Here is a 141,143-nt window from a genome sequence, read left to right as displayed (position 1 = left end):
TTTGCTGGTTATTGTTACTGGAAACAGGGATGTGGGGATTCAAGAGGTATACCGCTACTTCTCCCCCCCCCCCCCCCCCAAACAAAAAACAAAAAAAACAAAAGTGGTATACGACTTTGGAAATTGTTAATTATAGTCACCACAATTATAAGACCCAATGGGTTTACAATCTGTATTATATCCATGACTACATTATACTTTTGGGTTTAAATTGGAATGAGGTTTCGTAAATTTTGGGTTTCACCCCCTGAATGAGAATAGGGAAAAATGGGTCTCAATTTTCCGTAGCTTTTTGAAGAGGAGATAGAATTTGTTGATCTCAAAGTTTTGAAATCCGTTCCGTATCGGACTTCGTTAAGGATGCGGACACCTTACTTGGTATTTTTTACGAAGTAGTTGAACTTGTTAGGCCAAAAAACATTGTGCAATTTGTGACTGACAATGAAGCTGCTTATAAAGCAGCGGGAAAAAGATTGCAAGCAAAGCATGGAAGCTTTTTTTGGTCTCCTTGTGCAGCCCATTGCCTAGACTTGATGTTGGAGAATTTCGAAAAATCCAAAGCACTTTTCCCGTATTGATGCTGTCATTCAACAAGCAAAAAAAGTCACTAGGTTCATCTATAATCATGCATGGGTTGTTAACTTGATGAGGAAAGATTTCACTAATGGAAGAGATTTGTGTCGCCCTGGGATTACAAGGTTTGCAACAAATTTTCTAAGTCTCCAATGTTTGCTTAAATTCAAGAAAGAGTTTCGTTAAATGTTCACTAGTGATAAGTGGGTTGGGTCTCGTTATGCCAAAAGTATTGGGGGGAAAGAGATTGGTATGATTATCTTGGAAGATAGAGGGTTTTGGTCGAAGTGTCAAACTGTGGTGAAAGTTAGTGAACCATTGGTTAGGGTTCTCCATCTTGCAGATAGTGAAGAGAAGCCTTCTGTGGGTTATTTGTATGAGGCCATGGATAAGGCGAAAGAGGCTATCAAAACAAGGTTGCAAAACAGGGTTTCATTGTACACTCCGTATACTAGGGTGGTCGATGCTAGATGGGATAGACAGCTTTATAGTCCTCTTCATGCTGCCGGTTGCTTTCTTAATCCTGGAATTTATTTCAGGCCTACTTTCACCAAGCAAAAAGATGTTTCTAGAGAATTGGTCATGGCTATTACAGTCTTGGTGCTCGACAATTTTATGCAAGAAAAAATAAGTGAACAACTTGAAGAATATAAGCAGTCAACAGGTCACTTTGGTATGTCCCTTGCAATTCGTCAATGAAAGAGGCTCAATCCAGGTAAGTTTATTTTGTAGCAAGTCATTTGTATCTTTGTTTCGAACTTGTGTTGTGATGTACATCATGTGTAAATAACACTTATCATTACTATTGATTATAGTTGCATGGTGGGAGCAATTTGGGGACAATTGTCGAGACTTGCAAAGTTTTGCAATTCGGATCCTTGGTCAATGTTGTAGTGCAACAGGATGCGAAAGAAATTGGAGTACGTTTGAGTTCATCCACTCTAAGAAAAGAAATAGACTAGAACACAAAAGATTGAATGATCTTGTGTTTGTTCGTTACAACTTGAAACTTCGAGAAAGGTACAATTTTTATTGAAAGTTGCATAATTTAAAAATAACAATATTGTTTACATAAATGTATTGAAAACATGTGTTTTGCATTTGTAGGAATATTAGCCGAAGGAAGGATGCTCTTGACCCAATTAGTCTTGACAACATAGATGTAATAGGGGATTGGATATCTGAAGAACCTTCTCTACTTGCTGGAGAGGATCTTAATTGGGTGGGACCTTGTTGAACCACCATCACTTGAGAATCTAACGTTGGTTGATGAGCCTTGCTTTGATGATGGTGAAGACAACCTTCCAGCTCAAAATGAGAGTCAATATGATTGGGCTGGCGATGGAAGTTTTTACTTTGGAGGAGAACAAGATCCCTATAACTATGTTCAATGATCTAATCTATTTCACAACTTTGTTTTGAGTCTTTTTGGATAATTTTTTGCTGTCATTTGTTTCACGAAAATGGTTTAAACTTGGTTGGAAGATGAAGTAGTTAATGGATGAGTAGTTTAAGATGTTTTGAGAACTTGGTTTACATATGAACTTGGTTTGAGAATAGATGAGTGGTTTAATGAATGGAATCTGTTGATTTATTGTTTGGAACTTGGAAGTCTTTCTTACATTTTGTTTATGTTTATACTTAAAATTTTGCAACTTGGTAGATATATATTAAATATATATAAAATATTAATTGCAGTAAATTCGGAACGGTACCGAGATACAACCCGGCACCGGTACGTACCATTCTAGTAGTGAAAGCGGTACGCTGGGCGGTACGGAATTGACAACTGTGGTTGATCTTTTTGTGTTTGTATATATACACACACTCCCTTAACTTGCTAAGTTAAGGACCTCATGAGTTTGACACACACTTGCTAAGTTAAGGACCTCTTGATCTTTGCTCAGATCATCGAAATTTGTTCGGAAAAGATGAGAAAAGGAGACGTCCGCATTTTATTTAAAATGAGGACGCCCTTATCTGAAGGGCTCTCTCTCTCTCTCTCTCTCTCTCTCTCTCTCTCTCTCTCTCTCTCTCTCTCTCTCTCTCTCCCTCTCTCTCTCCTCTCTCTCTCTCTCTCTCTCTCTCTCTCTCTCTCTCTCTGTGTGTGTTCCGGAGACAACTAATTAGACACTTAAAAAATACCTCATAGTTTCTTATCAATTTTTAATGATCTGAGCCACTCAATGTGATCAGAACATGATTTTCAGGGTACCCACAAGAAATTTAAAAAAAAGACTTAGAAAGGCTTAATCTGAGTAGTTTTTAGCTTAGATTTGATAAACGGTTCAATTAAAAACTATTCAAAATAAGCATTTCCCAGTCATATTTTTTGCTAATTTCTCGCGAGCACCCTTAAAATCACATTCTGCACACATTAAACGGTTCGGATCAAAAAAATTTGATCGGAAACTATGAGAATTATGAGATTGAGATTTGGGGTATTTTTTAGGTGTTTTTTTGGGTGTTTCTTGAAGCTGCATATATATATATATATATATATATATATATATATATATATATATATATATATATATATATATTTGTAGCTTGAGATGAGGATCTGATAAAATAAAATAAAAAATATATATATATATATATATATATATATATATATATATATATTTGTAGCTTGAGATGAGGATCTGATAAAATAAAATAAAAAAAAAAAGAAGTAGCAGCTTAAAGATGAGGAAAAAAGGAGATTAAGGAGAAAGCAGTGTAAAAAAAAACGGGGGGGGGGGGGGCGGGGGAATTGTTTTGAGGTAGAGGGGTAACTTCTACATTTTCACAACCAAGCATTCTTAAAACAGCATATTCTGCTATGTTTTTTAGGCAAAAAGACGGAAGGGGGGTCTTTGTGTATTGTCAGGTAAAATATGGGAGGTCAATGGCATTTCAAAAACCTCAAGGGAGGGTCCTCAAGGGAGGTTCCTGTTTTTTCTAGAAACCTCAGGGGAGGTCAGTGAAATTTACCCTTTTATAAAATCTCAGAAAATAGGTCATATTTCAGTGTATGTGCTTCTATTTTCTATTGCATATTTACATTATCTAGTTCAGTTTTTTTTAATGCTATTCGTTACTTGATTCGGTAAATTGGTTTGCCTTGTTTTGTTTTTCAAATGGAGGATATTCTTTTCAGATTTTTATGGACTTTTGTGCCTTTTATTTATAATGTATCTCATATAAATTATCATATTTATTGGGGAGTACAATAAAAATTTGTCCTTTACAATTTCCTCCTTTTCACAGGCACTAATGACACTAATGAAAAAGCGCATGTGTATGCCATGTTTTTATTTGCAGAAGGGTAAAAATGAAATAGACATTTTCAATTCAAATCCTATCCCATGAAAATCAAACATGTTAGATACTAATCCTATCGGGTAATTCAGTGTATATCAAACATGTTAGATACTAATCCTATCATTTAATAAACGAGCTAAAACCTTAATTATTTATGTAGTATATTTGACTACATAACCACACCCCATTCATGTTTTCCACTCCAATATTTTCCCAGGTTTTCTCTCATATCTCCCCTCTCATGAGTGTGAGCTCGATCCACCAGTGGAAATGGCCAGTAATCATAAATATACTACGTGTGTTGCGCATACTTCGGTCAATTTTTTGTTTTTCCATTTCTTGTTGTCTCCTCCTCAATGTTATATCTAAATTTTAAGGCCTTGATTTGTGTAATATCGTTTTCTTTTTTTCTTTTTTTGTAAAAGGTTTGACTTCCTCGGGCTAAATTTGAGTCAAAATTAATTAGACCATCTTTGTCTTTGATTTCAGGCCTTTAGTTTCTGCAGATGGCAAATTATGGTCTACGTATCCTTAGTGAAGGTTTTGCCTACCTTATTTATTTGGGCTTATTTATTTCCTTTTTTGAAACTTTTTGTTACTTTTGCATGAAGAATTTTTAGATCATTAATATGTTCATCTAATGGTACTATGGTGAGTGTCATTTCGCATCAAATGAGGGATCACATGAAAAGTTGTCACATGAGATAATCTTGATTCGCGCCGTATGCGGTGGAGAATATTTTGATGCCCCTTTTGTTGAATCTGAAGAAGAGGAGGTTCGCGCTTATAATTGGTGAGTAAATGCTGAATTTTGCTATTGAATGTTGGACGACCTTGTTCTTGGAGACGGCCGCAGAGTCGTTGTCTCCTTGCTCATCCTACCATGGGATGAGCAAGGACCGTTTGTGGTCCATTACCCGTCGCCTCTTCCGCGACCCCTCCCTCCTCCTTTTAGGCTTAAGGCGTAGGCAGGTGCAGCCTACACGACGCTTGAGCAATTGACAACAGCCGTCGCTCATCACTTTCAAGGTGAGTAACCTTCGATTTGTGTGCTGGTGTGTGTGTGTGTGTTTTTTTTTTCCCGACTGTTTAATCTAAAGGCATGTTTTGTTATTTAAATTTTATATTTGGCCTAATTAGACCTCGATTTCAGTAGATAGCAGCCGGCAGCGGTTGTCAGTCGTGGATTGTTGAGAAATGAGAGTATTTGAAGCAGAACATATGGCTTGGGCTGGAGGGATGGTGCACGTGAATGTGTTTCAATTTAGATGATTTGGCAAACTCTAATTGGTTGTCGTAAACAAAGCACCTACGGAGCCTCCGTGAAAAAGATAATAGTTTTGCACCTAACTTTTATGACTTATTGATTCGTCGAATTGAAAAAGTAGTATTTTTTCCCTTTTACTCAAATATTGAATTTTTAGTATGATTGTGAATTGTGATTGGAGTAAAGGCAGCTGAAGATGGAGAGATTCATGAGGATGGTTCTTCCGTGGCCAAAAAGAATGCAAAGAAGAAGGATTCAGCAGTGGAAGTAGGTAGCGGTGGTGGGACTTTCCCTGCAAACCCGAGTGAGAAAAAGCCATTGGCTTGGTAGTTGAGGGATGGCGTCGGCAAGGGCGGAATCAGGAATTGATTCTACCATGGGTTAACCCAAAATCAGTGTTTTCAAATATATAGATTGTATCGCATATGTTAAGATACATTTGTTGGAAAAGTAAGAATTTCTATTGTTCAATTGGACAAAAAATTTGGAAGAAAGAGAGTACTAAAGACAAGAGCGGAGAATGAGAAACTTGAACTTAACCTTTTCTTTTTTGGGTTGATACAAAATAGCCAAAACCCATCACTATTTATATTATTCCATGGATGACTCTAGTACAAAGATATTTTTATACAAGATAAATTTTGAGGTAATTCTAGAATTACACATGTGACTAATTTCACAAAAAAATTCTAGATATTTCACAAGGATATTCTAGAGTTTCTAAAACTAGATATTTTAGAGTTTCTAAAAACTAGATACCATTTATATATTCTTCAATAATATCTTCTACAATGTTAATCATAATTAATAGACAATTAAAAAGTAGATACACCTAATACCACTACAAATTATGCTTATATTTAAAAAAAATTAAGATGCAAAATTTCAAGTTTCTCAATTGGGGCCTATAATTACATTAAGGTTTTTTGTACCCTTTGTTAGTAGGGAAAGAAAAGTCAAGTAAAATACAATCGAAGTATGATTCTTTCTTCTATACAAGCCATACAATGGGGTTGAATGTCTATCAAATGGTTTGAAAGATTCCATAATTAGATCAAACGGTTTAGATTAATGCATTCGGGGTTCCGCTTCTTGAAATAAGGTCAGACTTTTTCCCAATAAAAAATCAAACGATATATACCGAATTAGGATATAAATAGTAGGATACGCGGTCGTATCGTGTAATTTCTATACAAAAAGGGTACATGGTGGGATACGTATCATTCTCCGAATGAGACGATACAAATTGTAAGATACGTATTATGTATAGTAGGTATTTAACAACTATGGGCAAAATAGTGTATATAATATATATACGGACAACCTCAAATAAATAAGGCTTGTAATTTAATCCATGCGCCACGCGTATGGCATATTGTGTTAAACCATGCGTATGGCGTATTGTAATCCAATCCATGCTACAGTACTAAAGTAAAGAAAATAATCTTAGAACCCTTTCCTTCAATATTTTTAAAGAGCATTCCTCAAATTCGCGCGATTTCTAAATCTCAATAGACCGATGAGTCGCCCACCATTGTCATAGAGCATGAGACGGAATATTTGTGGATCACTCCAATGAAAAATGTACGCCAAATAAAATATTTGTGGGTCACTCCCTTTTATTACAACGATACATGAATGTGCCCAACAAAATTTCTGAGACTTGATTAACAATTGTTGGCTTAATTTTGAAACCAACTTAGTCGAAAGTGTACTTTTACTCAGATGATAGAAAGATTCAGCATATATACCAGGAAAACGTTTGCTTGTAGAAAAGTACCTCTAACAAATTAAATTCTTTGAGTACAAAGTAAGGGCTCTAGTACTCTAAGTCTCTAATTACAAAATCGCACTCAAATTCTTCACAGCACTGTTTATTCTCATCAGCTTTCCTTTCCTCTTCAATTTGATCATTGTTTGGGTTAACGACGATTGACGTAATTTCTGTTGGTCCCACAATTTCAACACTAGGATCAAGTGGTGAAGGTTTTAACTCAAAATTGGACTCTTGTTAATTCCACAAACTTGGGGGTGTTCTCTGAAAATGGTGGCTGGCTCCACAAAGCACGAGTTCTACCTACTAATATCTATATAAAAGACTCTAAAAAAATGTTGGCAGATTCAATCATAGAGTCTTCATCAATGTCATTAAAATGAGATAGACAAGTTTCAAAAGGATCCTCATAGCTTGATTGAGTAAAGTGTTCTTTAACATGACTATCTATCATGTAAACTGCACTCACCTCATTCTCACATGGAACTGTTTGTCAATGTCAAAAATATTAAGATCAACAATCATATTACCAAATGACATTTTTCATCACACCATTTCTATAGGTAATTTGAGCATTAGATACTCCAATTTGAGCCTCCGAATAATCTTTAAGTTTCATGATGATGAAATAAAAAATAATTACCTTTGCAAGCTTGAAACGTGCACCTTTCAAACCCAAAAATCCAAAAATACTTCTTGTCTAGATCCAAACGCCACACGGTATTCTCATTATGCCGTGCGGCATAATGATTTAAAAAACAATCAAAAATCAATTTCCACAACGGGTATGACAAACGTGCTTTGCACGTTGCCACGCATCTAGTCCAATAAAAAATCACATCTTTTCTTCCAACTAAAATCTTTCAAATTAAATCCTCTCAAGAACTCAATAATCTTACTAAATTCTTGGCCATCCCAGCTCAAATCACTCCCATTCTCCACCCTTCAAACACATTCAAGCTTTGGAAAGGTATAAAAAAGTTCCATCGACCGCTGTTTTGGTTCTGAGGGGAGTTTGTTAACGCATTTTCCCAGTTTGTTCATACTGGGCCGAGGTCTTAAACGAGCCATATACTTAAAAAAGAGGGTAAAACAGCAACTGGACGGGATACGATAAACCGGGCGGTATTTTAGTAAACCGCACGGCATATTGTATTAAACCGTGCGGCATATCTGTTCATTACAAACCCTTCTGATGTGGCACTGTTCGGTATTTTTCCTTTTGTTTATTTGATTAAACATCACTTAAAAAGCTACGTGAGCATGTTTCTGTAGGGTTTCATCTGTTAAAAGTCCTTTTGGGTTCCAATAAATCCTTTCCAATATCTCAAAGCGACTTTTAATATGATTTTGCTTGATAAAGTGAATCAAAGGATCTCATTAACTGTTTTCCAGAAACTTAGAATTAATTCATAAGAGTTCACTTTAAAGGCCTGAGGTTCATTTTATGATACCAATCGGAACTGTTCTGGAATATGCAAGAAAATATACCGCATGGCTTTCTTGTAATACCCTGCGTCGTAGTTTCATGCCGTGTGGCATTTTCTTTGGCAGTCGTACCAGTTCTGTGATTAAACTGTACGTCGTTTTATTTTGCACGCTTGCTCATCCATATCCTATTGTACAGTGAGCATGCTTATTATGTGTCATATTTTACCCCATGTCCCTTTGTTCAGTATTTTTCCTTTTGTTCAGTAATTTTCCTTTTCCTTTTGAGGTTGTCTGTATCCATATTATATACACTATTTTGCCCATAGTTATTAAATATCTACAATATATAATATGTATCCTACGATTTGTATTGTCTTATTCGGAGAATGATACGTATCCCATTCTGTATCCTTTTTGTATAGAAATTACACGATACGATCACGTATCTTACGATTTATATCCTAATTCGGTATATATCGTCTGATTTTTTATTGGGAAAACGTCTAACCTTATTTCAAGAAGCAGAATCCCAAATGCATTAATCTAAGCTGTTTGATCTAATTATGGAATCTTTCAAACCATTTGATAGACATTCAACCTCAATGTAGGGCTTGTATAGAAGAAAAAATCATACTTCGATTGTATTTTACATGACTTTTCTTTCCCTAACAAAGGGTACAAAAAACCTTAATGTAATTATAGGCCCCAATTGAGAGACTTGAAATTTTGCATCTTAATTTGTTTTAAATGTAAGCATAATTTGTTGGTGGTATTATATCTACTTTTTAATTTTCTATTAATTATTATTAACATTGTTGAAGCATAAACTAAATTTAGTATTTGACACAAAAAAGTTAAGTCCAAACAAGTTTAATCGACAAAACCCGAAGATAGAAGATATTATTGAAGAATATATAAATGGTATCTAAAATATCTAGCTTTAGAAACTCTAGAATATCCTTGTGAAATATCTAAAAAATTTTGTGAAATTAGTTATATGTGTAATTCTAGAATTACTTCAAAATTTATCTTGTATGAAAATATATTTATACTAGAGTCATCCATGGAGTAATATAAATAGAGATGGGTTATAGCTATTTTGTATCAATCAAAAAAAGAAGGGTTGAGTTCAAGTGTCTTATTTCCCGCTCTTGTATTTAGTATTCTCTCTCTTCCAAAAATCTTGTCTAACTGAACAATAGAAATTCTTACTCTTCCAACGAACGTATCTTAATATATGCGATACGATCTATATACTTGAAAACAGTGGTTTTGGGTTAGCCCATGATAGAATCAATTCCTGATTCCGCCCTTACCAATGCCGATAATGATAACAACGGCCTAAGCTTACTCTTTGGCTCGGGCCAATGAATCAAGAAAGGACTCCATGATTGGCCTTGAGTGAGAATAGCGAGAGAGAGAGAGACAGAGATGTTGAGGAGTCGCAGAGAGAGATTGTTCGGGTCGAGAATTTTCTTGACTCCGTTACTTGTAAAGAGATTTTCCTAACAAACTTTGGGAGGGAAAAGAAACTAAGAGAGAGAGTGGAGAATGGAATTGTCAGTTACAAAGAATTTCCTAACGAACTTTACGCGGTAAAGTTTCATTACAACGCATCTTCTCGTACTTGTATTCAAAAAGTTAAGTTTTTTTTCAAACGATATTATATCCTCCTTTTAGGATGCTTAGTAGAGACCGAGTTTATCGGCCGAGCGGAGTGCTTTTTCAATAAAACCTTCTCCGCTCGTAACCTGGCTCCCGAACCCAAAGTCTCAACGTTTTTGCTAGATCAAAAAGCCTTTTTCTGAACAAATTATCGATTTCTTGGATCATCCATTTCAAAATTTTCAAACAAACTCTTCGATTTTTTGGATCATCCATTTCAAAAATCTGGGTGGCGACTCTCACAATGACCTGTTCCGGGTCGGGGCTACCCACATTAAACGAGCCAAAAACTTGAGCTCAAACCGAGCCCTTAAAGAGTTGAGCTCAATTAGTCATTTCTAGACAAGTCTTTTTAATCGAGCCGAAAACAATTTGATGACGTGGAACGATACGAAGTAGTAGGTTTTTTTAAATCCACCAAAAACAGTTTTTGAATTATTTGACATGGGCTTTTTGTTGTTTCCTTTGCAGCTGCGCTCGTTATTGGAGACGATCGCAGAGTCGTTGTGTCCTTGCTCATCCCATGGTGGGACGAGCAGGGACCCTTGTGGTCCATTACTCGCCACCTTTTCTACGACCACTCCCTTCTTTTAGGCGTAGGCAGGAGCAGCCTACAAGGCGCTTGAGCCCTCGGCAGCAGTCGTCGCGCCCTCGGCTGCAGTCGTCGCTCGTCGCTTTCAGGGTGAGTGACCTTCGATTTGTTTGTGTCTGTGTATTTTTTTTGACTGTTTAATCTAAGTCGTGTTGCGTTGTGTTGTTTCAATTTTATAATCTACGTCGTGTTGCGTTGTGTTGTTTCAATTTTATATGCAGGGACATTGTTGGAGGAGGTCCCCACTTCATTTCTTGGACTTCTACGACTATTGCACACCTAGCGGGTCGTAGCGATTTAGGGAGTTGTCGGTCGCATTGGCACTCACTGGCTTGCAGATGGCCTACTTGTGGTGGCTGCAGATAACTCTACTACTTCACATTCTTGTTTTGGCAAAAAAAGTCAACTTAGTTTTTTGGTTTGTCTTTATTCAAATTGTTTTGTACTTCCTCCATCCTAGTTTAATTATCTATTGTTTTAACCGGCTAAAAAATGAGTTATATCCTTAAATTCGTAATAAATTTCGTATCGAATATGAATTTTATTTGATAAATCTTGATTAGTTCTATGATACAATGTTTTTAAAATCACATAAAATATTATAAATTACAAGATATAATCAATTTTAAAATGGCACGAACTCCAAAAAAGGACAATTAAATTGTTATGGAAGAAGTATTTGTAGGTTTTACGTCAAACTTTTCTAGATTATTAATTTGTCTCGATGAGAGAAATCGAAAAGTAAGAAATAATGATCGAAACTCAAAATAAGCCAAAAAACAGACTTTTAGCTTACATTTGTCTTTATTCAAAAAAAATTAAATTTTGATCATAATTTATACCAATCTATAAAAAAAATGTGTATTAAATAAAAAAAATGGTAGGAAAATTTTTTGGTCAATTTTTTTGTTTAATTGTACTCGACTCTTATACCAATCTATCAAAAAAAATTGTGTATTAAATACTCCTTCCATTACTAGTTGTTAGTCCATTATTCTATTTTTGGATGTTGTTCCAAATTGTTGGTCCTTTTCTAAAACAAAATGGTTGGAAAAATTTGATGATTTTCCAAAAGCATCCTTTACAAGTGAATATAAGTGATGTAAAGTAGGTAGAATCTTGGTGCAATGGTGGAAATGGTAAACATTAATTTTGAATGTAATTAGTGTAATCGTTACATGTTCCCTTAAAAAGTTGAAATTCTCGAAAGGGGCCAAAACGTCCGAGTCGCATATGTACCAAATTGAGACATTGTCCATTAGCTTTGTAATTGTTAGGTTTAGCATTCTTCCTTCGTGAGTTAAAGATTTTTCAGGAAAAAAATCCCTCACATTGTTAAGCCGATTTCTGTTTACGTCTATAGGTAATTAATGACACTTGTTTTTTTGTTTTTGGGCAAGGGATTAATGACACTGGTTACTCGTCTATTTTGAATGTTCTCAAAGTTGTGAATGTATGAATAACACAGAAAACATTTCAGGGTATTTGTTATCGAAATGGCCATGCTATAATGGAAAACGAACAAAGCCCTGTTCTTTCCCTTTCTTTTTTGCGTTTGTATCCTTCTATTGGCCTCCTCAAGTGCCCCCGGCCTGTGAGAAATCCAGGAATCTCAATAAAGGACGACGACACATTTGGAAATCAAAATGCTTTCTATGAAGTACAACAAATCAAGATTATCCCAGGCTAATATTTCAGCTTTGTACACGGCTTTGGGCAATCAAAGACTACATTGTCATATATTTCGTCAGCTTCACACCCCCCCCCCCCGCCCCCCCTCCCCAAAAAAAAAAAAAAAACATCGCGGAGATGGGTGCTATGAAGGAGTACAAGAAGTTCAATTCGTACAATTGTTCTCACCGAATAGTGCATTATTTGTTGGTTGTTGCAGAGGACAATGCCAGGGACCATTGCAGAAGATAAGCCTTTCTATAAGTCGATCTGATCCAATTCCATAGACAGCAAAGTCACAGGACTTAAATCTTGTTGGCATTTGATATACATTCTCAAGCCTCTTATTATATTCTCTACGGGAAAACTATAATACACACCACTTAAAAATGTGTATCATATGCACCTATTTTAGTGTGTTTCGTAATTTTTGTTCTAGAACTCATAACATTTCAACAATATGACTCGTAACATTTTCATTATGATTCATAATATTTTGAGCAATACAATTCGTTACATTTAGGATTCGTAACTTTTATACTAAAATCATAACTTTTTAGCAATACGATTCGTAACATTTTCTCTATGAATTATAACATTTTAGGGTGGGGGAGTTGTCTACATGTATTGGTTGATGCAGAATGATGGGGATGTAAAAATAGTGGTTGGTAATAACTTCGATGAAATTGTTCTTGATGAGTCGAAGGATGTTCTTCATGAGGTATATTTTTCATCGAAATAAAATTAGCGACTGTTTGGGGTTATTGTCATGTCTGGTTATGCCTTTTGCCAAGCACTGGAGCCAATACAACAAGCTTGGAAAACACAAGCAAGAGCAGGATCGTAAGCGCAAGTGTGAAAGCGTCTTCGTAAAATATTTCAAATGAATAACATTCACGAGAACAAGGATCGAGAATGGAAACATAAAACGAGAAGTATGCTTGAAATTGAAGGGTCATACTAGCGAATTATGGAGCGGATCCGAGCATTCAAATGTGACTAGATGATGCAGGGTTTCGGGGAATTTGGTCTGGGCTTGGCTCTCTTTGGGCTGGGCCGGACCAGTTTGTTTTTTTAACTTTATTGTCAAATTTGGGCAGTTAGGCTCTTAGTTTTATCTGTTCTAGCTTGATGTCTGATCTAAACTTCATAGGTGTTCGGACTTGGCCCCGCAAGTGTTTTGGGTCTCGGCTCAATAGGTGCTTGTCCAACTTTTGGTTGGAACTCCCCTCCCTTCTTCCCGCACATGATATACCCCCTATCAAGTTGCATAATAAGATTTTTGCCGTTTCAAAAAAAAAGTGACTAGATGAGGATATACTTGAATCATCAATGATGGTGGATGGTACCCATGCATTATGCATACCGGATAACCTTATTCTTCTTCTTTCTGCATGGGTGGGACAGCTTGTGAAGCTATACAACATCTCGACAATTATTGTCTTCTGAGTATTTAAAAGCATTAATAAGTTTGAATTGTTTTGGGGCTAATTCATATCATTGGATTTCACGCTAATATGCTTGTCCAACCTTTGCTTGATAACTAAATGTTTTTGATGGTTTTAATTGTACCATATAAGATATTTGAATCATTCCAATGTGGACTCTGTAAAAATTTAATTCTGAGGCATATTGAGCCTACGTTGGGATGACTCAAATCTTTAATGTTATAGGGCTCATTGAGAAGAGGTTTAGTGAAGAATAATAATCAAGTTTAGGTGTTTAAACCAAAAAAAAAAAAAAAGTATATATATGACTCTTTTTTCTTTTTTCTTTTTTGGGTAAGTAGTATATATATGACTTATTTTGATAGCTATCGATATCCGATCAAAACTTGAATAATGTTCTCAAAGAGACCTACAAGATGAGCGATTTGTATCATCTCATGGTAGGTCCAATATGCATTTGACAATTTTATTTACTTTTTGAGTTTTACTAATTTTTAACTTAATATGTTTAAGAGATATGTTTAAGAGGAAAGAGATTGTGACAGAGATAGGCAGTACATGAATCAAGTGAACGAAAACGATGTAGTTTAGGGTACACGGCTATAGTGTGCGCGGGAGCGCACGGATCAAATTAAATAGAAGGAGTTTTTAAATATTCATCCTTATCGGTCATGTCATGTAAGTTTTCATCCTGCCCATTTTTTGGAGTTATGTTTTCATCCTTTCAGATGGTGAATTACCTATCTTACCCTTTCTTACCCTTTTTAATAAGATATTTATTTATGTGTATGTTTATATTTGCTTCCTAAAATTGTGGGATTGTAGTAATTAGTTACCTAAAATTATCGGATCATTAATGGATAGTAATGAGGGAAATTTAGGATTCTCAAATTTTCAAATCCTTAATGTATATATTCTAAATCATTCTCTCTCCTTAATTTCATGAATTTTTCAAATTCTTAATTTCATAAATTTTTTTGTAAATTTGTCGTATTATATTCAAAAAGAACAAAAAAAATCATGAATTATTTCTGCAAAATATCATGAAACATATTTTCTGAAATATGGTGGATAGTCAAATCGACCATGTTTTTCATGAATACACATTTATTTCAACTTAAATCAAACCAAAACAATTACGTTTGAATGAATACACCATGATTTATTTCAACTTTACAAATCTAAGCTTCAAGATTACACCATAATTTAATAAAAAAACATGAATAAACCATGAATATACAAACCATAAAAAATATATAAAAAATCAAGAAATATAGAAATAAACCATGAAATCATAAACAAACAAATCATGAAATACATTTGAGACCATAAAATAAACCATGTTCTCAAGCTCTCAAACACATAGTGCAGGGCAGACCGAAACAAGTTCTGTAATAATAATGTGAGTCACAGCAAAAGATCACTAGCGCCTAATTGCCTAGAATCAAAATCAAAATGAACAATAATGCAGTGATGTATATAATCTCAAATCCTAAAACAAAACTAAAAACTAGAAAATCTCCCCAAACCAACCAAATGGAAGCACCAGTAAACTTATGTCACTAGCTTGATCAAAAAACTTTGGACGGTATCAATTTATTTTTGTTTTTAAGTTAAATTTTATTATTTATTATTACTTACTCCACAGAAAATAATAATCCCCTACAAAAAAAAAATTTTGCAATTTTTAAATAAAGTACTTTCATTCATAACTTTTAGTATTTTTCCGCACCAAATTAAAGATCTAGATTAGTTTTTTAATTTGGTACAAAAATATTTTAAAAATTATGTATAGAAGTACTTTATTTCATATGAAAATTGCACGTTTTTTCGTAGGGACTATCATTCTGAGACGGAGAGAGTATTTATCATTTTTCTCGTTCAGATGGATCGCTTAAAATTAATGAACTTTGATCTAAAATTAACAATTAGAAAACCAAAAATAAAGCCAACTTATTTCCATGGCGGTTGGATAGAGATGGGTGTTCAACTAAATACTAGTACAATTTTTTTTTGGCATTTCACTAGTAGTAAATTTTTATTATAAGTATTACTCCTACTGAACACTCAGCCCAATATTATGATGAACACCCATTAGTCTTGGTAGATTAGTCTAACAAGGTTCACACTTGCAACGGCAAAAATTCAAGAATATAGAGAAAAATTGGGATATACTGGCATCATGTTATGCTTTCTTCCGAAAATCCTCCAAAACATGAAGATATCTCCAAAAACTTCCATCCATCCGATTCGCCACAATTTTTACTAAAAGAATATTTGTGAATCAAACATGAGTCTAATCGTGCTTAGCTCAAACATGAGAACTCTTAAAGAACATTTGTGAAATCGTAATTTTTCGATTGCATTATACGTAGCAATTGAAAAATCGCTAAAAGCAATTCCAAGAGAAGTATCTCAAAATAAAAACCAAACTAAATATGTAAGCAAAATGCACTCCAAGAGAAATAGGAAATTTGCTACCGCTATTTGGCGTAGCTCTGTCACTCTTCAAGATTGAAAGTGAGAAATGACTCTTCAAATTGCCATGTCTAAATGAAAGATACCAGGTCTCCCATTATAGTGATTTATTTCTTTATCCCTTATTGTTTGTTGGGGTCCTTTCCTAGTCTCTTGTAATTATTTTAGATGAAATCCCTTTGTAAATATCGCTAGGCTTTTTATGAATGAAATTCGTTTTGATCGATAAAAAAATCTAGTTTTCGTGATTGGTGAGTGAGAATAATTTTGTTTACCCTTCTTTAAAAATGGTGAATATTACTCTTCATGTGATTGGTGAAAATTGTGTGAGTTTCACAACAAACTAACTCATTATTATCAAAAAGTATTGATTTCATAGACCTTACATAATTTCCACCAATTACAGGATAAGGTCATTTTCACCTACTTTAAAGGAGTTTTTGGCAATGTTCGGTTTGGGTATCTAGACCCAAACCTTCTCTCTGCGCACGGTCCCTAAAAATTTTTCTCCTTAATTATTACTCTCATTTCTCTTTATATGTCTCTCATCCCAAACCGAACAAGGTCTTAAGGTCGAGAAGTTTTTTGGTGTAAATAGGGTATAGTCCACATGGTACCAAAGCACACATCTGAGCCGTGCAAACGTGCTTTGGACGGCAAGGATTTTAGAGTGAGAGAAAGAGGAGAGAGAGTATTCGGGTGAGGGAGAGAGATAATGTTCAGATCTGAACCGTTGAAAACATATTTGGATGGCTCGGATATGCGCTTGATACCGCGGCATAGTACTCAATTTGCTCGCAAAAACTTCTCCTTAAAGTCAAAAGTGTTTTTTGGAATGTACTTTTTTTTTTTATCGTCCATTGGAATGTACTTGTTCTGACTGATTTTTCAACTTGCTACCAAAGCTGAATATGCTACCAAAGCTGAATATATGATACTTAGAAATTAGGACCGGACGGTCAGTCCAATTTCAGCCATTTTGGGTCCCTTTCAGGCCCCATAAATAATTTAAATCGTTCATATTTTAAAATGCATTGAGAACATAGAGCATGACAATAATCATGTTAATCAGATACTGTTTAATATGAATTTATAATGCATTTATCTCGAGGAAAATATGTTTAATGATTTGCTAATTGCTATTCAACGTTTCACTATCTTTTTCTCTCAAAATAAATACATTTCGAAATTATCAAACGCTATCCAATTATCGTGATTTTTGGTCCGGTCGATGAGCTCTAACAATTTGGATAATTTATGTGGGCCAGAAAGGGGCCTAATATGACCGAAACTGGCAGAGAATCCTGACCCTTTACATCAATTTTACTAAAAAAAATTTGGAGTTGCCACCACTTAGAATTGATTAGAGTATCTCCAATCTTGACTTATTTTAATACTCAAATTTAAAAATGAGGTAAAAATTATAAAAATTTCTCTCCAATCTTTGACCCAAATTCTTTTCCATTTTGGATTTTACCCATTTTTTGCCCAAATCTGAGACAATTTTTGCCTTAACCCATTTCTCCAACGGCTAGTCAGAGAAGGAGAAAAAGAGAGATGTGTAAAATTTGGGTTTGATGGTTGTAGATGTGTCTACCCAAAATGAATTTTTACCCAAAATTTAACTTAAATTTGAGAAAAAATATGGATGAAAGCTGGAGATACTCTTAATAAGGCAAACTTTTTATTAATTGAAGTGTAATTTTAATCTTCCAGTTGCAGCAGGGAGAGTCCATTGTTGAATCCAATCATAGGTAGCATCGGCAAAACGCCAAGGCAAACCCATCTTCCCCTCTCATCCTCCTCCTCCCCCTCCTCCTTTTGAGGCCAATCTAGAGAGAGAAACTATTCTATAGGGGAGAGAGAGAGAGAGAGAGAGAGAGAGAGAGAGAGAGAGAGAGAGAGTGTGATCTCCATCATTTGTTGCCCATGTGCTATGCGTATCCAACTCTTGAATCCCCATATACTTCTTCCTTCCGTTGATTGCTTTTCCGTCACTACTAATTTTAACTACTCCAGCTTTCTAGGGTTCCGAAACTCATAAAGCTGATCACCTCCCGCAGAGTTTTCCCTACGCCTATACGTCTATGCTGCATATATCTACGTGTGTAAGGAATCATTCGCTTTTCTGCTGCTTCTGCTTTATCAGATTTCACTTCAAGGAAAGAGAGAGAGAGAGAAAGAGAGCTGGAATATGTAAAGAAAATCTCGTCTGATGTTCAACGGTCCTACTCTTATTCCAAGGTTTCTAGAGAGAGAGAGAGAGTGTGCTATTTTTAGGGGGAGAGAGATTGGTTAACAGAAAAGTTGTACGTATGTATGTACTATTATATAGGGGGGGATTTTAGAGAGAGAAATGTTGGCTCTGATTGGGGGCGAAGCAGGTAATAATAATATGGAGAAGGATTTCGATTCGAAGCTGAGGATTCAGAGCAATTCGTCATCGTCAAATGGAGGTGGAAACGTGCAGAGATCCAAGAGCTTTGCGTTTAGGGCACCGCAAGAGAGCTTCACCATCCAGGACTTCGAATTGGGCAAGATCTACGGCGTTGGTTCGTATTCGAAGGTCTGATTTTATCTCATCGTGTTCAATTTTATGTCCTTGATTGGGCTATGTTTTGGTTATCTCGTACTATTTGTTTATTGGGTTTATTTCGTTCCTGGCCTGTTCGATGTAGAGGTTACATTTCTTACTATTTCATGCCATTTTTGTTTCTGTGTTCATGTTCGTTAGAGAGGTTAGACGTTGTGTTTCGTTCGCTTTAGGCTATCAAAATTTATGTTTTCAAATTGTCTATTTTTTTTTTCCGGTGGAAGAGCATGATCTTCATTGATAAAAAGGATTACAACCTACCGTACAAATAACACATCCAAATCAAATAAAGCCTACACCAGAGATAAATTGATCAGACGGTCAGATGTTTTGAAACTGTCTTGAGCATTGGCTTTTAAATTGAATATTTTTTTCTTACCCTATAGGAGGTTTAGGCTCTGTTTGGTTACAATTAATCTAGAGAGGATGCGAATTTCTTGTAAAAGTTACATGGGTTTTACATTGTAGTAGATAGAAAATCTCGCGGTTACAATATTTGGAATACGAACTTTTATTAGCTACTGCTCTATTTGAGATATGTGGAGGTCCTTTAATGCTTAGAAATGGAATTTTTAATTAGTTTAGGTATCAAACAATCATCATGATGGTATTAATATCAAGGGAGCTTCAGAGTTTAGATTTATGCAGTGGTATGTTTCTGATTGATAACGGGGAAAGAAAAAAAAAAAAAAAGATGTGGCAGTTCTGTAATGTGGTTCTAAGTTTAATAGCATTAGGATGTTTGTATGGAAGTGCTTCACAAGAAGTTGACTGTAATCAAAGTGTTTGGCACCGTTTGAAATTGAATATAGATTAGTTCATGAAGCAAGTTCTGTTGTCAGTTTCTGCTGGGAAATGTTTGTGCTGTCATCGAATGTGCTTTGCAATGTTTCATTGAATCATTTTAAACAGATGGTTATGATTTTGGCAAGATTACATTTGGTTTTACTCATTGAAGAATCAAACTTTCTAGGTTCCCCCGTTTTTGGGTGGCAAATATTCAATCCCAACAGATGGGTTTCTACATTTCTTGTGTTAAGAATTCTTGTTGTTCTCTGTGACGTGTTAGGGTGGTTGAAGCATTTGCTTTCTTTTATTGCATGCTTTTTGGCATTTCATAGGTTTTGACATTTGCTTACTTTTCACTCAATGATATTATCAGGTTGTGAGAGCAAGGAAGAAAGACACAGGAATGGTTTATGCCTTGAAAATCATGGATAAAAAGTTCATTACCAAAGAAAATAAAACTGCTTATGTGAAATTGGAGCGAATAGTGCTAGATCAGTTGGATCATCCAGGCATTGTGCGGCTCTTCTTTACATTTCAGGATACTTTTTCACTATGTAGGTACTTTTGGTGCAAATAACAGCTTCACACAAGACACACAAAGCTGAAGAAACCTCTTCTTCTTTTCTTTTCTTTTTTTTGTTCTGTTTGAATTGTTTATTTGACATGGTATGCTTGATTGTTTTGTGAAGACATGGCACTTGAGTCCTGTGAAGGTGGAGAACTTTTTGACCAAATAACCAGGGTAAGTAAATCTTGAAATGTTTTTATCCATCTGCTCTCTGCACCCAGTTTTAAAATTTAAACCATCATAACTTCTTGACCATTCTGTTTAGCCACTGTATTCTAAAAGAGTAATCACTTGTTAGAACCTCGATCAAATACTTTACAAGATGAATAAGGTCAAATTGCCTTTATTCTTTCTCTCCCATGCAGCTTTTGGTCAGAAATACTCTTCTTTTAAACTTCTGAAGTAATTTGATATAGCAAAAGCAGATTCCAGCTCTGCATCATTCCAAGTCTCAAGTGATTTTTGAATTCCAAAGTTTTACTTATTTTTTGAAAGGCTCCAAAGTTTTACTTAAGCTTCTGTACTTTGCTTGCTTGATCTCTTATTTAATGATTATTTAATGATGTCCAATTGTACTATATTTTGAGTGCTTGCAGAAAGGCCGTTTGTCTGAGGAAGAAGCTAGATTTTATGCAGCCGAAGTTGTGGATGCTCTCGAGTACATACATAGTATGGGATTGATACATCGCGATATTAAGGTATTTTAGCCCATGGTTTTAGTGATTTATCGGAAATATGGGACATACTAATAATTCTTGAATGGCAGCCAGAGAACTTGCTACTCAATACAGAAGGACATATTAAAATTGCCGACTTTGGAAGCGTGAAGCCTATGCAGGATACTCGGATTACAGTCCTTCCTAATGCAGCATCAGGTGACTTTATCACAATGCTTTAAGGAATATGGAAATATTTTGATTGGTACTTTTTTGAGCCATTCTCACTTGTGCCCTTTCCAGATGATAAAGCGTGCACCTTTGTTGGAACAGCCGCTTATGTTCCCCCGGAAGTTCTAAATTCTTCTCCAGCAACTTTTGGGTAAGGGACTCTATTCTTGAAGGAGCCTCATAATTTTTTACACATCCTTTTGGAGTGCTCTGTAATTATACGAAAGAGCCAAATGTTCTTATTCGGCTGTTCTGGTGATGTGGATTAATGTATCTAAGCTCATTGCGAATCCTAAAGAATTCAGATGATATTTTGGACGATAGTTGTTCCTATTGTTTCAGTATGTTGTTAATGTTAACCTCATGAAATATTTTAGATGGATGTCTTATTAGCTTATTTTGAATGCATTTACACAGTAATGACCTCTGGGCGCTTGGCTGCACCTTGTACCAGATGCTTTCAGGGACTTCTCCTTTTAAAGATGCAAGTGAATGGCTTATTTTCCAACGAATTATTGCCAGAGATATCAGATTTCCAGCTTATTTTTCTGAAGAAGCTAGAGATCTCATTGACCGGCTGTTGGTAATTTAGAACTCATCTGTAATTCCTTTTCTGTTTAAGCATGCAATGTTTGTAATTATGATCAATCATATTTTCGAGTTCCCACCCTCGGTGCCTCTTCTTGTTCTTTTGGTTTGTTTTCTCACTATCTTTAGTTTCCGCTACCAATGAACATGGGAGAAGGATATTTACACAATTCTTTACCCATAATATGGTCCACCTTTGTAACAAGCAATGCGAATAGCCAATAGCTAATAGTTTCCATGGAAGTAGAAGCGGCCGCTAAATCAACTGAGAATGGGATGCAGTAATACAGGCAGCATGGACCAAATTTGTTTTCCTGTAGACACACTGACTTGTTGATTTCGTGTGTTTGTTTGTTTAGTTCTTTTTTTGTGTGCGTGAAGAACTGTTGATAAGAGAGGAATAGACAATTGTTCAAGGGAGGGCACATTCAAAACACTTGGGAGGTTGTGTTTTCATGTGTACTTGTAGGATTATGGGAGCCGAACGTGGACGTACCTCTGTCAATCCATGTCCTAAGTCACTACTCTAGCACAAGCCTTAACATGTCTCTCTAATTTGTGATTTTTGGATAATATGAGTGGGAAAAGTTCGTGTGATGGCAATATTCATTTTCAATGTTCAATTGAAAATGACAGAAGTGCTGGTATTATATTCTTTATTGTAGTGTCTACATATGCCTTCCAACTAAACATGCACCCATGACACAGGATATCGACCCCAGCAGAAGACCAGGTGCTGGGCCTGATGGTTACACTTCCCTAAAGACGCATCCTTTCTTTAGAGGAGTTGACTGGAAGAATTTAAGAGCGCAGGGACCTCCGAAAATGGCTTCAGAGCAAAAGGTATGCCTTTTATTTTCCGATTTTATACCAGTATGTTTTGCAAAGGATTCCAACTTTCAACTTAATTTTTGCTGTTTCTTGTGGAATTGAATCTACAATTTGTTTAACATGCTTTTTCAAAAAAAAAAAAATTAGGTTCACTCAAGTGACAGTGACGATGTTCATGATTCTTCTTGGAACCCTACGCACATTGGGGATGGTTCAGCTGGACAAAATGATGGAAACGGTGGCTCTGCATCATCTTCTGAAGCTGGCCATGTAACTAGGCTTGCTTCAATCGACTCCTTCGACTCAAAATGGTACTTATCCAGCATCCATAGTTCGTAAATGCACTACACTTGAGTCCTTAGGTTGTTGACTGGACCCATTTAAAAGTCGAACTTTCTGAGATCATCACTCTTTATTTTTATGTTGTGAATGAATTTGCACGGTTTGACGTGGCAGTTGAAGCTAAGACATGGTCAAATGTGATGTATACATCTTTATCTAACGAAGGCTTCCCTTTCCTTTTGAATCTCATTGATTATAATTTTTATTGATCATTGCCTTGTTCAGTCCCTTGTATAAGCACTTATAAGCAAACTTAGCTGACGAATGGTGTTTGGTAGCAATATTGAATAAACACTAATTTAGCTTTTCTAGCTTATTATACCAAAAACACTTGAGATTATCTTTAAGCTCCAATTTAACAAAAAATTCTTACTTAAAGAGTGGTCCTACAGAGTTGTTAAGGACAATCCAAACATTTATTCGAAAATAAGTTATTCTACAACTTATTTACCTAATAGTTTGAGTTTTCATTCTAACTTTTAAAAAGCTGCACCAAATATATGCACAACTTATTTTAGATCTTTTAAACAGGACCTACGTATTGAACACACATACCATTCATTTTTTCCATTACCTCTCATATTGTGCTGGTTAGGAAACCTCAAGAACATCTCCATTAGCGTTGAGGCTTGGATTGTTTTCAGAAGTATTTAGATAGTTTTTGAATGCGGAACTTGAAAGTGGACTTGGCTGTGCAATAGCTAATACAACCTGCCTGTTTGGATACACACTTGTAAGGGCTAGGATTGGCAGACGGATCCTTGGCAACACATGATATTTATTCCCACATTTTCTCCTATTTTAGAATAATGGTATTGAAGGGAAAATAATAGCTACAGAAGTGTTTGCACTCACATTGTTTGCATGAGTTCTGTTCTATCAAATTGTTTGCAAGCAATTGGCTTACCTGATTTATTATTCTGACGTTTTCACAGGCAACAGTTTTTGGAGCCTGGTGAATCCGTGCTTATGATTTCAATGGTGAAGAAGATTCAGAAACTAACAAACAAGAAAGTACAGCTTATCCTCACAAACAAACCGAAGTTGATTTATGTAAATCCTTCAAAGTTGGTGGTTAAAGGGAATATAATCTGGTCTGACAGCCCTAATGACCTTAACGTCCAAGTCATGAGCCCTTCGCATTTCAAGATTTGCACTGTAAGTCCACTTTCCTGTCTTTAGGGACAAATTATCCACTCTGATCAACCGTTTATCCACTTTCTTGTCCTTAGGGACAAATAATCCACTCAGGATTGTTGAAGTCCATTGCTCCAGAGAAAGGATGGTGGATTGGACATTTACAAGCTTGGGTTGAAGTTCAAAGTCAATAAAAATCATTACAAAAAAACATTATGTTATTACTTACCATATTCAATTGCTTGCAATTTTGCTCTCCTAAGGGGTTTGAATTTGTGAAATTATAATTCTTTCCCATGGTTTCTTCTTTATTCCGGATCATGCCGAAGTGGTTTGGTCCTAAGAAGCTTGGTGCCCTGCTCCGAGATTCTTTTTCTGCTTGTTTTGAATAACTTACCATGGGCTTTGATCGCCATGACCAAGATTAATGTATAGGAAATGTTCCCCACTACTTCATGCATTTCTTTTGCCCCTCTTATTGATCTAATTTGGTTGTTTTCCCTGGCATAGCCGAAGAAGGTTTTATCGTTTGAGGATGCAAAGCAGAGAGCCTTACAATGGAAAAAGGCAATTGAGGCCCTCCAAAACCGGTGAATTCTGTTCGTGGTTTTGACAACACATTCTTTGGATGTAACAATAGTGTAGAGCGACGCGGGGATATCCATAAAACAGTCGGATGCTCCCAAATTTTTATTGGAAGAAGAAGAAGAAGAAGGATTCAAGTTGCAAAACCAGCTTTTCCGAGGTGCACACCTTCCACTTTCCGTTTACAACTAGAAACTGTTTTGTTTCTTCTTCAAGCTTTTGTATTAGTACGATTTTCTGGGAAGTCCTTTGTTGTAAGGTTTGCCCGGGGATGTATCAATTACTTGTTTTTATGTGATTATAAATACACAATCCACATGGAAATGAAATCTCCCGATTTTTTACTCTCTGCATCTTAAAACTGAATGAACTTTTTTATTTTGTTGTGTTTATTCTAACTGGGACTTGATTTGTATATGATAGATTTGGTTCGCCTCAAAATGCAGAAGCATTAATTGGAAAATTTTAAGCAGGCCTTGCATACGATAAATTTGGTTTGGGAATATTGAGAATAAGAGAATATTCAGATTATGCAATGGTCAGAAAATACTAAAAAAACACCAGCATGTAGAAAGTGGATACAAAGGGTTTGAATTCTATTCAGAGTCGACTCTTCCTGGATCGATTCCTAATTTGGAGAGAGAAATGGAAAGATAATAAAATAAAATAAAAAGAAGAAGTGAAAAGTGATTTTTTTTCTTATTTTACTTTATTTTTTCCATTGGTTTATTTATATTTTACTTTTTTTTGTAAGATTAAGTGAAAGCAAGGAAAACATTTTCTAAAAATTTCTCTCCTCCTTCCCTGTCTTATTTTTTATTCTCTCTTTTTGTCTTTCTACAGCTTCCAAACACACCATGAGAAGCAAATAACACACAGCAGTACTGTAAGTAAGTTAACATGATAGAATTACCGAAAATCCGATTGAAAAGCATGTTATTGAATTGAATACCAATAAGCATTTTACTTCCAAACGATCTAATAGATCTACTTAAACATTAAACTAAAGCAGAGCAACCTATCAGCAATTCCTCTGTGTCTTAAAGCATGATCATTTTCGCTATTTGTACAATCAATAAAATTGTCTGTATTTTTTAATTATGAGATTTTCTAATCGTCTCACTTCGTTTTATTAAACAATGTTTTTACAATCATAAGATACAATTAATTTTTTGTAAGATGTGAAAAGTAAAAATGGAAAATTTTGATGAGACAAAGGGAGTATCATGCAATAACTTTTGCAAAACCAAAGTAGGTTGTCTAAACAGTTGTCTCTTGTATTAATAATAATAAAAAAAAGCAATAATTTAAAGAACTAATTGACATCTCAAAATTCATGCAAAAAATAAAAAAATTGCACGAAACTATTTAATTTGTTATCCTAAAAAAAGATACCACATTCAAAAAATGAGAAATCTTTGTAAAATTAAGTGAAGAAAAGAAAACGTTTTCTAAAAATTTCTCTCCTCCTGCACTTTCTTAGTTTTTATTATTTTCTAACTTTCAAACACACCATGAGAAGCAAATAAAACTCAGTAGTGCAGCGCGTGGCTTTTGATTGCTTTTGGCGTATTTGTATAATCATTTATGCTTTGCCCTTAAAATTTCTTTCTTTCTTTTTTTTTACTTTGGTTCTCAAAGTATTTTATTCTCAACTTCGGCTCCGTTTTGTTTCGATGCATGTAAAATATTTTTTCAGAAAACAAATTTCAAACTTATAAATTTTCGGTGTTTGGCTAGCACATAAAAAAATAATGGAGTAAATTAAACTTCAAACTTTCTCTTTTTTGTCTCTTTTCTCTTTGTATGTCAGATTTTCAATCAAAGGTGCTAGAGAGAGAGAGAGAGAGAGAGAGAGAGAGAGAGGTGGGAAACGAATGAGATTTTAGGCTGATTTTGGTTGCAGACCAAGGGATAACGTAGTGCTTTGCGCGAGGGGAATTGAACTGGAAAATAACTTACGGATGTTTTGAGCAAAAGTTATTTTACCTCTGTTTCAGAAAAATCTTTTACAAGTAAAACATTTTACTCCCATTTCGTCCAACCGAATACCGGAAAAATGGGTAAAATATTTTACGTTGAAACAAAAGGAGCCTTCAGCTCTTAAATTTTTTATTTTCTGAAAATTTTCTTGAATTGGTAATCTTTGTAGTTTTGAAAGTTATAAAACCGACTTTCTGTTGAATAAAAGCACACAAAAAGAAAGTAAATTAAACAATACAATGCAATGAATATTTACAAGTTTAAGGACGAAAAAATCGTACTCCTATAGTATCAATCATCATCACAATAGTAAATCAATTTCTTAAAAAATTGGCTTAAATTTTATACCCTGTCATAGTCCATTCATTGCACGAACGAACGCCTCTACTAGTCATTAGATCTGCAAAACATTCTCATGCTTCTGATTCTTGATTCCTTCTATCGCATTGATCTACGTGGTCGCTAAAGAGAGATTTTATGGGTTTAAATTGAATTGTTTTTACTTTTTTTATAACACGAGGGGGAGTTCACTTAGAAAATCTGGAAAAAAAAAATTGATTTCCTTTTGGAAGAAATTTGCAGTGAGATAAAAAAAGAAAAGAAAAGAATCCTAATTCTTGTTTTGTAGGTTTTATTGTTCGTGTGTTCCGCGTGAAAATCATAGTTGCGCTTTTTTTTGTTTTTAGAATCTTTTGTTTGAGTTGTATAACTTTGAATGTGCCGTCGTTATTTGATATTGATGATAAGTTTAGGACATTGATTTTGGCACTTCAGTTTTAATCACTGGCACTCCATTTTGTGTTTTGATCATGTGTAAAAATAAAATTTAAAAAAAAGTGCCATTAATTAAAAGTGAAGTGCCAAAATCACACATTTTCTTAAAAAAAAAAAAAAAAAGAAGCTCCCTAACCCCACTCGCATCGCACCTAGCGGTTTGAGTTGTTGCCAAACTTGCCACCTAACTCTGCAACGTCGCAGCCCACAGCCCGCCTTCGCAATTACAGAACACTGGCCCCACGCGGTCAAAGCCGATTAGTGTTGTTCAGTTCCTCTTTCAGAGTCCAAATTCACCTAATTACATAGCCGAGCTCTCAAACCTCTCTCTCTCTCTCTCTCTCTGTCTCTCTCTCTCTCACGCACGCACAACAGTGCTTGCGGATGATCGATGGCTCTCTCACGGCTTCGTCATCCGGTGATCTCTCGTGCTCCTTCTCTCTTCAAGGCCCGCCTTCTCTCCCGATCCCTCTCACGGTACTCTCTCTCTCTCTCTCTCTCAATATACATGTAAGTTCCAATTATTGTTCATGACAATGAATCAATATCTTTGCTCTTTTCGTATCTCAGATGATTCACTTTCCTGTATTTTGATGCATCTTCGTCCATTGTAGGTTTTATTCTGATTCGCCTCGGCGAATTTTGATTGATTCTTTAACATTAGACTTCATAATTGAGAATATGTATGTTGCTGAAATATGAATTGCAAGATTAGAGATGACTGACACTCCTAAATGTCAACTTACTAACCTATTTTAATGACCTCTAAAGTTTAAGGGATATTGTTTGCAGTTGCTTACAGTATCTTTGCGTGTAGTTTTCTACTACTACTTCCACTTTGTGAAGAACAATCAACGGTTGCGACTCTGCTCGTTTTTGGTGCCTCAGTATCAAAGGCGGTTACGGGATTTTAGGTCAGCGGTGGCGAAAATGTATTAAAATAATTTTGTATACAAAAGTACATATAATAAAGATATTTATTATGATTGAAAACTTATCGGGTCGTTTATTTTGTTTTGTCAAGCTATATGATCTATTTACTCTCAAATTTAGGTGAATTTTCATTTATTCTGGCTTTGTATAAATGATCCAATACAGACAATATTAATGAAAAAGTCAAATGATATGTAAAAAACAATGTAAAATTTTAGCGCATTTTTTGAACCCCCAAACCTTACTACAGCGGCCCCTACTCAGTACATTAATTTTGGATAAAGCTTTGGAATAGACACAATTCTTTGGCTCTTGAGAACAACAAATAGGCCAGTAACGATGGTTGGAAAGCATCTTCTTAACCCATATTGCTTCTAGAATTGTGAGCTTTTTGTCATTTACCTGATGAAGGGAATAGAAAGGTTTATGAATCACTCATGGTGTGTTGTCTACTTTTTATTTTAGGGTCAATATCATTGTGACTTAGACGAATCATTAGCCTTGACAAAATGCTTATTTGCTTCGTCATAATAGGGACTTCATTCAGCACAATAGGTAATTTGGTAGGCTTCCGCTAGGAAATTGAGATGATTAAGTGCTAAGAATAGTTATTCTATGTCTGGTGGGAAGGATAGAAAAGAAGAGGCAAGGAAAGTAGGTAACTTGGGAATGGATTGGGGTTTCATTCATTGATTTGGTTGAATGGAGGAAAGGGGAAGGAAGAGGTGTTTAAAACAAGTAATCTCTCTGTCCTATTGCAAATTGTTGGTCTACTAGTGCATGCCCGTGCCTAAAGGCACAATTCGAAGAATTTAGCATTCGATATGGTTTCGAGTGTCCTAAGTAAAGTATGAGCAAACTAAATCATCCCAAAAGCTGCGGGTTTTTTTTCCAATAAGCTTCACCCTTATAACATCCATGATCTGCGACATGCCAACCAAACCAATACATTGATGGCTGCATTATTCTTATTATTTTTTCACTACCAAAGAAACCATGATCGCAACTAAACCTAGTTAATATGATGGTCTCAAGTTCACCATCAACACTTACCTACAGCGGTTTTTACTTTTTAGGAGAACCTCATATTATCTACTCCCTTCGTTCCTCAATGAGAGTCCATGTTACTATTTCAGACACTTCAAAAAATTGTTTCTATCTTTCAATCTATAATGCTAAAAATATCCAATATGGATCTTGTTTGATAGATCTCATCTAGTTTTATTAGACAAAATTTTTTAAATCATAAAAAATATTATAAATTGAACGATATAAACAAAATAAAAATAACAGAAAAAAGTGAAAGGGGACTCTCATTTAGGAATGGAGGGAGTATGAATTCCTGTTTTGGTATTGATTTTTTAGAGAGATTGATTTGAACTCTTCCCAAAAATGGCTAGCCCAAGAAATCAGTCGTTGGATTCAAGAAACCACTTTAGACCGTTAGATTTATGAATGTACATAAGATTCGAAAACTGAGCTCGGCTATTAAATAGATATTTCCTTTTCAAAATGCCCAAATTGCGCGTTCTCAGTTTGAATATGACTTCAATTAGTACATGTCTCCAAAACATAAAATGGAATTTCTGAAGGGACTAAGGTTGAGGAAAAATAACTTCTCAAACCATTCTACGATATAGCAACCTACTATGACCTACGTCTACTAATGGAAACCTAGATGCCTAAGTGTTGGGGAAAATATCAAAAGACCCCCCCAAACTTCGACCTCAATGTCTAATAGACACCCAAACTTTAATAAACTTCAATTAGACTCCTAAACTATGAAGCCGTTATCCAATTAACTCCCTACCATCTAAATCTGTCAAATTACTAACGGAAATTGATGAGTTGGACACCACTAGCCGTTACACAGCACGTAAGACACTGATATGGCTTAAATTAGGGGAAAATGTGGATGACTCACCCTTTTTTAGAGGGAAAATCCTCAAACCCTAACTCTCTTCCCTCCATTTTTCATTTCCCTGCACTCTCATAAAAACAGAGCATCAACCCCTCCCTCGAATTCTCACTTATACCTCCATAATCAGTCCCAAATCCTCCTTCATACCTCCTGAACACTTCCATAACTCTTCCAAACCCCTAAGTACTACCCCCATCCCACTCATCTCCCTAGCAACATCTATAATATAAAACCCTCTATTTACTAACTCAATCACAAACTTCCCAATATACCTAGTTGGCTAGTTGAACCCACCACCAAAACATTGATATCCTCTGGGTTTTTGCTTCCGAATGAGGTTTTGGGGGTTTCAACAGTTGTGGTAGCTAAAAGCTGTTATGGGTTTGACCGTTTGAGCCCTTTTCTTCCATCTTTAGAGGTTTCATAAATAGAAGATAATGAAGCCCATAGGGAAATTTTAGTAGGAGAGAGAGAGAGGGAGAGGGGGGGGGGAGGGGGGGGAGGGAGAGAGCAGCGTCCAAATAAGCATATAACGGAAATTTGCATATGATGATGAAAAAGGGGGATCACCTTATAGAGCAGCTGTTGTTCCTTTGCTTCCTCGTTAGTGCATTGAATGGATAGTCATCTGTGTAGATCCGTGTATTTCTCTTAACATCCTTGCTCATCATGGACCGGTTGTTGCCGCACTTGCAGATTGCAACAGTCTCTTGGTAATGCTCATGTTGCAGTGCTAAGGTTTGCATCTACAGCCTTCTTATTTGTTGTCCAGTTGGCTATCCATCTGGATTTATGAGTTCGAATGGATATCATGTCCCTTGTCCCCTGAGGTTCTTATTCTCTATTGTGGACACCAAGACTGGGATTTTATTTATGAGCCAGAGTAGTGTTTTTTCATCAATTCAGCAACTTTTTGTGACAGTTATCTATACGGTGCAACTTGGTTTAGGTTGCTCATGTTAAAATCAAAGAGGAATGTTAAGTCAGGGCCTGTTTCTTTGATTTCGTAATTTTTCCAGATTGAATTAAACCATTCGAGATCTCACCTTTTTACAGAATGGTTGATTAGACATATCTGGTTCTAAAAGCAAAAGAGTCAAGAAAATTCAGTTTTTAAGTTCTTGTAAAAAGTTATATTTGGTCCCTTTTTCTATGGTAGAGTTACCTATTCTAAATTTACGAGATTCAAGATTAAATTGTTCAAACTTTAATGTATCGAAAACCTTTGAGTGAGCCATTTGCAAATTCAGAAATTTTGAAGTGTTAATTCAAAAGGTAAAATAAGGATATACTTGTTCTTTGTTGCTGATTAAGAAAGATTTTAGGTTATTTTCCCAAACAAACAGGCCTTTGTGGTTGTGGAAGATTCTGATTTAACAATGACCAGGTAGGAATAGGGCCTCAATCAGCTGAAAATTTTCCTTTTAAAAACCCGCACAATGCAAGAAAAACTGAATCCAATGCAAATAAAAGTCCTATGCTAGGAGCCTAGGACCAATCATGCAGTGCTGAACTGCTGATACTATCCGTGTTATAGTTGAAACCTATGATGCACGGACACGGATACGGATACCGACACAGATATGGACACGGGAATTTTAAAAAAATGGGGACACGGACACGACGGGGGACACGCCACGTGTATTTATTTATTTATATAAATAAACAAATAATTTTAGTTTGACACCTAGAAATTTTTAAAAAATTACAATTTGGCCCCATTTTTAAAAAAAATTACAGTTTGACCCCCATTTTTTTTAAAATTACAGTTTGGCCCCTGCCGTGTCCCCAGCCATGTCCCCCCGTGTCCCTGTAAAAAATTTAAATTAAATTATGGGGCACACCACGTGGCGTGTTCCATACGTGTCCCCGCCGTGTCCCGACACTGCGATACTTTGACCTCTAGAGATGTCGGTGCTTCATAGGTTGAAACCTTTGCACTGCCTTATGAACATCAAAATCAAGGGCATTCAAGCCAGGTTGGGTCTGTTGGGCTGTTTACTCAGTTGTTCATTTGAGCCAACCGAACATCCTAATCTTTGGTTTCTCCTTGCAAGTTGCAATTCACTGATGCTAAAGTTTGTCAGGCCTGCTCGTTTCTCAGCGTTTGCTATAGTCCGTGATTGTTCTTCTGAGCTTAAGGTTAGTCCTTAGGATAGAGTACTATTTTTATTTCTTGTCGGGTTATTTTTCTAACGGTAATTGTGATTGTGCAGTTCACAAGCATCAGATATTTCTCATCCGCAGGTACAAGTTCTGCCATTATATTTAAATCTCATGCAGTCATGCTAAATTTACATGTGTTTTGGGGATATGAGCTTTCTGAGTCTTATCGCCCTTGCATATGCCACCTGAAAAAAATGAATAGGTAGTAGAACACAGTTTCAGAATTGGGATTAAGAATTACTAGCCGATATACAAATTGATTTTGCTTCATAAATTGCTGAGGGTGCATACTAGACCAGCTGGACTTGCGAAGTGCAACTAGCCATAACCCAGTCCAGCTTAAAGTTCTCCTGATAATGTGCTCCAGTCCAGCACATAGTTATTCTTCTATTGTGGGCGCATCATGGATTTACAGCGCTGCAAAGTGCGTGTGAACTGACTCTTTGTTTGAGTTGAGCCCCAAGTTCACCGGATTGGTGGCCAAAGATGTGATCTTGAGTGTTTTATCTATTGCAAGTTAAGAAGTCGTAGCAATGGATATGACAAGAACCTTTATATTAGTTGATACTGCTATAGTGTTATACTCTCTGCAACCCTCTCTTTTTCTTTTTCTTTTTTTTCTTTTTTTTTTTTGGTTACCAACATACTCCCTCCGTCCCCATTTGTTGGTCCTGGTTAGCACTTTTTGCTGTCCCGAAAAGATTGTGCCACTTCAAAACTAAATGGATTGAAGGGTAAAATGGTAAAATAAAGTGATAAGACAGGCAATGATTGTGTTCCCTTATTAAGTTGGAATCCCCAAAAGGGACCAACAAATGGGGACGGAGGGAGTAATTTTAAGAGGGTCTCGAAACAACTAGCACATGTTGCATCTCATGGTGTTAGTATTAGTTTGACTTGGACGCCAATGATTGCTACAGACGTAGTTATTAGCTTAGATCAGAGTTTATGATTCACTTTATGGTGTAAGTTGGATCACATGTTGTCCTATTTTATATTTCATCTGGCCCTTTTTTTGTTTTTGTTAGTCATCTGAATGATATAACTCTGGTTTTGTGACTGCAGAAACTCCTCTGCACACGGTCATTGGAATGCCAGCCTTGTCCCCCACAATGGTAAAGTACTACAGTATAGGAATTCATCCTTTACCCTTTAAGACATTTTCTCGTCAGTTTTCCTTTTTCTGAAAGAAAATTTCCTTGTATCTTTTTTCTTTTTCTTTTTTTAGAGTCAAGGTAACATTTCGAAGTGGAGGAAAAAGGAAGGAGATAAGGTCAGTAACATTCAGTTTTTAGATTTGTAGTGGAGAAGATGAATTTCCCTGGAAAAAGCAGCGGGCTTCTTCATTGATTATTTCGGCAAGTCTTGTTCTATTTACAGTTGTTTGATTGACAGATAGATGTGGGCGATGTGATATGTGAAATAGAGACAGACAAAGCTACAGTTGAGTTTGAAAGTCTTGAAGAGGGGTAATTCTGCCTTTATGCTCTGATGTTATTTTGTTGGCATTGACAGGGAAAACTTAGCTTCCTATCTTTTCCCTAAGAGTTGTTTCTCCCGTGCTGTTTTCACTTTTTTATGCAGAAACTATCATTTGTTGGAAGTGTATGATTATGTGTTCTCTCTCTTTGTGGACTTCTGTTTTGGTGCGTTGTTGTGATTAGATGTATCTGTTTGAAAGATCATCACTGCCCTTTAGGATCTTATTCTTCTGTAAAGTTTAATTGTGCAGTGCATATAAAACTGTTCTTTTGAGTTGGGCTCATTTTTAAGGCCCCCTTCTCCCTAAATTTTGGTCCGGTATTTTTTTCGGAATCTTTTTTACTTTTCATAATTTTGTTTAGCTTTTCTTCATAATTTTTGGGATTAACCATTCTTCTAGACGAGAGGAATAAAAAAAGTAAAAAAATGTGGACCGAATTTTAAAAAGTTCACATAAGATGACATAAAGACAAAAAAACCAGCTGTTTGTATTTTTTTTTTCTTCTGTAGTAAAATTTTTTTTTTTGCTTTTGGACATAATGCTTTACTTCTTAGACTCCACTCGTCGAGATGAATAATTAATCCCGCACATATAACGTGAATCTAACAAAGAGTCAGAAATGAAGAACATAAATTTAAGATGGAAATGTCGTTGAGCATGGTGTATTGGTGGAATGTTCTATGCAGATATATGGCAAAGATATTAGTATCTGAAGGTTCAAAGGATGTGCCAGTGGGACAAGCTATTGCAATTACGGTAAATTAGTGTTATTTTCTACCATTACATTTTGCTTTGAGGTATTTTTTTCATCTCGGAGTTACCGTTTTTATTATGACATTTAAATAATAATTTATAAATGGGGAAAAAACTGTAATAGTCCTTGTAGTTATGTATTTGTGTCAATTTGGTCCATATAGTTATAATTGGCTCGATTTACACTCTGTACTTTCCATTTTGTTTCAATTCGGTCCAATTGCTAACTTCCGTTAGTCCTTTAAATAACAAAATCATATGGCCCCCTTTTTTGGGGTTAAAACAGATCCGTTCGGCTAAATAAGCCAACTTCCTTATTTTTTGTCCTTATTCAATTTTTTTTCGTATTTGTTAGTTTTTCGTCAATTTTTTGGGGGTTATTACATCGTCATGACGAGAAGAATCTAAAAAGTAAAAAATTATTATTGAAATTCAATTTTTTTTTAATAAAGATGAAAAAACTGGCTTAGGTTTATTTTTCAACATTCTTAGTCAGGAATCAGTGCATAAGCCAAGTGTAGGAAAATGAATGGAATGACATGACACTATTTTTTGTAACTACTTGGACTGTTAAGTTTGGTTTATTGTAACCTAGTTGAGTGATTTGTTATGTCTATGTATTAGGTTATGACATGGTAAATTTGGAACTGAATTTATATAATATTCTGACTTTTGGACATGATTATTTATCATGTTATGACTTTTGGATTTATATCATGTTGTGACTTTTGGACATGGTTCTATATGCATTTTCAGTATTATGTAGAAAAATAAGACATCTCAGTATTTGTCCACAAGTTGAACATGTAGACAATATTAGGGGTTATGATGCCTCATGGCTGATCATGAAAATGCTGAATTCGATGGCAACATTTTGTAGAAAATTATAACCAAATTCTTCCCAAGTGCCTCTTTATCAATGGAGAATGGAAGAATGAACTGTGTTTTGGTTTAGAGGTATATTAGGGCAAGAGGGGAATGAGTAACCCTATTCAGCTAAATAAGCCAATTGGCTTATTTTTTTGTCCTTATTCAATTTTTTTTGTATTTGTTAGTTTTTCGTCATTTTTTTGGGAATTATTGGATCATCATAACAAAAGGAATCTAAAAAGTAAAAAATTACGATCAAAACCTAATTTTTTTGAATAAAGACAAAAATTAGTCAATAAGCCAATTTTTTCGTCTTTATTCAAAAAAAATTGGATTTCGATCATAATTTTACTTTTTAGATTCCTCTCGTCATGACGATGCAATAACCCCAAAAAAATTGACGAAAAATTACAAATACGAAAAAAATTTGAATAAGGATAAAAAAAATAAGCCAGTTGGCTTCTTTAGCCGAATGAGTCTATTTTAACCCCAAAAAAGGGGGCCATATGATTTTGTTGTTTAAAGGACTAACGACGGACTAACGGAAGTTAGTAATTGGACCAAATTGGAACAAAATGAAAAGTATAGAGTGTAAATCGAGCCAGTTGTAACTACAGGGACCAAATTGACACAAATACTTAACTACAGGGACTATTTCAATTTTTTTCCCTTTATAAATTTATTTGTTTTCTAGATTTTTGTCTGTTTTCCAATTTTATTTTGGATTCTCTCCTTTCCTGGGGAAATGGAAACTAATTTATGTTAATTTTCAAGTAAATAATAAGTTATGTTGTGCTGTTTTTTCTAGTTTATTATGTTCACTATGTTTTTCCTGTTCATTCCTTTTCTTCTTTCTTTAAGGCTGTGCTGTCGTTGGAGACATAATTATTCAGCATATGACATACTGAGGAAAACTGTCTTCTTGTTTACGTTATAAACTTTGAGGAGTTGTACTGTGTATTGCTGTTCTAGACTTCCTGGGTTTTTTTGTTGGAACTTTAATTCTTTGTGGTTTCCGATGCTAACATATTGTGCTTCACAAGGTTGAAGATGCAGATGATATCCAAAACGTCCCTGCCACAGTCACTGGTGGGTCGGAGGGCAAAGAGGAAAAGTCAATATCAAATATTGAAGCCAGAGAACAGGAAACTAGTGCTATTAAGATCAGCTCATCTGAACTTCCGCCTCATATCATTCTTGAGATGCCGGCATTATCCCCAACAATGGTAGAATATCTTGTAAATTGTAGGCTATGTAGGACACGGACATGCGACACGACACCGACACTCGCGACACACCAATGTTAAAAAATTGGAGGACACAACATTTTAGGGGACACGTTTTAGATGATTTATATTTTTACAATTATGCGTATAAAAAGGCTCTAATTCTATATAACACCATATATAGCTTAGATCTTATATATCATCACATTATTCACAAAAGTATTCAACAAAAAGCGTTTCATCATCTATGTGTCTCTGTCATTAATAAACTATTATATGGTACACAAGAAGAAAGACTTTTCTAAGCTTTAACAAGAGTCTTAACCATTTCGTTTAATGCCCCGACATGTCTTGCGAGTGTCCCAAGAGTGTCCTAAGCATTTTTTTGGCGTGTCCGTGGAGTGTCCAAACCAAAAACGTTGAGAAAAAGTAGGACACTTCAGATTGGAGCGTCGGACATGTGTCCGGAGAGTGTCAGTGTCCGAAAAGTGTCCGACACCGATACGTGAGCTCCAACAAAGTGTCCGTGCTACATTAGATTGTAGGGCTTGGGGTTTCTGCTCAGTAAATTATGTCCAACTTTCTCTTCTGTCATTGGAGCTAAAGATCAGTGTTGCTTCTTCTCACGCAGAGCCAGGGTAACATTGTCAAGTGGAAGAAAAAAGAAGGCGATAAGGTTAGTCATCCGTGATGCAAGGTTGTTGAATCTGCACTTGTGATACCTCATCCCTATGATTGATTGATTTTTGAGATTTTGCATCTGCTTTCCCTGCTTTCTTGATCAATTGTTTTTCCATACAGATAGAAGTGGGTGATGTCTTGTGTGAGATAGAGACTGACAAAGCTACTGTCGAATTCGAAAGTCTTGAAGAAGGGTAACATTCTTTCCTGCAGTCAAGATTACTCATATAGAGCACATATTTATTTGATGGGGCTAAAAAGAAGAATGCTGCGTGTTCCATATTTAAACTGTCATTCTTATGCTAGATAACCATTATATTATCTGATTTGTATATGTTTTAATCTCCGTAGTATGTTGCGGTTGAAATACCCTTATAAGATTTCCAGGACAGAAGTCTCAGAGACAGTCAAATGCGTATGATGATGAACTTTGAGTTAATAAACACTCTTCATATTCGAATAGGAAAAATGCCATCCTCAGCATTAGTGCATATATTAGTGTGTGAAAACGATATTCATCAGAAGATGGCTTCTGTTTCTTACAGAATGCTATATTCCCTTCTTCCTTGTAGTTTCTTTGAGCTTGTGCCTGTCTATGTCATCCTGATGCCTATTTCTGCAATTATGTACTTCTAAGTTCTAATGATGGTTAATCAGATGTGGAAATAAATGAAATTGCGTTGAACAGCGCACTATCTGATTGACACATTGCATAGATTTGGTTTAACTTTTTGGAGGACTGGTGGCCGCAGGTTTCTTGCTAAGATACTGGCCCCTGAAGGTTCAAAGGATGTTGCTGTGGGACAACCAGTAGCAGTAACTGTAAGTTTTTTTGATGCCTGACAATTTTATGGCTTGCTTTTGTCTACATAATAGGCAATGCATCTTTTGCCTACCAATGCAAGCTATGAGGAACAACAGTTTTCTTGATGAAGCTTTTTTATTTCGCCAATTTTTTTTTTGTTTTATTTGGTCTATAATATCTCTTGTTGGCCTATTTTATACCCATATGGGAACACTAAAGCTATCTGTTTTAAAGGTTGAGGATGAAGATGATATTGAAACTGTGAGGGCCTCCATTAGTGGTGGGGAGGTCAAAGAGGAAATGCCAACCCAACATGAAGCTAGAAGTGAACCAAGAGCGCAGAAAACAGGTTTTAAAAGAATTAGCCCATCAGCTAAGCTGCTAATAACAGAACATGGATTGGATGCATCGTCTATAACAGCATCAGGTCCTCGTGGTACCCTGTTAAAAGGAGATGTTTTAGGTGCAATAAAGTCTGGGAAAGCATCTCCAAAGACTTTGTTCAAGGATCAGTCACCTCGAATTCATCCACAAACTTCTCTCCCTGCTTCACCTGAATCAAAAAGTCACTTGAAACAGTCAGATTCTTATGAGGACTTGCCAAATAGTCAGATTCGCAAGGTAACTTGGATAAAATGGTAAACTACTTTGCACGGTTCCTTCTGTTCAGGAATGCATTTTACAGGTGTGTTATTTGTTAGGTTTGAAGGTACTGCACTATTTACATGGATAATACAGCTTTGCTTGTTTATGTTGATGCTCAAGTTGAATTGATTCTTTAATCCTTAAAAACGTAAAGTTGAAGCACTTTTTAAGACGGTATTAACGGTATTAGGCCCAGAATATATAAACACAGAATGTTGTGCTGCCAATGAACTGGCTGGTAGACCTAAGAAGTAGATATTGAGATGCTGAGTGGCAAGACAAATTAGGAGGAATATGAGGAGGTAAAGGCATCTTCAATAAGTTTCAGTTTCTAGAATGGTGGACGAGAAATTCTGGATAAGATGGCTTTGTGAAATGAAGATCACTTTAAGTTAACTGCACTGCAAAGATATGGCCAAGAAGTGAATAGGGTAACTGCAGTTGGGTAAAGAATGTGGCCTTATGTAACATATACTGGGCAAAAGGCAGTTCATGTCTGGGCATTTGAATTCAATTTTGGCTCCTTTGGTTGGCATGGGTGACCCTGCACATGTTATTTGTGGCTGTGTTTTGTTGCAATTTAAGTTCTTGCTGTCAGAGAAGATAGCATAATTAGAGTTGAAAACCAATCTTCCATGGAATAAACTCTTAATTTATGGACCATGTTGAAATTAATGCTCCAGTGTTCCCTTTAGCGTAATGCACGTCAATAAAAGCCGGTCCGGTCACACGCCTTATTTCCATACCCTTTTCTTGTTATGGTCAATGTGGATAATTTCATCATCTCTGTAGACACCTCCCAAACGGAGCGTCACCATACACTTGTTTCTTTTCCAACGGTTGAGATCGTGGATACTCCCATGGCTAGGAATATCTCCACACGATAACAACTTACCACAAAAGAGTCACCACTTAGTTTATTAAAACTAAGAAAACAAGGTAGAGGTTTCGGGTACGGGAGCCAAGAGTATGATAAGGGCCCCTCTTCGCCCGGTCGTGAGACCGGCCCTTAATTGTTCAACATATAATTAGTGCTTGCTTTATTTAATTCCAAACAATTAATCTGGTTATTAGCTTTTAAACAGTTTAATATGGTGAGCCATAGCAACAAATTAAACGTACATCAAAATAGACAAAAAGCAATAGGTTGTCCCAGCGAATAGATTCCACGGCCGGTGAATGGATTCACAGCCGTGGGATCCTACTAGATTGATGTACCGGCTGCGGGAACGATGTCCCAACCGATGTTCTTCCTCACACCAGAATACGAACAAACAGACAATCAAAGAATTTAAAGCATGCTACGAATTAAAGATACAAACGAACCACAGGCCCCTCGGCCTCACCACCTTGATCACTCATGCACGATTGCTTCGGATTGAGAGTGATTGACTGACTTGCTTCTCAAAACCCTAGGACTAGGGTTTGGACTTCGAGGTTTGATCATCGGATTACGACTGCCTACGAATGATTAGGGCTTTTGTAGGGAGAGTATGCGAGATGGTTTCTGCAGAGTATCGTGGCTAGAGAGGATGTATTGAATTGTTAATTTTGGAACCCTAAGGCCCCTTTATATAGGCTCTGGGTGACATAACCCCAACCAATCACAATGCACGAATTAAATGGGAAGTATATAATCACAAGATCTCTTCTCAGAATCTCTTTCGTAGTCCTAAATCGGAGAAAGGCTCTAGGGTTTTGGTGTGTCGATCAAACGAAGACAAAACATTTCAGAATTCTAGAAGAAGACGATCTGGCGGCCGCTAGAAGGATCTGACGGCCGAGGAATGCATCTCGCGGGCAAGGAATCGATCTCTCTGGGAGAATTTCAAACACCATATTCCACGGGTGAAAGAAAGTAGTGGAGGCCGTGAGATAGATCTTGTGGCCGACAGATGTATCTTCCTAGGATGCTGTATTTCTATCTGAAAGGCTATTTGGCTTTGAATTGGGTCCTCTAAGTAGATAAAAGTACTCACCAAAGTCCTCAGGTTTACGAGAAGTCAATCAGCAATCACATTATCCATTCATCATCGGGATGGTCCACAAGGTGGGACTTGAAATAATCGTTAGGCCAAATTGGAGTGTCTACAATCTCTGCAACCAGTAGAGCAAGGATAGGTAAATGGGTCACTCAACTGAAGTCAATATCATGTACAACAATGCAAATAACTGCAAATTCTACTCCATTGTGCAACAAACTAAGCACTGAAGTTGGTCGTTTTAGCATTTTTTGATTGACACTATACTATTGATGTTTGGGTTTTGTCAACACACTACTACTATAAATGTTCCTCTCTATTGTGCAACAAACTGAGCACTTAATTGACCATTTTAGTATGGTTTGCATGATAGTGTCATTGATGTTTGGGTATGTCAAAAAAACAATCTAATAGAAAATTAATATTATCGAACTTCTCATAAAACGGTCATGCATTTCGCTCCAGTAAAATAACCCGAAAGGCAGAATAATGCAAGACTGTGAATTCCAATGTACAATTTTTCGTTAGTCGTTATTCATGCCTAGTATCATACTGCATGAGTTAAGCATTATGCACTGTTAAAGCATCATACTCAAAACCTATTGTCTATAAATGAAGAGGCTACCCAAGTTCATATACTAGTTGTGGAGGTGATAATGAACAGATGTGGGACAAGCTCCAACATGCATGAGATTTTTAATGGATTGTAGAAAGACATAGATTTTAATTGGATGTGCAAGGCCCCATTGCGAAATACTCGCCATTTATAAGTCTCTTTGTTTTTGGCAGGTGATAGCAAAGCGATTGTTGGAATCAAAACAAAATACACCTCATTTGTATTTGTCTTCAGGTTTTGAACCTCCATAAACAACTCTTAGTTTGTTGTTAGTAATCATGTCATGATCTAAAATATTACATGGCTTCTGTCAGATGTTATATTGGACCCTCTTCTATCTTTTCGAAAGGAGCTCAAAGGTATAGATTTAGAACTTGACCTGTCGCATGTGGTTGTTTGTTATTTACTAGTTTAAGCTTTCTTTTTCCTCAATTCACAGAGAAGCATGATGTTAAAGTCTCAGTTAATGACATTGTTATCAAAGCTGTTGCAAACGCATTGAGAAATGTTCCAGAAGCTAATGGTAAGACTTTTTTTGAATTGTTTAATCACTGCAGCATGTGACTTTAGACTTTGATATATGGTTTACAAAATTTTCTTAGCCTGTTTGGAGTCATTTCTTGTAATTGGTTTGTACGGAGCTCATAGTAATTGTACCTCTAAAGTGTCAAGTTACAGAAAGCCCAAGTTACATCTTTTCATATTGTTATTAATGCCTCTCACCAAGTTTTCATGTCCTACACACTAAATGGGCTAGAATCACTTAGGTCGATATATTGGGAAGTTGAATAGGCCCATCTTCAAAAATTTAAGCTGGCTGCCACTTCAGATTGTACCTAGGACCCGTCAACATAAGTCTTTGTTTTCTAACAATCTGAGTTGGGTTTCCTTGAGATACAGGCCATGTCCATCAGTCCACGCAACTTGAACTATGCACAGAAGTTGATGTTCCCCTTATTTTCCCCCCCAAAAGTTCATGCCCTTCTTTGTAAATTTTGTGATTAATCGAAATCTTGACTCATGTGAACCTTGTGATTTCCATGGTTCAATTGTATAGGAATCTCTTAAGCGTAATTATTAATATATACGAAAAGGATCTTGAAACGAGTTATATGATTTTTTGCGTTGTCTTTCTCAATTACTTCTAATCCTGTTCTTTCCCTTGTTTAATTGTAATGACTAACTCACGCTCATACGTCTGTTCATCTCTGCATGTGATGCCAAAACTTGTATGCTGATGTGCATGTGTGCTTATATAGATCCAAGCTGGAAATTAAAATAATCTTTTTTGTGAAGAGAATCAAGATTGTGCGGCTGGCAGTTCCTACTCAAGTTCTTTTTCTGCTCCTGTGCTTTTCAAGTCTACTATGATATTTAGCACCTAATGTAACTGAAAAACAGTTTTTCATGTTTCTTACATGACTCTTATGTGCCAATGAGTTTTCTTCTTTTGTGTTTGTCACAAAATCGGAGTTCATCTCCCTTATTTACGCTTTGAGTAAATTTCTGATTATTTAACGCCCCTTCACATGAATGTTTCCACCGACTCATGTCTGGTACTGTAGCTTTTTTCGGGGGTTTTGTGTTGAAAGGTTTCACTGTCGTATGTACAGTAGTGTAAGTATTGGAATGCTGCTTTCTTTCGTCACGTTCTTCTTTGCCCATCTGCCCTCCCCATTAGCAGTTTCTCCAGGTATTGCATTCCATGCAAGTGCTGAGTTCATTACAAGCGCTCTGCTGATTGTTCCATATGTCTGTTACTGAAGAAATTGTTACTTTACGTTGACTGCATTCTTCTAACTTTGAATTGAAATTTCAGTATATTTGTACTTCTGGTTGCTATATTTCTTTCATTGCGAGATTCAGATACTGATGGTTGAGAATGTAAATGCAGCTTACTGGGATACTGAAAAAGGTGAAGTTGTTCTAGTGGATAGCGTTGACATATCAATCGCCGTTGCTACTGAGAAGGTATTGTGTTCCCCTTCTTCTTCTTCTTCTCAATGTTATTTACAGCTCCTAATCCTTAATAATTAATCCCATTGACAGGGGTTGATGACTCCAATCGTAAGGAATGCAGATCAGAAAACCATATCATCAATCTCCTCGGAGGTACTTAATTTGTTTTTACAATTAGGGATACTAATGACCCGAACCTAATTGACCATCTTATAGTAGAGCTCGGCTCGGGCTCGGGCCCAAGCCTACTAGACCTTTATGTTCAAACTTTGCAAGCTTGCGAGCTGGTTTAACTTCTCAATATTAGCAGTTACCAACCACCATATGCTATACTATTTGTTTGTACAAATTATAAGTTAGCATGGCAAAGTAAATCATCAAAAAAGAAAAAAAGTTGTTTATGTATTCTTATTTTGACCTTGGCATGTGCTTTTATTTGGAAGCCATTAAGAACTATGACACGTCGAGGATGGGTGAGACACGCTGAAACCAACAAATGCTGACACCAGTTAAATGATTTCTCACTTTACATTATGTAGTTATATAATACATTTTTATGTTTTCCACTTATGACATCACTACCTGGTTATTCAATTAGCATGGGATGTTCTAGTATTAGAACACCAGCTTGACAAGTCAAGCTCATTCATGTTCAGGCTTTGCTCAATTTTTTTAATGTGGCCAGATCAAGTTCTCGAGCTGAATTTAATATTTTAGTGAAGGAGATTGAACAAGCTAGCAGGCTAGTTACAATTGCTATCTCTATAGAAATGAAATCTCAACATATATGAGTAAGAGCAGAGTAAACAATGGTATTGTTTGTAGTGCTGAAACTGAGGATCAATTGTCAAATGAATATGGTTCACTCTCACAAATGACCACATTATATTACCTGTAGCACCCCAATAATTTTCTCATATTTATTTTTCTTTTATTTTCTTTAATGCTTTTGCTTTTGTAATTTTATTTGGCTCTTTTCCATCTCTTTACCTCATAATTGCAGCGACCTCAAAGGTGATTTTTATTTTCCATATTTTGTGTCAATGGTGAGGAGATTAGAAGAATTAGATACTTGAAAAATGAGCCACCTTCTGGTAAAATGAGTCTTTACCTTTTATTTTCTTCTTGTTAAGAGAGGAATTTGATATATGAATAATGAGCCACCTTCTGGTAAAATGAGTTTTCACTTTGTAATTTCTTCTTGTTAAGAGATTAGAGCAATTTGATCTTTGAATAATGAGCAAGGCATTTTTGGAAAGTTTACGCTATGTGTATGTGTGTGTGTGTGTGACAGAGAGAGAGAGAGAGAGAGAGAGAGAGAGAGAGGAGTTTTCACTTTGTATTTTCTTCTTGTTAAGAGATTAGAAGAATTTGATCTTTGAATAATGAGCAAGGCATTTTTGGGAAGTTTACACTGTGTATGAGAGAGAGAGAGAGAGAGAGAGAGAGAGAGTCCATGGCTCCTGGTGATGAGAGGAAGATATTCTCAATTGTTTGGGATGGGGATTCTTTGTGGTACCCTCTAACTTCATATCTTAGTATTCTTGTGCGTACAGAAGTTAGGTGCAGCCCTAACTTTTTACTACCAAGTAGTAGCTTACGAAGTCATCATTGCGCACTGGTGTATATGTTACCGTCTTCAGGCTTTAATAGCTTGAGGTTATGCAGCTCTGGTTTCAATCTCCTAAAAGAGATTGCTCACCATTAGACATCAAGTGATGGTTGAAATTCTTGCAGTTTATTGTGATCTAAAGATCATTTAGCAACTGGACATTAGGAACCATTGCAGCCTCTGTTTGGGAGTTGACTCATCATTGTCATCATATTATTTGTCTTTTGTCTTAACTAATATGGAAACTGCAACAAGAGTAGCTGATTGAACTTCAAGTAGTTTTAGGTATCAGTAATATTTCTAGCCTTTCGTAGGATTGTCTCTTGATTAAATTCTGGGAAGTAAGTAAAGCCATGTCCAAAGCTTCCTTCTCATAATTTCTTATTCTTGGGTGATTTCTGGAATTTAGGTCAAGGAACTAGCCGCAAAGGCACGATCAGGGAAGCTTACTCCCAACGAATTTCAAGGTGGCACTTTCAGGTGAATACAATGTGAAAACTTCCTTACATAATTTTCTTTCATTTCCTCCTTTTGGAAGTGAAATGGGGCTAGCTGTCATCTCTGGATAAACTTCCGATAACTTGTTTGCAGCATCTCGAACCTTGGAATGTTTCCAGTGGACAACTTTTGTGCAATAATTAATCCTCCACAGGTAACCCCCACCCACCCCCCCCCCCCCCCCCCCCGCTCCTGCATGCATGCATGCACGGGCTATCACAACACATGCCAAGTTGTGTACGAGTGTAAGATGTTCAGGAATATTTAGCTAGTGACTTCATTTTATGCTCCATGTGATGTGTTACCTAGTTTGTTTGCGGGTGTGTTAGTGGGTGATGTTGATGTGTGTTAGTATCTTACTTGAATTCGTCAAATATTATATCTTGTACCTTCCTTATCTTTATACCTTTTTTTGGAAGACATTTTTGTGGATAACATACCCTGTAACACATTCATTGGAGCACAGATTCACTATTAACTGAAAAACACAAACACAGCACAGGAACACTTTCACCACTTCTTATTATATAACACCTTTAAACACATTTTTAACTACTCTACGATTCCACTTGTGTCCAAATAATTTCTTTGACATAAAACCAAGACAAGGGTTCGAGAGGTGGGTGAAATCAGTATCTCAAATGTAACTTGGTCAATCATTTCTTGCAGGCATGTATTCTTGCTGTTGGCAGGGGCAATGAAGTTGTGGAACCAGTTGTTGGAAGTGATGGTAATGTTACACCATATGCTTTATTAATTGTACTATACCATTGAGAAATTGCATTTTTTGTTTAAGTTCTCACTTGTATTACTCTATGTCCAGGAACCGAGAGGCCTTCAGTTGTCACAAAAATGAGTTTAACGTTGTCTGCGGATCATCGTGTTTTTGATGGCAAAGTTGGAGGTAAGCAAGACTTAAATTAATTTCCAGACTCGGAAGATTTAAATCACATAGTTCCAGTATAAATCCCATATGGACTGGTTGCTAACTTGCTATCCAAACACTCAGGTATCATTGTGAGTTGCCAAGTTGGCATAAGTGGGTAGGGTACTTTGACCTCATGAATCAGGAATGTTCAATATGAAGGGTAACTCAACCCATAACAAGATTCTACCTTAGTTACCCTTACTTTACTTGCGCTGCATTTAGAGGGCTGATGAAAGGCCACCCATTTATAGTTTTGTTCACCTCCAAAGTTGGAAGGTTTAGCAGGAGAAGTTAGTCATTACCAATTTTGTTGAGCATCTAAGAAACGGTAAATTTGTGCTTTTACTGTATCACTATAATCAATTAAGAAAATATTGTTCTTCCTTTCCTCGGGCTTCTTAGGCTTGCCACTTTTCCAGAGGTAATTTAAGGAAGAATTGCTCTTCTCGTTCTCGTCTTCCCTACCCACATTACCTGCACTTCCCTTCCCAATCACTTCTATCAGAACATTGCATCAACATCTATAATACTTCTAAATTCTAAAAGTTGTCTTTTCCTGTAACTCTGTATATTTCAATGTGATGAGTAGTGAACCAAGGTTTTCCATTGTTTTCTGTGTTTGCTTTTTCCCCCTTTGGATGTGGCCATACATGACCAGATTTGGGGACTCCCTATACTGGCCAAAGTTCTACAAGGCTGTAGTGCACTTGGTAGGGTCTACCTTGAGCCCTTTATTGTTTTCTGAACTGTTCATTTTGTAGGATCCATTGGGCATATTTTTTTCCAAAAGGTAGTTTAATCAGATATTGGTACCCGATTTTGTATGAATGATCTTCTCGGTAAACCTTGATGGGCTTGAGGTGGACTCCACTGAGGTCTCCGTAGTACTTTGGCGCACCATGGGGTCCCCTCATCCTTTAAGACTTGCCTACCTTCCCAAGGATCGTTGTCTTTGAGGTCCCTTGTAATTCAATTCAAAAACCTTAATTATTTCTGGCACTTGAGGTCGATGCAAATTTGTTTTGCAGGTGCGTTCCTCTCTGCTTTACGTTCAAACTTCAGTGACATCCGAAGACTTCTGTTGTAATGAAATGAGCAAAGACCTCAAATTCTACTAACTCTTGGAACACAACAATAATGAATTTTCCGTCATCAAAGCCGATTGGTTTTTTCCTCCATTCCCAGGCATAGTTTCGCGCCCGTTGGGTTGATTGTATTTTTTCCCCTCCCTGATTCATTTGGTCCTATCTGTTTCACGAGATGAACAGATTTTAAAGAATATGTTGAATTCAGGTTCACATGATATTTATCATATTGTCTAATTATCGTATTATTCTGCTTGAAGATAGTATGCTCTGTTGTAGATTCCTTGTGTAAGGAATATTTTCCTAGAAAACTATGCTGCAGTTTTGATGTCTTCTATAAGGAAATAAGAGCAGCAAAAAATGTATTTGTCTTGATTTGATAAATACATGTGCTCCAGTGTTTGTTGTATTCGAACTGATAAATTTAACTAGGCATTCTTTTACAACAGAAAAATAATGTGCACATCGTTTATATATATATTGTACTCGTCGGTTAACCCGTTATATATATTTGGAATATATATTTGGAATAACGAAGTGCAGTTGAACAAATCTGAACCAAGATTAATGAGACTCAATATGAACTTTTGTTTGGATGTTAGGAGACAAGGGATGATCGGACTGGTGTGATGCAAATATTCATTGGTCGGGAGAATTACATTAGTAATTCCACGTGAAACTTTGAAAGTACCCAATGATGACACATATAGAACTCCGGGAAACTCTTTCTACAAGTGTCTCCAATTGCCATATAACCATCCTAGTTCCAATATTGTTGCCATGGGATCGGATGCAGAGTTATAGATGAATTGAGACGATACTTGATTATCTACTGAGGGTTTTCCCGAACTTCTGGTGACTTGTCACGCTTTTTGCTGCATCGTCAGCCAACATAGAGCACGGTCATGGGCTGTGCCGGGTCACTCCAAAAATTTGCCAGAGAACAAGAGTCACATGATGCCACATGCAAATGCTATCCTTTTCTTGGTCTCATCACTCCGGCAACAAGATGGCGCTGGAATTGGCTTCTCCACAGCGGGGAGCAAATGTGGCAGGGCCAGCAGCGGAGGAGCAGAGCAAGCTCAGCCTGCAATCGCCACCAATAGACGGAAGGGATGCAAAGATCTTGAGAGAAAATGCAGGACAACGAATTGCATGAGAGGAGGATGGCGGCTCTGGTGTGCTTGAGTAGCAAATGAAAGATCTTGCTGGTGTGGACTCGCACATTAGGAATTTGTTCAATGGACTTATTGACCCAAAATTTGTTTGCAACGGATTGCTAACTGAATCTCCCTTTTCATTTTCGGTAATTCTGAAAACAACCACGAAACGGTGTTTGATGATGTTATCAATATGTGATGACATTAAAAACTTACTTCAAAATGAAGAAATGTCTTTGCCTTATTACAGCAGAGTAAAACATATGAAACAATCTCTTTATCATCAATCAAACTATGCTGCTCTTCCTACATCTAGAACAAACAAAAAAAAAGCATCATTCTGGGTTGACCTCTTTTGTTGCAAGAGGTTCGTACCATTCAGAGCCAAATCCAGCAGCCTTTCTAGCTGCTTCATTAAAAGGAGGCTTCAGTGGGCCCCTGAAGTACGTTCTCACTATTGCATGAAATCTGTGAATCACCTCATCGGTCTCCTCCATCATGGAATTGTTTTCACCAGCTCCGACTTCTTGAGGGGCTGAAACTAGACATCTAGACCTCAAACAAATGTGCCTGAACCATTTTACTCCAGCAGCACAATGGGTAATCTCTTCTGGGTAGATTACATTCTCCAGCAAATCAGCAGTTTGGTTATCACCTCCGTTGCGGAAACGTGAAATTGTTGTGGGCAACACGTCGAGCCCTCTAGCCTGTTTTTAAACTCTGTCAAGTTGTCAAATTAAATACCTCGTGAAAATAGATGTTCTAGCTTATCAAATACAATATTTGTGTGCATCGACTTTGTTTTTATGATCCACAACTATGCAAGTCTACTGCATGATTAAAAAAGACTCTTTGGACTCCGGGGAGGCCACTTCAACAATTCACAATGCATCTTACGTATTGAAGCGGTAAGTGAGAATTTATGAGCATAATGAAAATAAGATCAAGCTGGACATCAACTATATAAGAAAGTCTAACACAAGAAAAAAAACATAAGCCTAACAAACACCATATAATTCTGAAAGAGGAATAGAAGCCTCCACGTATGACGAGTTGAACCCTTGATCTGCTAGTGAGATGCGAGGGCTCAGGAGTCTGGCCATCTGAGTGCACCCCGTTGGTTAATTGTGATCAATGTTTTTCAGCAACAATATTTGATGTAATTACTTCAGTTAAATCTCTTAGATGGTAAGAAATGTGAAATAGCAACGCATCCGAATATGACTAAACCTCGAAAGGTATGACCTCCGTATAATATCTATTACTGCCATTTTTGTCCTCACGAAGGAAGCAAAGTTAGAGAAATTCAAACAAATCAAACCCACCTCATGAACGCAATGTTCAACTGCCAACCGTGCTAGCAGGTCCTTAGAAGTGGCAGTAGCGGAGTCCCATAGACCATCATGAGCTGGCAATGCTCCATAGAAGGAACCAAGCTCTTCAAGTCGTGCTACAAGGAGGCAAAAGTGTCGACCTTCATCTTGAGCAACTTTTACGAAATCAGTGAAGAATTCTATTGGCATTGCCTCCTGCTTTCCGAAACGCGCAATTATATCCTAGAAGTGGTTGAGAACCAGAGTCAGAATGTTTTTTTTTTTTTTTTTTTTGCCACGACGATATACATCAATGGGGGTTAGCACAATGATGCTGTTAACTAGTAACTACATCAACCTGCAGACTATAGAAACTTAAAAACACCTAAAACGAAACTTAAAAACAACATTGGTTGAGGCAATCGGAGGGCCCATGTAACAACCTTCAGTTTTACAACCCGTGTGGCTCTTAATACAACTAAATGATAAACGGTGCGTAGGCAACCGACTCCAAGTTCTTGGAATTGGAAGTGCAGAGTTGAATCTCTCACTTACAAAGTAATACAACCTACGGTTCACATTCTAACATGTAATCCACAACCCAACACTAATTGTTCTCCCCCCCCAGTTGGCATGCATGAGGTGTGGGGTTTGAGTCCCTCCCTCCCTTTAATACTAACTTCTAACCACTAACTCATACTAATGTATACAATGTTGGCAAAAAATAAAAAAAAAACAGTAATTACATCAACCTGCAGACTATAGAACTTAGAAACACCTAAAACGTTACTTAAAACAACATTGGTTGAGGCAATCGGAAGGCCCATGTAACAACCTTCAATTTTACAACCCTTGAAACCGACTCCACTTTCTTGGAATTGGAAGTGCGGAGTTGAATCTATAACTTACACAAATTAATAAAGGCTACGGTTCACATTCTAACATGTAATGTGTCCAACCAGACATGAATTATTATCCCCTCGTTGAATCCCAAGTAAAAAAAAAAAACATCACATTAACTAAATAAACCCAATCAATTCCAAAAGTAGGGCATTTGCATATAGAAGAAAAGAGTTGAACGGATACCCATTACCCAAGACAAGTCAATTGCCCAGCTCTCAGTATGCGCAAGACTGTGCACAATGGCTTGTCTGCTCTGCAAGCTACCCGCTTTCCCAAGCTTGGGCATAAGACTGGGTGGCACCAGCTTCACCTGTATCAATCACATTCATATATAAAACCATTACACATGGGAGTGATAAACGAGTCAAGCAATTAGTTGCTCAAGCTTGGTTTGAAAACTTAACAAGCTTCAAAAACATGTTCAAGTTAGCTTGTTTATGAGATAAACCGATCTCGAACGAGCTTTAATCGAGCCAAAAACAAGCCAATCTCGAGTAGCTTGAAGTTTTTACGCATCATAAGTTGAACGAGGTGAGTACTAGCTGGTTCAAGCTATGTTTGAAACTTAACAAGCTTCGAAACAATGTCCAAGGTTGGTTTGATTATATAACAAACCGATCTGAACGAGCTTTTAGCGAATGGACCCGACCTCGAAATCGTGTAGCTGGGTTCGTTTATCAGCCGTAACTACACATAAATTGTATATGCGCATACAAAATCAAATGAAAGCTCAAAATAGATATGAGCAAGTCATTGAAACATTTTATCAAACAGGTGTGGAATGGAATGGAAGTCGTCTACATTGGAGAGCCTGGAGGGGCGATCTGGTACGGAGAAGTCTAGGGAAGGGTCGTAGGGTACGGTGATGAGACCTTGTTGCCATTTCGTGGCCACTTCGTCACCGAGTCGGGCCTTGTCAACTGGGTCGGCCGTGTTCAGTACTCGGAGCGCCGCCGCTACCAGAGTTTCTGTGTCGCCCATTCTCTCTCTCTCTCTCTCTCTCTCTCTCGCAAGAAATTTTTCAAGTGCCGAAGGAGCGTGAAAATCACTACCCACAAAATAAATGATGTTCCAATAAAGTACTCCTCCGGTTCAATTGTTTAGGTGAGTTTCGTAGGTGAAATTATCTTCTTGTCCTTTCTGAAAATAAAGTACTTCTTTCGTTCCAATTTGTTTATCTCAGTTCTATTTTAATTGGATTAAAAAATTAGTTATATCTTTAAAATGGTAATTAATTTTTTATCTAATATAGATCTTATTTGATAGATCTCGATTTGTTCTATAATTCAATATTTTTGAAATCACCTAAAACATTATAAATTACAAGATATAATTAATTGAAAAGTTGCACGAACTCTAAAAAATGACAAGTAAATTGGGACGGATGGAATACTATAGTGAAGTTTTTACTTTGTTTAGCTTTACCTTTTTCATGGCAGTATTCCAGTTTACCCTTTAAAAAATAAGGATTTATTTATAATTTTTAAACTAAAAAATAATAGGTTTATCGAAATTTAAAAAATATACAATATAGATCTTATTTGAAAGATCTCGATAAGATTTATCAAACCCTATCACAAAATACTGAAAAAATATTTTTATAAATCCACTATTTTTAAGCTTGAAAATAGATTCTTATTTTTTAAATACTTATTTTGAAATGCAAAATGGAAAACATTGATTGGAAGAAGTAAAATCAACGAACGAGAGTGTAAAATCAATTACGAAAGAACGTATTTGCTTCTTATGTTCTGGGGGAAATTCCTAACCGGTCCTATTTTTTGTTTGGATTCCATTCGGACTCCCTTTTGTAAGTGCTCTCCCATCCAAGCCCTTTCTAAAGGTGCTTTTACAATTTTGATCTTTTGCATAATTTTTATTTTGCCTTTTTACAGAATTCTTGAATGTGTGAATTATTGGATGTGTGAATTTTATAGGTGTAAATTTTTCGGGGTGTGAATTATTGGAGGTATGAATTCAAAAGGAAAAATTTCAAAATACCTCCCAACCTTTACAACAAAATTAAATTAGACTCCCAATCTTTCAAAAACTTCAATTTTACTCTCAACGATATCTTCCGTTAATCAAACGCCTCCTTCTGTCCGAATGACTAACGGATTTCGTTAAAAACTCCGTTACATACCGTCCGATCAAATTTTGATGATCCGAGCCGTTCAATGTGTTCAAAATGTGATTTTAAGGGTACTCGCGAGAAATCAGCAAAAAAATGAACGGGAAGGGCTTCATCTGAACAGTTTTTTATCAAATAGTTCAATAAAAAACTGTTCAGATGAAGCCATTCCCGTTCATTTTTTTTTGCTGATTTCAAGCGAGTACCCTTAAAATCATGTTTTGAACACATCGAACTGCTCGGATCATCGAAATTCGATTGGAAAATGGGAGGTGTGGATCGATTCGAATTTTGTTCAAGTCCGAACATCCGGATTTTGCTTTGCTCAATGTGATTATTATATTCAATAAAAAAATGTTCAGAAAAAGTCATTTTCGGTCATTTTTTTTGCTGATTTCTCGCGAGTACCCTTAAAATCACGTTCTAATCACATTAAGCGGCTCGGATCATCAAAATTCGATCGGGACGATATTTAACGGAGCCTTTAATGAAATCCGTTAGTCATTCGGACAGAAGGGGATATTTTGATTAACGGAAGATAACGTTGGGAGTAAAATTGAAATTTTTAGAAGGTTGAGAGTCTAATTGAATTTTGGTGTAAAGGTTGGGGGGTATTTTGAATTTTTCCCAATTCAGAATTCACACCCCTCATTCTGCTTTCCGCCTTCCACTTTGGTTGGACGGCAGTTCCGGGAGCCAGTAGCAGTAACAGGTCGAGGGAAATCAAAGAGAAGGTGCAGTAAGTCAAGGTTACAGTTCGAATACCGCGGTTAGTCAATACGGCAACTGATTTACACCCCCCATAATTCAAACCCCTTTTAAAATTGACATCTCTAAAATGCATAATTCACATGTCCCAAGATGCAAAATTCACATGTTCCAAAAAGAGACAATTTCATACCCAAGTAAATAATTCACACATTTGCAAAAGACAGAATTCACAAGTTCAAAAAACACAAAATTCATAGCCAAATGAAGAATTTATGCCTTTGAAAAAGACAAAATTCATAGCAAAATGAAGAATTAACGCCTTTTCAAAAATAGAATTCACGTCCTCAAATGAAGAATTCACAAATTCAAAAAACACATTTCACACCCTCCACAACGAACCCCACGATCACGGGAAAATAAATAAACCAAATAATACATACACATATATGGATATACCCCATGGACCCCGTTCTCTTGAACTTAACTTAAACTTAAGTTAAATCTGAAAGTTGTCCTTTTTTGAATTTTTTTCTCATTTGTTAGTTTTGCGCCAAACTTTTGTGGTCTATTGAATCGTCTTGGTGAGAGGAATCGGAAAGTAAATTTTTTTTTACTTTTACCCAAGTATTTTTAGAATAACCACTTTGAGAAAATGACAGACCATAACGTGTTTTGATAATTAATATCCGCCAAGGACAAGCTAAGAATATTTGTTAATGCTGAAAATGTCATTGATAGGTATTAATTATTAAAACACGTCATTAGCCGTCATTTTCCCAACCACTTTTTAATGCAAAAATATCATTCTTTTGCTAAAAATTGGTTATTTCTCAAAATACTTGGGTAAAAGTGCCAAAATTTTAGTTTTTCAATTCCTCTCGTCGAGATTAATCATAACCTACAAAAATTTGGCACAAAACTAAAAAATGAGAAAAAAAAATTCAAATTAGAACAAAACTCACAAATTTAAATTAAGTTTAAGAAAACGTGGCTTAATAAAAATCAACTAAACCTTTACAAATTTTTAATGACCGGAAAAAGAAAAAAAACTAATTAGAATCAATTCAAAACAAAACCTTTGGCCCCAAACGTGCACGATCCACACGACAACTTCTTCAGCCCGTTACAGTTCCGAGCAAACATCGCCAGACCGGCGTCGGTCAGCTCATGGCAAGCACAAAGCTTCAAACGAGTGAGGTTCTAGCAATGAAGCAAGATAAGCACGAGACTGTCGCCCCCGATGCTCGACTTCCGATTGCATTTCAGAACGAGTTTCGTCACCGTGTCGAATCGAGTGAAGAGGCAAGGAATCGCGGAGAGCATGTCAGAGTGAGCAGAGGGAGAGGCGGCCACCGGTGGCAGCCGAGGGAGCACCGTTTCCGGTTGCCAGAGGAGAGGGACTAAAAGACGCAGGCCAAGCACTCATTAGGGGGGGTCAAGATGGGAACGTCGTCGGAGGCAAGGATATTTCTGTGCATCTCTTTCTGGGAGTAATAAAGGTGGGGTATTTTGGGTACTTCACTTAAAAATATACTTATGTGGATAGGGTTTGACATGTGATGAACCTACACAGATAAAGGGAGACAAAAATGGGGTGGCTTGTTAGAAGCCCGTTCAGGTGAATGGGGTAAAGTTTTGGTCCACTACTGGTTTGACAGATTTTAGGAGTTGAGATGAGAGTTGACTTGGTTTTCTTTCTGGCCTTAATATTGTGACATACTTCCTCCGTCCCAAATTCTCTATTCCGTCTCCAAAACGGAGTGTTAAAAATAATACAATTTTTGCAAGAAAAAATCAAAAGTTTTTCAACAACTTACTAGATATCAATGAGTATTTTTAATTTGTGAAAAAAGTTTGAATTTTTTCTTGAAAACATTGCATTATTTTTAACACTCCGTTTTGCGGATTGGACAAAAAATTTGAGACGAAAAGAGTATTTTTGGAGAGAAGTTTCTAACATATGGACTTGTGAACGTGTAACCCATCTTGTATAGCTCTCCTTTGTTTATTTTGACTTAGAAGCTAGTTGTAATATACTTAGTCGACTTTGTCTTGTGTTTGTGGTAAATGCTTTATTATGGATGATATTTAATTTTCATTGAGACAGATTATGCTAACCCTCCTAGGGCGGGTCATTATAGAACTAAACAAACTATTCAATTGATCTTGTAAAACGGGCAAGTGATAAAATTAAGCAAGTTTTGTTAAATATTTGAAAACCAAATTCACTTATGGAAGCACTTAGTCTTTTTCTCTTTGTTTGGAAAATACTACTTATCTTGAGCCAAATTGTGGTGTCATGGCCTCCAAATTTTGAATTGTTTGTCGGAGTATCAATGTTGTATTGCGTGTCCGCGTCAGTTTTAGTTAAATCACGTAACTACCTGCCTTGTGACTTAATTGAACATTCAATCGCACGCTAAATGTCTAACTTTCTATTTTCACAATTTTAATTGCCACAAACAAAAAATCTTCAAATTCATGACATAAAATCAGTTATATAAAAATCAGAGCCGTAACACAAAAAAGTGAGCATTTAAAATGTGGGTAAATTAAATGACGCAGGTCGGAAACGAGTTCTTTAATTCCTGAGTCCAAGGGACTGGAATCCACCAGAATGAGAAATGACTCTCAAGAGAAATATTATTGAAGATGGAAAATTAAGTGCCTTGGCCTTGTGTCTTACAACAATACTTAAACTACTAGGATCTTAACCAAAAAGGAAAACAATCAAAAGTTCAAATCTGCCTAAAATTACGCTAGAACATGCTCTACTAAAATAGAAAAGGAAAATTCTAAGACCCTTCCATTTATTACCACTCAATCACATAGATATCCAATCAATCACACATTTTTTGCAATTGTAATTGCAGCCTTATGTCCTGCATCAGTCTCCTCCACTTCAGGAGAACTCGCCCTCGAGTTACTCTCAGGATATAATGGCTTGACTCGATAATGCTCGAACAAATCTGCAACGTTGAAGGGAGAAGAAATCTGCATATGCTCTGGAGGATCACTGATATAAGCGTTGTCATTAATTTTTGCCTTGACTCGAAAAGGACCATACTTCCGATTTGCTAACTTGTTGTAAGTTGTTGTAGGGAGCCTGCTCTTGCATTGATAAACCATCATTTGATCACCCGCTTTGAACACTTTAGCTCGACGACGTTTGTCTGTCGCTGTTTTATACTTTTTGTTGGCCTCCTCTAAACTCTGTTTCCCCTCCACTTTAGAAACTTTAGGTAGTCGTTCTTTCAGTGGAACTAGTTTAATTTTCTTTTTGTTCCAACTAAACTTATAGATATTCTCCCTTCCCTTATGAACTACATTAACATCATATTGCCAAGGCCTCCCTAGCATACATGACATGCGTCCATATTCACTACATCACAAGTTATATCATCTCTGTAACTTTTACCAATTGAAAGAGGAATACAACAAACTTCTGTTACCTTGATCTCTACACCCCTCTAGATCCATCCGATCTTGTAAGGAGAAGGATGATGTTTGGTCCTCAATTGTAACTTGTCGACGAGAGCCTTCGACACAATATTCTCGTTGCTACCGCTATCAATGATTACATCGCACACCTTATCATTGATGGTACAGCTAGTTCTGAAGATGTTATGTCGCTGCAGGTCAGACTCATGCTTTGGTGCATACAATAGTCTCTGCACAACACAAACAACTCAATCTCCATGATCCCCCTCTACAACTTTGACCACTTCGTCATCACTCTGATTTCCATAGTCATCACTTCATTCCCAAAATCTGTTGGATTATCCTCAGTTCCATTAACCAAGTTAGCTTGCCTTCTGGTTAGACACATGCTGGAACGATGTCCAGGTTGATTGCAGCGATAACACTTATCAATGGTTGGTCGTTCATAATGATTATTGTTGCGATGAGGCTAAGAAATCGCTGGCTGTTTGGTCTGAATAGGAACACATGGGTTTATGGGTCGAGATGCTTGCTGATGCTGAACTACTTGCGGATTGAATTGCTTGCCCTAACTAGGTGCAGCTCGGCTTGAATCAGAAACTGATCTGCTAGTGGATGGAATCTTAGCTGGTGCCCTCGATAATTGAGAATCTGCCTTGTAAGCCAAGTTAACAGCCTCAGACAAATTCCAAACAATATGAAATGCAATCTGATCTTGTATTGGCAGGCCTAGACCTCCAATATACCTCATTACTTGCTGATTTTTTGTCTCCGATAAGTTGTTACGAGCATTCAGATGATAAAACTCCTCGGTATAGTCGACCTGTAACCCTGCCTGCAATCTTGGTACCCTACCCTAGACTTGTAAGACTTGCCAACCTAGACTATGATCACCTAGATTTACCTAGAAAGCCTAAGATTCTACTTGGTTTTATAGCCTTATGCCTAAAGATTAGATTTGACAAGTCATGGAATGCTTTCAATCATGATTTGCCCTTTTAACCATTGGACAATATTTGCTAGGAAAAATTTTATTCATTGGGTAATAGAAGTTAGTTTGGCTATAAATAGCACCCCCCATTCACCATTCAACTCATACTTTCAAATCCTCCAACTTCTCTCTAGAAAATCTTTGTGTTCTTACTTAAATCTTTATTATTCTTGAGTGTTCTTGAGTTCTTCCTAAGATCCTCAAAAAACTCATCCTAAACCACCCTTTCAATCCATAAAGTTTAAAAGTTCTAGTCATGAAGTAGTTTCGAGAGAAACCTTTCTCTTCCGAAACTACCGGAAGCTTACCATAGAAAGTCACTCCGCCCGATCGTCAACTTACTTTTCCGTAGCCGCCCTACCGCCAAGAAAAACGGTAGAGTACTTCGAACCGCTTACTCTAAGTATACGTAGATTACCTCTACTTACTTACTCTACGTATATTGTATGTTGTTTGTATATCGAAATGCACGGAAGTATTCGTATTTTGATATTTAGGATGGTTATGAGCATGTATACATGAATTGCTTGCATTACTTGTCTTGTTGTAAAGCATAAGTGATTTTCACTCCAAAGGCATTTGTACATGTGGTGTTATGCTTTAAGTGGTGATTTGAGCATGATTTGTGATATAGAGTTGGTTGATCTTACTAGTTTAGTTTCAAGATTACAATGAATGATTTATGATTACATATGTGAAAAGTCATACCGCGGAGTCGTTGCATGAAAACGAGACACAGAAATCGAGAAAGTATAAATATGACATCTAGGGTGTGGTTAATGGAATAATGTGATTTGCAAAAGAGAAATGTTTTGAAAACTGCAATGTGGCCGGACTTGGTAGCCCATTGTGAGAAGTGCATGTGTAAAGTATTTTTGAAAAACCAAATGGGAACTCGGAGCGGTGGAACCGAGGGATGAATTGTGGTTTGGTTATCCGATGAGATGAGCCAACACAATTGGTTTAATGATTTTCGAAAACTCACATGGGAACCCGGAGAGGCGGAACCATTGTGGTATACTCGGGAACCCGGAGCGGTGGAACCGAGGGCTTTAAATTGTGGATTGGTTATCCGTGGAGAGTAGCCAATGCCAAATTCAATATTTTTGTGTGCCAATACCCGGTGCGGCGGAACCATTGTGAAGATACTCGAAAGACCGGAACGGTGGAACCGAGATTGGGTGTATTAAAAATGATTTTGAAAATCTTGATTTGGTAAATGAAAGGTGAAACCAGTAACACGGTCTACGAAATGACGCGTAGTAGAAACTCGGAAATCATGGACACCAACGATTGTTGAATAATAAATGTGAATGTGTCATTGTTAACTGTTTCAGTTAGATATACATGTACTCTGTGAAAATCGTTAATTTTGTGATCTACTTCTTGTAAGTTAAGGGTTAGTGGATATTGATTATTCTATTGAGCTCTCGTAGCTCATGTTGTTACCTTTGGTGACCCTGACATATTATACTGGTGGCGACGTTGGTATAATGTGTCAGACTTTATAGATGATCAAGGTGAGCTGTACACCGTGGAGGCTTTTGGAGCTGAAGAGCTGGCTAGGATGGAGGAGCAGACAAAGCTGTAGTTAGGAACCCTAGTTTTCCTTCTTTTTGTAATGAAAGTACTCTCATGGAGATTATGATGTAATAATGAGTCAAACTCTATTTAGATATTCAATAAAATTGTCTATTTAACGTTTTCAAAATTCGAGGCGTTGCAGAAATAAAGAGTACAGACTAAATATGAAAAGGATTCACAAAAGACAACATTAAACCAAACAATAAGCCAACAATTTTTTTTCGCTTGGGGACTTTTAAATAAAATTTGATTAATAAAAACATCAATAACTTATTCAAAATTATACTGTAGTAGTTAATATAAGGAGTGCACCGTACAATACTAATTAAGCACCCTTTTTGTCATATTCAACCCCCTCTCTCTCTTTTTCTCCTTTCTTAAGCCATCCACGGTGGTATAATCAAAAGCCAATTATTTTTAAAATTAATAATATTGATGCAAAAAATGACTCGCAATGATATCATCAAACTTAGCAACATCTTTAGAAATAATTAAATTTTGGGCTTTGGATAACCAAAACTAACAACCTTTTTCAATAATCAAAATTTGTGGATCCCACATCACATAAGTTAACTAGTTCCAAAATTTATATACACACGTGTTTCAACTGGTATTTTCTTCTTCTCTTCTTCGCTTACGCTATATCTTCTTCACTTCACCTACAAACTATTTATTTTTCTTTCCCTCTAAAAGTGAAATTTATATCTCTCGATCATCTACAATTGATCAACTCCTCAACTCATCGTCGCCAGATTAAAGTATTTCACTCTTGTTTTCCATTTCTATTTTTTTCCCCCTAAAAAATATTCATAATAGGAAGAAAGAAAGTCACCAATTTTTCTCCAAAATTAAAAGAGGGAATCGATATATTTTTTTCCAAAATTAAAAGAGGGAATCGATATATTTTTACCCAAAAAACCCATAAATGGACAAGCTAACGATATGTTAGAGACATAATAGGAAATCATACTGCCATTTCTACAAGTTAGGCCAACATCAAAACGGCCATCTATACTGACTTCATGAACACTCAGATAGTGACAATTGCTTTACATCTTCAACTAACACCATTTGTATGGTTTTATTGCTTTACACCTTCAACTTACTAACAGCATATGCATTCTTTAATTTTTTTCATTTTCAGTAGATGCTTCAAACGTTCTTTCATTTGCATACAAATATAAGATACACCTATAACATATATTTGTTTGGTAGTCAATGTGTCTCCAACCTGTCCATGTTCCAATTTGGGGAGAAAATGATGTGTTGCATGCCCATGTCCTATGCCTATATCCGTGTTCCTAAGCATATTGAATTTTTGGAAATGCTTGAAAACAATCACGTCAGGATATTTATGTCTTTATTACTACTGATTTGAGTGCCAAAGATGAGGAACTTACCCAGTAATTTCTGGAAAGACATAGTCTGCTCTCCACCCAAACCGCAAATCCACGCCAGGGCACAGCCCAAGTGATGTCTTATTCCGGATCCTAGATACACCATCTCCACCCAAACAAGTAGTAAGCTTCCATTTCCAACCAGTGGCATGCAACTGAAAGCTATGGCCTACGCCAACCTGCACTATTTACATGAAGTACTTACCATTGATATGAGATTCGAAAACATTACGAAGATGTAATATACTATTACCAGCCAATAAACTAGATTACATACTCGGGTAATGATACATGACATGCACTACTGTGCCGTGCGTCAGGAGAGAGAGGGAGAGAGAGAGAGAGAGAGAGAGACAAACCTGGAGACTAAGAAAGTTTGTAACAGGGATCTTCTTGGAAAGAAGGTGAACATCATGATGTAAAGGCTCGTATATGAACTTCCATTTTCGATCATAGGATAGAGGCTTCAATACCAACTTTGCGTGGCACTCGTTAATTGGCACATTATAGAACTGAACCAGAACCACCAACTTCCATGATTACAATACATTGACAACATTGGATACATGTCTATAAAATAGCTCATAACAGTCTCTATTTGTTGCATAAGAAGAGTTTAACATGTTCTGTGCTGGTGTGTGAGCAGGTCTATACATCAATTTGGTCCAAACTATAGCACCCAAAAAACACTTAAAAGAGTTGTATTTCCAATTTCTGACATTTTGTCCCCTTCGTGGAAAATTATGCCTGCCAAACACCATAGGTCCATTGGGATATCATGACATATTCCGTTGATTAAACAAGTAATTAAAAGAATCATTAGATTTCAAAATTTTTGTTGTTACTCTGTTGGGCTTGCAGAGGGACTATCTGCCTTAAAAGATGGCACTTCCAACGTTAATTCTGTGCTCATACCCATACTATGCCCCTTGACATGGGTACCCCATGGTTACTGAAAGTTTCTACATTTGGAACATCAATGCAAATTCTGAACCATTGTGCCTTGACCTGGGTGTCTTATACATGCCGTAAGTTTCTAATGCGATATGGCAGGTGGCAGGTCCGTGACTCAATGCCCAACTGACTAATGACGATTCATTCTCAAGTGCTACTTATATGACATAAAAACAAGGCGCTCATATTGATTGTTGTCACGGTCCAAACGAGAGGTTTAGTGAATGGTAGCAGACAGACACTACAGACCAAATATTTTAAACAAAAAAAGTTGAAAATTAGTTGTACTTATTGATATAGTATGTAACCTATGAAGATGGAAAGAATAGCAGCTTTCACACAACTTAGGCTCTTATCCAACAGATGATTCAGATCTACTAGTTATGTCGTTACTATCTTTAGGAAAGAAACTTAATGCTCCCTCCCCATTCCCACTTTGTTTGTTCATCTTTCCATTTTGTGATGCCCCAAAGTGTTTATCCTATTTGACAAGTCAAAGCATAAAAATTGTAGTCTTCCAAGACTAACCCTTACTCCTGATAAATAGCTTCAAATTGGGGATACAGGGACAATGTTGAAAATCTACACCTTTAATTTAATTTGAGCACAGTAAATGCATGTCCCCTTTAAAAATTGAACCTCCCAAACAATATGAATGAAACAGGACGAGGGAGCATATCATGTAAACCTTCTCACAAACAAGAGCGGAAGAGAAATCATTGTGAACTCAACCAGTTGACTAAAAGTGACCATTGTGAAGCTCAACATTCTTAAACTTAACAACCTCTTAAATGAATAATCAAAAACTGATGTGTCAATTTTTTGTTATTCTTTTTTGATAATACCACTGTGAATGACCTTATTGTTTATAATTAACGGGGTAGACAATTACTTTTTATCTTTGGTCTATCATCTTGGTTTATGATGTGGTGTACCCGTGTGTTGAAACATGAAGGGGCTAGAAAAATAGAAGGGAGTTGAAAAAGGCTAATTTGGTCTCACCTGGAGCAAACTTTTTTCTTGGTCCAATATTGGCCAAACTGAGTCATTTAATAGCTGAAGAGGTAATTTCCTCTTTAAAAAACAAGGAGGGACCATTTGTGACTTGACTTTTTATTTTGGCCTTATTCAAAACCGTGAGGGCCTAATTTTTCTCGAAGAGAAAAAACCCCAACTTGGCTTCTTGTTTTATTCTTATTCATTTTTTTCTTTGCACTTGTTAGTATTGCGTCAAATTTTTGTCAATTATTAGTTCGTGTCGACGAGAGAATTAGAAAAGCAAAAGTTATGACTTTTGCCCAATTTTGTTGGAAAACATCCAAAATTGGACTTTTTGGGTTTTTCTTGAATTTTTTTTTAAAATTGTGTTTCGTTTATAATTTTTTACTTTTTTGATTTTTCTCGTCGAGACAAATTAATAATTCATAAAAATTTAGCGCAAAATTAACAAAAGTGAATTTTTTTAATAAAGGCAAAAAAAAACAAAAACAAAAGGCCAAGTGGCTTTTTTTTGAAAACTGATCCTACGTACAAATCTTTCTACTTTGGTTGTATTCACTCCGCTTGGTTTCTATTTGTGAGAGTTACTTTTTAATCTCTGCATAGTTTTCAATAAATCTCTCTCCACTTATTACTACTCATTACATAAAAAATAACTTTCTAAAATATAAACCAAACAAAGTGATTATTTCTTCCAAGAGAATTTAAGATATACCTATTCTATTATAGCCACTCTCGTTTAATGCACTCAAAAAGTAAAACGAAGAACTCTAAAAATTTGTTTTTTAGTACTTGTGTGTAACTATGAATGTACTAAACGAAATTTTTTTGAGTGCATTTATAAGAAAATCGAGTAAAAGATCACTACCCTAACTTTAAACTTTGGAAGCTCTTTGCCAGTTTCTCTCTCTCCCATCACTCTCCAGTTTGCATTTGTATACACTCATCTTGAGCCTACAACAATAATCAAAAGTGTTCATATCGTAGATCTCGTGGAGAACTTTAACCATGCCAAAAAAACATGTTGATCAAGTGTCATTTGATACTTAATGAGTCGATGGGAACACATTTATATGGAACTAAATATATCATTCACACTAGACTCGAACCATATGTGAGTGTTTTTTCAATATAAATGGGTGTCAATCAAGTACAAACGATACTTCAAAAAAAAGTACAAACGAAATACAGTCATAACTTAAATAAGTTGTTTGCTCTCCTCGTCTGCTCTACCTGGATAATATAACTTACTCATTTTCTGCCTCACTTTAAAAAGCTCATGCTAAGGTGGAGAGAAGAAATAAAAAAGGACAATAATTTACAAGTTAATTATCAATCTTGAAGTAATATCAACTTAAAATGAAAAAAACTAAACGGTAATAAATTAGAAAGGAGCGTGTGTATATTACCCCAACAACAGAGCAGATCAAAAAATAATTTAAAAAAACATTCTCTTAATCGGACAGCTACAATCTTAATTTGACGGCAATCAACGGCTTTAGAGTTACTCATATTTGTATGTGTAGACAAAAATCGCTCTGTTTTATATTAAAGATAAAGTTTACGACGGAATCTACATCATGAACGGTTTGGACATTGAATGGAGAGAGGAACCAGAGAAGAGCTAGTTCCTAAAAAAAGAAAGTGAATTTTATTAGACAACTCGTGCTGAAAGCCCCAATTTATTTGCACTTTTGCGATGGCCGTTGCTTTGTAGGATCTCTGTCCTCTCTCCCTACAGGAATTTTACCAAACACATGGTGGGTGCCATACCGGTTCACAAACCGACTGAGTCGACCCACCATCGACTTTTCGAGTTCACAAAAACTGCCCTCATCAAGATCTTCGTCGCTCCTTACGCCACGGTACATGTCCTGTCCCTCCTCTTCTTCTCTACCGATATTTCTACCTGTACGCACATATGTTAAATGAGTGAGTGAATGTTGGTTGTGCTTTTATTGCTGTGAAGGTGTGTGATTTGTATTGCAGTGGCGTGCCTGATGAAGACAAGTGGGACGAAGCCCAAATTGGCCACTACATTGGCATTGGTATAATCACACTTTCAAATTCCCTGCTCTGATTGTTTAAGTTAGTTATGAGTCTTGTGACCACAAACTGTATAATCACACTTTCAAATTCCCTGCTCTGACTGTTTAAGTTAGTAATGAATCTTGTGACCACAACCTGAATTTTGGGTTCAAAAGCACCCTATCAAAGTCAACCCCAAGGGGTTTGGCCAAGTGGGAATGGAAAAAGCAACAAGTGCTCCTCCATGAGATTGCATCTTCGAATCCCACGGAGGCCAAACATTGCCACTGAAGGGTTTGCCCGGTCATTAACTTCATGGCCCTAGAATTAGTCGAGGTGCGCGCCCGGACATCCAGTTTTTTTTTTGTAAAAACAACACCCTATCAAAGTCCTTCTCTGATTGTTTTAAGGTTTTGGTTATTATCAGTGAGTTTCGGGTTCTATTTTCGATTTTGTATGTGTGGATTTTGGTTTGTCTATGTATTTATCTGTTTATTTTACTATGTAACGGTTGTAGATGTTGCCGAGGCTGGAATAGGTAAAGTAAGGGAAGCATGGGAGAGTCAGCGGAAAACCTACACGTCGGAGTTCTTTGAGCTCGATCCCTGCCTTGTGAGTCCTCTCTCTCTCTCTCTCTCTCTCTCTCTCTCTCTCTCTCTCTCTCTCTAGATGTATATATGTATTTTGTATGGTTATATGAGCAGGGTAAAACCACTATGGCCAGTGGCCAGATTTGTTGCATTTCAGTGGTTGGTTGATCAGAAGAAGCGTTTTTATTACACTTCTCTAAGCATGTTGGTAAATGACATTAAAATGTGGCCAAAAAATTGTTAATGGGTTATTTTTTTTCTTCTGCTTGTTAAAATGGATCTAGAAGGAATGTCCCATTTTTGGAACATGTTGGTATTATGGTGTACTTACATTGCGTGTTTGTGTTTAATAAGTTTGCTTCGATTTGCTTCTATATCTTCATAGTTTATAATTTTGGCAGGAGGATGTTGAGCCACGCTTACAGAACAAGGACAATATGGCGGACATTGTTTGCTGCATGCAGCATTTGCAGGTTCCAAGTACTCACTTTTACCTTCCCTCATACCTCATTCAAGGAAACTGAATGAAACTGAACTATACTATCTACTTGCAGTTGTGTTTTGAAACCGAGGAGAAAGCAAGGAGACTTTTGCATAATGTGTCATCATTGCTGAAACCAGGAGGTTATTTCCTCGGTATTTGTCCCGACTCGTCTACTATATGGTATGGCATTATCTGGAGCTGCTGTGTTTTCCCCATCTCTTCTTGACTTTTGGCTTGTTCTTAACTTCTTATCCTGCCATTTCAATTGGAAATTATCAAGTTGTTTGTGCAACCAACTTTTTCTACCTAACCTGGCCCATTTTTTATTTGGTTTACGTGCTATTATTGATTCCTAACTCTATTACTCGGTGGAGTGTAGCATACTGGGGTGAAACCTGAACCTTGTTTGGTCCTTTGGCGATTTGTTTGGAATACAGGAGTAAGGTTGATAGAAATGCCCAACCCCCGGAACTGACCATTCTATGTGATACAGAATGCATCCATGCTATGCAGGTTGTGCTTCGTGATATGTACATTACAGGCTATGAGTAATGATTTCTTAAAGATTCTAATAGTGATAGTTAAAGAACTTTAAGCATTAAACCCTTGTGTGCCACTGTGAGAAAGAGGAAGGATCTCTTGTTCCTAGTTAATATGATCGTTATATCTTCTTCTTTCATAATTTCATTGAAAAAAGAATGTGCCGAAGGGGGCAAAGTTCAAACCTTATTCACGCAACACATACGAAATCAAAAAGTATCCTGTCTGAGTCCTACGTTTCTACAAGCACATACAGCTCTCCCAAGAAACTCAATAAAAGTTTCTTGACTGACAAAAGCAAGGAAACATGTTCGATACACTTGAGTTACAAAATGGAGAACCTCCTGTGCTTTTCTAAAGCTTCCCTTTTGAGAACTTCAAGTCTATGAAGTATGTGAATCTCTGACTGAGCAAGGCATCAATTATGGCGCAACCAAATTTCAGAACACCATATTCCACACTTCTCTTGCAACTCAACAACATAAAAGTAACTGATTCAAACTCTTCCCCCAATATATATGTGATCAGCAATTTGACCCTCATACAGCATCAGATCAACAGCAACTTGACCCTTCTCAATCTATATGCGATCAATACACATTTACAGGATATTGTCCAAGCAAAGAAGGCCACCTTTGGGGGAGTTTTAGTGTAGTAACCAATTCCTTTCCATGTAAGATCGACATCTGCTCCTCCAACCAGCTGTCAGTTAGAGGAACACATCGGAACACACCCTTTGTGGTCCCTGTCTAAACCATAATATTCGACTCTCTCTCTCTCTCTCTCTCTCTCTCTCTCATGCTGTAACTCGGTGCTTGTATGTAGTTTGCAATAGCTCTTGTGGACTGAGAACAGTACTGCTGAATTTTAGGGATGGAGGTAAGGAGGTTGGTTTTGGTAACTTGGCCGTGGATGCTTATGGCCACGTAATGCCTTGGCCACGCGTGTGGCCTTTGACTTGGCCGCAGATGCTTATGGCCACGTAAGGCCTTGGCTGCGAGTGGCCTTGGCCGAGCAAGGCCTTGACCGCGTGTGGCCTTGGTCGAGCGAGGCTTTGGCCAAGCAAGGCTTAGCCACACTTATGAACTGCAAGCCACTACGTCGACCAAGGGTTATAATCTTGGCTGCCAACTGGCGCGATTAAAGAGGGGGTTGATAGAGAACCGATTATGGTTCTCCTGAAGGCTTGGGCATGACACCAAGAGATATCGACCCTTCGAGCAATTTGACCCGGACAATGAGCTGCTCTAGCTGACTTGGCAGGGCCCGAGGAGAAGCCACTAGAGGTTTGGTTGCAGTGTTTGTAGGATCGTGACCGTGCTGCTTTAACGGAAGTGGCGACTTAGAGCCAAGTTTGACCTTGCCCACCCAGAGGCAAGGATGAAGCCAAGGCTGACCTCGACCATGCAGACCATCCGGGATTACTAGAGATCTTGTGGCTTGGTGGATAAAGAACAAGGGACCGTTGCAAAAAGGTGCTTGAGGAGTAGCTCCCGTGGGTGTCGTGGGGACCGCGACAGTACAGAAGGAATATTCGTGCACGACTCGTGTGACACGTGTCCGAAATTTATAAGGCCACTCGACACAGAAAGAGAGGTCGTGTGTGCCTATAAATATGACACTCCCCCACACTTTGGGGGGACCGATTAGACATGGTTCGAGGGTGATTCTAGAGAGAAATTCTCTAGAGAAGTCACACTTGACCTTGGTTCTAATTGACTGAAGATTTTCTAGCCAAGGGTTCTTTCCACTGTTAAGCCTTGATTCTTTCACCAGTTCAGATCGTCCACCTAATCCTTCATTTATCATCTATTATTCTCATCCCTCCCCAGCTCTTTTCGATTATATTAGACTCCGGATTTCTACCTTTCATACAATATGACAGAAAGTAGAAACTATGTTATAGACTTTTTGATTATATTAGACTCTGGATTTCTAGCTTAAAATTGTAACTCGGTACGATTGGCTATGATGAAATGTTATGGACTATTGGTTTGATTTCTCAAATGATATAGCTAGAAAGTAGAAACTATGTATGCTTACTGTTTCTTGACATGTGGATGGTATTGACAATACCACCCATTCCTATCAGTATCTGATTCCTATAGTAGTGGGAGTCCCCTTATCAAAAGTATTGACCAAACATAGGAAAATGGAAACAGGAAAGGCGATTTCAATGCCCACTCTTAATCCCAGTAAAATAAACGAACCCTTGGTTTATTTTGAAAGATGTAATCTCCAAAAGATGTAACTTAAAACATTCTCAGATGGATAAAAGAAACTTGGAGGATGTATATCAGGATCCTTAGCTTTAATTTGAAATGATGCAAAAGGCTTGGAGTAAAAGGTGATATCTACCATCGAAAAGTATGATGCAGGATAGCATGGAAGAGCAAATAGTTGATGTCTATCCTAGAGTATGCAGTCGCTTAGGCTATAGAAGCTGGTGGTGGGTCTAGGGGTCAGAGAGAGAGGTAAATGGGGCTAACATTGTTTAGACTTTATGCAAAGAAGAAATAGGCACGGATCCGAGAATCAATTTTACCATATGCTAGAAGCAAGTTGTTTTGACATATTGTGGCCAACAAATATGCAGGGCTAAGTACCAAAAGAACGTTGAAGCATACCACAACAGGAGCAGTAGCATGAAGGCTAACCTTGTTCCGAATTGCATTAGATCAGAGAGCTACATGATCACTTTTGAAGTGGAGGAAGAGAAGTATGTGATGGAGTCTATCAGTGTGCTTGATTTTCTTAGAAAACTTTTCCAAACTTGTTTAACTTTTCACATCAAATTTATGATTATTTGCAGGTTCCCATTTTTTGGAAAGAAATACCAGTTGAAATTTTCTAGTGATAGTTCTGCTGAAACCCATTGTTTGGTTCACTTCCCTAGTTTGATCAGGTCATATTTCTATCTGCTAACTTCCTATCAGTGAGTCAATTCTATAGATGTTAATTTGGTTAGTTGAGTGAAATTATGCTTTTATACTGCCTAAATGGCTAATCAATGTCAAATTACTGTTGACTTCAGTGTGGGAACACTGTTTAAAACTCTGATTAGAATATGAGTGGTTAGTTTCATTGCATGGACTTAGAGGTGCTCCAAAACATGGGCTATAAAGGCCACCATTTCGCTGAATCTTTATTTATTTTACTGTGACTTTTGAAAGATCTGATATCTAACGGTCTTAATATGTTTTCCAGGTTAGCCAGGGAGACTGGTCTTGATTATGTGGAGATGCAGAACTTAACTGAATTTTATGATGACAATAGGTATATGGGTTTTCCATCCTCTTGGAGATCATCTGGGTTTTCTTTAGTTCCTACAGAATGTCTCCAAAAAATTCCTGCTTTTAATCCTATTTTATTTATGGTATGAGAACTGGTACTCTTGTGTACTTGGAAATTGTATGTTACTGCAAGCTTCATAATGATTTTAGCTTTAGAATCTTGGACATTTAAATTAAAAGGTGTTGGTTTCCAACATTTCCCATTCAACCTTACTTTTACAAGCGTCCATAGCCCTTTGTAAGGGATGGTTTCGAAGACAAAAGTATTAGGTTTGACTTTTGAAGTGGACATGCATTTAGGGACAGCAGGGATTGGAATGATGGATGAACAAAAGGGGATTGAGGAAGTATGCTGAAAGTTCTCCTGTAGTGTCTCTTGGAGCATCAAGGCTTCTAGCTCTACTGTTTTATCAAGGACCACATTACCCTTTCATAACATTATGTACATTAGAAATGCTGACTTCCCTTCCCCCATTTACTTTGCTCCAAAGAGCGCAGTTTGCAGGCATGCTACTTGATGCTGGTCTGAATATTGTGGACCCCAGAGGAAGGCTTCTTCCTCGATCATATGATGTCTTAGGTGATGTCTCCCAATATCTTTCTATGTACTCGTGTTCCATTAAACTTGAACACATTGCCATTTATTCTTGAGTTCTCATTCCTTTGGCATTTTCCTTTTGCAGGCCTGTATACTACATTTGTATTTCAAAAGCCTGACCCAGATCTTACTCCCCCTCTGATGACTCCCTTGCTGCAAGATGGAAGTCATAACCATGAAGAGGCAAGTTCCTACAATAATTATAAGGCTATGACTTGAATGTGTTGTCATGCTAGAGGCATGACCTCTATGAACTATGATAATGATATAGCTTTTCCTAATACTTGATGAAAACGTAAAACCTACATTTGAAAGAACATAGTCACCATTCTGCTGCTCTTCGATGGTTGTGGGCTTAGTTTAATTTTTCCTAGTTAAGGATCCGGGTGCAGTGGTTAGCAATAGCCATTAACGTAAAGGTTCAACTTTCAAGGCAGATGATTTGGGAGATTAAAATGGAGATTTAGTTGCCGCCCAAGCAAGAAATCATTCCCAATTACAGGAGCAATCTCTGCTGATGCCTGGGACATCTGCTGTTAGACATTCTGCTTCTTTTTAGAATTTAGTTCATTCATAAGTTTGAAATGTAAACAATAGTGGGGAAGAAAGTTAAGGGAGCTTAAAGTTTGCTTGAACTTAAAATTTTTCTCTTCTTTGGAAGAAATGTGAAAGTTATTATCATCTACTCATTAAACACGAGTAACAGAAGTTCTAACTTACACTCTTAGTGGAAATATCATATTTAGGGTAAAGGGAAAATAGGGTTGAAAATTTCCTTGGTAAGTCCTTTAGGTCTTTTGATTTCCCTTATTGGTACACCATTGGTGAATGCAGCAAAGCTTGTATATCATTGTCTTCATCCCCTTCCTTCATTGGATAGTCAAGTATTTCCTTCACAATTCATAACCCCAGATTATTCCGTGCCACAATTTCATTTCATTCGCAACATTCGAATGGAAAAAGTAGTTCTTATTCAGCCATCACCCCTGCCCATTAATTGCTTTGTTTCGATGCTGTAGAGAAAGAGTCAAGGCACTGGCTGGAGAGACGATGAAAAGAATGGACAAACAGAGCCATCGCTTGCACTGGGCAATATAACTGAACAGAAAGGGATTTTGGGCCCAGGACCAGCAGATTTGCGCTTTTCAGAAGCTATCTAACCTTGTTGTGACTTAAAAGCGACTGGGATGAAAAATGTAGAGAGGTGACCCCAAGAGTACTTCTAGTTTTTGCTTTTGGATAAAAATTATGTACGTAGTTAGAATAGTGTAAGAGGTAGGAAGGCTCAGTTATTGTGAGCTTAGTTGTGCATCAACTATGAAGCCATGCACATTCTATGAATAAATAATGCTATGATTGTTTGTAGGAAATGGAAACATTCTTACTTTAGAAAAGAAACATATAGATGGGAGCTTTCAGCCTTAGAGAATTTGACAGATATCATGTCTTCTATTTAGTAGCCTAAATGTTTTTCTATTATCTATAATTGGTGCCATGGTAAACATTCAGCCTACTAACTTTGAGATTGTGGGTTTGAGTCGCAGGACCGCTGGCCACTTTGTACCCAATGTGTCCCTTTAGGGATCAGTATTACAGATCTGGCTTTGAAGTGTTTGGTTATCATACATTCCCTTTTTTTTTTTTTAACGTAATGATTCCCTTGCATTCAGAAGCTGATTAGGTGGAAAAAGAACCCGTCCTTTTCAGTTTAATTGTTTGGATCCAACCCCAAAGGTGGCAAGGGCAGCAGTTTTCATTGATCAAGTCATCAAGACCAATTTGTTTTGAGAGCAGATAGCAGTCATCTTTTCTTTGAAATGCATGTTGAACTAGTTTTCATCACCATCAAATGGTTATTGTCTCTTATCTATATGGGTTCCAGTTTCTCATCCAATTTCACAGCATCCGTATTACTCTCTCTCTCTCTCTCTCTCTCTCTCTCTCTCTCTCTCTCTCTCTCTCTCTCTCTCCCTCCTTTTCTTTTTCTTGCTTCCCCTATTTCATAGGATGTGGAATGGATACAAGAATATTATAATTTGGAGAATACCGACTTGCACAATTTTTGTGCACAAGTTAAACTAGACATATACCTCTTACTAGAAGCGAATCTCAATTTTATTCACACTTCAAACCTTGTGGAAGGTATACGTCTGATCTTGTGCACAAAACTTGGAAACTATAGAGGAGATCGAAAGGCGAGATCAAGTCCAAGTTGGCTCTTTTATTGGTTGTAATTCTCACTAGTTCGAGTCTCACGGCACCATGGCATGTAACTTCTCCTGCTTCCGATTATTGTAAATGAGCAGAGATAGAATGGTACTCTCCAGGCCGCATATTATCCCATCATAGAAAATAAAAATAAAAAACCTTTTTTGTTTTTGAACAGCAAAAAAAGTTTCATTAATCTTGAAGTTGTTACAAGACTAATAGGAGCAAGGAAATAGCATCATGTTCAAAGAACAATCTTTTGCCCAATCCGAGACCCAATCCTACTATTGGCAAGAAGCCAATCAAGATCACCTAATTGGGAAGCAGCCCGCCTGAAAAGGCCGAAGCCTTAACATCCTAAGTGAGTCTAAATACTCAGATCAATACAAAATCAGCTCATAAAAAAGGTCTGGTTGCCCAAATCAGAAAATCACCACCCAACTTCCAAGCAGCCTCCACAACGAGAGACCCACTCAAGCCACCACCAGAACCCGGGGAACTAGCCCCTGTTGTTGCAGCCTCCGAGACCCGGGGAACCCACCCCTGTTGTTGCCCCAGAACCGCCACCACCGCCAAAGATGCCATCACCAACCAGTAGCCACCACCTAAAATAAAATAAAAAAACCAAAACAAAAAACAAAAGCCCTAACCCAAGCCCCTGCCAACTGATCCCCAACCTCTAAAGCTGCCCCATGGCCGGTGAGACGGCAGCCCACAACTAGTCAACAACCAAGCATACCAAACGACAGCCGCAAGAGAGAACCCTAGCCGTTAAGCACGACCGGAAAATAATAAAAAAACCTAAGTTATATTTTGTTGTTGAGATATTGTAAGGAGGGAAAATAATGCGAAATGGAAGCTATCAAGCAACAACTACTAGTGGATCAAAAAAAGAAAAAGCAACAACTACTATCATATTCCGTTTGAAATACGGAGTACATCTTCATTAAATCTGATCTCTTTGAGTGCACTATTATTTTTTTTTTCTGGAAAATAATAGTGCCAAAAAATGAGGCAACAATAATATCATAAGCCAATTGTTCCTCCTGTTTTAGCCAAAAACAATATAGGAAACCTGCGGAAGCACGCCCGGTGGGACTCGAACCCACAATCGCCTGATTAGAAGTCAGACGCCTTATCCATTAGGCCACGGGCGCTTCTGCTCTTCCGTGTCCCTTTTATACATTTTTATTGTTTAATTCCATGAATTTAACGGAGCGTTACGAGCCGTGACATCACTTGTAACGCCAACTCAACTCCTTAACGTGACACCAGCTCTAATTTAAACGGCGCGTTACGATCCGTGACATCACTAGACGCCGATTTTAACCCCAATATACACACCGTGAAATATCTAGCCTTGCTTCATCTAACGTCGTCCCCCTCCCCCTCCAACCCTAATCTCTCTCTCTCTCTCTCTCTCCCCTCTTCCATGACTTCACGCACCGACGACGACGTTTCCAGAATCGCCGCCTTCTACTCTCACCCCGCCGGCGGCGGCGGCGTCGAAGACTCCTCCGACCCTACAAAACCCAACCACGCCACTCCGAACGGGAAACGCACCTCCAAGAGGCTAAAACACGCCTCCGTCGCTGCCGCCGCCACCTCCGCCACCGTCGAATCTCCCGGCAGCTGCAGCGGAGAGAACCGGAGGGACCGCGAGGAATGGAGCGACTCGGCGATCGACTCGCTGCTTGAGGCTTACACGGGCAAGTACACGCAGCTGAACCGAGGGAATTTAAGGGGGAGGGATTGGGACGAGGTGGCGGAGATCGTCAGCGAGAGGTCAGGCGACAAGCAGAAGCTGAGGAAGAGCGTGGAGCAGTGCAAGAACAAGATTGATAACTTGAAGAAGAGGTACAAGGTTGAGCTCCAGAGGGTGAACAGCGGCGGGCTGGCGGCGAGTAACTGGCATTGGTTTAAGAAGATCGAGCCGATTGTTGGGAATTCAGGGTCGGTGAAGAGCAGCGGTGATGATGAGGATAATAGTAGGTCTGGGGGAGGGAATTCCGGTTATATGCTTAGGCAACCAAAGAGGTATATTATATATCACTTGTTTAATACAATGTTGTTCTGTTAAAAAAAAAAAAAAAACACAATGTTGTTGGAATGGTCAGTGCTGTTATTGAATTAGCTGCCTGTTTATTTAGTGTGAATGTTGTGTGTGTGTTTTGTTAGGGTTCGAAATGTATGTTGCATAGTGCTAGTAGGCTAAAAGCAGTGATCGATCTCCCTTTCCTTTGTAGCTTGCTAGGTCTGCTAGTTTCTGTTAGGACAACCTCATGTAGCGGGTTGGTTCTATCAGCATAGGTAGTTCACAACTTCTTCGCAGTCATATGAGCCTTTTACTCCTGTCGTTGCTTTTTGCTCAATGTCAGTAGAAGGTGGGCAGACTCTGAAATGCTTCTTGTTTTTTATTTACTGCTATTTGATCACAAGGGAACTATCGGAATTGTACCACCATTTCCTTGGTCTTCCAAAGGTAGCCTTTTTTCGTGTGTTGTGGTTCAAAAAGAGAAATTTCTTACGGTTGTAATCTAATTGAAGGAAGGAAGATAATTTATAATAGGTCTGGTGGAAGGAATTCTGGTTATATGATTAGGCAACCAAAGAGGTACATCACTTGTTTAATGCAACGATCTTTGGATGTTAATGGTGTTATTGAACCATCTTGTTGTATATTTGGTGAGATGTTGTGGTGTACATTGTGAGTGATTGAAATGTATGTTGGTTAGTGCTTACTGCTATTTGTTCGTAAAGGAACTATAGGAACTGTATCATCACTTCCTTGTAAGGCAGGAGCCGGGGACACATGCTCTTCAAAATGTAACCTTTTTTGTGTGTTGTGGTAAGTGGTAACCAAGAGAAAATTGTTACGTTTGTAATCCAGTTAAAGGAAGGAAGATAGTTGTTAATTGGCATGGCATATGCAAGAGGGATGGGGAGTCGTTTACCTACGTCAGATTTCCCTTTGGTAGTTTTTTAAATGGTGAGTACTCTCTTAAGTGTGCTCACGCAATTGGGGAGTGTGTTTTTTTTTTTTTTTTGAGTTGAGTTAGATAATAGGAAAATATTGTAATAGCCATCTGTTTTTCTTCTGTTGCATTTTTTCTTTTGATTCAACTACCAGTTTCACTAGATATTAGAACTCTGGGTTAGTGTTATTTGGAGGCCTTCAACCATCTTGCTGTTGCCTTATTTATCAAACACGGATGCTCCTTCCAGAGTGGAGATGGTGGGGAATCAGGAGAAAGAATTCCTTGGTGGTGAATCAGGAGAAAGAATATTCCCAATCTCTTAGCGGTTGCCACTTCCTGAGCTTTGTGGCATTCACTTATTCAACGATGATCACTCAAATGACGCATACATTTTTATTCGACTTTGTCGACATAATTATTTATCCTGCAAGTACACTCGAACTAGCATTATGCTATATGTTTTTTACCAGAGTTTGGTGTCATTCAACATTTTCTGTGCAGATATCCATCCAATAGTGTTGCCTTTGTAAACAATATGAAATCCAAATCAATGCCCAGCCCTAAATGGCATAGAGTGGTCTTCAAAATCAGTGGTACTGCATTGGCGGGCAATTGTCAAAGTATTGACCCCAAGGTACTCGTTTCTAGCCTATTTATGTCATATGAAATTGGTAAATGAATATTTGGTAAATGGGTCTTTGTTTACCTGTTGCCTTTTATCTGGCTATCGGGTTGGATATACATGCTGAACGGCATCCTTCTACTTTTAGGTGGCATCACAGATTGCTAGAGAAATATCAACAGCTTGCCGCCTTGGTGTAGAGGTAAGTGCCTGGATTTCCTGACATTTCTCAAGATGCAAATCCGTTGTTCAGTATTTCATACTAAAGATTTAATCAGCTCTTCGGATTCTGAGATTTTTAATTCAAGATATCTTGTAGGTGGCTATTGTTGTTGGAGGTCGTAACTTCTTTTGTGGAGACTCGTGGGTATCATCTACTGGTCTTGATAGACCTTCAGCATATCAAGTTGGGTAAAGTTCTTATTCTTAGCTTTTGCTACATCAAATCCAATTTGGGGTTTCGAGACTACCATGCTCTGAGATTTCCATGCTCTGACCATGCCTACTTCCACTTGTACCTCCAGCTGTGGATGTTAGATAATCTCAGTTTAGCAGCTTTAATCTTGTTTCTGAACTCAAGAATGCAAGACCTATGCCTCTTAGGCTGACTGCATTTATGAATGTTCTGCACAAAATTTGAATGCGATTACAAGACAGGAAGCAAAATAGAAGTTTCATCGTTGAGAATTCTTGGCTTGTGAATGCTCTATACGTTAAGGAAGGGAGTAATGTGAGGGCGACACTGATCTTGTCTACGACAGTTGGGCATGTAGGTTGTTGTAGTACACCAGTGATCAAGTGTTATGAACTTATGATTGTTTGCTTGATATCCTGCTGACTTTTATGGGCTTCAGTACTGCTCTTGGGCTGCTTTCTTGTTCTCTATTTCTAATTTGGTTGGTGCGTTGGATAAACACTTTTTGAATTCAGAGACACCACTAATACTAGAATTCCGAGAAGTTAATCGCTACATTCTCTATTTCTGCCATCTTCTTGTCTGTTTCTTAACATTTAGGGTACCCAGCTGATGAAAAAACGATGTTCACAGTGCCTCTAAAGATCTCTGTACTTTGATGTGCTATAAATCAAAACAAACGTATCATCACTTCCTTCGTACCATTTTGTTTACACTTTTTAGAAACCTAACTTTTTCAACGGGATATACATCAAAAGCATTCATGTTGGAATGAGAAGGTAGTGGTTACCTACAGTTCCACTTTGTGCTATGAAAAGCATTTGCATTTACCAAAGGAATTTGAATGGTTATATGGTTATATTGTTTACTTCAACTTTTCGAAGTGGGACGACATTTGGGAATTGCGAAATGGAGAGATGGACTTACTTGGGACAGCAAAAGTTTTCTGTTTTGAATTGGCTTTGGCTGGTTGTAGCTCTTGTGTTGACAATAGTACTCATCACCTATTGCTGGTCAGCTGCTGATTACGTTCGCGCTGAACATTTTTGGAAAATAATAGAGAACAGTCTGTGCTTACTTAAAGGCAATGAGTGTTCCTGTACTAATTAGGGCCGCACACAAGGTATTGCTCAAGCTCGGCTCGCTCAAAATTGGGTCAGCTCGAGCTCAATACGAGCCAGTTTTACATTTTTTATTAAGCTCGGACTCAGCTCACCAAGACTGGGTAAAACAAGTGGAGTTCTGGCGCAGGAGACATGAGTGAAGGGCGATTGGGCTCTCTACTTACATAGGATTCTTTAGATTCTTTATATTTCCCATTTGTGCTGAGCATATGGATGTGGAACTGAAGTACAAAATATGATCAATGATGGCATTTGTTGGCGAACATTTCATTTGCCAGTTATCCTTGTCCCACATCGAAAAAGTACTGGTTCAGGAGCATCCATTTCACCACCAATCCTTCCACTCGTTCGTAATGTATTCGTGATGGTCGCAGATGTTGGTAACACATGGCAGCTAATTTGTTGGTAGTCAAACTGGAGCCAAGAAATTTGTAACATGAATAATAATAGAAGATGATGTATCAATATGTGGCTAGGCTCGCAGCTCACTCTAGCTATTAGTAGCTGGGCTCCTTTGTTAAATGAGCTGAAGATTATGGCTCCAGCTTTTTTGTTACCTAGCGAGCTGAGGTCTAACCGAGTCAAGCCTTGAGCTACTCGTAAACAGCTCGGTATAGTTGTAGCCCTAGTACTGATGGTTGTCTTGTGTTGACTTCAAAATATTTAATTAGAGTCTTTAATTTGTCATCACTTGCCTCATGATCATGTACTGTTGGTTTTGTTAGCAGTATGATGGCAACAGTTATGAATTCTGTACTGCTTCAGTCGGAATTTGAGAAGCTGGGAGTTCAGACACGCGTGCAAAGTGCATTTCCAATGCCTGAGGTTGCTGAACCCTATTGCAGGCTACGAGCTATCCGTCATCTGGAGAAAGGAAGAGTCGTTATCTTTGGTGGTATTGGAGGTGGCACAGGGAATCCACTCTTCACTACTGATACAGCAGCAGCTCTGAGAGCTTCAGAAAGTACTACTAGTTATATCCTTTACTTTTTGTCAGGGTTTAGAATTTCATTTTCCCTATGGATTGATAATCATTTATAGAGATTTGATGTTCATTTAACCTGGTTCCAGCTCTATGCCTCTCCTTACTTGTTACCTTGCATACTGCATATCCAATAACTCTTGACTTGTTGAGAAATCACCAATACTTTTTTCTTATTTTACTAGGTGCCCAAATCTTTGGACATCCTCCCACCCATATATAGTTTTGGTTTCGATTTCTTTTTCTCGCTCCATTTTGGTTCATTTTCCAACCTCGAATTCAGTTAGTGCACATTGCACAATATGCTTTTATGTTTTGCCCTTATTCTTTTCTTCAAATTCTTTCGAAGCTGTGGGCTTATTTTGGAAGCAGTTTTTCATCTCAGTTTGTTGCAAATTTAGCATATTGGGAAGCATATCATGAATCTTGAAAGGAAGCATATGATGACACTGCATTATTTTTTGGCAGTAAATGCAGATGCAGTTCTTAAAGGTACAAATGTTGGTGGCATATACGATCACATTTCGTTCAGGGATGTAGTTTCTAGGGGTGTTACCCCCATGGACATGATGGCAATACAATACTGCGAAGAGAATGAAATTTCGGGTTAGCTTCAATACTTCACTTCTATTCATTCACTAGACCATTGTGTTCTTTATGTGATTCTACCTTTTTACTCTAAGCATTTATCCGTTCTTCTCTCTCTGCAGTTGTGGTCTTTAACCTGCTCGAGCCAGGGAACATTTCTAGAGCATTATGCGGTGAACCGGTTGGCACCTTGATTGACCAAACAGGAGCAATTAGTTGATGCGTTTTGGAACACCATGAATTCTAATGCTTTGAAGCCTGGTGCTGTCTTGATTGGGAGCGCCTCCAGTTTATTATCGGTAAACTATGGGATTCTGACAGCAAAATAACTTCTCGGATAGTTAATACATGACGAAGAGATGCCATTGTTACATAAATGAGTTGGGGAAGAAGCTTCGCTTCCGCTGTTTCCGTTGGATGGTAGAAGGTTGGATTTTGGCAGAACTTCTTAATGTTCAGTTCGCTAGACTGTTGTATTACTATTGGTTGCAGATGTAGTCTCCTTGTAAATTGTTGTGCTAGTGATTTTCTTAGTTTTACAAGTTGGGAGAAGAGGTGGTCCCCCGAAATGTAATCATAATGTATTTATAGCTGCCCTTTTAATTAAGTCAATAAGAAAAAGTTCAATGTTCAAAACACAAACTCTCTCTCTCTCTCTCTTTCTCTCTCTCTCTCTCTGTGTGATTAGTTATGGACATTGCCTTCTCTTTGAGGAATTTTAGCACCTGGCGTTAAACCAGGTACACATGGAGCTATATGAAGTTGCTGAGGAAGACTGTTCAACAGAAGGAGCACCAAACATATTATAGTAGTTTCTTCATTTTATATTTTTTTCCCTTCAAAATTCATGATCGCACTGCATCACTAAAGGTACCTGAGCACTCATGCCAAGGGATTTCTCTACACTTGGATTCCACCAGTACACCTCACCTCTTTATCCTAAATCAATAAAAAAAACCACCACTAAGTCTACATATTATACCAATTAGGGGGCGTTTCCGCTAACTAATAGTAAGTTATTAAAAATTTTATTGTTCAAAAATGTCAAGTTATTTTCACTAACTTATAAGTTGTAGATGGTATATAGATGGGTGAAAGAAAAAATAGAGGGAAAAATAGAAGAAAAAATGAAGAGGAAGAAATTAAGGGTTAGTGTGAACAACATGACAACACAATAACTTGTCAGTCAATATGTATCTATTAAAACTGAAACAGGATAACCCTTCTCCAAAATCACAAGTAAAGCCCTGATTTCAGGTACCAAAATATGCCTACCACACTGCACTCAGCTTCCAAAATACCTCAGCTCTTTTTATCTGGCCTGAAGCTTAAAGACAAAATGGCCATAGAGACAAAATGGCCATAGAGAGCGATGAACTCATCAGACAGCTGCCAGCTAGCTTTGCACTAGAATATGCAGACTACTAATACCGAGGAAAACGCACATAACGTTAACTAAGAAAGACCATGATATTGCAAACAAACTACTCTCATGGCATTTATACTTCTGAAACACAGATAAGAGTAGAAGAGAGCTCCTTCCAAACAAATACAGTACAAAGCTTTATTCAACACCAACCCAGATTACATGAATTCAGATCCAAACTACAACAATCATGAACCAGTCAAAGAATCTGTACACAAGTTAATCTTATTCCCAACATGAATGGCAATGTGCAACGTGCCCCAATGAATTACATAAGAAAAGAAAAAATGTAGAGAAGCGACTAAGGAACACCTGCAAACAGCTCTAAAAATGAATTATTCTCCGAGCATTTTTGTTTAGATCCTCGCCATTGTCGCAAAGTCAAATTGGTTCAGACTCGAGAACAAACTCTACATTCTCACTGTACATATTCCCGATGCCCATAAATATCAAGTGCCGTGCCGATATACATCCTCGGTGCTAATTCACTGAAATCCCTATCCCAAACAAGCCTTACCTACAAAACTGCATCCAATTCCTTCCTTGCAGAATGGATAACTATGGTCAAAAGTTTGTTGCTACCACTGGAATATCTAAAAATTAAGGGTTTTCATTCTGAGCGGAAATAACTGTCGTAAATAGAAAGACGATCAAAAGCATCAAAGTTCGCTTTGAGTCCAACAAACTGACTTCCCAATTGAGCACAACCAGCGTCGGGCCACCGACACCCTCTGTCTCGAGTGCGTAATGGGCATAACGATTCACAAACCTTACTAATTGGATTATTGGAATCCACCTCATCAATAACCGTTATAGAAACGGAAAGATCCGATTTGTCATCATTCTGCAACATGTTGCCATCTGATTCTCTTTTCGAAGGAGATTGAATAAGTTTGTGTGGTATCTCAGTTTGGTTGCTCTCAATGTTGACAGTACAATCGCCGCTGCCAGAGAAGTGAACCTTGCATCCCAGTGACTGTATCGCTCGCTTTATTGCTGCACTTTCCTTTGTTGCCCTTTTGGCCAAATTCATGGCTGAGCTGCTGATTTGTTTCTCATTTTGCAATGCTGCGCTCAAGGACTCTGTTGTAGCAGCAATTTCTTTAGCCTTCATTTCCGCCGCCTCTTTTGCCTGTTAGCATTTGCGAGCAACCCAGAAGCAAAATAATTATTGGGAAAAAGTACCATAATCATTTTATGCAAAAATATTTTCCAGAAATTTTATTTTCATGGTAAGATATCTTATACTAAAACAAACGGAGCCTTAACTAACATTTTATGTTCCATTTCATGAAACTGTTAGATTGCAACATACACGAATGGTGTATAAATTAAGGGTGTCAACCCAGAATTCAGGGAAAACTAAGATAAGAGTAAGTGAAGTTACGGAAAAATAGACAAAAAAACTCAAAACTCGGGATGACATTTATTATAATAACAGATGGAGTTGAGGGAGTGCAATCCTTGGATCAAATTCTTTGACTTAGTAGAGAATTGAACTCTTTAGCTGCCCTTGGCAGCGTGTAGGGCTTTCCGCGGTGGCCATTTTTGCATCAGGTGGGATTCCCTTAATGCCATGGGTCAATAATCACACACATGGTCATCCATAAAGTCATAAGCGATGGAGTCAGGAGGACATTATTGCTTATAATCAGAGAGGGAGGGAGAAGATGGCATATAGCAGGCAGAAGACACCATGAAATGCTAAGTCATTATTACCTTTTGCAGTTCGGAGAATTTCTTAGCGAGGCTCCTACATTGAGCTTCAACCTCCCCTGCTTGGGCTTCTGAAGGACAGGCCCATCGAAGATGGAATTGGGGCCATAGAGTTGGGGCTAAAGCTGCTGCAGGCGGCAATAGTGGTCCTTCATGTTTTGATGGCTCATAAAAGAGGTTAAAGTGTACATGAGAACTTCCCTCCGAAGCCCGCAGATCAGCCAAATACATCCATAAGCATCCACTTGTATCAAAAATGTCAGATTGCTGTCTTTCCTTCTCACTGAAATTTAAACAACCAAGCATTCAGAAAAGGTACTTATATCGTTTCATAGAAGTGGAGAACATGTTTGAACGTCCTCCCTTGTATGTTCAATGTTGCACTATGAGTTCCTAAATGCAAAACAAGATGTAGATTTTATGAGACAGATAATCTTCCTAGTTCCTAATCGACTATCAAATACACAACATATGTAAAGGTTCTAAATCATTTCCCTAAGCCATTTATCTTGTTAAAACTACGGTTATCAACAAAACCATGACAATTTATGGAAACTTCAAAAGAATGCCAGATAACAGGGAAATGCAGCAAAAAACCTTGCCACGTAATAAAGCAGGCATACGCCACATACCTATCCTAATATTCTGGCTGAGAGTTCCAGTTCTACAAATAATTTCCCCCTCCCTCCCTCTCTAAAAACTGAACTTCAGACTACATAACACAGCCTACCATGAAGATATGTTCAGAAAAACATCAACAATGTTCATTATGCATTGTGCATATTACAAAGAACCAAAGTCCAAAGGTAATATAGTTTCACCTGGGCCAAGTTGGCTTCCAATGTGATGCCAACAAGGTCCGTAGTAAAGGCACAACGACTAAATGAAGGCCGCAGCATCACAAGAGCTCGTCTTCCATAATTTCAGGAATTGTTGTTTCCCAAACTTTTTCTCATCTTTGGGGACCTTTCATTAGAATTCGACACCAGTTGAAGTTCTAAACATTTTTCACCAATAAAAGAAGCAACAAGATTTTGTGGAATTCCAAATACACTCGATGATATATTCAGGAAGGGATGATTTTGCTTCTCGTGTTTTGTGAAAAGCTGAAAGACAGATGAGTTCCAGAAAGCAAAAATAATGCTCGAGGAAATACTCATTTATCTGTTGTCCATATAGAAGAGTTCTGACCTGTGAACCATATTTGAAAAAACAAATATAAAACTTCCACCTTGGGCTACCTTAGTAGGTTGCTCTAACTCGATGGATAGAAGTAACTATAAGGCAGTGTTCTAAATGGCGGCCGCCGAGGCCGCCTAGGCGCTTGGAGGTGCCCTACTGCCACGCCAATGCCCCTTGGCGTTTGATTTAGTGCCCAGGGAGGTTTGGGGTGTTTGGCGGCCGCCTAGGCGGGGCTTGGCGGCGTCATCAACGTCTTTGGAGGCCTTTGGCGGCCTAAAATGTATAGTATTAAACTAATGGAGATCAAGTTTTGGAAGGGTAATGGAGGAGAAGAGTTAAAGGAAGGAGATGAACTTTGAACTTGGCATTAGGGATCTCCGATCTCGTTTATTTCTACTGATTGTCTTATTCAACTTATTTGCTAGTTGCTACTACTTAATTTCATTTGGGTTTGTACATTAAACTTTGCATTATGGCTATGTAGAACTTTGAACTTGCATTATGGATACATAGAATATAGTTTGATTGGATAATGGTTTGTTAAAAAAAAAAAAAAAAACGCCGAATTGCTTGGTGCCGCCTAGGCGGCTTGGCGCTTGGAGGTGGGTCTCCACCCTACTAGCGCCAAGCCCCATTTAGAACATTGCTATAAGGGACGTCATTGTTAGAATAATTTACTTGGTAACAGACACCACAAGCTGGTAACACGGAATTGTTCAAGACTAATGCACACCATAAGAACTCGAGAAAATAAGATTGGTCAATTTAACTTGAAAAATTCATTCACAATACGGGATGCACCCAAAATGAGAATCCAAAAGATGGGGCATATTTATGGTCCTCTCACCATCACACCCAACCTAATTGTTATCTGAGCATAGCAACAAATAGACAGCCGTTTGTGTGTGTGTGTGTCTGATAAGCAACAAGACAATTGCACAAGAGAACATGCCAAGGGGCCCAACCCATGTACAATCAAGAAGGGAAATGAAGTTTTCTATCATGTATTTTAATTCGTATAACCTTTGAAGAACATTTTGAACTCCATTGTTTGGCAAGAAAAACAGTATCAATCATGGTTAAAAATCTTTAGATCAATATATTTGACCATCCTTCAATCTCTCATCATATATATGGTTATGTAATGGTAAAACTCCATTTATGTGGAGACCAAAATAAGATTTATTTTGCTTTACAATGACTAGTCCATTTATACTCACGGTATCTCACCTGTCGTAATCAAAATTTAAAGGGGAAGTAATGACAATGAATCAAACTTCACCTAGCCAATGCTACAGAAGGCATATATACCTGTTGCACAAGAAGTTTCCAAAGCGACAAGAGAGCACACAGTCCAAGAAATCCACCAGAAAAGCCTGCAAGATGATTATAAAATCACGAGCTGTTGCTCAACAGTCCACAATCAGGATGATGTAGCCAAAAACAATTTACAACCCAAATTATTCTGTTTACATACAGCAAGTTAAGGTTTGCATAAGACAAACCATATGTATTAGATATGAAAAGTACCATACCGAGGAGAATTCGAATGCAAAAGGATACATCCGCAGCAGCTGTGAAACACAATCAACCCACTGCAGACATAAAAATACCAACCCTTACTGTTTAGCCACTATATTACGGAAGAAACACAATCTGAATTTGAAAGACATGCATTCCCCTCAAACAGACCAAAAAAAAAAAAAAATCAAAGAATGGTCATTTTGGTGAAAAAAATTAGTTAAAAAAACACCACATGCTGGAAAGTAAGCATGCAAATTACTTCTCTTCTGAAGTTACAAAATTGCACATACACAGCTAAGAGGTCCTGGGTTAGATTTCTTAAGCCAGTAGAACTTCAAGTACCTGATACAAACAACTAACATTTTTACCTCCAAGGTCAACACATTGGTCTGTTAAATCAAGCTAAATTTTGCCTCATTCAACTCTCACTTAAGACAAGTAACACAAATGAACTCTTACGATTCCTTTTTAAGTGTACGGAGTCTCAGAGGGGGTATTGGGTTTGAACTTGCTGTTATGGAATAAACCCTTTTTCATATGGATACGTTGAACACATTCTGCATCCAAACGTGTGCCATTTGAAGGTTAGCTCAGTAACGGTTAATGTCCTTTTCCAAGCTTCTCGTAAAATGGTTCGGACCAATGACCCCATCTAACTATTTAGCACGACCTATGAACTGCAGCTCTAGGACACTCACTTAGATGCTCACCACACTTGGTCTTACTTTAGTATCTTCACCCCAAAATCAAGAAACCAAAATAACTTTGAAAAGGGCACTGTACTCTGCACCTTGTGGTGTAATTTATCATGGTGCACAGCCATTACTTATATGTCACTACTTGCATAAAGGAAAAGAAATTGTACATATTATTGTTATGCGGTGGCAGCGAACCCTAGAAATTCTTTCCAACACGTCTTCACCAACTTTATTACTCCTCCGCCCCGCAAAGATGGTCCAGTATTCCATTTTGGGATGTCCCAGAAATATTGTCCTTTTTGAAAAGTTTCCAAAACAGTAATGCAACATTCCCCTTTTGCAGAAACATTCCATCGAGAGAAAAATTGGAAAGTTAACAAAAGTATAATGTAATAATTATGTTCCCTTAAATAGTTGGTTCCCAGTAAGGGCCCAACAAAATGGCAGGGAGGGATTACTTTGTTTATTTTAATCATATGTTCAAAAACAAAATCATTTGTCTCAAATTAATTTAAGAACCAATTGAACTTACCGTAATTTGCCATTTAGTCTCTGCAGAACGATTCTCAGAAGTGGCTACTATTCTCTAGAGTAGTGGTTACTTCTCAGTTTCATACATAAATTTTGATACAGAAAGAACACGAACAATATGCGAACCTGCAAAAATATGGGAGAGTAGTTGTTCGAATTTTGTCCATGAGAAGAACTTTGAGCTTGAGATGTGGACGATCCTGATGATTGACGCATGGGTGATGATGGGAAACTACCAGTTGAAGACTGCCTAGATAATTCATAAAGCATGCTACCACCACCGGATGAAGTTGGCATCCCCATGCGATCTGCAAATGGATGACCAAATGCAAGCCAGTCCTTTTCCACTAATGCCTGTAAAAAAGAAGAATTAAAACAACCCAGGTTGTATCCAATTCAGTGAAAACAAGTAGCATACTAGGGATTGCAATCCTAAATCACGGATCCAACATGGCAGCCTCATACCAAGACAAACCATCACAGGAATTTCTCCTACTAGTTTTCTGTCACGAGTGCCAATTTTCAGTCTCAAACAGCCACAGAAAATACTACACACTGCTTTTGATTCATGGTTTCCAATCACTAAGAAAACCATCTAGTTTTCTCCTAACAAGCCACCGCTTAAATATGAAGGCAGAGAAGAAACATAGACTTGACATAAAATGGGAAAACAGAAAAGATCCTTTAGACTGGTCCGCACCTGAAACCCCTTAAAAGTCCGGTAATATGGATCTAGCAACAAATTTGCAAGGGAGATCAATTGAGTTGTTCTGTCCCATCCATCACTGCAAAGTAGAAGACCGCATCATTTAACAAAATAGAAAATGCCCTTTCATATGACTCTAGCACATTAACCTCAAAGCAAATGAAAAGAACAGCCCGCCGGTGTAGCTCGACAGTTTAAGGCTAGTTGCACAAAGCGAGAGTTGGAGCGCGGGCGGGGGAGCGAAGGATAATAGAATCTCCTTGTTTGGGAGTGCCAAGGGAGCTTTTACGAAAAATTTATGAAATTATAAATCCATTAATTTAGTCTTACATAGATCCCAAGCTCAGCAAAACCACCATATTAATAAATTATCAATCATAGAAGCGCATTGTTTAGGTGTTCCTTGCAACCAAGAATTGGAGTTGATTGCCAATTTTTTCCTGAAATGTAAGTAAATCTTATGTTAATACTAAGAACTTGAATTAATCTTTCCCAGCATTTTGTCGATATTAAGTAAATGTTTCTCTCTCTTGCTTCATAACTCCTCTCTTTTCCTTATGGGATTTTATGCTTGAGAGGTACTATCCTAGGCAGTGTTGTCAAAATCGTACGCTACGCGATACGTATCGTATCGTATGTAAATCTATACGTATTGACCATCAAACCGTATTTGAACAGAAATCGTATGCTACGCTGGGAGTATCGTATGAGTCGATACGTATCGGATACAAGGTGGTATCGTACGATTCTCGAACACAGTAAAAACTTACCTTTTTAAACCCCCGATTCAACTTTAATCTCATACGGGCCATACCCAAACTCTTTTACCCACCGAGATACACCATGGACAACTCCTAAGCCCTAGTCGACTCCACTCTCCGACGAGTCTCTGATGCAATCGACGGTGAAAGGATTCCTCTCTCTGACTGCTACTCTCCGATCTCTGAAAGCTTTGCTCTTTTCGTCGACTGAGAGGTATGGTTTTGGTCCGATCTCTGAAACTGTGCTCCTTTCATAAATCTGATCCTCTTTGAGACTTGAGAGGTTCAGTGCTCTGTTTTCTTTATTTTTGGGTAAAGTCGGTGCTCTACTGCTCTGTTTTTGTTGCTTTCTATAGTAGTGGGTGTGTAACATATATATGTATACACACAGTAGCAGCAGATAGCACCGACCCTTTATGGCTTTATATATATACACATATATATGTATATATATACACAGTCCGTCTCCCGTAAGGACCACCTCATTTTAATAAAATACAGACCTCCCTTTGCCGATTGAATTTCGATGATCCGAGCCGCTCAATGTGTTCAGAACTTGATTTTAAGGGCACCCGCGAGAAATCAGCAAAAAAAATGACCGGGAAGGGCTTCATCCGAGCAGTTTTTGTTTGTTTTTATCGAACGGTTCAAACAAAAACTGCTCGGATGAAGCCCTTCCCGGTCATTTTTTTCGCCGATTTCTCGCGGGTACCCTTAAAATCACGTTCTGAACACATTGAGCGGCTCGGATCATCAAAATTCGATCGGAAAATGGGAGAAATGAGGAGGTCTGTATATATATATCTATATATATATAGATATATATATATATATCTATATGTATGTATATATATACAGTAAAAGTCCACATATATGTATATATATACAGTAAAAGCCCACTGAGTGGGGTTTTATGTTTGACTCCATTATTCATGTTCACCTACCAGTCTACCATCGACCTTTTTTCTCTGTTTTCAAATCTCTTTCTTTGGACCACTACCCCATTAAAATAAGTGAAGCATGTCCCTTTCTCATTCCACTAAGAGACAACAAAAACAGAGCACTGTATTTGTTTTTTTTTTTTTTGATAATCACAATCCACAGAGCACTGTATTTTATTACCCCAATATCCCATAACTTTCTTTTACAGTTTTAAATATTTTTTATGCAATTTTTGTAATGTTTTGTAGTGTTATGGCTCCACCAAAAAAGAAAATTAAGAATGCGGTAGATCCCACATGGAACCACTGTGTACGTGCTACTGAGCTAGCAGATCCTGAAGCTGTTGATAACACTAGACTAAAACTAGTGTGCAATTATTGTGGTAAGACATTGTCTGGTGGTGTGAGTAGAATGAAGCATCACTTAGCTCGTACCCATCATAATGCAAAACCTTGTGAAAAAGTTCCAAAAGATGTTACAAATATGTTTCTAAAAATATAAGGAGAGTTGAAACAAAGAAATTGCATTGAGCAAGATGATGTGGATTGCTTTGACGAGGTGGAAAATGTGATATCTAAAAGAGGAAGTATGGATCAATATGTGAGCAAAACAAAGGCGAAACAAGTCACTTTGCCTTCTATGTTGAAAGATCGAACAAAACCATGTGTTGACATATGTAGAATGATATATGCAGAGGCTTTGCCCTTTAGCTTGGTTAAGAGTTCATGGTTTCACACCGCCGTACAATCAATCGGGGAATACGGCAAGGGCTTGAAACCTCCTTCATATCATGAGGTTAGAGTCACATTCTTGAAGAAAGAGGTTGATAATGTTCATTCAACTTTAGACAAGTACAAAAGTGAGTGGAAGAAAACAGGTTGTTCTTTAATGTCGAATGGATGGCAAGATGGGTGTGGACGTTCTATCACTAATTTCCTTGTTAATAGTCCAAAGGGAACCGTTTTCCTAAAATCATTAGATACCTCCTCAATTATCAAGAATGGTGTTGCTTTGTTTGAGTTGCTTGATAATTTTGTTGACGAAATTGGTGAAGAAAATGTAATACAAGAAGTCACCGATAGTGCATCCGCTTTTGTCCTTGCTAGTGAGTTGCTAATGGACAAGAGGAAAAAACTTATTTGGTCTCCATGTGCTGCTCGTTGCATTGATTTGATGCTTAAAGATATTGGTAGGCTACCGGTGCATCATGACACAATCACCAAAGCAAAGACACTCACTGTTTATATCTACCAACATACTTGGGTGCTTAATCTGATGAGGAAGCATACAAAGAATCATAACTTAGCAAGGCCCGCCGTGACAAGGTTTGCCACTGCTTACCTCACTTTGAAAAGTATCTTAACTCAAAGAAATGGGCTTAGAGCCATGTTTACTTCTTCGGCTTGGTGTAAGAGTTCTTATGCCAAGACTCGTAATGGGTTAGATGTCCAACAAATAGTGTTGGAAGCAAAGTTTTGGAATGCAATTAGGTATTGCTTGAAGGGTGTACTTCCCTTGGTTAAAGTCCTAAGACTAGTTGATGGTGATGCAAAGCCCGCCATGGGTTATATTTATGAAGCAATGGATAGGGCAAAGGAACAAATTGAAAAAATTTCAACAAAGTGAAAAGAAGATATGCTGCGATTTGGAAGATTGTTGATGAGCGTTGGGCATTGCAACTTCATCGACCTCTTCATGCGGCGGCTTATTTTCTTAATCCTAGGTAACATTTAATCTGTCAATAATGAAATCATTTCTTCTTGTGACTTTCTATCGTGAATGTTAGTTTCAATGTTCATTTTAGGTTTCATTATGATGCTTCATTTGAGGCGGATGAGGAAGTTAGATTGGGATTGTACACGGTCATAGAAAGGATGTATCCGGGTATCAAAGCAAGATTAAAACTTGATGCCCAAATGGACAAATTCCATAACGCAGTTGGTATGTTTGGCATTGATATGGCCGTTATAACTAGAGAGAAGAAACAACCCCGTATTAACTCTCATCTTAACAATGTTTGTCAATGTTTCTTTCTTGCACTAATTTGGCTCTCTCTTTTTAGGACTATGGTGGGAGAGCTATGGAGGTAGTTGCAAAGAACTCCAAGAGTTAGCCACAAGAGTTCTATCCCTCACATGTAGTGCTACAGGGTGTGAAAGAAATTGGAGTACCTTTCAACACATCCATTCAAAGAAGAGGAACCGGTTAGAAGCACAAAGATTGAATGCATTAGTCTTTGTCAAGTACAATCTCACTTTGGAGTTTAGGCAAACGAAACGAGAGGAGAATGGTGATGCTTACGATCCTATTTTTCTCTCCGACATGGAATCCGATGACAAATGAATTACCGAAAGAGAAGATCCATGCTTACCGCTAGACCCTTCATGGATGGATATGAATGAGTGCTTTGAAGTTAATGAAGGAGAAACTAGTAAAAAAGGACGTAGAGGTATATTTCATGGGATGCAATCTTTATTTTCTTTCAAATAATTATATTTATGTACATGTAAATGCAATAGTTAATTGGTTATTGCTTCCATTTTTATAGGACCAAGAAACCTTCAAAATGACAGAAAAGGCAAAAGGAAGTTCGTTAGAGAAGAGGATGAGGTTGAAATTATTGATGCTGATGTAGAGGAAGAAATAGAGGAAGAAGAAGAAGAATATATCGGTGATGATGGGGTGGTGCTTGGGATGACCTTGAAGATGATGATGATCTTTACGACATTGCCGTGAGAGAGGAATAGGAGATTTGAGCAAAAAGACAAACTTGATATGTTTGGTTTACTTGTTACTTTTGACTTTTGAGCTTTTAAGTTAGCATATTAGTAGTAAATGGTTATAAACCATGCAATTAAGGTGGATAGAGGATGTAAGTCTCTAATACTTGATCTTTTGGTACACCTTACTCTTTTGGAACACTTTAGATGGCCTAAGATGTGTTATTTTGCATCCTAAATACTTTTCTTTTTCATATGTCCTATCAATTTGTAGTTTATTGCAATGTATTTATGATTAATTAGTGTAAATTAACTTTTGTTACCGTATCTTACGATACTCGATACGTATCCCGATACATACGAAAAATCATAAAATCAATACACGATACGTATCCCGATTTGAAAACCTTGATCCTAGGTCTGAACGCGTTCCTTTCTCGATGGGAGGGCATGAGCGAGGTTCTGGGATGGATTTGTCTATCTGACAAAAAGATCCTGGAACTGAGGTTTAACCTTGTCAAAAAAGGTTTAACCTTGTCAGCACATCAATCGTAAACTAAGAGGCCTTACGTTCAACTCCTATTGCCAAGCTCTATCTTACCTAGTGTGCTGGTCTTGTGAACCGGTTCTGGCGATCATAGGTTTACCATGCCAAGTGGGTCCAATGTGAACCAATAAAGGCAAATTCCCAAGTTACAAAAAATCTAAAAAGAAGAGAAAGTAATAAGCAGAACAAAAGACTTGAGGTTGTGGGTTGTTATCTCGAATGCATCATGCCAATACTTATAGAGAACATTTTCTTACATGTAAAGGGAATAATATCTAAATGACAACAATGATTAACATCCAGAGGGATCAACCCATATTTTCGTTATTCCTTTTCTCATGTCGAAGAAAACCACAAGATAGTACACGAACCAAGTTCACCTACACGAGAGCTAAGAAGCACGAACACTCCTCCGAGCCCCACGAATCCATATCCCAGAAGTGTCAGACAGACACGCTCCAACACGTCCCCGATTATTTAAATCTGAGTCTGACACCTTTCAGACACGCCATACACACATAGGATTTGTCATGGGTCAAAATAAAATTTTTATAACATAAAACGGGGTCAAAAACTGTTATATTTTAAACCTAAACAAAATTAAAAAATCATACTATAGACATAAATTTTGAACCGTAGAATTTACCCACACTTCGAAATCTATATCTCAAATATCCACTGCTCAAGCGAACAGTGTTGATTTTTTATATGTAGGCTCCTATTTCCGATTTGGATTTCAAATCGTTAATTACATACTACAAAAGTAAAACCTCCGATTAATGAAGAATAAAGAACATGAAACAGACTAGAACTATTTGATTTTATTGATGATTGGGGTTTAAAACCCTTGTTTACATCAAAACAGAGAATATTTGATACATTTAGAGGGATTGGAACTCTTTACCTATCACTTGGTATGCTTACTCTTACTGATCTTCGAAGTTTGCTGAAGATTGCAGGTGGTAGTGAGCGAGTAGGTTTTGCTTGGTGGTTGTCAATTGCAATGGTTTTGCTTGAATGGAGTATATCTTCTCTCTCTGTATATTTTCTAAGTTGAGGGAGAAGAGGTATGTATAGCTTTTGTGTTTGGGCGGAGAGTATGATGGTGAAGAGTTGAGAGATAAATGAGAGGTCTGACGTCTTGAGATAGATGAGAGAGATGTTAGGTCTAGATGAGAGATATAGATTAGGGATCCCTTCCTTTGATGATGGATCTCATATTTATAGGGGCTTCCTTCATCAGATGCTTGGCCGCCAAATAATTCCTTTGGATTTGAATAGTTGTTGCCAGAGGATAGGATGATATCATATCTTCTCAGTCTCTTTAAATGTTGAATGTTGGTTGCATCAGATGACATTCATCTTGTAATATTCTTCTGCTTCCACATGAGTATTTCTTGGGCTCTACGTACCAATTTGAGACTACGTGAACCCATATTTGGTTTGTAGGCCCTTTTTGCAGGGCCTACATGGTTCAACCGAATATTTGATTTGTAGGCCTTGCGAGATATGGGCTTACATGGTTCAACTGATTTGATTTGTAGCCCTGCTACTTCTTCCGCAGGCTCATATATTTGTTAGGCTTGTCGGGCCATCATGTGTTCGTTGATTCGCGGGCTCGCTGGGTCAACATGTTTTTAGGCTCTTTATTTGTCTTTTAGTCTGCAAGCCCCCCCAACATATGATATATTGATAATACTCATCAATCTTTGGTTGAAATTTATGTGCCAACACATACTTAGTAACTTAGGGCAAAAGTGTAACATATACTAAACAATGAACAAAAAACAAAAAACACAGTGTTTCATTCTCTGGTATGAAACAGAGCTACACCCAAAAAAGACCTACGTTGTATATACATGTGTGTTGTGTGTGTTAAGGGTATATTCATAATTCCATCACTTTGGTTTGGTTTGGGTAACAACTAAAACATAACTGAACGGAACCCAAGCAGGTAACCCTTGACCTCTACCATAACCGTACCCACGAGGAAACAATCAGCTACGATTCAGGAAAAGCAGAGTTCGGGTATCCATTGGGGCGGGGTAAATTGCCATCCCTATGGGGGTCGCTTGGTTAAAAAAGCGATAACTACAAATTCTTCCATCTGAGGGCCAAGTTACTGTAGAAGTGGGTGATATTCCATACATGAGATAGCAGCTTTACAGGCAACAACTCACCCTAAGAACCCCAAAAAAGTGGTTGAAGTAAATGCGAGATGGGGAGAAGACTGTTCAAACTTCGAACTTGTCCCACATTGGTTAACTATCACCTCAACAAACAAGTTTTTTGTTTCTAGTCAATTGCTTAACATTGGTATCCGAGTTTGCACTCCTTTCACTACGTTCAATGAATTGATATATAGTACGTGTGGAATGAAGGTAAGAAAAGAAGGGATGATTAGTTTCTAATTAAATCTCACCAATTTTATTGAGAAATGGCATAAGGCTTTTACATTGTATCATTTCTCTTCCTTTCTAACTATTTTGTTTCTTTCCTCACAATGCAAACAAGTAACGGGTTTCCCTATCTCATAAAATCCTCAAACCAAACGGGCTAATAATCACAGATAAATAAAAAACAACATATGCCTTCTCAAGGATTTGAAAGTCAAAACATGTCTATTAAATGCACAAAGTTTCGTCTGAGATATTATAGCCTAAATTCAGGAGACTTTGGAGTTAGTGCTCAAACTCCACTATTATAAAGGGGATTTGACAAATCTTCTGAAAAAAGAAAGAAAGAAAAGAAGAATGATGTGACGATACATGTTTGCTATGCACCATGCTCATCACCCTCACCTCAACGCCACTACAGGTATGACTGCAACTTATTCTGTAGCACATTGTTTGGTCCTCTGTCCACCCATAATAGCTTAAAGTCTTTTGCAATATTAATAATGTATTTTGTTTTTGAAATGAGCGACATGAATAATATTAAAACTCATGAATCAGTCACGATAATGGTAAGAATGTAAATGTCATGCCATATATTTAGACCACAAATTCATATAGTTTCCATATTAGTAATGGCTATAATTATTAATTTTGCCCATCGCAAGCATGCACTTGTATCCAATTATCAGTATAGTTAACAAGATGAAGACAAAAGGACTTCTGACCTGCAATGAACAAGCACTGATGCTGATTCCAAAGCAATACGTGCTGCAATCCAAGTAGAACCAGCCAAAACATTCTGAACATGTATTAACCAACCGGTGTCTCCCAGTGTTGATACAGAAGCAGACATACTGCTGAGATTACCTCCACCCCAAGTCCACCCACCATGTCTCTGTGATGACCAAAGAAACATTTTAGTCATGCTAGCATTAGACAGAAAAGCCATGAAGGTAAATTCAACTTCAGAGTGTTGTGAATTTCTATCAGATAACAATCCCGCTTAATATCACATGCATTCAATGGGGCATTATGTTGGGACCATCCAGGTCCAAATCAAGCACAAAGATAGCCTTTTGAGGTTTCGTTTAGCCTTTTCTTAATGACGAGGACGTCCAGGCTTTGCCCCAACTAATCTGTTGGATACATGTACGGCTCCATCACGCATACACTACGTAACTACCCAGCCTAACAGCCCCTTTGGATGGAGTGATTTCATGAGAAAATAAAGGAACGGGTTGTGGCTTCTTAAGAAATTACTCATTTGGATTGAACATTTTGGTGAGAAATGGAGAGAAAAGTAAAAAAAAAAGAAGAAAGAAATGTTTTGATTGGCCCTTCCCCTTTCTCACCCAATCACACCAAAAATGGTGAGATTTGAAGAGAAAGGGCCCTTTCTTTTCTCCTCCTTTCTCACCATCCAAAGGGGGTGTAAGTGTGATAAATCAATCTTAACTTTGAATTACTACAATTGAAAATTTTCCTTAAAATTCGGATACTGCTGTCAGATTCAAAATGATATTTATTGTTAACAGGAATTTTTGGATATTTTTTCTCCGAAAACGAAACTCTGACAACGTAACCAATCAGAGACTGAATACAGATGAGCCAGATTTTCTTTTTAAGCAAACGTATGAATTGTCGGTGGATATTTCTCTTTTAAACTATGGGTTTCAGTAAATTTTTATAGATGTGTGATATCAAAGGCCTGTGGTGATTCTAAAATAACTCGTCATGTCATGGATTCAATCCCTTCAAATTTGGGTCGTGACATTAAGCCTTGACCGTGATCAACATCAAGGGGGAACAAGAAATGGAATTAACTCTCTCCATTTGAACCTGAGACAAAGTAAAGCCCTGGACAGCCTTTCTAAGTATTGCCTCCAAGATGCTTCTTAAGAGTATCGTTTCCCCCGTGGGGCAACTCATACCCGCATAAAATATATCAACTTTCAAACTTAGACTCACGCAAAAAAGATAATTACCTACATGTCCCTACATCAGCACTTCACATATTTTTCAAGACCAAACAGGACACGGTTGAGTGTATTGCATATAATGTACTACGATAGAATATCAGTTACTATAAAGAATATCATATAAGAAATATGGAAATAGGTAAAAAAAGTCACAGGAGTAGCATCTTTCTAAACAATGCAAAATTACCAAGAATGACGACATTCCATCTGATGAAGTTGCACCATGAGTATCTAAATAGTCTCTAAGCCGAAAAAGACTATCCCTCATTGCATGTATATTCTCTATTCCAAAGAAAACTATCTGGAAACAAATTATATAAGAACATTAAGTGAGGTCAGAAAATTACAAAAGTCTACTATCCTCAAGGGGGAATGCGCAACTGCACAACTCTATTTTACCAACCTCGGACTGAAAGTAATTAGAAGATGACTCTGAACCACCACCCATTGCCCCATTTGCCAAGGCATTTTTCCGAGGTCTTGCATCTGCTATATAGAGCTTCCTACAAAACCAAGATTGCATTTTCTCAGCCCACAATACCACAATTATAGATACTTTTAAGGCACTCCACCTTATAACATTTAGCATGCGGTTACAATAACACGGATTAGTTTTCTTCAGGAGGCACAAAATCACTAACTGCAGAAGCAACTTTAACATCCAAATCTTGTTGGAGCTTATGCAGGGACTAGATGAAGCTGGTTGCAATGCAACTAGGACACAATGGGACGTTTTAGTCATAATGGGGAGTTTTGGCAAGCAATAAAACCTTGAGCGACAAATATAATGCGGGAGGTAAGATAATCAACTTTAAAAAGAAAAGAACGAAGGAAAACAAGAAAGAAACAGCAAAAAAAGACAAAAATGTATGCCGAAGAAAGAACAAAACAGAGGACAAAGCAAGGTGTAGCAAAGAAGAAAGTAAAAAGAGAAAGCACAGGTTTACCTCCGTGGCTGCTTTGGACCAGTAAGGTGAGTGCAAAGTGAAGCAACTAGTTTTTCATCAGCATTGCTGCATAAAAACGAATAGAAATAGATTAAGGCCCATTCATAGTGCATGTAAGAAAATAAATCAATCTGTCCAGGCGTTCAGCTGAGAATTCATTTAACAAAAGGAAGTTTTTTTAACTAGAACACAGCATTACCTCCTCATATTCATCATGAGACCAACAAGAGGTTGGGATGACCGTGCGAGAACAGCTCCGTTTCCTGCAACAAAACATAAACCCATCAGCATGAAGGTTAGCACAAGCAAGGGCCATTAACCATTTGACTCCAATTAATACCTGGATGACACCATGAAATCACAGGCAATCGACACCGTGCACGGAATGTGGAAGCCTGGAGCACTTCTTCATCACTAGCATAAGTGGCCAACAAAGCATTATTAAGTAGACAAATCTAGATAGAGATGAGTATTTTCATAGCGTTTAGACATTTGCAAGTGAAACAAAAAGTATGGATTTCCAAATGCCTCACCTAATGCATTTGGGGACAAGCAAGGCAAACGGATAAGTAGGGCACATTGTATAAGTTGAATTCACTGCACTAATTCTCCACCATTCATTAGACACTGTGTAGGACCCATCTTCAATACTGCTAGCTGATGCGTTACAAGAAACCTTTCCCAGAAGCCTAAAGTACTCATTTAGTAACCGCACAGTTGGGTTGTTGTTACTGAATCTAGAAGGACGAGAACTGACGGCATAGAGATCCCAGAGTCTTACAGGCCTCGTACACCTCAACAATGCATCAAATACAGCACGTCTCTGTCAAGTTTAGAATTTTACCACATCAGTGCCACCACGTGCAGGCAGCAATAAGCGGCACAAACATTGGACTATCTAACATCTAAAGACAAACAATTAATCATTATGAAACATTTCCAGTGCAGGCATCTACAATGATCATTGAATTGTGACAAAATTAGATGAAGTTTGATGCTTTTGAAAGGAGTGTCGGAGAAAATACACATTTGCGTGCATAACGCACCAAGTTATATGAGTCACTGAGTCAGAGTGAGAAGTGATAAAAAATTTCACAGAATATACAGTTTCAAAGAATGCGTGTCTTCAAAAATAAGCTTCAAACTGCCTTACAATTCCTTATATAGGCACTTTTTAACTACCAACTGTTCAGGCCATCTACAAGTGCTTTACTGGTTGACTAGGTCAAACAAATTCCAACCTCTAAATAACTATCCTAGGGTTTTGTAATTCATCTTTAAGTCATCACTATAATTAGACCATTGAGAAAAAGTAATACGCATGTCTACATCAGTATAAGAAAAAAATCACCTTCAGAAAATTAATGCAAGTTACATGTGTATGTCGTAGTTAAGACAGAACATCCATGCTTTCTTTTCTACTTCCACTTTTGGGGGGCAATACTAATTTTGGAAGGACATATCTAGGGTCCCCAAGAGTTCCCCGATTTATACAACTAAAGGAGGTGACTGGTTCCCTAATTTATACAGCTAAAGGAGGTGAATGGCGTTACAAAGACGAGGTTGCAGTTGTGAGCTTATGCAAGCTTTTCTTCCTCGTTTCTCTTACAAAAAAAAAAAAAAACCCCTGCTATTGATGATGGTAACACTGTGAAACAAAGTCCTGCATCACCTAGGGTGTCTCTCACCTCCATGTGGCACGTGCTGCCAAGTACGCACTCTACGCATGAAGGAAGTTTTGAAGCGAAGTCCCACATTGCCTGGGTCCAAACTAATACGAAGTGTATAAGCATGAGCCAGGGCACCCTCACTTCAATAGCTAGCTTTTGGGGCTGAGTTCTCCTAGACCGTGTAACAAACACAACTTTTTTTTGTCCAAATAGGGGGTCTAAGTGGTTACAGATTCATCACAAATCAAAAACCAAAACTCAAAGTCAATAATCAAGATATTATACTAATCGAAAAAAGGGCTCAAGTCAACATCATCAGCCTACACCATCTCATTGATATAACGTACGCATCGAAATAAACAAATAAAGTTCCAATGATAACAATTGACCTGCTTTGTCCGTGGGCGAAAGCCGAAGACAATTATTCTCATATCCTTGCCTGCACAACATAATAGGAAAGGTGAGTCAATCTCTGCATCCCCAACTAATAACTTTAAGAATGATGAGGATGAAGACTATGATGAACTCAATGGTATTTTTAAATTCATGGCATATCATGCCAACTACATATATGAATCACATGCAACCAAGGGTGTCTAAAGATTCCTCCCCCGTTTTTCTTCGGGATTCTCCATGGCCCGTGCCCCGTGCTCAACTTTATTCAAGCTTGACAACCTCTAGTTTGATTAGGAAACTAGCTATTCGACGAGGGAACAACTATTCAACCAGACCAAGAAGGTGTGGATAATCAAAGGTCCCTATTGAAACGAAGCCTTGCACCCCTCCTAGTTATTATCTTTCAGTTACTACTTGAGTATTATCTCTGATAGAAAAGATATTCTACTATAACCTCTAAAAAGGAGGTTGAATGCGAACAACAGAACACCGAGTCAAGAAAAAATTCTCAACATTTAGTATCTTCCATAGAATTTAGTTATGATACATCTATTATAAGGGGCATAAATAGAGTTGGGAATACAATCAGATCATCTGCAGGAACAAGTGAATTCCTAATTGTAGTAGGATAGACTAAAGGAGATAAGCTTTGAGCAACAATAAAAGTACTAATAGCAAATAAGTGAAGATTCCTAACCATGGCATAAACGTTTTTGTTTTCTAGGCTGGAAGGCGTTGTACACGATGTAATCTATAGAATCAGATTATTGGAAGGAAAATTGCACAAAACATCTATAGGGCCAGTGGTAATATACAGGACGGAATGTCAGGCAACCAAGAGACATTAATAAAATGAGAATACGTGCAATGAGGATTTTAAGGAGGATCAGTTGTACAACGAGGAGAGACATAGTACAAATGAAACACTCATGAAATGGTAGGGGCCAACAGCTAAGCCACAAAATCGAGTCTACATCATGTAATTTATTAATCTTACAAATTAAAATACTTGCGATTTCAATTAAAAGTAACTTTTTAATGCAGATAACCATATATATCTTGTCCAACAGGAGATGAATTGGTAGTTTACTTGTTCACTTGCGTGGGAGGTAACGGGTTCTTCACCTGATAATCACATGGTTGAAATGTTATGCTGCTTATGCATTTTTAAAATTCCATTAGCATGATTCAATCGCTCTCAACATGAAGGTTGCATTGACTAGCATGCCAGAAGACCACATTTATGCATAATCACAGATTTGGTTACGAGCCTTTGGTTATTGGTTAAATGAAGCAGGTTGTTAATGCCCGAATTCAATTAAATAAATCTGCAGCTCGTGGCCCTAGGCGGGTGAATTATGTGACCTAGGGTAACACCAACTGGAGATAAGAGAAAATATACCAAGGTGATTGATCACATACAAGGAATACCAGTAGATGCAATAGTAAAAAATGTCGATCAGATAATTACCAACGAAAACATTGGAGACATAATATTTGGTTGGAAAGGATACTAATTGATTAAATTCCAAGCCCTTGGAAAAGCAGAAGGGCAAAAAGGATTCAAGACTTGGTTCGGAATTCGACGAAACACCAAGTTTCGTATCATTTCCATACCACTGCATTCACATCTACAATTGTCTCGACCACGCCAAAACACCATCCCCATTATGCCATCATAGCTTTCTTTTTTACCAGTCACCAACATCACCACATCATCGTTGCAGCCAAACAACTAAGTAAATCGCACCACTACGCTAGACTTGATCGTCACTTTCTCCATACTTTACAACTGGACTGCAAAACCACCAAATAACTGCCACCACAGCTCCAATTTATTTTTTTTCCTAAAGTTTTGGAACCGAAAAGGAAGGCACAACAAGCATATTCAAGCAGAACAGCTGCATCCCTCAAGCACAAAAGTAGGGTCCAATTTTTTCCTTTGAAACCTATTTTTTATTCCTTTGATAAGCTGAGTGGAGAATTTTTTGCTTTGCTGCCACCACCAAAACCACATCACTTTAGAGTTGGTTTTCCCAAATTTACAGGCTGTCCAAGCAAGAATGATTTCCTAAAACTTTTCCTATTCAACCTTTTGGTGGTTGTTTCTACATTGCATTCACCACAAACTGACCTCCAATGTCTTCTCACATTTCCAAAACCTTCTGAGAAATCTGGATTTATTCAGGACCAGGCATCACAATTCTGAAAAATCCCACAAGAGGATATAACTCAGAGATGAACAACTTTTTGGACCTATTAGAGCATACATGATTTTCCCGAAGCAGGTGCTGAAATCCTACTTTTGTACATGGTTCAGGCTATGGACAAAACTTACCTCGAGTACATGATTGCTTTGAATTCCGAACCATCACTACCAGACTACCACCACTTTACCATTACCCCATTGCCAAAGCTAGCTCCACCACTAAATGCTCCAATCACAATTTGCCAATGAACTGCCTTTCATGTCATAAACACCCCACTGACAACTCAAGTGCCACAACCTTCACAACATCAACAAATTTTTGCTTAACGAAGAGCCGGGAACAAAATTAGAGATACGAGGAAAAATATCTCCATTTTCGACAGTTGACACTAAAGCCAACAACTGCATCACCATCTCCTTTATTGGCATCACTGCCAGCACCTTCACCATAACCCCAACCAATATGCCAACCTGTACGATTGATGCTTGCATTCTAAAATTTGCAAATGTCATTCAGACTTGCTATTGTATCTCAAACAAACAAATCCTAAAGCAAATTATGTTTGATGAATCCTGACCCTAAAAAAGTGAATTAATTGGGGTTACTGGTTAGTACCAATGCAATTTATTGAATAACATACCAATGACCTGGAGCAGTCGACGTGATGGAGCCCTGTCTGACTGTCGAGGGGCTGATGGAAGCTTCATAGCCTACACCCCAGCAAAGCAACACATACAAGTATAATCAGAAGAAATTCATAATAGCCAACAGTCACATAGATGGCAATCAAGTCAAAACCAACTTGATTAGATGTCACAAAAATGTCCATCCAGTCAAAACGACTTGACAGGACATAGTCTGACAGTGATCCTGTAACACGCTTGGCAACAATGTTGTGGAGCATAGATATGAAAATTCCAGAAAGGGGAAAAGATTGTCGGTTATACGAACCACAGCCACTATTACAGCGAGAACAGTGTGCGCAGAAGCTGAAATAATAAGTCAGAGCACAGATACTTTTACTTGAAGTGATTGTGAGAACCGAGAATTTAATACATGTCCACTAGGCGTTGAGATATAAAACTAGAACAAATGTGACAAACTGCAAGTTGAACATCACACTTGAAGCAGATTTAAAAACTCAGAACTTCAACCAAAGCATTGAAAGACTTTTGAACCTCAAGATGAGAGATACAACTCAGGAGATCTGTGGTAGATTTGGGTACTTATTCACTACTCTCGACTCCTACAAAACTATTAATTCAATTTGTTAAGAACCTTTCATCTGGGAACACACGCACATGAAGTCACCAAAGACTTCCTATGGAACGTTAAGTTAAAAGAGTAATTTTCAAGCATTTAAACAAATCATACATACCAGGAGTGCACTTTGTAATCTTGGACTTGAAGGCCTCATTCACTTGAGTTTCTGATACTAATTGGGTAAGTACTATTTAGTTTAATTTATCATCGTCAGAGTTTTCTATAGTACAAAACAAACGTAAAATCTTATTGTTTCAATAGCAATCCTCAAGTTTTGAAGGTGTGGCTTCAGACAATTGTTTGAGGGGGAAAGCATTTTTTTCCTATCGCTTGTTTACTTCTTGTGCTCATTATTCTTGTTAGATGATGGATCCATTTGTATCTAGTGTAATTATGTGTCTTATCATGTAATTAGTTTAAGTATCTATGACCGTAGTGCAATTATTATACAGCTTGTATGTATATATATATTACGTTGAATGAAATTAACCCTAATGGGTTTTCTCCCTATTACAATTACCCTAAAACTGAACATGGTATCAGAGCGATAGAACCTGGCGACCTACGACGTCCTTCTCGTTGCTGCGTGAACAGTGCTTCGTGTGAACAGTGCTTCGCGAACAGTGCTTCGATCAGTCGGGGCTTGCCATCGCCATCGATCTGTTCTTCTTTTTTTTTTGCAGTCGCTACTGTTGTTTGTTGTCGTCGATCAGATCTGCTGCTGTCGCCGTCATTTTTTCTCGCCGATCAGATCTGTTTTTTTCTTCTTTCACGAAGTTTCAACACTGTTTCAGTCAGATCCGAAGGTATTCAGTTGATTTTTTTGAAGTTCTAGGGCTATTGGAACCTTTATTTATTGTTTTTGAAGTTCTAAAGCTGCTGGGAGCATTGTTTATTGTTTATTTGGCATTATTTTTCTGCTTTCAAGATGTTAGAAAAGAAAAAACAGGCTTCCGCTAGTGGCAAGGATGAGTTGAGTCATGTAGGGACGGACTCTAGATAACTCTCCACTGGATATTTGTCCCATCAAACTGGATGGCACAAATTATTTACTTTGGTCTAGTACTTTTACATTAGCAATTGAAGCTAAAGAGATATCTGAGTTCATTGAAGGCCTTGTTACTGAGCCTACTACTGATGTTGAACTCAAGATGTTTAAGTCTCATCGATCTTTAGCCATGACCTGGTTGTTTAATTTTATGAAGGCTGATATTCGTAGTCCTTTCTTGCTTCTTAACACTCCATATCAAATTTGGACTATTGTCAAACAAACTTATTCTCAGCAGGGCAATGATGCTTAGTGTTTTGAGTTGCAAAAGTGGCTTCATACTATGGATCAACACAATCTGTTGTTTACTTTGCTGATCTCAGTGAGGCCTGGCAAGAATTTGATTATTATCAAGGGTTTCAGGCAGTCTGCTCCATTGACGCTGGTGCTTGGTTAAAAAGAATAGAGAAAGAGCGTGTGTATGACTTTCTTGCTGGTCTAGATGTGGAGTATGATCCAATTAGAGTGCAGGTGTTGGGTCGTGTTCCGTTTCCATCTTTGGAAGAGGCCTATGCCATTGTTCAGCAGGAGGAGAGCAGAAGGGGTGATATGTTACAAGCTCCTACTTCTGATCGTTCTGCCTTGGTTGCTATTCCGCAGGGACAGTTTAGGTCTGGCAGTGGAAAGTCTCAGACTCAGTCTGGTACTACCAGTGGCTGGTGGGAACATAGATCGTATGTCACTCCAGTGTGATTATTGCCATAACACTGGACATACCAAGGATTTTTGTTGGAAGTTACATTGTCGTCCTTTTCGTGGGCGAGGCAGTGGACGTGGAGGTCAAGGTCGTAGTCCCGGGCATTCTCAGGCTCAAGCACATATTTCAAAGTTTGCTACCTTGTCTGATTCTGGGTTCAATTCAGGAGTTCAGTCACCTTCTGATTCTGTTGGCGATTTCTCTCAGGGGGAGATGCAAGCTCTCAGGCGTCTTATGGCTCGGACTGATTCTTCCTCTACTATACTCCTACTTCCACAGCAACTCCTACTGCCTCCTCCAAGTATTTCAGCTAGTGCACTTACTGCCTCCTCCTCCGGTATACCTTGGATTATCGATTCTAGTGCTTCAGATCATATGACAGGTTGTTCCTCTGTTTTTTATTCTCATTCTACTTGTTCTGGTAAAGATAAGGTTCGAATTGCCGATGGGTCATTCTCTGCTATTTTAGGGAAAGGTTCCGTTCACTATTCTTCCTCTTATCTCTCTCTCTTCAGTCCTCCATATTCCAAACTTTGCAACTAACCTTCTTACGGTTAGTAGTTTTACCCATTCTGCAAACTGTTCTATGACATTTTCTCCTACTCAATGTGTCTTTCAGGAACTGGAAACGGAGAAGGTAATTGGCAATGGTAAAGCACTTGGTGGTATCTATTATCTGGAGCATGCACCTCATCCATCTCAGCCATCTTTATCATGTGGACAAGTTCTACAGGCACATATGAGTTCCACTCTTTCTTTGTTACATCGGTGGCACCATAGATTGGGTCATCCCTCTTTTGGGATATTAGAGAAACTCTTTCCTACTTTAGTTAAACATTATCTTAGGGAGCAGTTTTTTTGTGAAGCATGTGAGTCTGGGAAACATAAACGCTCTTTTTATGCACCTATTAATAAACGAAGTGATTCTCCATTTATGGTTATCCATTCTAATTTTGGGGTCATTCTCCTGTTACTTCTTTAAAGGGCTATCGATGGTTTATTACTTTTATTAATTGGTATTCTCGTGCCACATGGGTGTACTTACTCCAGTCAAAAAATGAAGTATTTTCCTGTTTCAAATCTTTTCATAAGATGGTGTGCACTCAGTTTGATACACATATTAAAATTATTCGGAGTGATAATGGGAACTGAGTATATTGATAAGATTTTTTCGGACATATCTAGATGATAATGGTATTGTTTTTCAGACGACTTGTGTTGACACTCCACAACAAAATGGAATCGCTGAACGTAAAAATCGTCATCTTGCCGAGGTCGCTCGATCCCTTTTGTTCACTATGAATGTTCCTACACACTTATGGGGAGAAGCTATTTTAATTGCCATGTATCTTATCAACCGTATGCCATCCAGTGTCCTTAATTTTAAAACACCCATTGAATGCTTGCCAAGCAGTTGTCGAGTTACGACTCTTCCACCTAGGGTGTTTGGTTGTGTGTGTTTTGTTCATACCTCCAAACCTTCTGGGGGCAAGCTGGGACATAAAGCCCATAAGTGTATTTTTGTTGGGTACTCTCCTACCCAGAAAGGTTATAAGTGTTATAATCCTTATTCGAGAAAGATGTTTGTCTCTATGGATGTTACCTTTTGGGAAACAGATGTTTTTTATTCTCCCTCCAAACCATCTCCTCAGGGGGAGCATCAGCAAGAGGAATAGATGTTTACCTTTTATAATCATAGTGCGGGAGAGAAATTTTTCTATGATCGTAGTGAGGGGAAGAAAGAAAACACTGGAGAGGAACCAGTATCTGTTGAAAGGGAAACATGATATTGGTGGTGACATTGAGGAACAACTACCTGCACGACGACGACTGCAGGGAGCTGGCTTACAGAGGTATGCTAGACGGAAAAATGGAAAGTCTTCATGTACGTTACCACCTTGTCAATCACAATTACCCACTCCAGTTCCAGATTCCTCAACTAACTCTTCTGGTAATAATTCTTCTCTTATTGAACCTCCTCCTATGGATCCTGACAATCTTCCTATTGCTATTCGAAATGGTGTTAGATCTTGTACTCAAGATGTTATCTCACAATTTGTTTCTTATGACCGTTTGTCTCCTTCGTACCATGCATTTGTCTCTTCTCTTTCCACTATATCTATTCCACAGAATTGACATGATGCATTCCAGATACCTAAGTGGAAAGGAGCTATGATAGAAGAGATGACAGCTTTGAAAAAGAATGGCACCTGGGATCTAGTCACTTCCAGGAGGGAAAAAACCAGTAGGTTGCAAGTGGGTGTTCACTATTAAGCAAAAGGCGGATGGTACAGTTGAGAGATACAAGGCAAGGCTTGTTGCCAGAGGTTTTACCCAAACTTATGGTATTGACAATGAGGAGACATTTGCTCCGATAGCGAAGATGAATTCTGTGCGAGCTCTCCTCTCTTGTGCTGCCCACTTGAATTGGCCTCTTCAGCAGTTTGATGTGAAAAATGCATTCCTTCTTGGTGATTTAGAGGAGGAAGTTTATATGGATATTCCACCGGGTTTCTCTTCTCCTGCAAGTAAAGGAAAGGTGTGTAGATTGAAGAAGGCACTTTATGGGCTGAAGCAATCACCTAGAGCCTGGTTTGGCAGGTTTTCTAAGGCTATGTTGAGTTTTGGTTACAAGCAGAGCCATGCAGATCATACGATGTTCATCCGGCGAAGTAATGATAAGATTGTTGTCCTTATTATTTATGTTGATGACATAATAATGACAGACAATGATGTGAGTGAGATTCATAACCCTAAGTCTCGTCTAGCTCAAAAGTTTGAGTTTAAAGACTTGGGATCATTGAGATACTTGGAATGGAAGTAGCGAGGTCTGATAGAGGTATCTTTATTTCGCAACGCAAGTATATACTTGATCTTTTGGAAGAAACAGGTATGTTGGGCTGTAGACCTGTAGATTCTCCTATTGAAGCGAATCATCATCTTAGTGGAGATATGGGGGAGCGTCAGTGTTTTAAATGGTGAAAGGCGCAACGGTCCCCTGGGGCTTTAGCGCGAGGCGCAGCGCGCGCTTTATTGACGCGAAGCGCAATTTTTTTTTTTTCTTCGCAACGAGGCAAATTTTATTAGAATAAGTTTTCAACACAAACACTTGTAAAACTTTCAAATGTCATAAAACATAACATATCAATGGTTAAACGAAAGTACCAAACACTAAACATAACATATCACCCATGAAAAGCTTACATAATAATGTTTAGCCCTAGTAACATAACATAAGGATTAAAGGCTATAAAATCTAGAGGCATAAAGAGACGTGGAAGAGACAGAAATTTCGATTTTCTACAGTCTAACTAATTTGAAATTTTGATTTTCTGTTATGGAAGGAATAAAAAAATAAAAAAACAAAGATGTGGGAGAAGAAGAAGAAGAAGAGGAAGGAGAAGAAAAAAAAACAAAGATGTGAGAAGAAGAAGAAGAAATAAAACCAGAGACGCGAGAAGAAGAAGAAGAAGCAAAAAAAAAAAAAAAAAAAACAGAGACATGATGAGAAGAAGAAGAAAAAAAAAAAAAAAAACAGGGACGTGAAAAGAAGAAGGAGGAGGTGGAGGAGGAGGAGCTTACCTGGAGCTGCTATCTCTCGATTGAACAGGAGGAGAAGAAAAGGAGCAAAAGCAGCTGTCATTAAAGCTGCTCTGCTGGGTATGATCGATTAGGGTTGAAATCGACTTAAAAGAAAGAATTATTCAGTGCATTGCGAACATGTTATGTATGGATGAGAGCCGTCAGATCTGATTTTTGGCTCACAGACGAAAAGCGCACGCCTCAGCGCTTTGCACCATGGCGCGCGCTTCAGCGCCTTTCGCGCGCCTTAGGGTTCTGTGCTATAGCCCACATCTTCGAAGCGCATGCCTCGCACTTCGCTCACTTTGCGCGCTTTTTAAAACACTGGGGAGCGTACTGATAAGGAGAGGTATCAGCGACTTGTGGATCGACTAATATACTTGGCCCACACTCGACCAGATATTACTTATGCAGTAGGTGTTGTTAGTCAGTTTATACATGATCCTCGTACTTCACATCTAGATGCAGTTTATCGTATTTTGAGGTATCTGAAATCAGCTCCAAGAAAATGAATTTTGTTCTCTAATCATGGCCATTGCGATTGGAGGCATTCACTGATGCTGACTGGGCTGGTTCTGTGGATGATAGGCGCTCTACTTCTGGCTATTGCACTTTCCTTGGGGGTAATCTGATTACCTGGCGAAGTAACAAGAAATCGGTAGTCACCAGGTCTAATGCAAAAGCTGAATATAAAGCTATGGCTCATGGTGTTGCGAGCTCTTGTGGCTCCAAACTTTGTTACGTGATTTGGGGTTTGCTAACAGTGTTCCGATGAAACTCTACTGCGACAATAAAGCTGCCATTAACATTGCTCATAATCTGGGTAGCAAGAGTTTTCATCCTATTGTGTTCCAAGTTGAGCTTGATTGATATTTTCGCACCAACTTGAGGGGGAGTGTTAGATGATGGATCTATTTGTATCTAGTGTAATTATGTGTCTTATCATGTAATTAGTTTAAGTATCTAGGACCGTAGTGCAATTATTATACAACTTGTATACATATATTTTACGTTGAATGAAATTAACCCTAATGGGTTTTCTCCCTATTACGATTACCCTAAAACTGAATAATCCTCATCTTTTACAATCTCTTTATCTTGCCTCAATAGGGAAATCAAACCAGACTATGCTAACGGTTCATAAGTGACCCGATGAACAGGCACATATGTTGTCCAGTTGAAGCTTATAGCCTTTGACAAAATGACCTGCAACATTTGCAATGTCAAGGCGGCTTTTAGAAACTATTTAAAATTCAATTCCAGGTCCTGGCAGGTTCAAACTTTCCTATATTTTAAATTTCACCAGTACCAACATTGAATCCACAACCTCAACCATAAATGACAAGTTGTCAACGGTGTCTCCCAGGCTTCACTAACTCAGGTGGTTTGCGGGTAATCGAAGATATCTGGGGTTTAATCTGAAGAGGTGGGCCAAAGACCTCTGCTTTAGAGAAGTTCCTCTTCTTGTAACAAAAGTCATCTTGTCAACCACCAAACCAACCCCAGATTGTGTCAATGTTACTCAATAATTTCAACGTGCATGCACACTTTACCAAACAACTTATATCTGAGCATAACTGGAGACAAGAAAAATGACGTGCAAATCACCCCTCAACACCAATGTTGGATATAAACATGCAGGTAAATATAGATAGCATCGCTGCAATATTACTCGAGTCAGCAAAAAACTCAGCTGAACTTTGTAAGGGTAGTTAAATGACTCCTACTTCAGATTCCTCATTCCTCTAAAAGCAGTAGTAACTATAATACCATATTGCAACATTTTGCAGTATTATCCTAATCTTTATAAGTGCAAGTCCTTCAATGTATAGACAATTGAATCCCATTCATGGTCAGACCAAGCTAACATTCTGGCTTGGCCTAACAAGCTTGGTCTTGCAACGAACTAAACTCTCCCCGCATAAACCATAATTTCATTCCTCAAACACTCTAATGCTAACTCCTCGGGAACCTTAACACTGCAAAAACCAATACTTAAATCTTTGACAGAGGCACAGAGCGATAGACTTTTTGCCTTTTTACAATGAAGTCCTGAATCATGAACATGGGAATGTGATAAAAAGAAAAGATTGTTTTAGACAAGAAACCAGAAGTAGACTCACAATTTTGTTGAACTTCTCGATCGTAGCCAAGGGGATGGTGCCAAGAGGAATTATGTTCCGGGATCCCTCACTCTTTAAAAAGGAAGCAAAAACGTTAGGAACATATTGAAGATATCAACCATATTGGATCCAAAAAAGGAGATTAAACGAGAGTTTAAAAAGAATAGGATCCTTACCAGAAAAAGAAGGCGATAATTGGTTACAAATAAGGTACCTGCCTCATCTGTGTTTACTAGAACAACACCATAATATCCCTGCAACCAAACTTGCAAAACTCAACAAGCCTTATCTAGTAGCATAACCAAATAAAGAAATCGGATGAACAGCCAATAGTTACAATGTTTTTTAACCTAGTTAGCCGTATACTATGGCGGACAGTAACAAAGCATATCCCCTGGAAAGGAGGAAAGTCCTCAACGGCATGACAGGTTCAACACTCAGAAATAAGGTCAAATAAATGTTTCCAACGTTATGCAGGTCTGTTTAATATTTGTTTACACAAAAAGGCGATGTAAACCAAACAAAGACAAGTCCTGGGTATAAGTACGAGAGTAATATACAAAGGCTTCACAATATATGAGCGCGTAGACGTGTAACCTCTCTCAGTAAAGCTAACTGCATAATTTTGTCATGTTATATCTACAATAATACCTGTCTTGTTCGCTAGTATTCAGTAGACATTCGGTTAAAAAAACTAAAGATGCAGTGCCATAGGGCTCACTTCAAAAAGTTGAAGTTTGAACTTTCCTAAAATAATAAATATTAAATTGCTATCCAAAATGTGGTTGAAGGGAACTGGTAGGCCATAGGCCCCATGTATCTTGTGTATTCTTTTCTAGCTTCGCCTTGATCGTGTACAATTCCAGTTGAGATTCCTTGAGTATACTATTCAAATCAGATAAACTAATCATTTTACAGCCGCTTCTTTTCGTTTCCTAGCCTAGTCCCAAAATTTTGAACTTGGATTCCTCTCTTTCCACAACCCTTCCCCTCTTTTCTTTTTGAGCCGTGTATTGGTAAAATCAAATGAATTAAAAAAAAAAAAAAAAAAAACTCATAAATCTACACATTAGAGAAGAACGTGCATGGATAGAGTATACAGCCAAACTGGTCTAAAATCTATCAAGGAAACCATAGGTAAGGGAAGATTGTGTCCGAAAGTTATAATATCACACAAAAGAAGAGTTCCAAAGCAAGAGAAAGAGCAGTTACGATTTACCATACAAGAAATATTCAATGCATATCGAATTCACATGCACGTGAAAACAATATGCACATTTGCATTGCTTGATGTGTATATCGTAAGTTAAAATTTTGTTAATTCATGTCTGGCCTAGACGAATTACTCTTTTGTTGACCTAATTATTCTTTGTATATGGCATTATCATGCTTTACATATCTGCAAGAAATGGTAATTCTAAGTCTGGCCAAAACCAAATATCCTGTTATTGAACTGAACTATTCTAGAAAGACTGAGGGATCTTTAGAAACTTTAATACACGTTAAGATACCATTCAACGATGAACAATAATTTTACCACATATTCCAAGGAAGGGTTCAAAAGTTTGCGTCTCCTCAAGATGGGATTGAGCCATAGCCGACCCCGCCCCACCAAGGTTATACTCCGAATAAGTCAGCGGCCTGAGATTAATGGCAATGAGTCTCCTCCAAAATTACCCAAGAGACTCAAACTATTTCCTCCTAATCACCACACCACATTGGAGAAAGCTGCTTACAGCCAGAATTAGTAGGTTTTTCCACTAAACTATACGGACCAAATGGCCTAAATCTCTTGTTTTCATGGATTTCTAGGTAGGTCATTCTCCTCACATATGTATACTGTTCAAGAAATTTAGAAAGTCAAAGAACTTGTAAAATTCATCAAACAATTCCTCTAATTCCGAAGGGGGAAAAAACCTGTGAACTTTTTTTTCTTTTAATTGCAATCTTCGCGATCATCCTTAAACTTCCCTAAAGTTTAAACCAAAAAGTGGGCAGAAATTACGGAGGTCTAGTTTTTTTTTTTTGATAAGTAAATTTTTTTTTGATAAGTAAATTACGGAGGTCTAGTTGAATTACCGCACGTCAACAATTATTTTCCACACAAAAGAAACATTTTGGAACTTCAAGATTCGTTCACTACTGTTTATAATCTTTCGTATGCACTAAGATCATTCACGATTTACCTAAAAGTGAACCAGGATTCTTACCATTACGCACAATAATCGAATAATGATAGCATTCTTGAAGAGTACGTGTATAAATACATACCTCTACTATGACCTGTTCCGCTTCAAGCAAAAACCCTAGCAACCCATCAGGAACAGACCTCGGAGCCGGCTATGAATCGCAGAGAAAAAAGGAAACGAATTCAGTTACGGACATTACTCGAAAAACAACCCTGCGTGAACGATCATTGAACAAAGAAACCCTAGAAAAAAAATATATGTATATATACACATAAATGTATAACCTCGATCTTGGTCCATTCGAGGGTCTCCCAGCTACCAGTGCCTTCGATCTTCTCGGACTCAGTGAGTCGAATGTTGTCGCCGGGCTCGCGAAGAGAGGTGGATCGCCCCGACCGGGGCTTCGGCGTGGCCATGGGGCGACTCGAACTTGGCCACAGACAGAGAGAGAGAGAGAGAGAGAGGAGAGAGACGGTGGGGATTGTAGAGAGAGAGGTTTTCACCAGACGTTGAAAGAGAGGAAGGAGTCTTTCTTCGTTTTTGGGAATGGGGTTGCGTGCCACGTGTGCATTATCACGTCAGCATTAGGGTAGGTGGGCCTCGCGTGATGCGGTGAGGGGTCCGGCTACGATGCTCTCAAGCGGTTTGGGAGCATGTACTCCCATTGCTTGTGAACTGTTGGATCTTATTTCTTTAATTCCAGCCATTGGTAGAGAAATCCTTCTCTCTCCCCGTTACCTCCTATTACCCGTTAACGTGAAATATGTGAGAGCCCTAAAATTATTTTGGCCCCTCCTCCCTCCTGCCTCTCTCTCCTCTCCACGTCGCTCACCTCTGTCCACGGCTCCTCCACCTCCACTTCTCTTTCCTCTGCACAGTCGACGACGGAAACCTCCATAGCTCTTCCACCTCCATAGCCCCTAAGCAAACGACGAAAAGCCCTCTCTCATCCTTAACAGATGATCACAATGAAAAGCCCTCTCCTCCATTGTGCTAGGTATTTCTCTCTCACTCTTTAGAACACACAGCCACCACTACAAAACACAAACACCTCTGCACCGCCACTCGTATTGAGGCCGTTGTGAACTGAGTTTGTGGGCTCTTCCCGTTTCTCACCAAATCCAGAGAAATTGGTGAGATTGGGCGAGTTATTGGAGAGAGTGCGTGAGATAGGGCTTAGTTCGTACCAAAACTTAGGGTTTTGCTCCAAAATGTCGGCCATTGCCATTCTCAACCACGACAAGTTCCTCACTTCCCTAATTATAAGATAAAATTTGTTTCTTGCTTTTGATTTATTTTGTTCCCCAAAATTGAATTGAAAACCTTTTTTGTTCTCTGTACTTTGGAAGTGAAATCTAAATAAATTCCTCCATGTTTCATAGACCAACCAGCAACGACTTGTTAAGGTGGGAATACTCTAACGTCGTCTTTAAGAATTAGATAATAATTTAATGGGAAATCAGTCAATTAGATAATAATATCACGGCGTGCCCAATCCCTAAGTTTTGTCCAGATAAAGAGAGAAAGACACTGATGCTTGTTGACATTACCTTCCCATCTGCAGATTAGTTTGTCGAGTGCCTACTGCCTAATTATATTGGTATGAGGAGGTGACAAATTCTTGTTGACAGTGTATAGTGTACTACGTTCTCACTTTGTTTTAAGTCTGAAGCTTAATGAACTATCCATTGAAACACGATCGCTTGGAGATGTTTTATGATGTGCTACTTTTCAGTCCCATTTTAAGTTCTTATTTCCATTATTCATCATAGAAGTTATCATTCACCCTTTCTTGCTTTTGCCAGTATCTTAGGAAATGTTAATGGTGTTGTTCATCTACGATCTTATGGGATATTACATATAATTTGATTGCAAAAGAGATTTACTCTAATCATTTGACATTAGCATTTTTGTCTGAGAAAAAGATGTAGCAATTTAGATGTATTTTTTATTTTCAGTCGCACATGACACTCGTTATCCATATTATCAAATTGGAGGGATTACTTGATCCTATACCATTTCAGAATTTCGAAAATGAGCAACCAAGTTTCTGTTCATTTTTTCTGGATTATTGTTGGTAACAATTTGGTGTCTGAAAGTTAATACCAACATTTGCCTTGGGAGAATTTTACTTTGCGAGTAAACCACTCCCATCACCCTTGGTTTTTAGGACCAGCACCAAGCAACGAAACGATTACTATTTCTGAGAAGAGAATTGAAATATGCCTTCCTCAAGCATCGCCCCTGTTGCTTTTAAAACTTTTGTTGGTTTAGCAATCACCATCAAAGCTGTCAAATCCGTTCCGTACCGGTGCGTAAACGGAACGCAAAGAGTCATGTTCCGTTCCGGTTGAAATACCGGTCTGTTCCGGCCAATACCGGGTGTACCGGACAATACCGGCCTGTTCCAGACATTTTCCGGTGTTCCGGCCGATACAAAATTACCCTCTCTCTCTTTTTTTTTTTTTTTACATTTTATTTATGTTTATACTTAAAATATGGTAGATATATATTAAATATATATATAAAATATTAATTGCGGTAAATCCGGAACGGTACCGGGATACAGTCCAGTACCGGTACGTACCATTCCAGTAGTGAAAACGGTACGCTGGCCGGTACAGTATTGACAACCTTGATCACCACCAATCTCCCCATACTGTATTCGTCCTCTTTTTCTTTTGTTGACCATGAGGATGTCTTTTACTCAAGTAACAGAATAAAGTTTGCCATACATGGAGAATCCTGCTAGCACCTAAAAGCTTAAGCAACTAGCTTATTTCCTCTGAAACTTTTGGAATCTTGCTAGTGCCTAAAAGCTTACGCAACTAGCTTATTTCCTCTGTAACTTTTGTATGCTTGCTCAGTTCTTTTCACCATTTTAACATTGTGGCCAAGAAAATGGAAATTATCCCCTTTGGACATGGTATGGTGTCCCAATGGATATATTGAGATTAATTTTTTGTACTTATTTTGATAGGGAAAAGAACCATCTCACAAGGAGTTCATTCTACCATAATGGAGTGATGTGGTGTTGATGCGCACCCAATATTGTAGATATTTGGTGCGACTAGTCCCGTTTTATGTTGCTTTAACTTGCATTTATCTAGCTTTTATAACAATATTGCACGTAAGGTGTGTTTTTAGTGTTTTCAGGTAAAACGTGCAAATAAGGCGCATTTTAACGCCATGGATGGCCCAAGTGCTTCCAAGTACCCGAAGACCCTGTCGGCCCCTTAAAATCTGTCTAAGTATGAAAAAATGACTTTCAGAAAAAGTATCGATTCTCGAGATTAAAAATGGCGGTAATTGATCCTTGAATTTTTGTAAGAGTAACTACAAAGTTACAAAGTTTTATTTGAAGAGCAAGGTCATATTTTGAGTCATTTTCTCTTGCGGAAAATGTGCAGATTTCCATTTTACACTAAAAGTAGGGGGTTGACATTTTGATTTAATTGAAATCTTGAAATTCTGGTAATGCCATTGTTTCCAAAGGGGGGTACTTTCTTATTTTCATTAAATAAATTAAAGTAAAGAAAAGGTAAAAGAAAGGTTTAAAATGTAGTCTTTACTTAACTTTAGAGAATGAAAATAAGGTATTGTGGCGCTGTGAAAGTTGCTGGGAGCCGTCGGGTGCCAAGTCTTGGAGGCTGGCCTGAAGTTTTGGAGATAAGCTCTGCGTATCGATACGGCTTATGGACCGTATCGATACGCGTTGGTTAATTGGGCAGGCAGAGAGTTCCGTATCGATACGGCCATAAACCGTATCGATACGGGCGCGTTACGGGAGATTGGCCTTTTCAGCTTAACGATGTGGTATCGATACTTTGCTTAATCTGTATCGATACGGAGAGCTTTCGGCCAGATATTTTGCTACTTTTTGGGCTTTCCATTTATGAAATACTTGTCTTTAATAGCATGTTTTTAGATATTTGAGGAGAGAGAAACCCATTGTGTATAAATAGGGGTCTCTTCTCTCCCCTTTGGTATCAAGTTAATTTTTAGCTTTAATTTTTCCTCCATTAATGTCTTTCAAGCTTTTCTAGTGTAATCTCTAAGAACTCAAGTAAGTAATTCTCATTTGTTAATTTCTCGTTTATTAAAGTTGTTCCTACGGACTAGATCTTTTATAATATCAAGTTTGTTTTCGTTTTTATCGGTTAAAAGTCATGTCTCGTTTTTATGCTTTCTTCCATGCTTTAGCTATGTGTGAGTAGTTGATCGGCCAAGTTTCGGGGTAATCTTTCCCGAGGACTTAGGTGGTTATTTGGTTCTCAAACCTTCGGGCTTAAAATCTTGGTTTTCGGAATTTCATTAACCTAGCCTTTTTGGTCTAAGCGAGGCGTGTTAACTCCTTGGTATGAAGTTTAGTCAAGCGGTCTTGGCAAGCAACATATTGAGGGCTCGTGGCCCCCTACGTGTTAGATACATTAGCAAAAATAGGTTGATTTAATTCCGGTTAATCACATCTCTCGAGAAACATAGTCTTTTAAAGCTAAATTCTCCGGGCGTGAGCACGCGGTCGTGACTCCCGCCTGAGTTATAATTGAGAACCGGTAACGGCTCAAGTCAAGGGTTAGACGATCCCTAGACTTGCCTCCTTTAAGTTAATTAGGCGTTTTCCTAGTCTTTTGCCTTGGCAATTTTCATCGTTTCAAAGCAAAACCAAGTTGGCCGTCTTAAACGCCACAATCCACCTTATAAAACCTACAATCCGATTAAGCTACATTCGAATTCTCTGTGGGTACGATCCCGGACTTCCGGATATTATGCTACCGACGACCTAGCCCTACGCTTGGGGTTTTCAACCTTATATTTGAAGGCGAGGTTTGAAGGCGAAGCAGGTGTGTCCTTTTAGAAAATGCTATGTAGTAAGTATCAGACTGGTTGTTTCATGACCATCGTATTTGTGAATCTGTGAAATTTGTTTGACCTTTGTTTAGTTGTTTTGATGGATTAATGGATAGTAGATACTATCATACTAATTCTTGTATCACTTGTTTAATGCATCGGTGGTGGCTGTTTTGCAAGTAACATGAAAATGGACAACCATTTTTTGGTGCGTTATTGACTCAAGACATTTTTGGCGTTGGAGTTTTTTGATGGATCGTTCTATTTTGTGATGCTACTGATATATATGTTTAGAGATTGGAAGCAAATACATTGTATACTCTCCGAGATGAATGTGATAGAAGGCTCTTTTTGTATACTCTCCAAGCAAATACATTGTATACTCTTCATATCGTATACTCTCCAAGATGAATGTGATAGAAGGCTCTTTTTGTTTGATCAAATGTTGATGTGCCTTGGTGGCTCTTGTTGTTTGATCAATAGTGACCTTGTTTGGTAGTTATTAAAAAAAAATAGTGACCTTGTTTGGTATGTTCGTGGTGTTGTTGTTAGGTATGCCATGAATAGATTGTACATACCATTTCAAATACCATAATTACTATATAAACAGGGTGTGCTAACTACAAATTAGGCATACTTACTACCAAAAAAGGGGAAAATGATTGTATGTACATTGTAGTGGGTATGACATGAACCAGGAGTACCTACAATTTTCGTAACCACACTTACCACAAAATACCGGGTTTATTTACTAAAAACTAGACATTTTCGACATGGGTGTGCTACCATGTAGAGGGAAGGATTTTGACATGAGTGTGCTGCCATTTTTCGCCACAATTACAGGGTTTACTTACTAAAAACTTGGGTTTGAAAATTAAGAATCACAACTGAGTACGATTTCAATCCGTAATAAGTGCTACCATATAAAGTGGTATGTATTGCCCTAAACAATGGTAAGCGTAACCATAACCATAAAATATTGTAAAAATGTGAAAAGCTTAATTAGATTATTGTGAAACACTTATTTGTGATTTTTCAACTTATGGTCTTTGAGTAAGATGGTAAGAGCTAATAATCACAACTTAATTTAGTTTGTTCTTAAGAAAAGCTTACTTGGTTAGCTTCTTTAACTTAGTGGCTTTTGAAAGTTCGGAAGTTTTTTCTTCAATATTCAATTATTATTTTTATTTTGAGAATAAGAGAGATGAGTGGGAGCTAGAGTGGATAACTTTGAAGAGTTTAATGTAGGTATGGAGAAATTTAGTACCATTAATGCCATAATTGGTGGTAGGTAAGAAGGCAATGCCAAAATGTGCTAACTTTCTGTGGTAAATGTGGTTTCAGTATATAGTCATCCTTACCTTCCAACGAAGTAAAAAACAATCAAGACGTGGTAAGTGTTTGTGAACTCTAGTTAGCCTATGGTAAAAAATTCAGCTTTTGTGGTATTTGTAGCCTTATTCTATGGTAAGTAAGACATTAATAACGGGAAAGTATACATTTATGTATCAACATTAATGTTTTATAGGGTATGGTACATACCAAATTAAAATGACTGAAGATCTACTTGTATTACTTTATGATTAATTAAACAAATGTGTATTATCTTTCTATTTAATGAAATTACTTTTAAAGTTTATGAAAATAAAGAATTAAATGAATGAGACATTTTAATTTAGTGTTTCATTAGTGGGTACTCTTACATTTGCCAAGTGATCAATGTTAACCACAAAGACTATTACTCCTACATTTGCCAAGTGACCAATGTGATCCACCAAATAACCATTTTTGAAATTTGCTAATTGTGTAATTTGAAGGATGGAAATAGATAAGTCAGTGTTTAAGCAATTAAATAAATTAGTCAGCCTACTTTAACCAATTGTATTAATCTTCACTAATCACTATCAATCAAAATATCATTGTTAATTACCACAACTAACAAATATGATCTTAATCAACTCAATTCGTCTGATCAATTGGTTGAACTTATAATTTAATCAATCAATTGCAAATGAATCCATCCTCATTGACTGATTGCTGTCAAGTATAATACTATCAATACTATTAGTTGTTAGATTTTCAAATTATGGCATATTGATCACTATAAATGATATTAATAAAACTAAATAGCCTAATTTTATTAAATACTACCACAAATTCAATTGAGAATTCTACTAAATTATTCAATATCTATTAAGCAAAAATATATTTATTGTTGAATTCCGTTGTAACAATTAACTTAATTTGTAAATTTTCAAAATATTAAATCAACACCTAGTTTTCTCCATAATATTTAAAAGTAAGTTACTTAAATATATGGCTATTTAAAAACAAATTAATTAAATACATTTATAATGTTATTTGGAAATTACGAAAAAAAATTTGTCAATTTTTAATTTTCAAATAATTCTTCTAATTATATCTTAAGACCAAATTAAAATCTTAAAACTAGATTTATAATCGAACACCATTGTTTAGGTTTTTCACTACCCAATTGTTAGCAATAAGGCAAAAAAAATATGGTGTATATAGCTTAAAATGGTGTAAACATATAAATCCCAAAAATCTCCAAATTTTCCCGCCAAAAAATAGGGTACTTTTTTTTTTTTGGTTAATGGTAACTTGTTACCCAAGCAACCGGTTGTAGTAAGTTTCTTCATAATCTATAGTAAGTTTAGCCTTATTCAAAGGTAAGTGTTGCCTTACTCAATGGTATATATAACCTGTTTTGTGGTAAGTAATCTTCCAGTTTTTTTGGTCAAAAGTTCACAAAACCATCTCGGTTTTAACAAACCACTCTACTTTTGATTTTTGATTTTGATCTAAGGGCTATAATTTACTGGTTTCCAATCCAATGGTTCATATCCATTGGGAGTATGATGCTCCTATACCACTTGGGAGCATCATAGAAGTTTGGTGCGGGGAGAGGCCGTTCCACTTTTAAGAAAGTAAGTTTAAGAAAGAGAAGGCAATTTTAAGGTTAAAAATTATGGTTAAAAATTATGTGTTTACGTAAATAATTTTTCTATTAATATGGATCTTGTTTGATAGTTCTCATTGAGATCTTTTAAATGGTGCAAAAAAAATTAAAAAATCTTTTTTTCATTTTTGTTATATTTGAGTTTGAAATTACCTTCTTTTTTTGAAAAAGAAGGTTTTGAGAGAAAGCGGAACGGGGTCTGAACTCAGTCTCACTGGGTTTTTTTCTCTTGCGGCCCGATTGGATGCAGATATAATTTTGGAAAGATTATTTGTGAAGGAAGGTATGATAGAACAGAAGATTAGTCATGGAGGATGTGGGCCCACAGTGATATGATTTTTATAGGGTAGAGATTAAAAAGTTAATAAAGCTATTGGTAATGACGGGTACCATATCGAAAATGGACCGACGGCCGCTTCGGGCCAACTCCGGCTACCGGATGGCCGATCGAAGCCGTTCAAAAATTCTAAAAAAAAAAACGATGGGGCCTACGCGAGAATCAACGGCATCCGATGTGTGTAGGTGTTCGATCCAAATATCATATCTTTTCGTATATACATAGGGTGTTTGGATCGAGCATCTACACACATTGGATGCTGTTGATTCTTGTGAAGGCGCCATCGTTTTTTTTTTTAGAATTTTTGGACGGCTCGAATTGGTCGTCCGGTGGCTAAAGTTGGCCCGGAACAGCCATTGGTCTATTTTTGGTATGGTACCGATAGCACTCCTCTTAAAAAGTAGTACTAGTTGGTTTGGATGAGGTGTTAGAGAGAGATGATTAACTAGTACTTGATTTGGATGAAGTATAAAATGGGGAATAAAAAGCATCATGATGTAAAAAATTGTTGAATGACGAATTTACCATTATTCAGTCCCAAACTTAATTATGGATTGCATTATATATATAAATGCAAATATAATTAATTTTCCACATTTAAGCCATAATAATTAGTTTTACTAATAAATTAAATAATTAAATAATACTAAAAAATTTTAAAATTCATTTTTTATTGTGATTTTACTATCCACGTTTATTTTTGTAAAATATGACATGTCAAAATTATAAAAAAGTTCAGTTTTGATTTTATATATTTTTACGCCTTTTATTTTTGTTACTTGGTTATTATAAAATTTTCTTCTTTTGAATGATTAAATATATGAACGCATGGGTTTATCCTTGTCTAAAACCATGAGTTATATTGATAAGCCAACAAGTCATACCAAATTTACAACTCCATTCCATTCGAGGGATAATATTTTATGCAATTGAAATGAAAATTATCAACTTCATAAACAAAAGCCACTAAGTTCTCACATAGAAATCGCAAACCCAGAAATCGCACCACATCCACAAACCCAGAAATCGAAAATCCACAAACTTAGAAATCGAAGAAATCACACCTGTTCAAAATCACACCAAATCACAAATCGCCACATTGAACCAGACGAAACACAATAACCCTTTTTTCTGTCGTCGCACAGCTCAATAGGCAGATGAGGAGGGGCAAAACCGTCACAAAATCAAGTGGATTGTCCCGGATTAGTTTTCCCCACCTCAAAACCCATCCAGAATTTATGCCCATTAAGCCGAATAAGAGGGGAAAATTATGAGGGGATGAACTATGGAGGAGAAAGATCAAAGGAAAATTAAGAGTTGCTTCTCTCTCTCCTTCCCTCTGCATGTGTAATATGTGTATCCATCCATGTAGCAAACTTGAACGCAACTTTTAAGAGTTGCATGCTTTTGTTTGTCTTTTAATGGCATGGCTATCATGAATAGTAGTACAACTGAACTCAGATATTGTTTTTTTGTTATAGAAATGGGGCATCTGTACGATTCTCTCACGATATTAATGTAACCTTATGCACATTTTAATTTTTTTTTTCTAAATTTATCCTTATCATCTATTAAGGTATCCACGATGGCATAATCAAAATTAAAAAATTTATAGAATTAACAATATTGGTCCAAAATATGGCTCACAATGGAATTATCAAACTTAGCAACCTCGTAACCAATAACTAAATTTTGGCCTTTAGATAACCAAAATAAGCAATTTTTTCAACAACCAAAATTTGTGGATCCCGCGCTACAACATAACTGGCTGCTGATTGTATCTCATGGGTGTTTTAATTGGCTGCTCATTGCATGAATTTAATTCCCAAACGCAATCTGTTCTCTGTAGCAGAGGAAATTTAATCAAGTTTTGGGTTCTATAGCCACAAAATCAGTTCTTTGTAGCAGAGGAATTCTTGTCGCCTTTGTGCATGCTGGTGGAGGAAACTCCTCTACATCTGATGCTTCATTGCTCTTTCGCGTGAACGGTGTGGTCTAGATTAGAGTGCTGGAGTTGGTTTTATTGGATATATATATATATTTTTCTCGAAATTCTGAGCATCATTGATGGCCAAATTGATGTGCAGCAGAAGCTAAAAAAAGGCCTAATTTGTCAAAAACTTTGAGCTAAAAACCCTTATTTTAATTATGGAGTGCTAGAAGTGACTATTGTGGACCTCAAAATTTAGCAATCTCTTAAACGGATAACAAAAAGCTGATGTGACAACATTTAATTATCCAATTTTGATTATGTCATTATGGATGCCCTTAGCGGGGGATTTCTTCAAAACCAAAGCAAACCCACGTATAACTAGATCGATAGCATCTGAAAATTTTTAAATTTGAGCAAATTCAGATATAAACATATACTGTATATGAAACGCATAGAGCTACCAACTCATCTAACACTTACAGGAAGACCCATTTATCACCAAAAAGCAAAAGGGACAATTATTAAATACTAGCATTAAAAGCAGTGGAGGCTGTTCAAAAAAACTCTTAATCCCCGCCGTCTGTTCGACCGGACTGAAATATTAGTATTATCAAAATTTTACGAGACCAAGAATCATAACATAATACAGTATTATAAGTTTATAATTGTCATTGATTTTGTATATTTTGAAACCGTTTGCATAACCATGCAATAATTCACCTATCTCTTCGCTAAAGTAGTAGTTCAACCAAATAGACAATTTATTAACTGAACAAAAGAAATGACGGTATATGCATTCATCAAAACAAATGCAACTTGAAAAGAAACAGTAAAAAACTAGAATATCAATGCCTAAGAAATACTCTGCAATTATAATTATTTTATTCTCTCCATCTCTCATGATTTTTTAAATTTCAGCATTGATAGTTTATGGGGTGTAGTGGGTTGCTAGGTGTTTCAATATGAATTTTTTTTTTGCTAACTTAGGTGCAATTGCATGTCTGGATCAGCTTACGTGCACTTTAATTAATTAATTATGTGGCTCAATTTCACAACCTACTCGCAAAGAGCCCGATTAAAACCGAATAAGTGTTCAAATCCGAGTTGATTAATTTGTGGCTCTCTCAAGTTGATGAGTGTTTAAACTTTGTTTGATTGGGTGTTCAAAGTAGGGGTAAAATGAAAATGCATACTACTCAATGTACCTTAGAAAATTTCTAGAATGTTCAACTTGAATACCCAAGCTTCAACATGGAGCTGCCTAAAAAGGGTACATATGTAACTTTAAAGGATTAACGTACCAATGTTTGTGAATATTTCTAAAACCCATACACGAAAAACTAAATAACAATTCAAGGGAGCATGATTTTTGCAAGGCTGTGGTACGAATGTTTATCACTCGTAGTGGGACTAAGGCTCCGTTCCAGAACACCTTCTTAAAAAATAAGTATTTATTTCATATTTTCAAACTAAAAAATAATGTAAATGAAAAATAATTTTTTGATTTTTTTTGCACCGTATAAAAGATCTCGATAATATCTATTAAACAAGATCTATATTGGTAAGAAAATTATTTGCATAAATATATTATTTTTGAGCTTAAAATTGCCTTTTCAAAAAATAAGTACTTATATTGAGTTTCGAAACGGAGCCTAAGAGAAAATATTGGTTGATTGATCTCTTGGGCGAATGTCACATCACAATTTTCTTTTACTCCAATATACCACTAAGTGCACAAGACCCAAAAAAAAAAAATTGAAATGGTTAGGATTGCATTAAGGAAACGTCCAAGAGCACTGTAACATATTGAGCACGTGTTGTGTGTCTTTTTATGCGATTATGCTATTAATTGGCTAAAACTTCGATCATGTTAATCATTTCCATCATGAAATTTGATATTCATAAACCGGTGTAAGAAATCAAATTAATTGAATTTTCCAAAATTTTAAAAATAATTAGTCTTGCATTCGACGGCAAAATTCATATTTCGTCGCAAAAAATGTAGTAGCATTTTGCAACAAAAATCCATTTTTCGTCGGCGAAAGATACCTCTTGATGACGAAATCCCTATTTTCGTCGGCAAATGGTACATTTTGGTGACGAATAGGAATTTCGTCGCCAAATTTTACCTTTTGGCTAGGAAATGGTACTCTGTCACCACTAGGTACTTTTCGGTGACGAAATATGAGTTTTCTCAAAAAAGGTACCATTTAACGACAAATTTCCATTTACTTGCCGAAAGGTACCATATTCCGACGACATCGTCACCTGATTTCGTCGCGATAGACCATTTTTGTTGTAGTGGAGAGTGAAGTGAGGAAGGTAGGCGTGAAAGAATAGCAAGGTGAGGTTGGGTATTTATAGGTCATTCACCCCTCTCTCATACAAGTTTTTGTGAATAGGTCTGCGTTACAAAATATATGGACACTTTTAGTTAAAAAAAAAAAAAGCACATGGTCACTTGAGTAGATATTTCAAAAACTTGTGGAAAGACAAAAAAATTGCACTTGAAAAAATGAGATGGAAAGCTTGAGACAAGAGGGGAAAATTTTGCTTGCAAATCTTAGATTCAAAGGGTTTGCTAGTAGTTTTCAATTTTTTCGGACAGTGATATTTTTTTTTACCTTGTAACATAGGATTGATATTTTCCCTAAAAAAAAATCTAACATTAAGGTGGTGGACATCTAACATTAAGGTGGACGTTGACGTTTGACCGAAAAACTGAAGAGTTTAACAAGTAAAAAAAAATAAAAAATGTAGAGGATAAAGAGACACAAAAATATAAAGTACAGTTTGAGAGTTTGGATTGATATTTTCCGGCCAAAAGTTCGAAGTTGGCAACAAAGTAAAGTTTCCGACAAATAAATAAATAAATAACAGAGTTTGAAAGTTTGGAGTCCAAAGGTTTTAGTCATCGGGGGGGCTAATCATAAAAAAAATGATATATGATATATTCTATAACATAGGTTAGTCTACGGTATTCACACCATCACAATCACAACTTTTCCCCCCTTTAATCTTATCTATATCTATCTATACTAGCTATTAAAACAAAATAGTCATTAGTGAGGAGGGCTCCCATAGCGACAAGTAGCATAATTTAATTTGATTGTCATATAAATTTCAAACAAAATCCATGTTTTGAGACCCAAATGAATGTGGGAGAACTATGTCTCTTTCCATTTTTAAAGTTGATCATTGTTCCTGACCCAACTAAATGTATAGATTATCAAATTGTGGATTCAGATCTAGTGAAGATGGTAAAAAGCGATTGAGGTTTAAATAGGAATTGGGTATGTTTTTTTGTAAAGAACAATCAAGTCTTTCTTGCTTTAATTCTCTGTAATTTTAAGCTTTTAGTTGAAGAACGCCACAGAAGCAATACACGTATCTTAATGTGAGGAAGAACAACGTTTACTGACTTTCTAAAATGTCTATTTCTGAAAACTCAATAATATTACGGAGCATCGCAAAATAACGTGGCTCCTCGGTGAGGTTTGAGCTTCCTATTCCTCCAAAAATAAGTCTCCGCCACCATCGTCCTCATCGGCTTCGACTTGTACCGCGTCAACACAAACGACTTGTTCACTAGCTTTTGCTGTATCAATGCCACCATTGACACTGGGACCAAATTTCTTTTTTTTCTTCGTTCTCAAATTGCTTCAGAAACCGACAACTCACCTCATTTTCCTATTGGATATATATATATATATATATAGGGAATTTTGCCAAGGCTGGGTATTTCATGGGGGATGGATGGAATGGAATGACCAATATACCCTTGTAAACTAGTCACGTGTACCGGATGTGGCTATTTTCCGTCCAAAAATTGGATGGAGGGATCGCATTGAAACTCAATTGAAATTGCAAAAATAATATTGTCCAAATTGAAAACAAAAGGATTGAAGTGAAATTCGCGTAAAAGTCAAAGGGATATAGAAGAAATTTTCCTGCCTGTTTGATTTCATTGTGTTGTGTAGAGTTTTGTCCTCCTATGGTTTGGCCCCAGGATAGATGGTTTCTTGTGGTTGGTTCATTGATGTCTTCTATAGTTCCTGCCAAGGGTGGAGCCAGAATGTACTGGCAGTGAGATCAAGTACCATATATTTAGGTGATGATAAAGGGCAAAGATTTTAAATTTGTAACTTTAATGCTGTTCTTTGAGGCAGCTTTTAAATATGCGTGGGGTCAAACGTACAAAATACCAACTAAAAGGACATGAATAAAATTACCCTTGAGGAAGAAACATACCAATTGCACTGAGGTTTTTTTAGGAGCAATCTATGCTGAATGGTAAGCCAACAAAAGCCAAGACTTCCACAATCATCAGTATGGCTCCATTTGTTTCGATGTAAAATATTTTACGTGTAAAATATTTTTTCAGAAAATAAACTTAAAATTTTTATTTTTCGGTGTTTGGTCGACACTTGAAAATATTTTCAAAAATTAACAAAATAGTGTAGGGGGGCTAAACGATGGAGAGATCTGAGAATATTGGAATTGAACGTGAGTCAAGACTGACAATCGATGAAACTGAGCAATGAGAATTGTAGTAGAAGGCAACAAGTTCATTTCGGAAAATTACTTACGGAAGATTTAAGGGTAAGTCATTTTCATCCAATTGATGGAAAATGTTTTACATGTAAAATATTTTTCTAATTTTTTACACAACCAAACACCGAAAAATAGATAAAACATTTTACCGGAAAATATTTTACACCCAAATAAACGGAGCCTATGTGTGCAATATGTATCCCTCAGCATTTTCACTCACACATTCTCCAGAGAACTGCCAAGAAGCTGGGATAACACCTTCAACTCCCACGGGAAAAGATATCTGGCAGAAACGAGACAACCCCGTCGCATACAACTAAATAAATCTGAACTACGGTCCCCTTTTGAGAAAAAATAAACCTGAAACAAGCTTTCTACTACGATTATGTCAGTCCTGTTTATACTACTGGTTCGAAACCGAACAAGTCAATCAATTTTAACCTTGAATTTTCAGCTTGGAAATCACAAATCTATTGAAAACAGAAAGGCATGACCTATCAGTTCAAATTTTAATGTTGAACCTCAAGCCCACTACCGTCTCGGTTGTAGGTCGGGTGTTACTGATTGCTCCTCCTCCCTTGGCTTTTTAGAAGACAAAAGCAAAAGCCAAAAAACCAATGTTGCAAACACCAAACACATTATGGAAAATGTGAACAACCGCCTATAGGTGGATAGTCTTGTTATGTGTGTAAAAAGTTGATTAAAGACTTACTAGGAGCACATAAATACGGGTAATATGTATGAAGTAAGCATCGAAACCAAAGCACATTTTCAATCCTACTTTGATTTTCCCCTGCACGTAAGTCTAGTTAAGAAAATACAGGTGGCCATTTTTCATAAGCCGGATATCCTCCAAGGATACAATTACATAAGACCTACATTACGGATCTTCAGACTCATAATGGGAAATTTTCTGGGTTGAGAAAATTATTGAAGGATCTTCACCTAAAACAAGAACACTAATTTTTGTTGGTAAAAGGAAGAATATGTACGAGGTTTAGGCCTTTTGGTCAGTTCAAGACTTTACGTAAGAAATCGTTTAAGTAATAGATTTTACATAAACGGGTGAACATATATCCACACAGATAACAAATCGGAGTTCTCCAAGTCAATCCTACATGGGTATTACCCTAAGCATTTACATAATCCAGCAACTAAACCTTTGGGCACTAACATAATTTGTTGCAGCCAACACACAGATGCCCCAACTGCAGGTGTGTAAGGTATAGGCAGTCATGCTATTAGAGCTATTATGCATACCTTGCATTGACATGAACAGAAAGCATATGAAAGAAAATTCCAAAAACGGGATAGTGAAAATTATTTCCAAAAATAAGAAAGGAAATACCAATCCAAGTTTGGGATATAGTGGAATTATATCTGCAATAACAGAAGAAAAATAAACAGCACTATGGAGCTTTTCAAGAACTTTGAACCCAGTGGGTGGAAGGCATGTTGTGAAAAGGAAAACCAAGAAAACAACAATCCATTGTCAAAACGTCAAAATGAAGTTCATTAGGTCTTGTTTAGACTTTGGATCTGGGTTATAGAGGAATTTGACAATTTGTGGGTGGAAAAGAAAAGGTCACGACTTCATTGCCTTTGTCTATGTTAATGTACTCCATCATGTAGCAATGTAGAACAATTTGGCTTTTCTTCTTCCAAAAGTCCATACTCCATCCACAATTCCTACAGCCAAATTTAGAACAAGAAACTCAAAAACGCATAAACCCCTTCGTCAAAAGTTGGTCGTTTTTAAAGGAAGCATGCTTTAGGGGTACTTTGCTAATTTTGTGAGTTCATGTACATTGGCCATAGGGGTAGCCCATGAGTTATTTTATAGGTCAAGTTATTTATTTGGTTTATTCATTGTGAGTTGTTTTAGTATCAAACAGATTTGGAAGCCTAAGGCATTAGTAGTTTCCTTCTCTTGAAAGTTACAAGTTGGTTTAGGAAGTCTTCAAGTCTATCTAAGCAATGCAATGATTCTGATTTAATGGAGGCGTATTATAGAAAATTCAGAGCTGTAACTCTTTGATGGATTGTGTCATGCAACCAAACCCTAGGTGTGATGCCTAAGACTTCTAGGAGTGATTCCTAGACCAATATTCTTCTATTCTTTATCTTTTTATTCTTGTTTTTATTTACAATCAGCCCAAGGAATTGTTCACGGAGTACCATTCACAGCTCTAAAGTCTAAGCAACATAAAATTGTCCTTGAACATTGGGTAATTGTGGCCCCAAAACTCTACCTCTTCGTTACCCCGTTGTAACCCTAAAATCCCTTGTTGTCCTTCGTCAAGTATAATCAAGTGTCACCACTAATTACATAAATGTCATGCAATGCACAGCTAAATAATTGGACATGGATTCCATTGAAGAAGTAAACAACAAAGCCGAACTTAGGTGGCCAAATGAAAACAACTGCTTCTGCCGTTATGCAGTAGAAATCATTCCATCCATACAAAGCCACATTGAAGATAGAATACCAAGCTTCATCTTATCTTTCTATATCTATATAGGAAAGAAAGCCCTTTGGCAATAGGAAGTAAATTTACAACAATACACAATGAGTCTCACCACTAATTATGATCTCATGCAATAAAGAGCTTAATAATGAGACGTGGATTCTATTTAAAAAGGAAACAGCACAGCCAAATTGAGTGGCTAAAGGTGAAGTCTCAGTTCTCACCTAAGGTAACGAGAATCCCAGTGCCCAACTGCAGTAGTACGAAGAAACCCAATCGAGTATAAGCAACTATTCCACATTTGCCATAGTCACTCAAAACGTGTCGAGAAGAGGCCACCTCCTGGAACCTTTGTCCCATATACTGAATTCCCCCCGATTTACCAGAACCAGAAAAGCCTCAACTACAATGCTTTTGGAGATAGCCACAAGTCGAAAATTTTATTACCCATCAACCTCCAAAGAACTATCGAATGTTCTATCACTGCCACAGTCCAATATAGCTTTGGCATTGAGCTCTCTGCCAAATCTCCACACATAGTTTAAACCAACCAGAAGTTCAGTAATCGTAGCTTCAATTTTTTCTTGATCAGCAAAATAAAGCGTTTGGACTAGAAGCACATTGGTCCTGGAAACTAGGTTCTGGTGCTCAAAACTCCTCTCAGACTGCCACCTAATCATGTTATGGGCAAGTGGAGCTAACCATTCTAGTATTCCTGACATAGCCTCCGTCCACTCTCCCGCGAGAACTGTATCATAGATCGATGAAGTCAAGCTCTTGGCATATGGCTTTAGCCTTGTCCGAAGGGAGTCCCTTACACTAGCTGGCAACATATTGTACAAGTCCTCTCTCGCGTCATGACCAATCAAATGAGGAGCTGCCACTAGCCGCTCAATTACTATAATGACATTTGCATAGTGAAGCGCTAAAGCAGCAGCACCAAGTGTTCCAGAAGGTGCATTCAAATATCTGTGCTTGGAATTGATGATTGGTTGATTATTATTCTGAGGTAAGCTGCCGCTGCTACTAAGAATTCCCGACTGCACACTACTTGATACTACGTAGCTATTCTTTACGTGAGAACTGTCTCCGCCCGTTATGCATCCTTTAAAAGCTCCCCCCGGAGTTGAATGACTGGTTTTTTTAAGTGGGTTCTGTCCTTGAAGCATCGATAAGAGATCACGACTCTGCCACAACTTGAGAACAGTATTCTTTGTTCTAGCCAATGGCCCAGATTTCGTTGTTGATCTTCCAAGAGGACCCGAAAAGAAGTTCATGAATTTATTCTTTCTTGGGTTTGATGCGGTAACTGAGTTTCCAAGAGGACCTGAATAAAAATTAGCTTTTATATTCGTTCTTGTAATTGGACCAGATTTAGTAGTCAGACTCCCCAAGGAATCTGAAGAGAACCTAGGAATAGAACTATTCTCAGATGGGTGAACTGAAGACTGCTGCGTCAATACAGAAACTGAGTGACTTCGACGAATGAAATCAGAATCCAGACCTCCAGAGTCTTGGATTTTCAAATCATCCATTTCACCAATTCCAAAAACATGACCAATCCTTTCATATATAGTGCACAACGATCTCACCAAAAGGCGAACTGCATTATCATAGGTCCTGTTCCACAAAGATATCTCCTTTAATTGCTTCACTTCTTGTTGTTTCCAAGCGACCCTTTTCTCATATTCAACCAAAGTAATGCTATCTGATTCAGCATTACCCTTCAGTCTCCTCAGAGTATGTTCAAGCTCCGAAAGGGACTCCATCTCCTGATACAAATTTCCATTGGCAGAAATGAACCGCTCCATCTTCTTAACTTTTCTATCCATCTTCCTCCACGTAAATTGCCACCCGTAAGGGTCAACGCCAATCTTGATTAGCTCATTAAAGACATGCTCAAAACTCTTCAAAGAGGGATCATTGCACTTCTTTGCCAACCTGGAAACAGCTCTTGCCACATGCCCTAAGTTCTCCATCGTCTCTGAGCATATTAGACCAATGATGTAATCGTCGTCGTCCGAAACAAGCTTCCTAATGCCCACCGAGTTTGTGATTTCCTCCCTAAACTTAACGACATGCTTATCACTCAAAGATTTCCAGAGGTAAATAAGCTTCGACATTAAGCTTGCTACTTCAAACGCCAACACTCCAATGACTGCCACAGGCCCACCTTCACGTTTCCGCTGAGGTTTCCATAGACTCCGAAACCATGATTCAGCTACCATCTCTTATCCCAAAGATTAAGAAAACTAAGGGAAATGATCTATTCAAGGTCCTTCAGAAGTTCTTTCGAGTCTGCATCAAAATCAGAACATGACAGGGATTCAACTAGTGTGTTATGTTATTTTGAACAGAAAGATGCGCCCATCAACAAATCATTGCACGCACCAGATTTAACTGAGCCCAAAATGCCAATATGGCTGGACCCATTTGGTAAAGTTCCATAATTTTCCATTCCAATTCATTAGGGGCCTGTTTGGTTCGAGAGATTATCATGGGATGAATCTCATGGGCGTGATTGAAACATCACAATTAGTAAAGAGATTACATATTCTTTGTAAACTATTACCATAAAACTTCAAAAATACAATATATTGGAATGCAGGATGGTAATCTCATCATTACTATTCCGGGAATCACTCGTCCTATGGGATTAGAAAGAAACTAAGGAGTAAATAACCTTCTAAAAATCTTCCTCCATTTAGAAAGAAAATTTTCTCCTACCTGCTATATTCAAACCCCCACAAGCAAAAAAAATAAGGAGTAAATAATTTAAAATCATAATAATTAATAAAAAAAAAAAAGGGAGTAGAAAAAACCTACAGATGCATGTTTCCTACAGTTTTGATCCTTTTCCTTGAAAATAATCTGAAAATCGAAGTATTGAAGACAAAACCCTTTTTTCCCCAATTACATACACATCTCTCATGATCTCAGAAAGGGAGGGAAAAAAAAAAAGAAGGTTCAAACGGGTTCAAGAAAACATACACTTGCAAGACTTACAAAACCCACGAACCAGTGATAAAGAAGCACGCAAAAAAACTAACCCAGTAAAAGATGGACTTCATTCCACTAAAAGAACAAAAGTCGAAAAAGTACTGCAAAATACCAGGGAAAATGATTTTGAAGAGAAAGCAAAACTCACCAAATCCTGAAGAAGAACTTAGCCATGACTCTTGTTGGAATCGGCACGAATCACGACGTTATTTTACTGTGACTAAAAGGGTCATGAAGAGAGAGTCTAGAGAGAGAGAGAGAGAGAGAGAGAGGTTGGGGAGGAAGGAGGTGGGAAGCTGCTGCAGTGAAGTCCGAGCCACACGGGAGACAACCGAAATGATGGTAAGAGAGAGAACGAAACCGAGTGAAATTAATTGCGCTACCTACCCAATCTTTGAGCATACATGCATATATACCCTCAGATATTAGTCTTTGGGTTTTTAATGGCTGCTAACTACTCACATGGCAAGGCAACAAAAACTGTGGAAATTACTAATTGATTAAGACGAAAGCGATTTTTAGAAAGTTATTCGGCTTTGACTTGTATTTTTTTCCGAGCAAAAAATAAATAAAAGAGTAACATCAATTTCTTGTGGATGACTAAAATAGTTATTCTATATTCAATTAAACGGTCAACTACTATGTGCCGGTTAGTATGATGTTACTATCGTCTATATTCTATATTTTTCGATTGGTAAAATATGCATAATATAACTTACTCCCCATGATGGATATATATATATATATATATATATATATATATATATATTTACCTACAAATAGATTAGCCTACTATATGAGTTTATTGTTTTTGTGTTCGAAATAAGTTCAGCATTGATAACCTAATACATAACTAGTTCAAGCAATGACAAATGATATGTCCCCAATTCAAAAACTGTCATTTGTCAAATGCTAAATATGCAAATGTGAGCATGTTAAGGTGCCATTTGATCGCCGTTTAAAAAAAAAAGTTGCCCTTTGATCTCGTTATTATGGATCAATGTGGAGAAGCATATTATGTACAATAGCAACTGTATTTTTGATGATTTAATTAGAATGACAGTACCTTTTGAGATAAAAGATTAGAGTCATAACAGACTTAGTAGTTGGAAATTGGATGTGAAAGTGTCAATCATGCGGGATGGCAAAAGACCCGGGGCTTCATAGTGTTTTGATCGAATAGGATTGCCAAGTGGCCATTAAATTCAGCGTGTCAGAATTGGTTCCTCCTTGGGATGTTTTAGAAGTTGTGCTGGACATTAGACGCCTGCCTGGACTTGGAGATGAAGCTTAGGTTTGCCTGGATCTGGAGGACTGCAAATGGTCTAGCTCATGTGGTGGCTTTTAAGGCTATTAGGAATCTGCTGCCTTTTAATTGGGTGGCCAATCCCCCAAATTTTATTTCCTAGTATGTTTTAGCTAAAGAGTATTTTGTTCACTTGTAAAAGCCCTGCTGGGCACTTTTGTGGTTATTTAAAAAAGAAGAAGTTGTATACCGCGTGACTTTGACAAGGGAACTAGACGATTAGGAGATTTTTTTCTTAGAGAAAAAAGAAATTATATGTTCATTTTATCCAAAATTGAACTAAGACGATTAGCAGCTTTGTGTGTTACTCATGTCAAATTTATTACGCCTTGTAGGAAGTAAATCAATGTAGAAGACTGGTTTGGGATATTTTTTTTGAAACGGCAAAAAGACTGGTTTGGGATTCATCTAATGGATTGATTGCCATGTAAGTAGTTAATAATTAACCAACTAGGACTAGTGCTCAGTTAGCTAGGAGTTTTTTTGCATCTCATTAGGAGGTCAGAAGTTCAAATCTCCATACGTATGGGTGTTCCTTTAGATGGATTTTTCCTCTCTTTATTTCTACATTATAATAGGCTTATTTCTTGTATTAGTAGAGTTGTTGAGCTTAGTTATTTTGTAGACTCGCAATTGATGTATTGTCCCAAGCTTTCTCGTGCAGGGAGGAGTTCAATAGCTCATTAGCCAAACTCCGATGCTTTATACCCACACACAGAGAAATGACTAATTCAGCTTCATTGAATCCTGTTATATACATAGTAATAATAAGGAAAACATTTAAGAAGTGATTATGATTAATTCAACTTCATTGAATCCTGAACATTTCAGAAGTAAGGAAAATGTACACTCTTTTAGTTTCATGTAAATATTGTTCTGCATTTGAATTTGTTTAAATTGTGCCGCAACATCTTAAAAGTATTACTAAGATGTTACGGTATTTATTTATTTTTAAAATACTCTGTGATGTCATGAATAATTTTATTTTGAAAAGTGATACAGTACCAATTGGTTATTCCGACAATCTTTATTTACATATAGAATAGAATCTTTCCCCTTTAGATGCCACTGCACTATCAAACATGCCTGCAGACTGCGACACCGTGTTCAGAAGGGTGTGGAACAGTGGAAGGACGAAATGAAAATTACTGAATACTTTACGAGGCACGGTAGGAATTAAACTAGAATCTAGGGATGCAAGTGCAAAAGCAACCATAGATATTAGATGCTACTCCTATAGAGGGTGAAATGTCGAAATGATTAAAGACGACCACGCGTAGACTGGCCTTTTACGGTTTTGGCCCCTCGCCTCGACCCGGTAGACGAGACGGGCCGGCACGTTCTGATACGGTTCAATCAAGGTTCCGTTAGTTTTTCTACAGAAAAAACAAAGGTCAAAGGATCATTATCCTAGACGTCACATAAGCATTTATGGCATCTGGATGTCTGGGTGCAGTTTATTGTTAAAAGTTAAAAACTAGCGAAATGATTTTCAAACACTTTTTATCGGAAAAATAAAAAATGGTTATTTTTAAAAATACTTATATAAAAGTAAAAAAAATATACTTTTTCGATTCATTTCTTCAAGACGAATCAATACCCCAAAAAAAGTTTTATGCGAAAAAAATTCAAAAAAGGACAAAATTTTCAAATTTAAGTTAAGTTTAAATTAAGTCTAAAAGAATGGAGCCTAATTTATAAAAATAACCTTTCAAACTTTTGTTTGTATCATAAGTAGAAAAGTAAAAAAATGTGGCAAAAATTTGAAACATGATAGAGTTATAATAGCATCTGCACGAGTATCTTTAAATATTAGACTAAATTAGAGAGCAAAAAGTCACTTTATTACTTTAGCTACTCAATTTTAAAATGTCTGTTGTATTAGACTCTCTATATATTAAAACTATCCCATTAAAAATATTATTTCTTTATTCTAAAAAAAACACCAAACTATCCCATTTCGAGCAACTGTTTACTTGTTATTTATTATTTTTTAATATATAGACTGTCTAAAAAAATTAAGTGCTCTAATTTTCAATCTATTTGAATTGGTACGAAAATTTTATTTTTTTGGTCATTTTATTCTAAAGGGTCATAATTAATATTTATTCCTACGGGTTTCATATGAGAGTCATAGAACCAAATAAAGTATATAAAAACATATTATTAAGACAGACACTGTAGAAGGCATCGTAGTATATTATAATAATAATAATATAATAATATACTATCATGTAGCAAGGGAACAGTGACTAGGCAAAGAAGAAAACCACTGTAGGAAATGTAAAAATCTGGCAAGTGGTCCTCACGTCTGAAGAGTCTGATGCGAGGCCAATTTTTGCCTTTGGCTCACTGGCGTACAGGGCAATTTGTCTTGTCTGATGTGGATGTTCTACGCTGCGACAAACAAAATGGTTCGTTGAAAGGTTGGAGCAATTTGTTTTTGGAGCTAAAACATAACTTTAGCTACTAACCATTATTTTATTTTTTTTGAACAGAATAACCATTAAATAAAGACAAAAAAATTACTCCCTCCGTCCCAAAATATTTGGTATTTTTCAATATTCGCGCCGTTCTTTAAACTCTTATATCTCCCAATTTATGATATTTTTTATAATTTTGAAAATTTTGTATTATAGATCTAATCGAGAACTATCAAACAAGATCCATATTGCATATTGTTGGAGATTCACATTGGAAGATACAAACGATTGAAAACTGACACAGATATCGAAAAAGTCCAAATAATATGGGACGGAGGGAGTAGTTTATTTTTGTCATTATTCAAAAAATTTAGGTTACGATCGTAATTTTTTACTTTTTAGATTCATTTTGTCATACGAAGCAATAATCCACCAAAAACTAATAAATGCGAACAAAATTTGAATAAAGACAAAAAAAGCCATTTGGCTTATTAAGCCGAACAATCCTTGAAGTTGGTCTGGTTAAGATCTGAAATTTAGGAGTTTGTTCCCTTTCCTTCTAATGTTTCTATTTCGAAACCTCTCTAGTTAGCTCAACTATTTTAGGGACACTGAAGATTTGTGATGTCGTTAATTTCAGGGCTCCATGATTAGTCGAGTGTGCACAAGCTAACCTGAACACTTGGTTATCAAAGGAAAAAAATATAAATAAACACTAGCTAGAATGTCTAAAAGTTGGATTCTCTTTGCCAAGTGAACCGGATACAGTCCAATGAAAGATCACAGAATTTCTACAGCGATCTATGGAGTATTTTAAAGATAGAGATCACGGGTCAGAAAGTCTCAAATAACCACTAGTTAATGATCTAGATAAGAATGATTAAACAAATTATGTGGATTTCCCTTTTGATTCTCCGTGCCTAGCTAGTTGTTGCTGAGTCATTTTTATGTTATCCCTTGGGAATTTGATAGCATATGGGTTCAACAACACTCCCTAATTCCCACATTATTAATACAAATAATTAATTATTATTGTTGCTGTCCGGTTGGAGTATTATTTAAGTAGTGCTATAGGTACCGACACCCGGCGTAGGGAAATCGTATCGATGGCCGCGCCGGGCCGCCTCCGGCAGGCTGATTCAAGCCGTCCAAAAATTTTTAAAAAAAAAACCGAAGGAGCCTGCTCGGGAATCAACGGCATCCAATGTGTCTAGGGTGTTTAGATCAAGCACCCTAGACACATCGGATATCGTTGATTCCCGCGCAAGCCCCCTCGTTTTTTTTAAAAATTTTTTTTGGACGGCTCGGATCTGTAGTTCGGTGGCTGGAGGCGGCCCGGCGCGACCGTCAGTACGATTTCCCCGGGGGCGTCGACACTCATATCATTTTCGTTATTTAAGTGGATTTGAGGGCCTGTTATGTCTTATGGACAACATGATTTACAACCTATGCTTATGAAACTGGACTAATAACGTATTCACTACTGGAAACACTCCATAATATTGAGCCCAAAAATTTAATCCACACCGCTCATGGTGTAGATCTCGAGGAGTAGAACATCACTCCGAAAAAATTCAAGTCAATCGAATTTCGGCAAATATATGATTGGGTGAAATTAATTTTGCGTTGCAATTTCCAAATCACATTTTTCGTTTCTTTTTGTTGAAAATAATGTATTTCGGTCGCTGAGTTACGAATGTCGGATGGACTTGATTTTTAGTAGATATTCTAATTGTGGTTAAGAAGCTCTATAATGTGAATAGTTTGGATCAAATTTTCGAGCTCAGGATGAATCCAGTATTAAGATACAACAGTTTGTGTCTGATGTGCCTTGGGACACAACAAGAACCTAGCTCCTATTAAATTATACTACCTCCTAGTTCCTACATCGAAAAAGTTTTGAAAATTCCGGGCTCTAAAATTAAATAACTTGTTAGAAAAGTAAACTGTAGAAAAATACAAACAAAAGGAACGTTCTCACAACTTTCACACCCAAAAAGAGTGAAAGCATTGCTTTTTGGAGAAAAGTGTAAATTTGCCTAATCACGACCTTAATTGTACTTTGAAAAGTAAGACAGCAATTAATTTATTAAGACTCCTCATACGGAGTATTAGTATAAGTCAATATAGGCTACTTTTGATTGTTGGTTTTACACGAGTGTTTATATTCAAAATGTTCTTACAAAAGGTTTTTTAAGCCGCGGAAAGGAAAAATTGTGTTCTTTCTCACCAATAACTAGCGAAGGTGAAGCTTTCAGCTGTTTCTTTTTCTTTTTATATATACCAATATTTTATGCATAAGCGAGTTTAGCGGGATGTTAATAGATTAATGCACGAAAAATTTCAAAGGCTATTTGTAGTCCTGGATTCTAAACGCCCACGACGGGACTCGAACCCTGACCTCCCACATGAATAGGACATGAGTTACCAACTAAAACATGAGCCCATTGGTAAGTTTTGAGCTGTTTCACACTAGTGAAAAGTAAAATATAATATTATCAGCCTGTTAATGGAATCCAACCAATGAAAACGTTTTTATCATGACAAAAGTGAAAGGATGACAACTTAGAGTCAAAAGGGCACATCTAAAATTGTCAAAAACCATGTTCACTTGGGCATTGCCTTATCATTTATACTTGGAAAAAAATGGGGCACCAACCATGTGGCGGATTTGGGAAGGTCGCTTTAATTTCTCATAAGCGTATTTGATAATTTGCAACCAAATTTTATCCTTTTGACCTCACAAGATATCTGTCAATTCCCCAACTTGCTTCAAATGCAAATAAATCATAAGGGTTATGATCTTTTTTTAAGAGTTGATAGTATTACGAATGACTCTATTATGCTTGTTTTCAGAATATAATAACTCTTCAAGAATACTTCGGTCATACTATTTGTAGGGTACAAATTAGGAATGTTCAAAATTCAATGGCAAAGTCAGGATTTTAGTCTGAGGGAGGCCGACTTAATAGACATATTTTTATTTATACTTAAACTTATTAGTAGGAGTACATCATAGAGTTTTTGATTTCCAATATAAGACATTTGTACATTAAAATTATTCTAGCTCAAAACAGCAAAAGTATATGATTCATTTTGTTCCCTTTATTTAGGCTACAACAGTACTCACATCTCTTGTTGTATATTTACGAAAGAAATTAAAAAATGAGAATGTAAGATAATCTATTTTCTATTAAATCAAACTAAAATTATTAAGATAATAAGAAACTATTACACTAATAGTATTCATAATAGTCTAAAATTAGATCTAATTTTTTAGAATATTTTAAAATCCCCGCCCCAAGGTAGATCCGCCTTGGTTCAAATCCAACGATTTTGTATACATCGACATAGAATCATTCATACATACGACTCGAGCAAAGGTTCTTTTGAGATCAGGAGCGCAAAATATTTTGAAAGATTGTGTTCCTAAGGCTTAGTTTGGATGGCAGACATCTTGAGGGGGAATGAGAATATGATTCTTGAACTCTGAGATTCCCATGTTTGGGTAGTGATTGAATGGGAATATGATTCATGATCTTCCAACCCAAGAGCAATCACATTCCTAAATAGAGGAGGAATCTCAAACCTCCACTATCCCCTGGGAATCTGATATTACGGGGTAATCTAATTACTTGGTAAAATTAAAAAAAAATTATTCCCTCTTATACCCTCAAAACCCACCCGTGTTGAATTTTTTTTTGGTTTCACATGCGATTGTTTTTTACAAGACAAATTTTTATTCTACTACAAATCTAGCTAGGAGAAATGGAATGAAACTGGTGAGTTTGAACCCTCACCCGGTGCAAGGAGTATAGGGTGCCCACCACTTGACTGTCAGTCCATTTGTCACATTTGAAGTGAAATAACACTCTTGGCAAAAAAAATTGAAGGGGAATAACACTCTGTCATTTAAATTTTTTTTTAAACAAAACCGAAAAACACTACATTTTGCAATTTTAATAGTCAGGACTATTTTTTCATATGCTTAATTAAATTCTAAATTTTATTTTTAATATACTTAATAAATATTCAAAAGTTCATCTGTCGCATTTTTTTTTTCTCCTCTTAGTTCGGCCCCTCCCAGGTACACATCCTGGCTTAGCCACTATTACAAGTTGTTCAAATCATCTTGAGTGATCTTGCACAAATAGATATCTTTTTCACTCTTAACGAAAATCTGAGAAAACTATATGTGGAGAAATTCTTTCGCGGAGGTTAAACTGTGGAGCTTTACTTCTAGCATGCATTTGGAAGATTTTTAGGTTTTTATGACTTTCTTAGGCCCTGTTCCCGAAAGGGAAATAAGTACTCATTTTTTCAGAAGACAATCTCAAGCTCAAAAATTATGTGCTTACGCAAATAATTTTTCTATTAATATGGATCTTGTTTGATAGATCTCATTGAGATCTTCAATACGGTGCAAAAAAAATTAAAAAATTATTTTTCATTTACATATTTTTGAGTTTGAAAATGTAAAATAAATACTTATTTTTTAAGAAGGTGTTCTGGAACGGGACCTAGTTACCTAGTGGTAGGTTTTTAGGGCAGTTTAATAT

At 37.3% G+C, this 141,143-nt stretch overlaps 9 protein-coding genes, 1 long non-coding RNA gene and 1 other non-coding gene across 18 annotated transcripts; 6 read left to right on the top strand and 5 right to left on the bottom strand.

Annotated features, from left to right (window-relative positions):
• Positions 1-17,907: 17,907 nt before the first annotated feature.
• On the top strand, positions 17,908-24,869 carry LOC131319473 (3-phosphoinositide-dependent protein kinase 2-like). The gene is made up of 11 exons (XM_058349721.1): positions 17,908-18,771; positions 19,961-20,141; positions 20,277-20,329; positions 20,752-20,853; positions 20,922-21,030; positions 21,115-21,193; positions 21,460-21,625; positions 22,339-22,473; positions 22,609-22,772; positions 23,739-23,961; positions 24,451-24,869. The coding sequence occupies exons 1-11, from the start codon at positions 18,562-18,564 to the stop codon at positions 24,532-24,534; spliced, it is 1,506 nt and encodes a 501-aa protein (XP_058205704.1). The 5' UTR covers positions 17,908-18,561; the 3' UTR covers positions 24,535-24,869.
• A 2,585-nt stretch (positions 24,870-27,454) lies between these two features.
• On the top strand, positions 27,455-48,681 carry LOC131319472 (dihydrolipoyllysine-residue acetyltransferase component 1 of pyruvate dehydrogenase complex, mitochondrial). 4 transcript variants are annotated; one of them, XM_058349720.1, is made up of 23 exons: positions 27,455-27,759; positions 30,833-30,874; positions 32,224-32,278; positions 32,353-32,383; positions 33,368-33,417; positions 33,531-33,575; positions 33,698-33,771; positions 34,472-34,541; positions 36,452-36,634; positions 37,266-37,310; positions 37,436-37,509; positions 38,068-38,137; positions 38,355-38,741; positions 41,537-41,597; positions 41,678-41,722; positions 41,803-41,886; positions 43,258-43,334; positions 43,413-43,475; positions 45,344-45,414; positions 45,526-45,586; positions 46,102-46,162; positions 46,256-46,336; positions 47,389-47,854. In XM_058349720.1, exons 1-23 carry the CDS (start codon positions 27,674-27,676, stop codon positions 47,445-47,447), a joined length of 1,875 nt encoding a protein of 624 aa, XP_058205703.1. In that variant the 5' UTR covers positions 27,455-27,673; the 3' UTR covers positions 47,448-47,854. The 4 variants fall into 4 exon arrangements, with proteins under 4 accessions (XP_058205703.1, XP_058205700.1, XP_058205702.1 ...); XM_058349717.1 differs by lacking the exon at positions 47,389-47,854 and adding an exon at positions 48,324-48,681 and having other exon boundaries at positions 27,514-27,759; positions 32,200-32,278; XM_058349719.1 differs by lacking the exon at positions 47,389-47,854 and adding an exon at positions 48,324-48,681 and having other exon boundaries at positions 27,521-27,759.
• Positions 48,682-48,780: 99 nt separating this feature from the next.
• Positions 48,781-51,870, bottom strand: LOC131319476 (uncharacterized). The gene is made up of 4 exons (XM_058349726.1): positions 51,623-51,870; positions 51,012-51,131; positions 49,931-50,161; positions 48,781-49,312 (listed from the first exon to the last, which is right to left on the bottom strand). Exons 1-4 carry the CDS (start codon positions 51,800-51,802, stop codon positions 48,941-48,943), a joined length of 903 nt encoding a protein of 300 aa, XP_058205709.1. The 5' UTR covers positions 51,803-51,870; the 3' UTR covers positions 48,781-48,940.
• Positions 51,871-60,737: 8,867 nt separating this feature from the next.
• On the bottom strand, positions 60,738-61,615 carry LOC131321126 (uncharacterized; the record flags this gene model as incomplete). Its single annotated transcript, XM_058352137.1, has 2 exons — positions 60,738-61,255; positions 61,436-61,615. Coding segments are annotated over 2 exons (360 nt in total), but the record flags the coding sequence as incomplete, so codon positions are not given.
• A 3,005-nt stretch (positions 61,616-64,620) lies between these two features.
• LOC131319475 (mRNA cap guanine-N7 methyltransferase 2) lies at positions 64,621-71,986 on the top strand. Of its 2 annotated transcripts, none has more exons than XM_058349723.1 (11): positions 64,621-64,894; positions 64,999-65,077; positions 65,575-65,669; positions 66,049-66,120; positions 66,202-66,311; positions 69,268-69,390; positions 69,484-69,576; positions 69,879-69,947; positions 70,456-70,544; positions 70,648-70,745; positions 71,582-71,986. In XM_058349723.1, exons 1-11 carry the CDS (start codon positions 64,787-64,789, stop codon positions 71,720-71,722), a joined length of 1,077 nt encoding a protein of 358 aa, XP_058205706.1. In that variant the 5' UTR covers positions 64,621-64,786; the 3' UTR covers positions 71,723-71,986. The 2 variants fall into 2 exon arrangements, with proteins under 2 accessions (XP_058205706.1, XP_058205707.1); XM_058349724.1 differs by having other exon boundaries at positions 64,685-64,894; positions 65,596-65,669.
• Positions 71,987-73,854: 1,868 nt separating this feature from the next.
• On the bottom strand, positions 73,855-73,927 carry TRNAR-UCU (transfer RNA arginine (anticodon UCU)). Its single transcript has one exon. It is a non-coding gene; the product is annotated as a tRNA-Arg (tRNA).
• A 214-nt stretch (positions 73,928-74,141) lies between these two features.
• Positions 74,142-80,121, top strand: LOC131319474 (uncharacterized). Its single transcript, XM_058349722.1, has 7 exons — positions 74,142-74,807; positions 76,250-76,382; positions 76,519-76,572; positions 76,690-76,781; positions 78,635-78,873; positions 79,360-79,497; positions 79,602-80,121. Exons 1-7 carry the CDS (start codon positions 74,203-74,205, stop codon positions 79,697-79,699), a joined length of 1,359 nt encoding a protein of 452 aa, XP_058205705.1. The 5' UTR covers positions 74,142-74,202; the 3' UTR covers positions 79,700-80,121.
• An 897-nt stretch (positions 80,122-81,018) lies between these two features.
• Positions 81,019-113,242, bottom strand: LOC131318657 (phosphatidylinositol-3-phosphatase myotubularin-1-like). 2 transcript variants are annotated; one of them, XM_058348575.1, is made up of 19 exons: positions 113,017-113,242; positions 112,815-112,883; positions 110,720-110,797; positions 110,544-110,615; positions 102,471-102,540; positions 99,614-99,663; positions 98,088-98,377; positions 97,895-97,968; positions 97,754-97,817; positions 97,555-97,620; positions 97,011-97,110; positions 96,795-96,908; positions 95,354-95,523; positions 87,257-87,341; positions 86,683-86,910; positions 85,339-85,398; positions 85,115-85,179; positions 82,625-82,904; positions 81,019-82,037 (listed from the first exon to the last, which is right to left on the bottom strand). In XM_058348575.1, exons 1-19 carry the CDS (start codon positions 113,146-113,148, stop codon positions 81,516-81,518), a joined length of 2,589 nt encoding a protein of 862 aa, XP_058204558.1. In that variant the 5' UTR covers positions 113,149-113,242; the 3' UTR covers positions 81,019-81,515. The 2 variants fall into 2 exon arrangements, with proteins under 2 accessions (XP_058204558.1, XP_058204557.1); XM_058348574.1 differs by lacking the exons at positions 112,815-112,883; positions 113,017-113,242 and adding an exon at positions 101,959-102,127 and having other exon boundaries at positions 110,720-110,865.
• LOC131318659 (uncharacterized) lies at positions 88,946-91,811 on the top strand. 2 transcript variants are annotated; one of them, XM_058348577.1, is made up of 3 exons: positions 88,946-90,688; positions 90,770-91,414; positions 91,514-91,811. In XM_058348577.1, the coding sequence occupies exon 1, from the start codon at positions 89,554-89,556 to the stop codon at positions 90,589-90,591; it is 1,038 nt and encodes a 345-aa protein (XP_058204560.1). In that variant the 5' UTR covers positions 88,946-89,553; the 3' UTR covers positions 90,592-90,688; positions 90,770-91,414; positions 91,514-91,811. The 2 variants fall into 2 exon arrangements, with proteins under 2 accessions (XP_058204560.1, XP_058204559.1); XM_058348576.1 differs by having other exon boundaries at positions 88,946-90,957; positions 91,028-91,414.
• A 158-nt stretch (positions 113,243-113,400) lies between the features above and the next one.
• LOC131319239 (uncharacterized) lies at positions 113,401-118,090 on the top strand. Its single transcript, XR_009197932.1, has 3 exons — positions 113,401-113,729; positions 115,713-115,763; positions 117,577-118,090. It is a non-coding gene; the product is annotated as an uncharacterized LOC131319239 (long non-coding RNA).
• Positions 118,091-129,861: 11,771 nt separating this feature from the next.
• On the bottom strand, positions 129,862-133,227 carry LOC131318924 (uncharacterized). 2 transcript variants are annotated; one of them, XM_058348972.1, is made up of 2 exons: positions 133,004-133,227; positions 129,862-132,153 (listed from the first exon to the last, which is right to left on the bottom strand). In XM_058348972.1, exon 2 carries the CDS (start codon positions 132,081-132,083, stop codon positions 130,299-130,301), a length of 1,785 nt encoding a protein of 594 aa, XP_058204955.1. In that variant the 5' UTR covers positions 132,084-132,153; positions 133,004-133,227; the 3' UTR covers positions 129,862-130,298. The 2 variants fall into 2 exon arrangements, with proteins under 2 accessions (XP_058204955.1, XP_058204956.1); XM_058348973.1 differs by lacking the exon at positions 133,004-133,227 and adding an exon at positions 132,247-132,953.
• Positions 133,228-141,143: the final 7,916 nt, after the last annotated feature.

The sequence above is a fragment of the Rhododendron vialii genome, chromosome 3a (assembly GCF_030253575.1).
Source record: "Rhododendron vialii isolate Sample 1 chromosome 3a, ASM3025357v1".
NCBI lineage: Eukaryota > Viridiplantae > Streptophyta > Magnoliopsida > Ericales > Ericaceae > Rhododendron > Rhododendron vialii.
The sequence above is the reverse complement of the archived record's forward strand: the minus strand, read 5'-3'. Positions and strand labels throughout refer to the sequence as shown.

Bases quoted from the DNA above. Each gene is read 5' to 3' on its own strand.
- LOC131318657 (XM_058348575.1), bottom strand. From the start codon at position 113,148: ATGGCCACGCCGAAGCCCCGGTCGGGGCGATCCACCTCTCTTCGCGAG. The intron at 97,111-97,554 runs GTAAACCTGTGC...TTGGTTTTGTAG, and splicing joins GGTCCAAAGCAGCCACGGAG to GAAGCTCTATATAGCAGATG. The intron at 96,909-97,010 runs GTTGGTAAAATA...ATTTGTTTCCAG, and splicing joins CTAATTACTTTCAGTCCGAG to ATAGTTTTCTTTGGAATAGA.
- LOC131319476 (XM_058349726.1), bottom strand. From the start codon at position 51,802: ATGGGCGACACAGAAACTCTGGTAGCGGCGGCGCTCCGAGTACTGAAC. The intron at 50,162-51,011 runs GTAATGGGTATC...AACCACTTCTAG, and splicing joins GGGCAATTGACTTGTCTTGG to GATATAATTGCGCGTTTCGG. The intron at 49,313-49,930 runs GTGGGTTTGATT...GTTTAAAAACAG, and splicing joins TTGAACATTGCGTTCATGAG to GCTAGAGGGCTCGACGTGTT.
- LOC131319475 (XM_058349723.1), top strand. From the start codon at position 64,787: ATGGTGGGTGCCATACCGGTTCACAAACCGACTGAGTCGACCCACCAT. The intron at 65,078-65,574 runs GTATAATCACAC...TAACGGTTGTAG, and splicing joins TGGCCACTACATTGGCATTG to ATGTTGCCGAGGCTGGAATA. The intron at 70,746-71,581 runs GCAAGTTCCTAC...TCGATGCTGTAG, and splicing joins GAAGTCATAACCATGAAGAG to AGAAAGAGTCAAGGCACTGG.
- LOC131319473 (XM_058349721.1), top strand. From the start codon at position 18,562: ATGTTGGCTCTGATTGGGGGCGAAGCAGGTAATAATAATATGGAGAAG. The intron at 18,772-19,960 runs GTCTGATTTTAT...TGATATTATCAG, and splicing joins GCGTTGGTTCGTATTCGAAG to GTTGTGAGAGCAAGGAAGAA. The intron at 20,142-20,276 runs GTAGGTACTTTT...TGTTTTGTGAAG, and splicing joins TCAGGATACTTTTTCACTAT to ACATGGCACTTGAGTCCTGT.
- LOC131318659 (XM_058348577.1), top strand. From the start codon at position 89,554: ATGGATCAATATGTGAGCAAAACAAAGGCGAAACAAGTCACTTTGCCT.
- LOC131319472 (XM_058349717.1), top strand. From the start codon at position 27,674: ATGGCTCTCTCACGGCTTCGTCATCCGGTGATCTCTCGTGCTCCTTCT. The intron at 33,418-33,530 runs GTAAAGTACTAC...TTCTTTTTTTAG, and splicing joins CAGCCTTGTCCCCCACAATG to AGTCAAGGTAACATTTCGAA. The intron at 37,311-37,435 runs GTTAGTCATCCG...TTTTCCATACAG, and splicing joins AGAAAAAAGAAGGCGATAAG to ATAGAAGTGGGTGATGTCTT.
- LOC131319474 (XM_058349722.1), top strand. From the start codon at position 74,203: ATGACTTCACGCACCGACGACGACGTTTCCAGAATCGCCGCCTTCTAC. The intron at 74,808-76,249 runs GTATATTATATA...TTTTCTGTGCAG, and splicing joins ATGCTTAGGCAACCAAAGAG to ATATCCATCCAATAGTGTTG. The intron at 76,782-78,634 runs GTAAAGTTCTTA...TGGTTTTGTTAG, and splicing joins CCTTCAGCATATCAAGTTGG to CAGTATGATGGCAACAGTTA.
- LOC131318924 (XM_058348972.1), bottom strand. From the start codon at position 132,083: ATGGTAGCTGAATCATGGTTTCGGAGTCTATGGAAACCTCAGCGGAAA.